This window comes from Ornithorhynchus anatinus, chromosome 11 (assembly GCF_004115215.2).
Source record: "Ornithorhynchus anatinus isolate Pmale09 chromosome 11, mOrnAna1.pri.v4, whole genome shotgun sequence".
NCBI classification, from domain to species: Eukaryota; Metazoa; Chordata; class Mammalia; order Monotremata; family Ornithorhynchidae; genus Ornithorhynchus; species Ornithorhynchus anatinus.
In genome coordinates, this window is record NC_041738.1 from 56,307,494 (window position 1) to 56,413,316 (window position 105,823).

Below are 105,823 nucleotides of genomic sequence, written 5' to 3' on the forward strand. Positions count from 1 at the left end.
GGCCCATAGGGAGCAATGAACAAATACCGTTAAAAAAGAAAAGAAAGAGGAGGAGGAGGAGGAGGAGGAGGAGGAAGGAAGCGAGGGGAGGAGGTTCCTTGGGGCCGTCCCTCACACCTCCCCCCCCCCCCCCCCGGTCACGTGCGGCGAGGGGGGCGGGGCTGCTCCCCGGCGGGCGCGCGCACGCACGCACGCACGACGCCCTCGGCGTTCCCGCCCGCCGCGGCGTGCGCGGCCCCGCGTGCGTGGGGGGGGGCGGGCGCGCGCGCGGGGGCGGGGCTGAGGGAGCGGAGGAGGGTCGGGGGCGCGCGCGCCGCCCGCCCGTGTCCTTGGGGGAGCGGGGCCGCCTCAGCCATGACGGCGGAGCTGCAGCAGGACGAAGCGGCCGGCGCGGACGACGGCCAGGCCTCGGTGAGCCTCCGGGGGGGGGGGGGGGTCTGAGGGCGGGAGGGGGGCGTCCGGGGAGAGCGGGGCGCCGCGGGGCTGGGGGAGGGGCCGGCGGCGGCGGCGGCGGGAAGGGCTGCGGGGGCCGCCGCCTGTGTGTGTGTGTGTGTGTGTGTGTGTGTTTGGGGCGGGCGGGGGTCCCGGGGGGGACCGACGGGCCGGCCGGGGGGCGGCGGGGGGCGGCCCAGGGCGGAGCGGGAAAACTTCGCAAACCGCCAAAGTTGTAGGCGCGCGGCGCGGCCCGCCCACCCCGCCTCAACCTCACCGTGCCCAAGCACACACACCAACACACACAAAAACACACTCTCCCCCCCACACTCACATTCACACTCTCACTCACACACTCACGCACACAAACACACTCTCCCACACAAACACTATCACACACTCACATTCCCACACAAACACACACTCACTCTCACTCACACACTCAGACACAAACACACTCCCAGACACAGACACACTCACACAAACCCCCCCCCCACACAAGTACACTCTTACACACAAATATACTCACACACAAACACACTCTTACACACACACTCTCAAGCACACACGCACACAGACACTCGCACACACTCTCACACCCTCTCCGTCTCTCTGTCTCCGTCCTTCTCACACTCTCTTTCTCTTTATGTGCCCCATGCGGAGCGGGGCCTGTGTCTAACCCCGTTTGCTTGCGTCCGCTCCGACGCTTAGTACGCTGCCCGGCCTACAGTAAGCACTTAACAAATACCGCAGTTGTTATTATTGTTTGTCTTTCTTTCTCATTCTCTGTCTCTTCTCCCTTTCTCCTGTCTTTCTCTCACCCTCTCCCTCTTTCATTTACGTTCTCTCTCTCTTTCTCTTCCTTTCACTCTCACCCTCTGTCTCTTTCACTCTCTTTTTCTCCCACTCTGTCTCTCTCACTCTAACCCCCTATTTCATTCTCTCACCCTGTCTTTCACTCTCACCCTCTCTCTCCCTTTCTCCTCTCTCACTCTCTCTGTCTCTTTCTCTCACTCCCCCTCTGTCTTTTTCATTCTCTCCCCCTCTGTCTCTTTCACTCTCTCACCCTCTGTCTCACTCTAACCCTCTGTCTTTTTCATTCTCTCACCCTGTCTCTTTCACTCTCACCCTCTCTCTCCCTTTCTCCTCTCTCCTCTCTTTCTCTCACCCTCTGTCTCTTTCACTCTCTCACCCTTCGTCTCTCGCCCTCTGTCTCTTTCATTCTCTCACCCTGTCTCTTTTACTCTCTCACCTCTCTCTCCCTTTCTCCTCTCTCTCTCACCCTCTCTGTCTCTCACTCTCACGCTCTCTGTCTCTTTCACTCTCTCACCTTCTCTATCCAGTCTCTCTCACTCTCACCCTCTGCCTTGTTCATTCTCTCACCCTGTCTCTTTCACTCTCCCCCTCTGTCTTGTTCACTCTCCCACCCTGTCTCTTTCTCCCTCTCACCCTCTCTCTCATCCTCTCCGAGTCTCTCTTCCTCTCACTCTCTCACCCTCTCTGTTTCTCTTTCTCTCTCTGTCACACTTTCTGTTTCTCTCACTCTGTCACACTGCCTCTGTTACACTGTCTCTCTCATTCTTGCTCTCACCGTATCGCACTCTGACTCTCACACTCTCCGTCTCTCTCTGTGTCTCTGTGGGACTTTGTCCGACCTGGTTAGTTCCCCAGTCCATTCGTCGCCTGTGCCCAGATCCTTTTCCTACAAAAATGTGCGGACCATGTTTCCTCACTTCTCAAGAAACTCCAGTGGTTGCCCCTCCGCCTCTGCATCAGACTCCTCACCGCTGGCTTTAAGGTCCTCAATCACCTTGTCCCCTCCTACCTCGCCACTCCCATACTTCATCCCGGGCCCCACACTTCGCTCTTCTCACGCTAACCTTCTCACCGTGCCTCGGTCTCATCTATCTCGCTCTTGACCCCTCGTCCCCGTCCTGCGCCCCTGGCCTGGAACGCCTTCCCTCAAATCTGCCGGCCAGTTTACGCTCCCTAGCTTCAAAACCTTATCGAAGGCACATCTCCTCCAAGAGGCCTTCCCTGACAAAGCCCCCCTTTCCTCTTCTCCCACTCCGCTCCGCATCGCCCTGACTTGCTCCTGTTGTTCGTCCCCCTTCCCAGTCCCACGGCACTTACGTACGCACCTGTGATTTATTTATATTAATGCTTGTCTCCCCCCATATAGACTGAAAGCTCACTGTGGGTAGGAAATGTGAACGTGTCAGCTTATTATTGTATTGAACTCTCCCAAGCGCTTAATACAGTGTTCCGCACACAGTAAGTGCTCAATAAATACGACTGAATGAATACAGTGCCTGGCACACAGTAAATGCTTAACAAATTCCACAGTTATTATTATTATTATTAGTAGTAGTAGTAGTAAGCTCTTTGTGGGCGGGAAATGTGTCAGTTATATTGTAATAGTGTACTCGCCCAAGCATTGAGTACCTTGCTCTGCAAACAGAAAGCTCCCAGTAAATACTATTGACCGATTGACTGTCTCTTTCTGTTGTTTTCTTTCTCTCTCTCTCTCCTCACACCTTCTCTCATTTCCAAACTGGAGAGTTCAGCAATCTGATTTGAGATAGAGGGGAGGGAGGGCTGACGGAGCAGGAGCCGCTGCAAGAGGGTAATCCAGTAATTAATAGAACAGTGAAAAAGGTAGAAAACAATGCTCTCCATCCCAGGCCAGGAGGCGGAACTGTGGATCGGGCGCTTGGGAGAAAACCAAAAGCCCATCAAATGCAAGAATTTAGCCACCTTGAAAGATGCCCCGGGCACAAGATGCCGTAGCCAGTGCGCGTGGGAAAAGGGGCCTTTTATCTGGAAAGTGGGAAATTGCTTTCAATCTTAGGGTCTTATTACTAATGCAGCGTGCCCTCAACTTTGTAAGGGACCTGGAGTGTGAGGGCTGAGCTGTTCTGGACCCACTCCGGAGTTGTTAAAGAAAAATGAGTTTTTCTGGGTGTGTGATTTTGGCACTGAGGAAACCAACCAAGAAGGGAAATCTTCCAAAAGTCCAAACTTCCAAGTGTATTGCATCCACACACCTTTTTCTTCAAGAGACCTTTTTCCTTTAATTTGTAGTATTTTCCTACAAAGAGAGACTCTTAGAAGATTTTTTTTTGGTTACGGTATTTGTTAAGCCCTTACTATGTGTCAAGCACTACTCTAAGCTCTAGGGTAGGCACAAGTTAATTAGGTGGGAAATAGTCCCTGTCCTGCGTAGTTACAGTTTAAGTAGGAGGGAGAACAGGTATTTGATCCCCATTTTACAGTGGAGGAGACTGAGGTAGAGAGAAGCGAATTGACTTGTCCAAGGTCAAACAGCAAGCACTTGGATTAGAACCCAGGTCCTGTGACTCCCAGGCCCATGCTCTTTCCTCTAGGCCATTGTGTTTCTCAAGGCCCTGCTGCGCCTCAGTTGAACTGTATTTGTCTTATGTCTTTCACCATTCTCAGTCAGCTCTGGGTCCTCTAGGTTCTAGAAAGCAGTCCCGAAGATTTTTGTGGTGGTCCCAGCCTTGTATTTCTAATTGGAAATGCCATGGTTTGGAGACCTTAGAAATAAACTTCGGGAAGTTGGGCAACTTTTGCCCCGGTTAGACCCGGAGTTCAGTTCTACTAACGAGGTTTTGAGATTAGTGGCTAAAACACAGTGACTCTGAAACGTTACGGGAAAAGGGGAATGAATTTCAATTACGTCTGTGGCTCCTCCCTTTTGCCAAAGTGGTCCCTCGCCTATTAGCTGAATTTCCCTTGAGAGATGAAGCAGGCTCGTTTGAAGAAGTCAGTGTCTTAACCTTCTACCCGTAGCTTCTGTTTTGGGGGGTGGTTTTAATGGTGACCGTTAAGCGTTTACTATGGACCCGGCACCGGACTCAGCGCCGGTGCAGATACAAGATCAGATTGGACACGGTCCCTGGCCCACATGGGGCTCACCGACTTAATTCCCATTTTACAGGTGAGGGAACTGAGGCAAAGGGAAGGGAAGTGACGTACCAGAGGTCACGCAGCAGGCAAGTGGCACCGCTGGGATCAGGACCCGGGTCCTTCCGACCCCCTGGTCCGGGCTCTTTACACTAGGCCACGTTGCTTCTGCCTTTGTGCGACAGACCCAGCACTCAGATGGTTAACGTCCAGGGGTTGGTTTGTCGAAGTTATTTTGGGAGGCTTTAGGAACCACAGAGCAGGCAGAAAGTCACTTGACCCCTGGCATGTTGCGGAGTGATGACATCTGCCAAACCTCCACGATGATCTCCTTTATGCGGACAGGTGATAAAGCCGAGACCGTTGGTCGTGACTCTACTGCGCCTATAGGTTTTATATTTGTAGCATGATGATGCCGGCCTCCGACATTTGAAAATGGCAGGTTTAAGCAAGTTTAAAGAGTGAAGATATCTGGCAGACTCCCTTCATCTTAATGATCTGCCAGTCGGGAGAGAGATGAGTCAATCAGTGGTATTTATTGAGCATTTACTGTGGGCAGAGCACTGTCCTAAGCACTTGGGAGACTGCAGTACAATAGAGGTGGTAGACCCGCTCCCTGCCCACCAGGAGTTTATAATCTACAGGGGAAGACAGACGTTAAAAGAGATCGGGGATAGGAGAAATGGAGTATAAGGATATTTAGTATAATTTTTAGAATATAAAGCGCTTAGTACAGTGCTCCGCGCACCGTAAGGGCTCAGTAAATACGATTGAATTTCGATAATTGTCGTGGGGCTGGGGTGAGCAGCAAGGTGCTTAAGGGGTACGCAGCCAAGTTCATAGTCGAAGCAGAGGGGAGGGCGGAGCGTGGAAAGAGTACGGGCCTGGGAGTCGGAAGGACCGGGTTCTAATCCCGGCTCTGCCATTTGTAGCGTGATCTCGGGCAAGTGACTTCGCTTCTTTGGGCCCCAGTTCCCCCACCTATAAAATGGGAATCAGGACTTAGAGCCGCATCTGGGACAGGGACCGTGTCCAACCCGATTAATATAGCCAACCCAGTGCTTAGAGCAGTCCTTGGCATATAGCAAGCGCTTAACAAATACCATCAATACTGCTATTGATACCGATAATTGTAAAAATAGCTTTGTCAGGGAAGGCCTCTTGGAGGAGTACAGTGCTCTGCACGCGGTAAGCGCTCACTAAATATGATCGAACGAAAGAGATGTGATTTTAGGAGGGTTTGGTTAAGTGGGGAGAGTGGTGGACTGTAGGGTATGAAGTGGGAGAGAGCTGAGGCCCGAGGGAGGACGTGGACACGGATCAACTCATTCCCCATGTTTGTTGTCGGGGGTGGGGGTTGGAATTCCCTGAGAGATCCCGAAAGGTTGCGACGCCCTCCGGTGAGAAGTTGGGGGTGACTCTTTCCCTCTCGCCCTCCTCCCCCTCGCTTCTTAACTTGTCACAGGGGCTGTTGAAAAATGACACGCCGTTGGGTAAGGAACTAAACTCTGCTCCCTGTCCTGTTCTCGGGAAAGAAAAGGCAGCACTCTTGCCTTCTGATCCTCTAACCGCAGCACCCTTCCCATTTTCAATTTTTGTCTTTCTGTGGGTTTCGTGGCCTTATACTCCGCTCTCTCTTCTATCTGTAAGTCGTTTTATAAATATCTGCCTTCCCCTGTAGTCAGTAAGTTATCAAGTGCTTACTTTGTATACAGCACTGTACTGAGCGCTTGGGAGAGTACAGTACAACGGTCCCCAGAAACATTCCCTGCCCACCACGAGCTTACGGTCTAGAGGGGGAGATAGCTATTGATACAAATAAATCGATTTACAGATACATACACAGTGCCGTGGGGTGAGGGGGGTGAATAAAGGGAGCAAGTCGGGGTGACGCAGAAGGGAGTGGGAGACGAGGAAAGGAGGGCTTAGTCAGGGAAGGCCTTTTGAAGGAGAAGCTCCTCGTGGGCAGGGATTATGTCTACCAGCGCGGCTCAGCGGAAAGAGCCTGGGCTTCGGAGTCAGAGGTCGTGGGTTCGACTCCCGGCTCTGCCACTTGTCAGCTGTGTGACTGTGGGCGAGTCACTTCACTTCTCTGGGCCTCAGTTACCTCATCTGTAAAATGGGGGTTAACTGTGAGCCTCACGTGGGACACCCTGATCACCCTGTATTTACCCCAGCGCTTAGGGCAGTGCTGTGCACAAAGGAAGCACTTAATGCCAACATTATTATTATATCATACTTTCCCAAGCACTCAATGCAATACTCTGCAGACAGTAAATGCTCATTAAATACTATTATTCGATTAAGTGTCTCTCGCCAGGAGCTTTTCCCCCTGAGGGACAGGGATCGTATATCTCAATTCCCATTTGGGAATAATAATAATGATGATGGTATTTGTTAAGCGCTTACTACGTGCTAGGGGTAGATACAAGGTAATCTGGTTGTCCCACGTGGAGCTCACAGTCTTAATCCCCATTTTACAGATGAGGTAACTGAGGCACAGAGAAGTTAAGTGACATGCCCAAAGTCACACAGTTGACAAGTGGAAAGGTGGGATTAGAATCCACGACTTCTGTCTCCCAGGACTGTGTTCTTTCTACTAAGCCAGGCCACGTACTCTTTCCCGGGACTTAGAACAGTATTCTGCACCCTGTTAGCGCGTAATAAATGCTATTATTACTCCGGAATAGGTGCCCAGGGGGACCTGGAGGGGTGGGATGGCCCGGTGATATGCCCCCCCAGCAGGGATCAAGCCCCCTCATATGAGCCCCCAACCCAAGGTGGATGAGCCAGTCCCTTGAGGGCCTGGTTCCTCACACGCTTCAACCACTTATAATAATAACGATAACAATAATTGTGATATTTGCTAAGCGCCAGGCGCTGTGCTAAGCGCCGGGGTAGATGCAAGACGACCGGGTTGGACACGGTCCCAGTCCCACACGGGGCTCACGGTCTTAATCCCCATTTGACGGATGAGGGAACTGAGGCCCAGAGAAGTGAAGTGGCGTGGCCGAGGTCCCACGGCGGCAGGCAAGTGGCGGGGCCGGGATTAGAAGCCAGGTCCTTCCGACTCCCAGGCCCGTACTCTAACCACTAGGCCAAGCCGCTTCTCGTGGAGTCTGCCCGGTCCACAGAGACCTGCCTCACGGAAACAGTTATAACGAGGTCAACCGACCCATTTCAGAGCGGGTCAGAGCGTAGCGCCGGTGGTAATTTTCAGGGCTTTGTAAAACCTGCCACTCCCAGCGCCTTTTTAATCATTGACTTTCTTAGCCGCCCTCCTCTTCTGTTCTGTTGACTTTCCTCTTCCTTTTCCCCAGCCCTCATTGACTGTTTATTTCTTTTCTCCCCCTCCCCGTCTGTTCAGTCGGGAACCTTCCCCCTCGGTCGACTCCCACAACTCGAATGCCACGGCATCAGCTGCAATGGCGTCAGGCTAAACAACGCGTTGGAAACGGGCTGACAATTGGCATGACACCAGCGGGAAGCTTTCCATATGGACCGCCTGTTTCTAAATATTTGCGCCGAAGAGAAATAAACGGGTGTCAAAAGAGAGACGAGAGCGTGGATGTCACAGTGTAAAACCCCGAGGGAGAGTGGGTGAGAGGCAGGGACGGAGAGGAGCAAATGGGTAATAATAATACTAATGTTGGTGTGTGTTAAGCGCTTACTAGGTGCAGAGCACCGTTCTAAGCGCTGGGGTAGACACAGGGGAATCGGGTTGTCCCACGTGGGGCTCACGGTCTTAATCCCCATTTTACAGATGAGGGAACTGAGGCCCAGAGAAGTGAAGTGACTTGCCCACAGATACTGAAGTGGAGCCCGGAGCGGTGATGGGCTGGCGGATGGGGGGTGGGGGGGCTGACTCCCCTTTCCCACAGCTCGAGCCCTCCCTCTGTTTTCACGGGAAAACAGGAACGCTGATTAGGGATAGATCATATATCTATCCCTATATATATATATATTAAGGATAGATTAGATATAGCCTACTTTCCCAAGCACTCAGTACAATGCTCCGCAGACATTAAATGCCCAGTAAATACTATTCATTGATTCCGTGTCTCTCGCCAGGAGCCTCTCCCCCTGAGGGACAGGGATCGCATCTCTTAATTCCCCTTTGGGCACGATAATGATGATGATGGTATTTGTTAAGCGCTTACTATGTGCCAAGCACTGTTCAAAGCGCTAGGGGTAGATACGAGGCAATCGGGTCGTCAGGTTGATTTAAATAATGGCATGTAAAATCCTCTTTCTCTAGCAGAGTGCTATCTGCCCCGGCAGCGCGGCTCAGTGGAAAGAGCCCGGGCTTGGGAGTCCGAGGACGTGGGTTCGAATCCCGGCTCTGCCCCTTGACCGTGGGCAAGTCACTTCTCTGTGCCTCGGTGACCTCATCTGTAAAATGGGGATTAACCGTGAGCCTCACGTGGGACAACCCGATGACCCCGTATCTACCCCGGCGCTTAGAACGGTGCTCTGCCCATAGTGAGCGCTTAACAAATACCAACATTAGACATTAGAGCTCTCTGTGAGTGTAACGGAACGGCAGGGACTCCATCTGTTGCCGACTTGTTCATTCCGAGCGCTTAGTACAGTGCTCTGCACATAGTAAGCGCTCAATAAATACTACTGAATGAATGAATATGCTGAGCCAGGTGTACGTGGTGAAAATCACCTCTCGGGCCCTCTTTCCTTCTAGCAGTTTTAAGTTAGTGCTCAGCCCAGTTTGGGATTTTTATTTTACGGTATCTGTTAAGCACTCACTGTGTGTCAATCGGTCGTATTTATCGAGCTCTTATAACGTGCAGAGCACTGTACTAAGCGCTTGGGACAGTACAGTACAACAGAGTTGGTAGACCTGTTTCATTCAGTCTTATCTACCGAGCTCTTACTGTGCGCAGAGCACTGGGACTAAGCACCTGGGAGAGTACGGTATAAGAGTAAACAGAGCTTACAGTCTAGAAGGGGAGACAGACGTTAATATAAATTACAGATATGGATGTAAAGTGCTGTGGGGCTGGGAGGGGGATGAATAAAAGGAGCAAGTCAGAGTGATGCGGAAGGGAGTGGGAGAAGAGGAAAGGAGAGCTTCGTCCGGGAAGGCCTCTTGGAGGAGATGTGCTTTCGGTAAGGCTTCGAAGCGGGGGAGAATCATCGTCCGTCGGACGTTCCCCGCCCACGGCAGGTTTACAGTCTAGAGGGACCGTACCAAGCTCTAGGGCGGATACGGGCTGATCGGGTCGGACCCGGTCCGTGTCCCGCGTGGGGCTTCCCGTCTTAATCCCCATTTTCAGATGAGGAAACTGAGGCTCGGAGCAGTTAGGCGACTCGCCCAAGGTCACAGAGCAGACAAGTGGCAGAGCCGGGATTAGAATCCAGGTGCACCGACTCGCGGGCCGGGCCTCTATCCACTGGCCCACGGTGGATGGGGATGGTCCCCTCTGTGCAAGCTGAGGAGGGGCCAGAGCGAGCTCGGGGCAGAGCCAGGCGGGACGCTCGGCCCCCGAGGGACAGGTTTTCCCCTTAATGGGGTATCGTCTGCCCGTCTCCCCCGATCAGACCGTGAGCCCGTCGGACGGCAGGGACCGTCTCTATCTGCTGCCGGCTTGTCCGTTCCAACCGCTTAGTACGGTGCTCTGCACGTAGTGAGCGCTCAATGCATACTGTCGAATGAATGAATGAATGAATGACTTCCAGCGCGGTAGTTGAACTGATTCGGGAAGAGCCTCCCTGTGCGGTTTGGAAAGCTTGCTCTCTGTCGAGCGTCAGTAGAGGCTAGGCGAGAGAGCGTAACCGTCCTCGGAGGTGTCGACGGCCCCAGCCTCCCGTTTCCGGGGGCCGGGGGAGGGGGCCGTCTTGGGCCAAGCTCTCACTTAGCGGCTGAGTTCTCCGCCTCAGAACCGGTTAGGCTGGTGGCCCCCAGCCAACCTGGAAGGGGTGAGGCCAGAAAGGCCCCCGGCTGCTTTTTTCCCTGCCCGGGCAGGAAGAGGATTAGGAGAGCTCCCGGGGATCACCAGCCATCCTTCCGTCTCTACGTCTTAGATTGGGAGAATTTGGCTCACCTCTACCCTTCCTCGAGCAAGGGCCGCCATTTCCCTGTGGCATAGAGAACAGGGCCCGGGCCGGGAGTCAGAATAATAATAATACTAGTGGTGTTTAAGTGCTTACCGCGTGCCAAGCGCTGGGGTAGACACAAGATAATTGGTTTGGACACAGTCTCCGTCCCACGCAGGGCTCCCACTCTCGATCCCCATTTGCCAGATGAGGTAACTGAGGCAAAGAGAAGTGAAGTGACTTGGCCGAAGCCACGCAGCGGACAGGTGGCCGAGACGTCCGGGCCCGTGCCCTCTCCGCTAGGCCGTGCTGCTTCCCCAGAAGGAGCTGGGTTCTGCTCCTCGCCCCGCCGCTTGTCTGCTGGGTGACCTTGGGCACGTCACTTCACTGCCCTGGGCCTCGGCGATCCAGGCTCAGGTTACAAGAATCTGTGGCTTTGCGAGGATCGGTCGACGTAGGATGAAGATTTGAATCTTGGGGCTCTCTATCCAGTGGCGAACCGTCACCGCTGCCCAACAGATTGTCAGCTCCTCGAGGGGAGGGATCCTATCTCCCAGCTCGGCGTGGCTCAGTGGAAAGAGCCCGGGCTTGAGAGTCAGAGATCGTGGGTTCGGATCCCGACCCTGCCGCTTGTCAGCTGTGTGACTGAGGGCGAGTCACTTCACTTCTCTGGGCCTCATCTGGAAAATGGAGATTAAGACCGTGAGCCTCACGTGGGACAACCTGATTACCCTGTATCTCTCCCAGCGCTTAGAACGGTGCTCTGCACGTAGTAAGCGCTTAACAAATACCAACGTTATTATAATTGTTATTATTCTTGTGCTCCTTCAGGCACTTAGTACAGTGGTCTCCGCACACTAAGCACTCAGGAAATGCTGTTGATCGATTAACTGACATCTTCTGGATGTCTAGACTCTCCCTAGACTGTAAGCCCGTTGTGGGTCTACCGTGTCTAACTTCTCTGTGCCTCAGTTACCCCATCTGTAAAATGGGGATTAACCGTGAGCCTCCCGTGGGACGACCTGATGACCCTGTATCTCCCCCAGCGCTTAGAACGGTGCTCTGCCCGTAGTGAGCGCTTAACAGATACCAACATTGTTAACATTATTATTATGACTACCAACTCTGTTACACTGTTGTACTCTCCCAAGTGCTCAGTACAGTGTCACGCACCTCGTAAACGCTCAGTAAATGGGGTTGATTTAGGAATTTAGGAATTTAGTCTAGGAATTCTAGGATGCGCTTAGGGGATGTGTTCCTGAACTGTCCTCGTAAATCGACTGGGCTAGGCTTCTTTCTCTTCCTGAAAAACCACCGGCATACTCAGAGGCGTGACATCCCTTGAGGTATCGGGGACCCGGAACATGCCGTGGAATTACCACGGCTGTGTTTAAGACTTTACAGAAGCGATCCAGAGCCAGAGTTTTCAACTGATGCGTATTTTCTCGGGGAGTCCAAGAAAATCCCTCTGCCGCCTTCGCTTTCGCACTCCCGGCAAGTCAGAGCTACAGTTTTCACTGGGCCTTGGTTATCTCCTCCATTCGCTGGGTGTCCGGAAATTTATCGTGAGCGTTAAGTGACACACGCGAGTGGTGTGCCCGGCCGGACCTAAAATAGCCGCCCTTTTCCCCCATGCGAATTCCTGGGACTCCTTGTATGTCCCTTGCGCCGCCCTTCTCCGTCAGCGGCATCTGTTGAGCGTTCACTGGGGGCAGAGCACGGACGAAGCAGGTGGGAGAGTGCAGTGCAAGAACGCCGGTAGACACGATCCCTCACCGGTCAACCGGTGGTATTTACTCAACGCTTACTGTGGGCGGAGCACTGTACTGAGCGTTCGGGAGAGTTCGGGACAGTAGCAGCGGGAAACAAGATCCCTAATCAGTCAGTCAGTGGGATTTAGCGAACGCTTACTCTGGGCAGAGCACTGTGTTAAGCGCTGGAGAGAATACAATGAGACCGAGTCGGTAGGTACGTTCCCCGCGGACGACGACAACGAGGGTACCAAAAAGACGACCTCGGGGAGCTCACCGAAGGGTAACTCGGAGACTTTACGACCTCCTCTGGGCTCAGAGAGGGAGCTTGGGAGGCCTGATGAATTGTCCCAAGGCCTGTTCCCTCTCCCCGGGAATTGTCCTCCCCCTACCCAAGTGGGCTCTGTGGAATGGTAAGCCCAGAGTTTTGGGGTGCATCTACCCCAGCAGCACCCCACCCCGGTAGTCCCTCTAGGCTGTAAGCTCGTCGTGGGCAGGGAATGTGCCTGTTCCCTGTTATATCGTCCTCTCCCAAGCGCTCAGAACAGCACTCTGCACAGGGTAAGCGCTGAACGAATACAACTGACTGACCTCCGATTGAAATGGGAGGCGCCTGGTTCCCTGGAGTGTCTGAGGGGGATTCTGGCCAGTTGTCTTTCTCACCTGGGCTTCCCGTTGGATCTCCACAGAGCTGCCAGAAGCTGTTAAGGCAGCTGAAGGAGATCACTGGCATCCAGGACCCTTCCTTTCTCCACGAGGCCTTGAAGGTTGGTGTGTGGCCCTCCTGTCAGAGGTGGTTACCGAGCCGCTCTTCTTTTCCTTCTTCGTCACTCTTCCCCCCCTTCCAAGTCCTACCGAAGGCGCACCTCCTCCAAGAGGCCTTCTCGGACTAAGCCCCCTTTTCCTCAGTTCCCCCTCCCTTCCGCGTCACCCCGACTCCCTCCCTTTGCCCTTCCCTCCTCTCCCCACCCCATAGCACTTCTGCGTATAGGTATATATCTATAATTCTATTTATATTGACGCCCGTTTACTTGTTTTGATGTCTGTCTCCCCCCTCCTAAACTGGAAGCCCGCTGCGGGCAGGGATTGTCTCTCTCTATTGCCGAACTGTACTTTCCGAGCGCTTAGTATGGCGCTCTGCACCCAGTAAGCGTTCAATAAATAGGATCGAGTGAGTGAACGAGGCGCTTGCTTCGTGCCAGGCGCCGTACTGAGCGCCGGCGTCGAGACAAGCTAATCAAGTTGGATGCAGTCCATGTCCCACATGGAGGTTCACGGTCTGAGTGATGATGATGATGATAATTTTGGTCTTTGGTAGGTGCTCACAATGAGCCAGGCGCCGTACCGAGTACTGGGGCGGATGCAAGATCATCGGGTCGGACACAGTCCGCATCCCACTTGGGGCTCACGGTTTTAATCCCCGTTTTATAGATGAGGTAACTGAGCCGCAGAAAAACGAGGTGACCCGCCCAAGGTCACGCAGCCAGCAAGTGGTAGAGCTGGGATTGGAGCCCAGGTCCGCCGACTCCCAGACCCGTGCTCTCTCCGCTAGGTCGTGCTGGGAGAACGGGTATTGAATCCCCATTCTTCATCCGAGGAAACTGAGGCAGAGAGAAGTTAAGTGATTTGCCCAGCATCATGCAAGAGACAGGAGCCAGAGCTGGGATTAAAACCCAGGTCCTCTGACTTCCAGGCCCGTGACCTTTCCACCAGCCCAAGCTGATTCCCTGTTTCCTCCGAACACTTCCATTTTCCTCCCTTCCCGACCCTCCGATCGAAAGGACTCCCGGAATCTCATCTGGGAATGAGGGATTTGGGGACCGGGGCCTCTCTCTTCATTCACTTCTCCTGTAGGAGGGCTTCTCCGGGTAATTTCTAAATTCCCCAAACCATTTCCCCAACCGCTGGCAATTCGGGACTTCCACACCACCTGAGCCCTGGAACACTCTTAATGAATCAGTCGGTGGTATTCATTGAGCTCATGCTATGTGCGGAGCACTCTACTAAGCATCTGAGAGAGTACAGCAGATCGCCTGAAGAGCTTACGTACGTATCTTACGGGTCCTGTTTCTTAAGCACTTGCTCCCGTACGTTTCCGCTCTTCCTTCTTCCTCCCAGCCGTGATGTATCTTAGGGTCCGTCCCTCACATAGATTGCAAGTCCGTCGAGGGCGGGGATCGGGTCTGCGGACCCTGCTGTCCTCTCCCCGGCGCTCAGCACAGTGCCCTGCCTGCGGTAGGTGCTCGCCGAGTCCCGGCGAGTGATCGGGCGGATCCCGCGGGACGGGACGCGCCCAGCCGAGGTGCCTTTCTTCCCTCTCAGGCCAGCGACGGTGACATAACCCAGGCCGTCAGCCTCCTCACCGACGAGCGGGTGCGAGAGCCCAGCCGGGATGCTGCCGCCGAACCTTCGGAGAGCGAGGGAAGTGCTGCCAGCCAAGAAAGCTCGGCCAGTAAGTGGGCACCGCCGGGCGCGTCCGGCCTGGCCGCGACGGGGAGTGGGGGGCGGGGGCCGGGGCAACTCCGCTCGGCAACCTGGCCTCCCCGAGGGGAAGAAGCATCCACAGATTCCGGCACCCGCGCGTCGTGAGGTCCGAGAAGACCCAAGTCCTCCCCGCTGAGGACCCCCGCCCCCGCCCTCCGTTTGCTCTGCTCCAGTAACGCGATAATAACGTTGGTATTTGTTAAGCACTCGCTACGGGCGGAGCACCGTTCTAAGCGCCGGGGTGGATACAGGGTCATCAGGTTGTCCCACGTGAGGCTCACGGTCTTCATCCCCATTTTCCAGATGAGGTGACCGAGGCACAGAGAAGTGGGCAAGTCACAGTCACCCAGCCGCCAAGTGGCAGAGCTGGGATCCGAACCCATGTCCTCTGACTCCCAAGCCCGGGCTCTTTCCACTGAGCCGCAGCGGCGGGGTGGCTGAAAGACCTACGGTGGCGTGGGGGTTTTTCTGGTGGTATTAGGCATCCACCGTGTGCCGAGCACTGTACTAAGCGCCGGGGTAGAGACGAGTTAATCAGGTTGGACACAGTCCCCGTCCCACGGTCTTCATCCCCGTTTTACAGATGAGGTAACCGAGGCAGAGAGAAGTGAAGTGACTCGCCCGAGGTCACACAGCAGACAAGTGGCGGGGCCGGGGTCGGAACCCGGATCCCTCCGACTCCCAGGCCCGTGCTCTGTAATAATAATAATGTGATGATGATGGCGATATTTAAGCACTTACTCGGTACCGGTTGCTGGGGTAGATCCGAGGTAATTGAGGTGGACACAGTCCTCGTCCCACACAGGGCTCACGGTCGTAATCCCCGTTTTACCGACCAAGTAACCGAGGCACGGAGAAGCTTGCCCGAGATCACACGGCGGACGGGTGGCGGAGCCGGGATCGGAACCCGGATCCCTCCGACTCCCAGGCCCGTGCTGTCACCACTGGGCCACGCCGCGTCTGGGTTCGGCCCGGCAGCCGCCTCAGGAGCCGCGCGGGAATCGCCGCCCCGGAGTGCCGGGGGACCGGGCGCGGAGGCGGGGCGCTCAGTTCGGCTCGCGGGGCGAGAGGCAGCCGGGAAGCCGCTGTCTCGGTGGCCACGAGGGGTTTATTCGGAGGACGCTCCCCACGCCCTCATCTGCCTGTCGTCGAAACTAATAATGATAACAACGTTGGTATCCGTTGAGCGCTCGCTATGCGCCGAGCACCGTTCCGACCGCTGGGGTAGACACAGGGGAATCGGGTCGGCCCACGCGGGGCTCCCCGTCTTCCTCCCCATTTTACAGATGAGGTCACTGAGGCGCCGAGAAGTGAAGTGACTCGCCCAAAGTCACCCGGCTGCCAAGCGGCCGAGCCGGGGTTCCAACCCATGACCTCTGACTCCAAAGCCCGGGCTCTCATCCACTGAGCCACGCTGCTTCTCAACTCCTTGCTCTTCGGTTGGTTCCTCCTCCGCGAGTCCTTTTCCGGGTTTTGGGATCCCTCCAGACCGTAAGCTCCCGGCGGGCAGGGATGTATCCGTCAACTCTCCGGTGTTGCATTCTCCCGGTCGCTCAGTACAGCGCTCCGCTCACGGTAACCACTCAGAAAATATGATTGAGAAGCGGCCCGGCCAGTCGGCCGGAGCACGGCCCCGGAGGGCAGAGGACCCGGCTTTTGATTCCGACTCCGGCGTGGCTCAGCGGAAAGAGCCCGGGTTTAGGGATCGGAGGTCGTGGGTCCCGATCCCGGCTCCGCCACCTTGTCGGCTGTGGGACTTCGGGCGAGTCACTTCGCTTGGCGGTGCCTCGGTCACCTCATCTGTCAGATGGGGACTGAGACGGTGAAGCCCCGTGTGGAACAGCCTGATTACCCTGTATCTACCCCAGTGCTTCGAGGGTTCGACTCCCGGCTCTGCCGCTCGTCAGCTGGGCGACTGTGGGCGAGTCACTTCGCTTCCCTGGGCCTCAGTGACCTCATCTGTCAAATGGGGATTAACTGTGAGCCTCACGAGGGACGACCCGATCGCCCCGCGTCTCCCCCAGCGCTCAGAACGGCGCTCCGCACGTAGTAAGCGCTTAACAGATGCCAGTGTTGTTGTTATTACTCGGCACCTGGTGAGCGCTTAAGGAATACCGACGTTATTGTTATTATTATTATTAACTCCTCCGCTTGTCTGCTCTGTGACCTTGGACGAGTCGCTTGGCTCCTCTGGGCCTCAGTTCCCTCGTCTGTCAAGCGGGGATTGAGACCGGAGCCCAACGTGGGGCGGGGACCGTATCCGACCTGGTGAGCTTGTCTCTGTCCCAGGGCTGGGCAAAGCGCCTGGCGCACAGTAAGCGCTCGACAAGTAGCGTTAAAAAAGAAAAAAAAAAGTTGGATTTCTTCAGGAAATGCGGGCCCCACGAGGCGCTGCGGTCCCTTCCCCCCCCCCCCCGGTCCCCCCGCCGTAGAGGCACGCCGATGCTCCAGACCTGTCGGCGAGCCTTTCCCTAAGCGGCGAGGAAGATTTTTAGCTCCCGGGAAGGAGGGGCCATTGCATTTCAACGGCTTGGTGAGCCGAAAGCTCCTCGTGGGCAGGGAATGTGTCTGCCAACTCTCTTATATGTGCTGGGCGTAGCGCCCTGCGCACGGTGAGCGCTGAGCAAATACGAACGATCGAGGCACCGGTTGGCCTGATGTTCCGGCCCGCCGGAAGCCCCGGCGGTCGCAGCTGCAGCCGGGGAAGATCTGGGATTCCCATCAGTCGTAATTATCGAGCGCTTACGGCGTTTAGGGCGCCGCACCGAGCGCTCGGGAGAGCGCGGCACGATACAGCGGACTGGTTCCCTGCCCACAGCGAGCTTACAGCCTAGAGAGGGAGACGGGCGTCAATATAAATAAGGAAATCACAGAGAGGCACCAGAGTGCCGTGGGCCCGGAGGAGGGAATCGGGGTGACACGGAAGGGAACGGGAAGAGAGGAGCGAAGGCGTAGGCGGGGGCAGCCTCTTCGGAGGAGGTGTGCCTTCAATAAGGCTCCGTCGCGGGGGAGAATAACCGTCCGTCGGATTTGAGGAGGGAGGCCACTCCGGGCCCGAGGCAGGATGCGGGCAAGAGGTCGGCGGCGAGGTCCGGGAACTCGAGGTGACCAGGTTGGCCTCAGAGGCGAGAAGTGTGCGGGCGGTAGGAGAGTAGACGGCGAGGTGAAGGAGCCGTTGTCCCGGCAGGATTCTCTCCCCGGACTGATGAGGGGGAACGGACGTTCTCGTTGCCGTTCTCCGTTCCTTTTGCAGAAGTGATCGACCTGACTCACGACAACAAAGATGACCTCCAGGCAGCCATTGCTCTGAGTCTGCTGGAGTCCCCGAAAATTCCAGCGGACCAGAGAGATCTCGACAGGTCATTTGATTGATTTTACTACGTCTTTTTTTCTTTAACGGTATCCGTTTAGCGCTTCCCACGTGCCGGCCACCGTGCGGAGCGCTGGGGTAGTCACAGGCAAATCAGGTTGGCCACGGGCCCCGTGACATCGCGCAGGGCCGGGTAGGAGAGTCCCTCCGCAGGTGAGACGGGCTTACCCGGGTCTGCTTCGATCTGTGTTTATTTTACGTCCTGCTCCCCTCCTAGACCGTAAGCCCGCTGTGGGCCGGGGGTCCGTCGGTTTACGGTCGTGTCGTACTCTCCCGAAAGCTTAGCGTGGTACTCCGCGCACGGCGAGCGCTCGGGTACGATTGACTGACCGACTGACATCACCCGCCCCGCCGCGCCGCTTCGGCACTGACTGGGCGGAGCCTCCCGGTTTGGAGTCGGGGGCGGCCGGAGGCGGAGGCGGGAGAGGTTCACCCCCGCCTCAGTCGGTCTCTGACCCCTCCTCCGAGGGCGCGGACCGTCCCCGTGGCCGTCTGTGGACAGGGTTGTCCCGAGCCGCTGCCGAAGGCCCGCGTCTCCGGGCCCGCGGAGCCGGAGGTGGCCCGGTCGAGTTAGGAGACGGGGGGTTTGCCGTCTTGAGAAGCCCCCCCGTAAATCGCCGGGGCGGGGAGGGGATTTTTACCGAGCTTGACCCGCGGCCGCGTTTGGGGTTGACCCGAAGCAGGGTTCAAGGGGCGGCGGCCGAGAGCAAGCGCCCCAAGAGGAAACGCTGCGAGGTCTGGGGGGAGGACCCCAACCCCAACACCTGGAGGCGAGTGAGCGGCTGGCCCGTGGGGCTGAAGAACGTCGGCAACACCTGCTGGTTCAGCGCGGTCATTCAGGTAGGGCGCTGCGCCCCTCGCCCCGGGGAGCTTCCGCCGGCTGCCCGGGCCAGACTCCGCCGGGCGGCTCAAGCCGGCCGCAGAGAGCGGAAGGGAGAGTCGCGGCTGATGACGACAAGGATCGCTCGCGTCACGTAGCGCTTTTTTTCCTGGCGGTGCTCGTTATCACGTGCCAGGCGTCGCGCCGAGCGCCACGCGAGGTCGTCCGGTTGGACGTCCCCGTCCCGTCCGGAGCTCCCGGTCTACGGACGGAGGAGTAGAGTCGAATCCCCCTTTTGCGGATGAGGTGACCGAGGCACAGGAAAGGGAAGTGACTCGCCCAAGGTCACGCAGCGAGGAGTTGGCAGACCCGGGATCAGAATCCAGGTCCGCCCGACTCCCGGGCCCACGCTCTATCCGGCGGGCCACGCCGCTTGTCCGGTTTTCACTTAGATCATTTCGTCGGTCCTCCCGACGTCCCCGCGAGGCCGGGGGGGGATGGGGCGACGGGCCCGGCGCGTCGAAGGGGACGGACGAACCCGGACAGGTTCCTCGGGAAGGAAGGGCCGGGCCGCTCGAAGCCCCGTTGCCCGACGGTCAGACGCTCCCCCTTTCCGCTGGGCCGCTCTTCCTTCGGCCAGTGATGGGGGTTTTGAGAAGTCAGTGAACCCGCCCCCGTTTTCCTTTCAGTCTCTCTTCCAACTGCCCGAGTTTCGAAGGCTCGTGCTCGGCTACAGCCTCCCGCCGAATTTAAAGGAAAATTGCCGGAGCCACGCGGTGAGTCGGGGCTGGGAACCTCCGGAGCCGGGGGAACCGCTGGGGCTGCCTTGACCCTAGTCGGTTTCTCCGTTACCTTTCCTGGTGTCGCCCCCTCCCCCTCGTAGCCTCCCCTACTTTTGCGTCTCGGGATCCGTTTGTGGTTCGGGGGGGGTTAAATCCCGTAGCGTCAACTAGTGTTGGTCGGTCGGTTATATTTACCGAGCGCGTACCGCGTGAAGAGCACCGTGCCGAGCGTGCGGGAGAGCGCAGCATAACGATGACGGACCCGTCCCGCGCCCTCAACGAGCTTCCCGGCCGGAGCCGGGGAGATAGATATCGATACACGTAATTAAATTACAGATACGTGCGTGAGTGCCGTGGGGCTCGGATGGGGGACGAACAGAGGGGACGAGTCGGGGCAGCGCAGAAGGGGAGAAGTGGGAGAAGAGGAGAGGAGGGCAACCGCGGAAGGTTTCAGAGGGATTGGGGCCTCGGGCAGAACCGGGGAGAGTCAGAGGCACCTGTTCTGTTTCTGGGTCCCCTCCCTCGCTCCAGCCAGGGACCGGAGCCAGAGGCCTGGAAATTCTCGAAAGGGAGGAATCGGTTCTCATCCGAGAGAGCTGCCTTCTACCGGCAACCCAACGCATCCGGCGCCGCGGCCCTCCCGGGCGACTTGGCTTCGAGTCGGCGGGCCAGCCGGCCGGTCCCCTCGGAGTCCGCTCTCCCCTCGGGCCGGCCCGAATCGGCGCCGTCCCGTTGGCGAAGGCCGTCGACCTCGACGGCTGCCCCGGGGGCCCGAGGGGAGGGTCTTCCCCGTCACCCCTCGGTGGCCTTGGACGCTCTGGGTCCCGCAGCCGGAATCTTCTTGAGTCGCCCCCCCTCCCCCAAGATCGTGTCGGCGTGTCTCCGCAGGAGAAGAGAAACATCGTGTTTATGCAGGAGCTTCAGTATCTGTTCGCGCTGATGATGGGATCAAACCGTAAATTTGTGGACCCCTCGGCGGCCCTGGAGCTGTTGAAGGGAACCTTCCGGTCAGCTGAGGAACAACAGGTGCCCCGAAGAGGCCCCGCCCCCCCCTCTCTCTCTCTCCCTCCCTCCCTCCCTCCCCGCCCCCATCTTCTTCTTCTTCAGCGGTATTTATCGAGCACTTACTGTGTGCAAAGCCCTGTACTGAGTGTTTGGGAGAGTACTGTGAGCCCCCCCGTGGGACAACCTGATCACCTTGTATTCCCCCAGCGCTCAGGACAGTGCTTTGCACACAGTAAGCGCCTAACGGATGCCCCCGTCTATTTACTTACGGTCTTAATCCCCATTTTACGGATGAGGGAACCGAGGCACGGAGAAGTGACTTGCCTTCACGGGCGGCGGAGCCGGAATTAGAACCCGAGGCCTGATTCCTAGGCTCTCGATCGCTTGCTCCCCCTTTCCCCCTCCCCCTCCCCGCCAAACGAAAAAGCCCGAACCGGAAGAGACCGACCAGAAGGCCTTGTATCCAGGCTCGGGGGACGTGCCGAGCTGTTCCTCTAGATTCAAGGGTGGAACTCTGAGGCCCCCTCCCCGGGGGCCAGTTTTTTCCTCCCGACGCGGGAAACGTGTCCGCTTGGCTCTGTCCGGGCCGGGGCCTGGCCTGAAGGGGAGCTGCCGCTCCAGCAGCGGAGCCTCGTGCCCTGGGAGACCTGGATTTTTAAAAAGGATCTCTCCCGTCCCCAGCCGGTCAAGCAGCGTGGCCTCGTGGAAGTAGCGTGGGCCAGGGAGTCGGAGGACCCGGGTTCTAAACCCAGCTCCGCCTCTCCGTCCGCTGCGTTGCGTGGGGCGAGTCGCTTCACTTCTCGGTGCCTCAGCTCCCTCGGCTGTAAAACGGGGATGAAGACCGTGAGCCCCAACGTGGGACAACCTGATTCCCCCGTGTCTACCCCAGCGCTTAGACCGGTGCTCGGCACATAGTGAGCGCTTAACAGACGCCAGCGTTATCAAACCCGGCTCCGCCTCCCGTCCGCTGCGTTACGTGGGGCGAGTCGCTTCCCTTCTCTGGGCCTCAGTTCCCTCGTCTGCAAAACGGGGATTCAGACCGTGAGCCCCGTGCGGGACGGGGACCGTGTCCAACCTGATGATCTCACGTGTCCTCCGGCGCCGAAGACGGCGCCTGACGTGTAACGGAGTGTCTGACGGTGGGTCGAATTAATTAAATACTATAGAGATGGGTAAATCAATAGGCCCTTCCAATGTGGCCGGTCCCGGTGCCAGAGGGGATCAGGCAGTGCTGTTCACCGAGCGCTTACTGCGTGCCGAGCGCTGTACTGAGCGTCCTGGAGAGTACAGTCTAACGGAGTCGGTAGGGACGTGCCCAGCCCGAACCGGGTTTACCGGCCCAGAGGGGAAACGGGGTCAGGCGGCTCACCTCGGGGACGGGAGCCCGTTCTCGTGGAGGGGAGGAGCCTCTCGCCACAAGTGATTCAGGTCGAAATCCTTCCCTCTCCCCGGGACCCGCCCCCCCCCCCCCCCCCCCCCCCGAGGAGACCGGGCCTACTTGGGATGGACCTCTCGCGGACTCAGTTTGGCCGTCTCCCGTCGGGTAGAGGTCGGGGGAGGGCCTGGGTCCCCCCGGGGAGGCCCCCGCCGTAACTGCGGTCCTGTTCCGGCCTCTCTCGTAGCAAGACGTGAGCGAGTTCACGCACAAGCTGCTGGACCGGCTGGAGGACGCCTTCCAGTTGGCCGTTAACGTCAGGTGAGCGTCCGGGCCCCGGGCCCCGGCCCCCCCCCCCCCGCCGCCCAGACAGGACCGCCTCTCAGAGGAGCCTGGGGGCGGACCGCGGAGGGCGGGACTAGCCCAGCCGGCCTCGAGCCCCGGACGCCAGAACGACACTCCAGCCCCGTTCGGTAGTCGGGCGGCGCGTGGGCCCGGGAGTCAGAAGGAGCCGGGTTCCAATGCCGGCTCCTTCACTTGACTGCCGCGTGACCTTGCCGGGCGAGCCACCGCCCTTCTCTGCGCCTCGGTGCCCTCGTCCGTAAAATGGGGATTAAGCCCGCGAACCGTGTGAGCCGTGAACCCAGTGCTTAACGGAGTGCCTGGCACGTGGTGCACACTTAGCAGATATCACGATTATCGGTGTTAGTATCCGGTAGAACGCATCCCAGTTCTGCCACCGGCCCGCTGCGGGACCGGGACCTGCGGGCAGGTCACTCGGCCTGATTACCCTGTATCTACCTTAGCGCTTAGAACGGCGCTCCGCACGTAGTTAAGCGCTCAGCCGATACCGTAGCGATCGTTATTCTCTGGGCCTCCATTTCCTCCTGTGTAACATGGGGGTCGGATACCCGTTCTCTCTCCTACTTGGACCGTGAGCCCCATGCGGGACGAGAACGGCGCTCGCCCTGATTAATTGGTATCCACCCGATGCGTAGGACGGTTCTGGGGACACCCTGAACAAGTGACGGTATGATACGTTATGATATCACAAAATGATCTATAATTCTCTACGAGTGACATAGCAGATTGTTATATAATAGTATACTGACGATAGCACGCGAGGCAGTTCCCGGACCTGCAACCGGATCTCCGACCCCAGCAGGCCACGGAGACGTCCGACCCGACCGACGATGTTGGAATTTGTCATGCGCTCGCTCTGCGCAGAGCGCCGTTCTGAGCGCCCGGGGGAGACGCGGGGTCGTCCCACGTGAGGCTCGCGGTGACTCCCCATTTTTCGGATGAGGGGACCGAGGCACGGAGGGGTGAAGTGACTCGCCTACCGTCACGCGGTTGGCGAGTGGCGGAGGAGGGATTCGAACCCGTGACCTCCGACTCCCACGGTCTTTCCGCTGAGCCGCGCCGCCTCTCCGACGGGCAGAGCGGCACCTCGCGGGTGACCTGGGGATGGGGGCTAGGGCAATCCAGGCAGACTAGGCCCCTTCGGGACTCCTCCTGGCCGGGAAAGGCGGGTCCATCCCCCCCCCCCCCCCCCCCGCCGGGTCGTCCTCCCTTTCGTCTCCCAACCCGTCTCCCTTCCGGCGAGCGGCAGCCCGAGGAGTAGATCTGAGAACCCGATGGTGCGGCTGTTCTACGGCACGTTCCTGACCGAAGGAGTCCACGAAGGTAAGCGACCCGTCCCTCCGTCCTGGGTGCCGACGGCCCTGGGGGAGCAGCGTCGCCCAGTGGATGGAGCACGGGCCTGGGGGGGGGGGGGTCCGAAAGCCCGGCTCCCCCGCTTGTTGGCTGTGTGCCCCCGGGCAAGTCGCTTCACTTCTCCGGGCCTCGGTTCCCTCGTCTGGAAGATGGGGATGGAGACTGTGAGGCCCCACGCGGGGCACGGAGGGCGCCACGTCCGATTACCTCGTCTCCTCCCCGGCGCTGAGAACAGTGCCCGGCGTACAGCGGGCGCTTCACGGATACCGTAGAAATACCGTGAGGCATTTTTTATTTTATAAATACTTCAGAAGATATCCGATACCGGAAAATAAAACGAATGCCATAAAAAGTAAGTGCCGCTCTGGTATTTGTTAAACGCCCCCGCTCTGACACGCACCGTACTTGGCCGCGGTGTAAATTCAAGATGATCAGGTTAGAGATGGGCCTCGTTCCACCTGGGGCTCACCGTCAGGGTAGGAGGGAGCGCGGGTAGCGAATCCTCGTTTTACAGACGAGGCAACCGGAGTTCGGAGAATAATGACGACGACGACGACGATGACGGCGTTCTTAAACGCTCACTGTGCGCCGACGCCGCTCCGAGCACCGGGGTGGATACGGGCGAATTGGGATGGCCACGCTCCCTGTCCCACCGCGGGGCTCACCGTCTCAAATCCCCATTTTCCAGCCGAGGCAACCGGGGCCCAGAGAAGCGACTCGCCCGAGGTCGCCCGGCAGCCGAGTGAGTGGCCGAGCAGGGATTGGAACCCGTGGCCTTTGACTTCCGGGCCCGTGCAGCGAGCAGGCGGTGGGATCGGAACCCAGGTCCCCCGACTCGCGGGAACACGCTCTCTCCTCTAGGCCCCACGCTTTCCGGCAGTCCGTCGGCTGTGTTCGCCGAGATTGCGCTAAACCTAGGAAAGTACAATACGGTGGAGTCTGTTCGTCGCCATCGTTCTCGTCTGTCCGTCTCCCCCGACTGGACCGTGAGCCCGTCAGAGGACGGGGACTGTCTCTGTCTGTTAGCGATGGGTCCGTTCCGAGCGCTTAGTACGGTGCTGTGCACCGTAGTAAGCGCTCAATAAATACCGGTGAACGGAGGGAGGCGGTAGACACGATACCCGCTTACAAACCCGTGGTCGTCGTCATCTCGTCTACCCCCGTCCTCAGCACGGTGCTCGGTCCAGAGCAGGCAGCGTGGCCCCGTGGGAAAAGCGCGGGCCCCGGGTTCTGATCCCAGCCCCGCCCCTTGTCTGCTGGGTGACCCCGGGCCCGGTCACTTAACTTCTCCGGGCCTCACTTCCCTCATCGAAAAGTAAGACTGCGAGCCCTGTGCGGGCTAGGGACCGTGGGTCAGAAATGCTCACCTTCTCTCTGCCCCAGCACTTCGCGCCGCGCCTGGCACGTAGATGCCATTAAGAGAGAAAGCGGTAAGCGCTCAACAGCACCACCGCCTCTGTCGACGTCTTAAATATAATAACGTTGGGATCCGTTAGGCGCTCCCTACGTGCAGGGCACCGTCCCGAGCGCCGAGGCAGATACGGGGTCATCGGGGTCGTCCCACGCGAGGCTCACGGTCAGTCCCCGTTTTGCAGCTGAGGTCACCGAGGCCCAGAGAAGTCAAGTGACCCGCCCGCAGTCCCGCGGGCCGACAGGCGGCCGAGCCGGGAGTCGAACCCACGACCTCTGACTCCGAAGCCCGCGCTCTTTTCACTGGGCCACGCTTTCTCCGGGTGTTCCGTCCCAGTCGACTCCACCCTCTTCTAAGAAAGCAGATGTATAAAATGCAGCATTAGTAGGTCGTGGCGGGTTTCTCCGAAGTGCCAGTCCTCTCGCTCGGGGCAAAATCTGAAGCGAATCCCTCCAGCCCCGACGGACATCTTGATCCCGTCGATTGCTACCCCGATGCTGTTTATCGCTGTCGTTCTCGTCCGTCTCCCCCGATCGGACCGTAAGCCCGTCGGAGGGCAGGGACCGTCGCTGTCCGTCACCGATCTGTCCGTTCCAAGCGCTCCGTCCGGCGCTCTGCCCGTAGTAAGCGCTCAGTAGATACTTCCGGATGAATGGGCCTGTAATCCGTAGAAGGAAATCGCAAAACGCGTGTCCTCCGAGAGAAGTGGCGGCCGGAGGTCACCTCCTCCTCCCTCCTTCCAGGCAAGACCTTCTCCAACATCGAGACCTTCGGCCAGTATCCCCTGCAGGTGAACGGTCACCGGAACCTGAACGAGTGCCTGGAAGGGGCCATGGTGGAGGGGGAGATCGAGATGGCTCCTTCCGACCGGTCGGCCAAGTATGGACAAGAGGTAATGACGACGTTGGTGTCCGTTAGGCGCTTGCTACGGGCCGAGCCCTGTTCTTGAGCGCTGGGCTGGGTACAGGGTAATCCGGCGGGTCCCACGTGAGGCTCACAGGTAATCCCCGTTTTCCGGACGAGGTGACCGAGGCGCGGAGAGGTGAAGTGACCCGCCCACGGTCACGCAGCCGACGGGTGGCGGAGCCGGGGTTCGTTCGTTCGTCCGTCCGTCCGATAGTATTTATCGAGCGCTCACCACGCGCGGAGCACCGGACCGAGCGCTCGGGACGAACGAGCCGGCAACGGACGGAGACGGCCCCCGCCGGCCGACGGGCTCACGGTCCGGTGGGGGGGGGAGACGGACGGGCGAGAAGGATGGCGACGGATAGAGTCGGGGGGAAGGACGTCCCGTAAAAACGACGGCAACCCGTGACCCCGGATTCGAACCCGTGACCCCAAGCCCGGGCTCTTCCCGCTGAGCCACGCCGCTTCCCGTAGCCCGCCCTAGGTGGCCCACCCCTTTTCCGTCTCCTCCCTCCTTATCAAACATTCCCGTGGGGGCGAGCGGTGTCCCAAGCCCCTTGGCGTTTCTGAGAAAGGGTCGCCAGCCGCTAATCTGAGTTTTACGGTCACCCTTGGGCTGATTCCGGGAGCTCGTACGGTCACCCGTCCGTCTCTCTCCCCCTCTTTCTCTTCCCCGCGCTTCCTCTTCCTCCCTGTCTTGCTTTCCGTCTCTGTTTATCGTTGGATCGTACTCTCCCGAGCGCTCAGCCCAGCGCTCTGCGCGTGGCGCTCAGCGAACGCTATCGGACGAGCGCTCCGCACGCGGCGAGCGCTCGAGAGATACGATCGGACGAGCGAAGAAGGAGCCAGCGGTCTAGAGAGACAGCAGAACGGGGCCAACCCGTAGGCCTCGGGGCGAGCTGTCTGGGCCGTCGGGGCCGACCTCAGCGACCGCTCAGTACGGTGCGCGGCACGTAGCGAGCGCTCGGCGGGCCCGCGGCTCCCGGGGGGGGGGGGGGGGAGGCGGCGGGGGGAGCCGGACGGGGGGGCGGAGCCGGGAACAGAACCCGGGGCCTTCTGATTCCCGGGCCCGCGCCGCGTCCGCCGGGCCACGCCACGTCTGCTGCCGCCGTCCGTCCTCCTACTCGGACCGGCGGCCCCGCGACTGTCGTGCGTCGTGTAACGGGCGCTCATCGGACGCGCCCCCCCGCCCCCCCCCCCCCCCCCCCCCGGCGGCGTCATTATCATTCTTTTCCCAAGCGTCGGTCGGCCAGCCGTCTCGTTCGACTTCGGCAGACCCTTCTCGATCCTCGGCACCTAGTGAGCGCCCGGTAGATCCCGCCGGTCGACGGGCCCGTGGAGCTCGGCCCTCCGGTCTTCCGACTCGCCCTCCGCTCCCTTTTAACTTGCGCTTCTTTCCAGCGGTGGTTCACCGAGCTCCCTCCCGTGCTGACCTTCGAGCTGTCCAGGTTTGAGTTCAACCAGTCCCTCGGGCAACCGGAGAAGATCCACAACAAGTTGGAGTTCCCCCAGATCATCTACATGGACCGGTGAGCCCCCGCCGGGGGGGGGAGGTGAACCCGCGGGGGCCCTCCGCCTTTTGTTCCGTCCGGTGAGTTGGGGGAGACGGTCTTCTCTCTCGCCCTCCGCCGCCCCCGGAGGAAACTCTCTCGTACCCCCTCGACCCCCGGGGCGGGGGGGGGGGGTTCTCGTCGGCCCAGGTTCTCGTACGGCAGCAGAGAGCTCGTCCGCACCAAGAGGGAGCACGTCCGGAAGCTGAAGGAGGAGGTGGCTCACCTGCGGCAGAAGCTGGACAGGTGAGGCACCGGCCGTCGGTCGGCAGTAACGATGATAACGCTGACGTTGGCGTCTGTTAAGCGCTCGCTCCGTGCGGGGCGCCGTTCCGAGCGCCGGGGCGGACGCGGGGGGAGTCGCGTCGTCCCACGCGGGGCTCACGGTCTTCGTCCCCGTGTTGCCGACGAGGGGACCGAGGCACGGAGAAGTCGGGTGACCCGCCCGCGGTCGCGCGGCTGACGCGCGGCGGGGCCGGCATTCGAACCCGTGACCTCCGACCCCGAAGCCCGGGCCCTTTCCGCCGAGCCACGCCGCTTCGGGTCTCCTGACTCCCGCCCTCTCTCCCCTAAGCTTCAGACGGAACGGCTTATGCCGTCTCTTCTTATTCTTCTCCTCCCTCTCCCTTCGGGTAACTTTATATACGCGTCTATCTCTGGGAGGTCGCTTATCTTTTCGAGATTTGCAGAATGGGCTCGGAAGAACATCTGGCTAGGAGGCGGTCGGTCTGTGGACCGACCGCGGGTCCCCGCCCCCGGCCCCCTCCCCACCGAGCCGAGGACCGCCGATGACGGACCGTCGGAAGTCGGCCGGCCGACGGTCATCGGCGTCGCGCTTGCGGCGGCGAGAATCGAAGCCGACTCCCGCCCCCGGCGATCGCCCCGGGGATCGCCGAGGGTTCCCGGGATCGGCCGGGCCCCTCCCGAAGCGTGGAGATCAGCCACCCGGGATGGGGCCGGGTCCGTATCCAGCGCTCGGGGCGCGGGCGGTGACGGGGCCGGGATTAGGCCTCTGGATCCCGGCCCGGCCCGGGCCTCCCCGGAAGCTCGTCGGAGAGGAGGAGCCGGCGGGATTTCGCGCGCCCGCGCGGACCCGCCGGGGCTGCGGCCCGGCACGTCGAACGGGGCCCCGCTCTCGGTCCCCCGGCCGGGAAACGGAGGGAAGCGGCGTGGCGCAGTGGGAAGAGCCCGGGCTTGGGAGTCGGAGGTCACGGGGTCCGACTCCCGGCGCCGCCGCCGGTCGGCTGTGCGACCGCGGGCGGGTCGCTCGGCTTCCCCGGGCCTCGGCGACCTCGTCCGTAAGACGGGGATGGAGACCGGGGGCCCCACGCGGGACGACCCGATCCCCCCCGTATCCGCCGGCGCTTGGGACGGCGCTCCGCACGTAGTAAGCGCCGAACGGATAGCACCAGTCGGAAGCGGCGTGGCTCGGCGGAAGGAGCCCGGGCTTCGGAGTCCGGGGGTCACGGGTCCGGCTCCCGGCTCCGCCGCCGGTCGGCTGGGTGACCGCGGGCGGGTCGCTTCGCTTCTCCGGGCCTCGGTCACCTCACCCGGAAGACGGGGATCGGGACCGCGGGCCCCACGTGGGACGACCCGATTCCCCCGTGTCTACCCCGGCGCCTGGAGCGGTGCCCGGCCCGTAGTGAGCGCTTAACGGATGCCGACGTCGTCATTCGGCTGGTCTCACGTGGGGACTCGGAAGCGGGAGAGCCCCACGGAGCCTCGGGGCTGGCCGACGTCGTGAGGGCCGGTTCCATTCGGGTTGGCTAGAGAAGCAGTGTGGCGGAGCGGGCGGAGCCCGGGCCCGGGGGTCAGAAGGACCCGGGTTCTGATCCCGGCCCCGCCGCCCGTCCGCTGCGCGACCCTGGCCGAGTCATCTCCCCCCGCCGAGCCTCGGTTCCCTCATCCGTAAAAAGGAGATTCGGATTGCGAGCCCCGGGTGGGACGTGGACCGCGGCCAACCGGATCGGCGCGCCTCCCTCCGAACGCTCGGCACGGCGCCCGGCGCCCCGGCAGCCCTGAACGAATGCCGTTCTTTCAAAAAAAAAAAAAAAACCGGATCCCGCGGGGTGAAGCGTCCGCACGAGACGGCGGTCGGAGTCCCGTGGCTCAGTGGAAGGGGCCTGGGCCTGAGAGTCGGAAGGACCTGGGTTCGGATTCCCGCCCGGCCACCTGTCTGCCGGGCGACCCGGAGAAGGCCAGGTCGCCCTCCTTCGCCTCGGTCACCTCGCCTGTAGAACGGGGATTGAGACCGCGGGGCCCCGGTGCCTCACGGACTCCGACCCGATCGGTCCGTATCCGCCCCGGCGCTTAGCGAGGGCTCGACGGGCGCCGTTAAAAGAAACGGAACGGGGGCCGCACGAGGCGGAGCATCCAGAGGGAGCCGCGGTCGGGGTCCCCTCCCTAGGCCGGCAGTAGCGGGGGCCGCATCCCCCCCTTCCGGGCCGAGCCGCCGCCCCGCCGTCGGGGCTGACCCGGCGCCCCGCCGCCTCCGCCCCCTCAGGTACGAGAGGTACGGCTCCGGCCCGGCTCGCTTCCCCCTCCCGGACATGCTGCGGTACGTCCTCGAGTTCGCCGACACGCGGCCCGCCCCGGCCGATTCCGACGCGCCGCCCGAGCCGGAGGGGTAAGCGAGGGCGCCCCCCCGCGGCTCGTCGGAAGCCCTCCCCGATCCCCCTCGTCCTCCTCGGCTCCCTCGCGGCCCCTCCGCGGGCGGGAGGCCCGGGGCCTCCCCGGCCCCCCCCCGGGCTCCCGTCGGGCCCGTCGGGAGCGGGCTCGCGAATCTCCTCTCCGCCCGGGGCCGGGGAGAGGGTCGGAGTTGGTCGCGGTGCCGCCGGGCGGAGCCGCCCGCCCGACTCCGAAGCCTCCGCTCCCCTTCCCGCCGCCCGCCCTCCCGCCCCCCCGGGCGGGGGCCCGCTGAGCGTCCGACTTGCGTCCCTCCAGCCCGGCGGCGGCGGACGGTTCGCCGGCTCCCCTCGGCGAGCCTTCCGCGCCGCCGCCCTCGACCCGCCGGCCCGAACGCCCGGCGCCCCGCGCCGTCACGGAGGAGGAGAGGAGCTTCGTTCAGACCTGCCTTCGGCGGTGGAGAGATGAGATAGAGCAGGATATTCGAGGTAGGGCCCGGAGTCACGGGGGGAACGGAGGGCCCGTTGTCACCGCGTCGTCGTCCTCCGAGGAGCTCACCTTGTCTCGGTGTGAGAAGCGGCACGGCGGCGCGGATGGGGCCCGGGAGTCGGGAGATCCATCGCGGGTTCCCGTCCCGGCTCCGCCCCGTGTCTGCCGGCCGGCCTCGGGCGGATCGCCTCGCTGGGCCTCGGTCGCCGCGTCTGTCAAACGGCGATCGAGGCCGGGGGCCCCACGTGGGACGGGGATTGCGTCCGGCTCAATTCGCCCGTCGCCCCCCCCACCCCCCCCCCCCCCGGCGCTCAGTACGGCCTGGCGCACGGCGCTTAACGAATGATAACAGTAGTAATAATAATGCAGTGATAACGTCGGTATTCGTTAAGCGCTCACCGTGCGTCCTAAGCGCTGGGGTAGATACGGGGTGACCGGGTCGTCCCACGCGAGGCTCACGGTTAGCGTCCGTTTTACGGACGAGGCGACCGAGGCCCAGAGGGGTGAAGCGACCCGCCCGCCGTCACCCAGCCGACGGGCGGCGGGGCCGGGAGTCGAACCCGTGACCTCCGACTCCGAACCCCGGGCTCTTTGCACCGAGCCACGCCGCTCCTCGGTGCCGCCGTCGTTACATCTAAAAGAGTCTTGGGCGTTCTTCTGGGGCCCCGCGTAGTTCTCCGAGGCCCTCCAGAGAAGGGATCGAGCGGTGGTATTTATTGAGCGCGTACTTTGGACAGGGCGCTGGGCCGAGCGCTCGTGAGCGTCCAGCGGAACAGAGTTGAGAGAGATCCTTTTTGGACTTTCAGCCGGAGGGCAGGGGCGGGGGGAGCAGTCTGGTCCCAGGACTGCCCTCCGGACACCCCGGAACGCCGGCGAAGCGGCGCGATGCAGCGGAAGGCGCACGGGCCCGGGAGACGGAGGACGAGGGTTCCGATCCCGGCCCCGCCGCGTTTCTGCCGCGTGACCTTGGATGAGTCGGTTAACCTCCGGGCCTCATCCCCTTATCTGTAAAATGGGACCGGGAGCCCCGCGCAGGGCGGGGACCGCGTCCCGCCCGATCACCCGGTGTCCCCCCCCGGTGCTCGGGACAGCGCTTGGCGCACGGCGAGAGCCTAACGGGGGCTGTCGGTAGAGAAGCGGCCCGGCTCAGCGGAGGGAGCCCGGACTCGGGGGTCGGAGGGCGTGGGTTGGGATCCCGGCTCCGCCGCCCGCCGGCCGCGAGACCCCGGGCGAGTCGCCCGACTTCGCTGTGCCTCTGTCCCCTCATCTGTAAAACGGGGACAGGCGAGCCCCAAGCGGGCCGACCCGATCGCCTCGCATCCCCCCGTGCGCACGGCGGTGCTCGGCCGATAGTGAGAGCTTGACAGATGCTGTTATCGGAGAAGCGGGCGCGGCGCGGCGCGGCGGAGAGAGCACGGGCTCCGGAGTCGGAGGTCATGGGTCCGAATCAGCCGCGTGACCGCGGGCGAGTCACTTCTCTGGGCCCCGGTCCCCCCGTCTGTAAAATGGGGCCGAAGACCGCGAGCCCCACGGGGGACGGCCCGATTCCCCCGCGTCTGCCCCGGCGCTTAGAACGGTGCTCCGCGCGCAGCAAGCGCTCGACCGATACCCGCGTTGTTATAATCCCGGCTCCGCCGCTTGCCGGCCGTGAGACCGCGGGCGGGTCGCCCGACTTGGCTGTGCCTCGGTTCCCTCATCTGTAAAATGGGGACGGGCGAGCCCCGAGGGGGGCGACCCGATCGCCTCGCGTCCCCCGGCGCTGAGGACGGCGCCCGGCCCACGGCAAGCGCTTCGCGGCCGCCGCCGTTTTATTATCGTTCCCGTCGTCGCCGTTGTCCCCAAGAGCCGCTCGGCCCCCGAGGGGACAGGCGGCAACCGAGAGGTGGCCGGAGCCGGGGGCCCGCTTCCGGAGAACCCCGGCGTCCGGGGGGGGGGCGGGTTGGCGCCCGTCGCCCCGGGGGGGGGGGGGATGGGGAGGGGGGGCCGGGGCGGGGCCGCCAGCCGGGGAAACCGTTGCCCGGCGGGAGCAGACGGCGAGTCGTTCTCCGCAGAGCTGAAGGGTTCCATCGCCAGCGCCAGCCGGGCCATCGAGCAGATGTACTGCGACCCCGCCCTCCGCCAGGTGAGACTCGGGGATCGCCCCGGGCCGCTTCCCTCGGCCGTGCCGTGCGTCCGACTCCCGCCGGGGGTCGCGGGCCTCCCCGGAGTCGGGCGGGGGCGGGCCCGTCCGGCCCGGACCGCCGGTTCCGCCCAGAGCACGCGGGGAAGCGGCGGTGAAGCCCGGTTCCGGGAGCCGGAAGGCCCGGGTTCTAATCCCGGCTCCGCCGCTCGGCCGCCGGGTGACCGCGGGCGGGTCGCTTCGCCCCTCGGCGCCCGCTGCCTCGACCGCAGAACGGGGATTCGACGGCCGGTCTTCCTTCCTTCCTTGGCCGTGAGCCCGGTGGGGGGACGGGGACTGCGTCTGGCGGCGCTCGCTCAATAATTACGGTGCTCGCGGCGTCCGGTGAGCGCTCACCGTGCGCCGGGCACCGTGCCGACTGCTGGGGCGGACACGGGCTTCGGAGTCAGAGGTCGTGAGTCCCGATCCCGGCCCTGCCGCCCGTCAGCCGTGTGACCGCGGGCGAGTCGCTTCACTTCCCTGTGCCTCGGTCGCCTCGTCCGGAAAACGGGGACGAAGACCGTGAGCCCCGCGTGGGACGACCCGATTGCCCCGGCGTCCACCCCGGCGCCTGGAACGGTGCCCGGCGCCTAGTCAGCGCTTAACGGGCACCCACGTCAGTATCGTCGTTATTACAAGCGGACGGGGTCGGCCGCGATCCCCGGCCCGCCGGAGGCTCGCGGTCTTCCCCGGTGCTTGGGATAGTGCTTGACGCACAGCAAGCACCTCACAGACACCGTCGGCAGCGCGGCTCGGCGGAAGGAGCCCGGGCCCGGGGGTCCCGGGTCCCGCGTCCGAATCCCGGCTCGGCCGCTCGGCCGCCGGGTGACCGCGGGCGGGTCGCTTCGCTCCTCTGTGCCTCGGTGACCTCATCCGTGAGCCTCACGTGGGGCGGCCCGGCGACCCCGTATCTCCCCCGGCGCTTAGAACGGCGCCCCGCACACGGCGAGCGCTCAACGGACGCCGACGTGATTACTTGGCGGGGAAGAAAAGGAAGCCAAACTGGGAGATTAGCCACTCCGCGGTCTCCCTCGCGACGTAAGAACTCGGGCCCGGGAGTCGGAGGACCTGGGTTCCAATTCCAGCCCCGCCAGGGGTCCGCTCCCTGACCCCGGGCGAGTCGCTCACCGTCTCGGGGCCTCAGTTTCATCATCCGCACGGTGGGGGTTCAGTGCCTGTCCTACCTCGCCCCGAGACGGTGAGCCTCGAGCGGGACGGGAGCCGTGTCGGATCGTCTTGGATCCGACCCCGCGCTGAGCTCTGCGCTCGGCGTACAGTTAGTAATAATGTCGTCGGTATTCGTTAAGCGCTCGCTTGTGTGCCGAGCACCGTTCCGAGCAAGCGCCGGGGTAGACGCGGGGGAATCGGGTCGTCCCCCGGGGGGCTCACGGTCTCGATCCCCATTTTCCAGATGAGGGGACCGAGGCCCAGAGAGTAATAGTGTTGGTATTTGTCATGCGCCTACTCTGTGCCGAGCACTGTTCTGAGCGCTGGGGTAGACCCGGGGGGAATCGGGTCGTCCCACGTGGGGCTCGCGGTCTTCAGCCCCGTTTCCCAGATGAGGGGACCGAGGCACAGAGAAGTGAAGTGACTTGCCCAGAGTCACGCAGCCGACAGGTGGCGGAGCTGGGATTTGAACTCGTGACCTCTGACTCCGAAGCCCGGGCTCTCTCCACCGAGCCACGCTGCTTCTCTGAAAGTGACCCGCCCCCGGTCACACGGCTGACGGGTGGCCGAGCTGGGATTCGAACTCATGACCTCCGACCGCAAAGCCCGTGCTCTCTCCACTGGGCCACGCTGCTTCTAGCGCTAACGGACGTCACAGGTGGTTTGTTTCGGGGGGCTTTTTCGGTTTCTTTTTGGGTTTTGCTAAGCGTCTACTCTGCTCAGGGAAGCGGCGTGGCTCGGCGGAAAGAGCCCGGGCTCGGGAGTCGGAGGTCACGGGTTCGGATCCCGGCCCCCGCCACGCGTCAGCTGACCGCGGGCAGGTCACGTAACCTCCCCGTGCCTCGGTCCCCTCATCCGTAAGGTGGGGACGAAGACCCCGAGCCTCGCGTGGGACAACCCGACGACCCCGTCTCCACCCCGGCGCTCAGACCGGCGCTGTGCACGTAGTAAGCGCTTAACAGATACCAACATTTCGGTGACCTGGCCGTCGTCATCACGTTCCGGACGCCGCACCGAGCTCTGAGGGCACGGTCACGAGGTTATCGGGTCGGACGCGGTCCCTGCCCCCCCCGGGGCTCCCGGGCCGAACGCCCATTTTACGCACAGGGTAACCGAGGCCCCGGGAAGGGAGATGACTCGCCCGAGGTCGTACGGCCGACGCGTGGCGGAACCAGGATCGGGGCCCGGGTCCTCCCGACCCCCCCCCGCCCCCCCCCCCCGGCCCGCGCCCCTCCCGGGGGGGCCGCGCCGTCCGTCGCGGAGACCTTCCGCTCCGCCCACGCCGCGCGGGCCGCGCGGGCCGGCGGAAGGGCCTCGTTCCGTCCCCGACCGCGGCTGGGCCCGGGACGGAGCCGCAAAGCAGTCGGTGTTCATCGGGCGCCTCCCGCGTCCGGGGACCGCTGTACCGAGCGCTCGGGGGAGCGTGAGACGTTGCCAGACGGCGACCCGCCCGTGCCGATGACGACCGAGGCGTCCGTGTTTACTGAGCGCCCCCTGCGCGCGGGGCGCCGTACCGAGCACCCGGGAGACGGGCGCTTACCGAGCGCCGGAGCCGGCAGGGAGGGGCAGACGGGGTCGGACCCGGGGGGGCTCGCGGTCTCCATCCCCGTTCTCCGGATGAGGCCGCCGAGGCCCGGGGAGGTGAAGCGCCCCGCCCGAGGTCACACGGCGGACGGGCGGCGGAGCCGGGGTCGTGGACGCCCGACCCCGGGCTCCCGGGCCCGCCGCCTCCGTCCGGACGGGCAGCCGGGAACGTCCCCGGATCCGTCCGGCCCTCTCCGAGCCCCGCGGCTGCCGCGCTCAGGATCCCCGGCGCGGCGGTGATCTCCTCGTCGTCTTCTCCCCCGGCGGCGTCCTCAGGTCCCCTACCGCCTGCACGCCGTCCTGGTCCACGAGGGGCAGGCCAACGCCGGGCACTACTGGGCCTACGTCTATCACCGGTCCCTGAGCGCCTGGCTCAAGTACGACGACGGCTCGGTGACCGAGGCCTCCCGGGAGGAGCTGGAGAGGGACTCGTTCGGGGGCCTGAAGGACGTGAGCGCCTACTGCCTGATGTACATCGACGACAGGCTGCCCCCGGCCCCCGCAGGTAACCCGCGCCGCCGCCGCCTCCCCGGCCCGGGAGTCGGGGGGGGGGGATCCGGGTTCCGATTCCGCCCGCGCCGCCGTGCGACCCCTCTGCCGAGAGGCGGCGCGACTCGGCGGGAGGGGCCCGGGCTCCGCCTCTGGAAACCGGGGGCGGAGACTGTGAGCCCCGCCTGGTGCGACCTGGGAACGGACGTCGCCGTAAATGGACGGGTCTCTTTTTCGGATACCTGCGTGGGTGTTGCCGAACTGTACGTTCCAAGCGCTTAGAACAGGGCTGTGCACGTAGTGAGCGCTTATTAGATGCCACTGTCTTTTTCATTATCATTACGCTTTTTCTCCTTCACCTCGCTGGGCCTCGGTCACCTCGGTCGAAAGCGGGGATTCGTAGCATGAGCCCTCTGGGTCGGGGACCGTGTCCGACCTGATTAGCCCGTGTCCCCCCCCCCCCCCGCTGCTTACCACGGCGCCCGCTCCGCAGCGAGCGGTTAACAGGCACCGTTTTAAAAAGAAGAAACTCGAGGCTCCGCCTCGGGCGGGCCCGGCGGGGCCTTCTGGGACAGGACCGCGGACCCACGTGCTTGTTAACGACGATGATGATGACGACGACGATTGATGACGACGTCGGCATCCGTTAAGCGCTCGCTACGCGCGGAGCACCGTTCTGAGCGCCGGGGGAGATTCGGGATCATCGGGTCGTCCCGCGTGAGGCTCACAGTTAATCCCCATTCACGGATGAGGGAACCGAGGCCCAGAGAGTCCGTTCGTTCAGTAGTGTTTATCGAGCGCTCACCACGCGCGGGGCACCGGACCGAGCGCTCGGGACGAACGAGCCGGCAACGGACGGAGACGGCCCCCGCCGTCCGACGGGCTCACGGTCCCGTCGGGGGAGACGGACGGACGAGAACGATGGCGACGGATAGAGTCGAGGGGAAGGACGTCTCCTAAAAGCCGCTGGCGACCGAATAGAATCGAGGCGACGTACATCTCGTTAACGAAATAAGCGGGGTGATGAAAATACATACGGTCGAGCGGACGGGTACGGTGCCGAGGGGATGGGAAGGGAGGGGGATGGGGGCAAAAGAGGGTTAAGCTGCGGAGAGGTGAAGGGGGGGGCGGGGGGGGCGGCAGAGGGAGTAGAGGGAGAAGGGGAGCTCGGTCCGGGAAGGCCTCTCGGAGGAGGTGAGTTTCAAGTAGGGTTTCGAAGAGGGGAAGAGGATCGGTCCGGCGGAGCTGAGGAGGGAGGGCGTTCCGGGACGGCGGGAGGACGCGGCCCGGGGGTCGACGGCGGGACGGGCGACACCGGGGGACGGCGGGGAGGCGGAGGGGCGGAGCGTGCGGGCTGGGCGGTGGAAGGAGAGAAAAGGGAGGAGAGGTAGGAGGGGGCGGGGCGACGGAGGGCCTCGAAGCCTAGGGCGAGGAGTTTCCGTTCGGAGCGGAGGTCGACGGGCGACCGCCGGAGGCGTCGAAGAAGGGGAGTGACCGGCCCGGGTCGTCTCTGCGGGAAGGTGAGCCGGGCGGCGGAGCGAAGGACGGAGCGGAGCGGGGCGAGAGAGGAGGAAGGGAGGTCGGAGAGAAGGCCGCCGCGGTAGTCTAGCCGGGATATGACGAGAGCCCGGAGCGGAGAGGTAGCCGTCCGGGTGGAGAGGAGAGGGCGGGTCTCGGCGATATCGTAGAGGCGGACGAGGGAGACGAGTAAGAGAAGCGAAGCGACTCGCCCACGGTCACCCAGCCGACGCGTGGCGGAGCCGGGATTCGAACCCGGGACCTCTGACTCCCAAGCCCGGGCTCGAAGGCCCATCTCCTCCAAGAAGCCTTCCCCAGCTGAGCCCTCCTTTCCTCTTCTCCCTCTCCCTTCTCCGTCCCTCCCGCGCTCGGGTCAGCTCCCTCCAGTCGCCTCTCCCTCGGCCCCACGGCGCTTCATCCGCTAGTGTTCGTCGAGCGCTTACTGTGCGCGGAGCGCTGCGCTGGGCGCTCGGAATGGACAGTTCGGCAGCGCTCACGCGGGCCATCCGAAAGATATCCGCTCGTTCGTATTAGTAATAACGATGACGTCGGTATCCGTCGAGCGCTCGCCACGTGCAGGGCGCCGTTCTAAACGCCGGGGGAGATAACGGGGTCGTCGGGCCGTCCCACGTGAGGCTCACGGTGGATCCCCGTTTTCCGGATGAGGGGACTGAGGCGCAGAGACGTTGAGCGACCCGCCCGCGGTCACACAGCCGGCGAGCGGCAGAGCCGGGGGTCGAACCCGCGAGCTCCGACCCCGAGGGCCCGGGCTCCTCTCCGCCGAGCTCACGCTGCTCGGATCGGCGTCGGTTCCCCGCCCTGGGCGGGGAGCGTATCGCGGGCCGGGATCGCGTCTACCGGCTCTGCTCTACCGTGGCCTCCCGGGTTCGCCGCCCGGTGCCCTGTTAACCCGATTTGGCGGGTCGGGGTGTTTGGTGAGCGCTCGATTCGCCGATGTAGGCACTCGTCGGGCGCTTCCTGGGAGCGGAGCACCGTTCTAAGCTCTGGGGGAGATGCAGGGTAGTCAGGTGGTCCCACGTGGGGCTCGCGGCCTTAATCCCCATTTACGGATGAGCTCACCGAGGCCCGGAGAAGCGACGTGACTTGCCCGCGGTCACGCGGCCGGCGGAGGCGGGGTTCGACCCCGCGACCTCTGCCTCCCGAGCCCGGGCTCGCTCCGCCGCGCCGCGCCGCCTCTCCGCCAGGCGCTGAGCGTGTAAGCGCAAGACGACGAGATCGGACGCGGCCCCCGGGTCCAGCGGGGAGGGAGGGCGGGTCGTCCCTCCGACGGCTTCCGCGGGGACCCCCCCGAGGGGGGGGGGGGGGGGGCGGGCGCGGGGGAGACATCGATCGGCAACGGAGGCCGACCCTCACGGTCACGCGGGCGTCGGACGGGGGTCCGAGCGGCCGCCGGCGGGCGCGACGGGACCGTGGCCCGGGGAGGGCCCGGGCTTGGGAGTCGGAGGCGGCGGGGCCCGATCCCGGCCCCGCCGCCCGTCAGCCGGGTGACCTCGGACAGTCCCCTCCTCCGCGCCTCGGTTCCCTCCCCCGTCGGGTGGGGGCGAAGGCTGTGAGCCTCACGCGGGACGGCCCGATCGCCTCGTATCCGCCCCGGCGCTCGGAGCGGTGCTCGGCGCCCGGCGCTTCACAAACACCGCCGGCGGTAGGATTGCGGATGGCTGCGTACGTACAGCCCCCCGCGGGCCACGGGAGCCTCGTCGCCGGCACGCTCGGGGAAGCGGCGCGGCGTGGTCGGGGGGGGGGGGGTCACGGGTTCTGACGCCGGCCCCGTCCGAAGCGCCGGGGGGGACGCGGGGGGATCGGGTCGTCCCCCGTGGGGCTCGCGGTCCTCGTCCCCGTTCTCCGGATGAGGGAGCCGGGGCGCGGAGAGCCGGGGTTGGAACGCGTGACCCCCCGACCTCGAAGCCCGTGCTCTTTCCACGGAGCCCCGCCGCTTCTCTAATCCCGGGGCGCTTCACCCCTCTGGGCCGCGGTCGCCCCGTCTGTAAATCGGGGATGGGGACCGTGAGCCCCACGCGGGACGGGTCCGCTCGGATCCACCCCACTTCGCACGGTGCCCGACGCGTAGTGGGCGTTGAGCGGGTCCCCCGTCGTCGTCGCCGTCTTCGCCGTCGCTCTCGTAGAAGCCGAGGTCGGAGGAGGTCCGCGGAAGGGGACGTCGGTCCGTCGGTTCGCTGGGCGGTATTCGTTGAGCGCTTGCCGTGCGCAGGGCGCCGGACCGAGCGCTCGGGACGGACAGTCCGGCAGCGGACGGAGATCGGGTCGTCCCCCGTGAGGCTCCCGGGCTCCGGCCCCGTTTCGCAGATGAGGTCCCCGAGGCCCAGGGAGGCGGAGCGACTCGCCCACGGTCACGCGGCCGGCGGGCGGCAGAGCCGGGATTCTCGTCCCTTCGTGCGGCCGTGTCCATCTAGGGGAGGCAGCGTGGCTCGGTGGCAGGGGCCCGGGCTTGGGAGTCGGGGGTCACGGGTTCGAATCCTCCCGCCCGTCCGCCGGGTGACGGCGGGCGAGTCGCTTCACCGCTCTGCGCCTCGGTTTCCCTCACCTGGAAGACGGGGGTGGAGACCGCGAGCCTCACGTGGGACGACCCGCTGACCCCGTATCTCCCCCAGCGCCTGGAACGGTGCCGCGCGCATAGTAAGCGCTCAACAGATACCGAAATTGCCATCATCGATCCTTATCGGCTCCGTGTCCGTCAGCGCTATTATATACCCCATTGTCTCCCGTACAAAAAATAACGTAATTCCCGTCTCCCCTGCTGAGGACTCCCTGGGAGTAGGGAATCGGTCGTATTTACGGAGCACTCGCGGCGTGCGGAGCGCCGTGCCGGGCGCCGGGGAGAGTACGGTAGAACGACGCGATAGAAAAATACCGTCCGCCTCCCCCGGTCGGACCGTAAGCCCGCCGTCGGGCGGGGATCGTCCCCCCCCCCCCCCCCCCCCCCCCCCGTTGCCGAACTGTACGTCCCAAGCGCTCGGCGCGGCGCTCCGCGCTCGATAAATACCGTTAAACGAATACGACGACGGGCCCGGTCCCCGCCCTCGGCGGGCTTCGGCCCAGAGGACGAACCTACGGTCCAGGGATGGCGTCGCCTCGTTCTCTCGCTTAAGCACGCTCAGCGCGGTGCTCCGCCCGCAGCGAGCGTTGGGCGGGTGCCCCCGGCCGGCGCCCGCGGCCCGGCCCGGCCGAATCCCGGCCTCTGTCTTCCGGATGGTCTTAAGGATGGCGTCCGTTGAGCGCTCGCCGGGTGCCGGGCGCCGCCGGACGCCGGCCGGCCGGCTCGGGCGCGGTCCCCGTCCCGCGCGGGGCCCGAGGCCCGGAGAAGCGAGGCGACTTCCCCGGGGTCACGCGGCGGACGGGCGGCGGAGCCGGGAGCGGGACCCGGGTCCCTCCGGCCCGGCGGGCCCTCGCCGGACGTCCTGGGCCGCGCCGCTTCCCCGGTTCACTCGCTCCCCGGGTGGGAGCCCTCGCTCACCTGCGCCTCGGTTCTCTCCTCAGAGGAAGGGGCCGGGGAGCCCGACCCCATGTTGAGAGAGGCGGGCGGCCTCTCCGCCGAACTCCAGCGCTACATCCGAGAGGACAACTGGCGGTTCGAGCAGGAGGTGGAGGAGTGGGAAGAACGGCAGTCCTGCAAGATGCCCCAGAGAGAATCCTCCCCGGCCTCGGAGTCCCGGGACTTCTCCGGCGCCTCCCCAGGTGCCCGGGCCCCCCCCCCGCCGCCGGGAGGGGGATTCCAGCCGGCAACCTCTCCTCACGGGCTCTCCGTGCGGGTCCCGGCCCCGAGATACCGCCGGTTGGGGGGAGGGGGGGCGGGGCGGCGGGCGGGCGGGCGGGCGGGAGGGCTACGGGTGGGTAGGATCTTTGGTCCCCCACCCCGCGGAAGCCTCCTCGGGGCCGGGGGGCGGGGGCCGGAGCCCGCGGCCCGGCCTCCCGGTCTGACCGGCCGGGACCCGTGCCTCCTCAGAGCCCCCCCCGGCCGCCGCCGCCTCCTCCTCCTCCTCCTCCTCCTCCTCCTGCTGCTCCTCCTCGGGCGCGCGCCGCCTGTCTTCCGAACACGCCGTGATCGCCAAGGAGCAGACGGCCCAGGCCATCGCCAACACGACCCACGCCTACGAGACCGGCGGCGTGGAGGCGGCCTTGACGGAGGTGAGCGGGGGGGGGGGGGGGGGGGCGGCCGCGACCTCCCTTCCCCCGCTCTCCTCCGGCCCTCGCCCGCGACCGGTGTCTCTGCCGCCCCGGGACCCGTCCCCTCCTTCCGTCCCGGTGAAGAGTCTCTTTCTCCCCCTCTCTGCCGCACGGCGCCGGGAGGCCGACCCCGAGGAGGCCGAGCCCCGGGAGACGGACCTGGCGGATCGGCCGGGACCGCCCCCGGACGCTAACGGCGCCGAGGCGGCGGCCCGGCCCGGCGCTCGGGTCTCCGAAGTGGAGATCCCCCCGGGTGGGAAAGATTCTGGTTAGAGCCGATGCCGACGGCTATGACGAGGAGGTACGGAGCGGAGGGCAGGGTCCGGCCGTTGTCCGTCGTCCGTCTCGCTGGGTATCTCTGTCCCGGGGGCGGGCCGGCGGCGGCGGGGCCCGGCTGCCCGGGAGGGGCCGGGGCCGGGGCCGTACGGCGGCGCTCGTTGAGCGCTTCCCGTGTGCCGGGCGCCGTTCTGAGCCCCGAGGTAGACGCGGAGGGATCAGGTTGGACCCGGTCCACGTCCCGGCTCGCCGCGGGCGGGGAACGTGTCCGCCTGTCGTCGCGCCGGACCCTCGTCCGCCCGTTCGGGTCCGTTGGATCGAGCGCGTGCCGCGGGCGGGGCACCGTGCCGACCGCCCGGGAAGCACAGCGGGGCGACGGAGAGACGCGGCCCCCGCCCACGGGCGGTCCGGTGCGGGGGAAGACAGACGTCAAGACGGGCAAACGGGCGTCGACGTAAATAGACGGAGTCGTCCGCGTGAGCCGTAAACTCGTATACGGAAGGTATATGAGGCGTAAACGTGAATACACGTGTATGGGTTTAATGATAACCGGTGGTATTCGTTAAGAACTTACTATGGGCAGAGCGCCGTTCTAAGCGCCGGGGTAGGTGACGGAGCAATCGGGCCGTCCCACGCGAGGCTCGCGGTCTCCGTCCCCGTCTCGCAGACGAGGGAACCGAGGCCCGGGGAAGCCGAGCGACTCGCCCGCGGTCACGCGGCTGCCGAGCGGCAGAGCCGGGATTCGGACCCGTGACCCCCGACGCCCCAGCCGCTCCTCTACACGCGCTTCGTACCGAGCTCCGCGCGGGAAGCCCTCGATAAGTACGAACGAACGAACGGGGGGCTCGGGGGCCCGGTCCCCGTTTTGCAGATGATACGGCCGAGGCGCGGAGGAGCGGAGCGACCCGCCCGGGTTCACGCAGCGGGCGAGGGGCGGAGCCGGGCCCGGGACCCGGCTCCCTCCGACTCCCGGGCCCGGGCTCCGTCCCCTGAGCCCCGGCCGCTTCTAGACTCCGTCCGGGAAAAGAGACGGGGCGGGGGGGGGGGGGACGACGCCCGCCGGCGCCGTTCCCGAAACCGGCCACCGGAGCCTCGAGAGAGGTCGCGACGGGGCAGGTCGGCACCGGCGGGCGCTCCTTTCTCCGTTGGTATTCAAGTGCTTACCGGGCGCCAGACGCCGTACCGAGCGCGTCGGGTAGACCCCGGCTTGACGGGTCGGACGCGGTCCCCGCCCCACGCGGGGCCCGCGGGCTCCGGCCCCGTTTTCCGGATGGGGGAACCGAGGCGCGGAGAAGGAGGCGACTCGCCGGAGGTCACGCGGCGGGCGGGCGGGCGGGCGGGCGGCGGCTCCGCCGCTTGTCCGGCGGAGCGGGACGAGAGGACCTCCCCCCGGCACGGTGGCCGAAACCCGACGAGCGGCGAATGAGGGGAATCCCGTCTCGGGGCCGCGCCTGCCGCGACCCAAGGTTACGTAGTCGACCCAGGTCTCCGCCGATGAACCGGGCCCCCGGTTCGTCCGCTCGCCTGCCCGGGCTTCAGGGCGGCCCCTCGGACCGAGTCCGTCCGTCCGATGGCCTTCGTCGAGCGCTCGCCACGTGCGGGGCGCCGTGCCGGGCGCTCGGAACGGACAGCGGCTGGAGAGGGTCCCCGCCCTTCGACGGGCTCACGGTCCGATCGGGGGAGACGGACGGACGGGGACGACGGCGACGACGACGACTGGAATCGAGGGGGAGAGCGTCTCGTGAGAACGACAGCGGATCAGTAGGACCGGGGCGACGTACGTCCCGTCGGGGAAACGAATGGGGCCACGAAGATCCGTACGGTCGAGCGGACGCGTGCGGTGCCGAGGGGAGGGGACGGGGGGAGCGGGAGGAGCAGAGGGAAAGCGGGGAGAGAGGGGGGCCCGCTCCCGTCGGGGCGCTTCACGAGGATCGGGTCCGACTTGGGAGACGGCTCCGGGGGAGCCGATCTTACCGCCCCCGCCCCCGAAAACCGCACCGAGCCCGAGCCTCCTTGGGGCCCGGGCGGCGGGTGACGTTAGTCCGGCCTCCCTTCTCCCGCCTGGCTAAATTGGAGGAGAGCGGCGCGGCCTAGGAGCGTGAGCCCGGGGGGCGTCGGAGGACCCGGGTTCTAAACCCGGCCCGACCGCTCGGCTGCCGAGGGACTTGAATAATGACGACGACGACGTCGGTATCCGTTAAGCGCTCACCGCGTGCAGCGCGCCGGGGGAGCCACGGGGTCATCGGGCCGTCCCGCGCGAGGCTCACGGCCAGTCCCCCTCTCACGGAGGAGGCGACCGAGGCACGGAGAAGTTAAGCGAGTCGCCCGCGGTCCCGCGGCCGACGGGCGGCGGGGCCGGGAGTGGAACCCGTGACCGCCGACTCCGAAGCCCGGGCCCTTCCCGCTTCAGACCGGTCACCGGGCGCTCGGTACCGTGCCCCGCACGCAGTAGGCGCTCAGTGAGTGGAATTCATTCCTTCATCCGTTCAAGAGTATTTACCGCGCGCTCACCACGCGCGGAGCACCGTACCGAGCGCTTGGGACGAACGAGTCGGCAACGGACGGAGACGGCCCCCGCCGTCCGGCGGGCTCACGGCCCGACCGATGAACGAGCTTCACTTTTCTGGGCCGCGGATTCCTCTCGGGTGGGACGGAGACCGAACCCCCGTCCTCCCTCTCGCGTAGCTGTGTCCCCCTCCCGCGCGGGACGGGGGACCGGGTCCGACGTCGACTCGACGGCATTCACCGAGCGCCTGCTGCGGGCGGAGCACCGTGCCCAGCGCCCGGCACGAGCGAGTCGGGATCTCGTATCTACGCCGGCACCCGGAGACGGTGCCCGGCGCACGGCGAGCACTTAACCGGTACCGGGGTCGTCAGGCGGGAGCGAGGGGGAGCAGCCGGGGAGCCCGGCGGCGGCGACTTAATGCGACTCCGAGGGCCGGGGACGGACATGAGTAAGGAGAGGGTAGTCGGCGCCCGATCGGCCACTCTGTCCGGTCAGATCTCTGTCCCGATTTCTTCGGTCCGGGATCCTTCAGAGCATTCGTTGTCACAGCTTTTCTTCTCTCTCTCTCTCTCCCCCTCTCTCTCCTCCTCCCGCCCCCCCCCCCCCCCCCCCGTGGTCTTTCTTCTCCTCTCCGTCTCTCTCGTTTCACGTCCTCCTGCGGTAGGCGATGCTGAGCCCTGCCATGCAGGGGGTCATCCTGGCCGTAGCGAAAGCCCGCCAGACCTTTGACCGGGACGGGTCTGAAGCGGGGCTCGTTAAGGTATCGGGGCTCGCCGACCTCAACCCCCCAGCCCGCGGGGGCGCCGGCGGGACGGGGAGAGACCCGGCCGGCGAGCGAGGGATCCCGGTCTCCTTCCCCGAGTGGGGGGCTTCGCCCGTCCTCCCCGGCTCCCGGCTCTCCGCCGTCCTCCCGCTTCGGCCCCCGCCGACCCGGCGGGAGGGCCGGGCCGATCTCTCGCGCCGAAAGCGGGGCTCGGAGCGGCTTCGCCGGGGGCGGGAGCCTCGCCCCGCCGGGCGAACGGGGGCGCTCGACGGGCCGGCGTCCCCCGTCCCGTCCCAACCCCCCGGGGGGGGGGGGGGGGGGGGGGGGGGGGCGGACGGGAACCTCGGGCTCCCCGACGGTCGGGGCCGGGGCGGCGGTTTGCCAGAAGGCAGCCGGGACCGTCGTAGCTCCGGGGCCGCGGGAGGGGACCCCTCGGACGGGGACCCCGCCCTCGAGAAGCCTTCGGCCGCCCGGGGTCCCGGGGCCCCCGGACCGAGGGAGGGGTTGGGTGGTTTGGGCCGGGGGGGAGGCCGGCGGCGGGGCCGCGGAGTCTCGGGATGTCATCCCGGCGCGTGGCCCTGCTTCTCCGGCCCCCCCCCCCCCCCCCGCCCCGACTCGGACGGCGCGAAGCTCTCCCGGTCGTCGCCCCCGCCCCCCCCCCCCCCCGGGGGGGGCACGCCGTGACGGGCTACCGCTGACCCCGACCGGCCCGGGCCCCGACGGCTCCCCTCTCTCGGGCAGGCGTTTCACGAGGAATACTCCCGACTCTATCGGCTGGCCAGGGAGGCCCCCACCCCGCGCAGCGATCCCCGGCTCCAGCACGTCCTGGTCTACCTCTTCCGAAACGAGGCCCCCAAGCGAGTGGTGGAGCGGACCCTCCTGGAGCAGTTCGCCGACAGAAACCTCAGCTACGACGAGCGGTGCGGGGCGGGCGGGGGAGGGCGGGGAACGAGGCCGGGGGAGGACTCCTGGGTGGGGGGACCCCGGCGTGACCTCGCGGCCGGCGCGCCTCCTCCTCGGGGGCCTCACTTCCTGCGTGTTCCCTCCCCTTCCTCCCCCGCCGACAGGTCGATCGGCATCATGAAGGTGGCCCGGGCCAAGCTGAAAGAGATCGGCCCGGATGACATGAACATGGAGGAGTACAAGGTGCTTCCCTCTCGCTGACGACGACGATGGTGCCCGTCCGGTGCCGGGGTAGATCCGGGATAGGGGGCTCGCGGCGTCAAGCAGGAGGACGGAGAGATATTCCCGTTTTACCGACGGAGGAGCTGAGGCGCGGAGAGAGAGAGGGTGACCCGCCCGAGGTCCTACGGCGGACGGCTGGCGGAGCCGGGATCCGAACCCAGCTCCCCTGACTCCCGGGCCCCTTGCTCTTCCCACCGGGCTACGCCGCCTCTCTACTAGGCCACGCCGCTCTTGCCTCCGCCCGTCCCCGGAGCGTGTCGGAGCGTCCCGGGGCCCAGGGAGGATCGGGGCGTCGGAGCCCATTGGCCCGGGCGGCGGAAAGCGCCCTCGCGCCGGGCTCGGCCGGGTCGGTCTGTGCCATTTCCCCTTCCCCGACGAGCCCCGGTTTCTCGGTGCCCTCGGCCCCATTTTCCGTTTGACGGCCATCTGAGCCCACCGGGGCCGCCTCCCGGCCCGGCGGGTGTTGGTGAGGGTCGGTGCCCGGGCCCCGGCCCGGCCGTCGTCCCGGCGGCCTCCCGGGGGGACGGCGGGAGTCCCCGCTCGCCGTCCAGCGAGTCGTGCCGAGGGATGGTCAGGGAGGGACCCGGGGGGCCCCTCCTCCCGCGCGGCGCAGCCCGGCCCCGGCCCCGGTCGCGCCGGCCTCCCGGGCCCCCCGACGCGTCCCTCCCCCGGACCGGGGTCCCCCGGACCGTGACCCCCTCCCGTGGGGGTAACTCCAACCCGAGGGCGTCCTCCCCGCTTCCGGACCCGGATCGGCGGGTTCCTCGCCCTCTTGCTTTCGCTCTCTGATTTTGGAAACCGGCCCTCCGCGGAGTCTGACGGTCGCCTCGTCTGTCTCCGTCCCGTCCCCGCCCCCCTCCACAGAAATGGCACGAGGACTACAGTTTGTTCCGCAAGGTGTCCGTCTACCTCCTGACGGGTCTGGAGCTCTACCAGAACGGGAGGTAGGTCCGCTCCGCGTCTCGAGTGGCACGGCCCCCCCCCCCCCCCCCCCGCCCCGACCGCCCCCGGCCCGGGAAGGCTCGCGACCGCCCGGGCTTCGTCGGAGGAGTCCGGATCCGGATCCCGTCCCCGTCCCCCCCCCCCCCCCGGCCCTGGACGGGTTTCCCGGGCCGGGCCTCCTCCCAGCGGGCGTGCCGTCCCCTTCGCAGGTGCCACGAGGCGCTGTCCTACCTGGTCTACGCCTACCAGAGCAACGCGTCCCTGCTGGTCAAGGGGCCCGGCCGAGGGGTGGAGCAGTCTCTCATCGCTCTCTATCGACGGAAATGTCTCCTGGTCGGTAGCCCCCGAGCCGCTCGCGGCGTCCGGTTACGTTCTGCCGCCCGGGGCGGGCCGACGGGACATCCGCCCCGGGGCGCCGGGCCAACGGCTCCCGGTTTTCGAGTCTCCGGCCCCGGTCCCCGTGAGGCGCCCTCCTCCGAGTGGCGGCTCTCGCCAGCCCGGGCGCCCCGGCACGGGGCCCCTTCGGACCGTTTCCTAAAAAGAGTAACGATGATACCGTTGGGGTTCGTTAAGCGCTCACTGTGTGCAGAGCACCGTTCTAAGCGCCGGGGTAGCCTTACGGGGAGGTCGGGTTGTCCCGCGTGAGGCTCGCGGTCTTCGCCCCCATCTGACAGATGAGGGGAACTGAGGCCCAGGGAAGTTAAGCCACTCGCCCACGGCCACCCAGCTGACGAGCGGCGGAGCCGGGATTCGAACCCACGACCTCCGACTCCCGAGCCCGGGCTCTCTGAGCCACGCCGCCTCTCTAAATAGTAACGGCGGCGTCTGTGAAGCGCTTACCGTGCGCTGGGTTAGGTGCAGGCTAATCGGGCTGTCCCGCGTGGGGCTCGCAGTCTTCATCCCCATTTTACGGAGGAGCTAACCGAAGCTCAGGCAAGTTAAGCGACTCGTCCCAGGTCACGCAGCGGACGAGCGGCGGAGCCGGGATTAGGACCCACGACCTCCGACTCCCGGGCCCGGGCCCGGGCCGCTGAGCCGCAGCTCCGGCAGTCGGTCGATCGTACTCACTGAGCACGAGCGCCGGGGGAGGGCGCGTGACGACGGAGCCGGTGGACACGTTCCCTGCCCACGGGGGGCTTACGGTCTAGGGAGGGCGATCGGTCCGTAGAGACGTGGCGTCTCACCCGTCCGGCGTCGACGCCGCCCGGGGGGGGCGGGGGGATGGCCGGGACGCGGGGACTCTCCGCGTCGGTCGGGGAGGCCCAGGTCTGGCTCCGGGGAGGCTCCTTCATCCTTCCCTCCTCGGCTCCGGCCGGGGAAGCTCCCGGCGACGTGGAAGTCAAAGAGCTAAACCCTCCCGCCCCCTCCCTTCCCGGCACCCGCCGCTCTTCCCTGGATTCCCTAGTGAGACCTGGGGTGCTGGTGGTGGAGCGCGGGGAGCCCCCGGGCAAAACCTGGGGAGAGCTGGTTCGTTCAACGGGATTCGCCGGTGACGACGGGATCCGTCAGGCGCTTCCCACGGGCCGAGCGCTCCTCCGAGCGCCGGGGTGGATACGGGGCAGTCGGGTTGTTCATGAGGTAGTATTTATCGAGCGCTTACTATGTGCAGGGCACCGCGCTAGGCGCTGGGGATGGACAGTCCCGCAACAGATAGAGACGATCCCTGCCCGGCGACGGGCTCGCAGTCTGATCGGGGGAGCCAGACGGTCAAAAACAAGACGGCACAATCGCGGTGAACGGAATCGGGGGGAAGGGGACGGACGCCTCGTTGACAGAATAGATAGGGCGATAAAAATATAAACAAATGAACGCGGCGCTGAGGGGAAGGGAGGGGGGAAAGGGAGCTCAGCTGAGGGGAGGGGGAGGGAGCGGAGGGTGCAGAGCTCGGCCCACGTGGGGCTCACAGTCGCGATCCCCGTTCTAAAGATGAGGTGACCGAGGCACGGAGAGGTTAAGTGACCTGCCCGAAGTCACGCAGCGGACACGCGGCGGAGCCGGGATTAGAATCCACGCCCTCTGACTCCCGAGCCCGGGCTCCTTCCGCTGAGCCACGCCGCTTCTCTGCTTTACTGTGGGGGGGGGGGGGCCCGGACCGAGCACTCGGAGAGTCCAGTTCAGCAATAAAGCAAACGGTCCCTGCCCACAGTGGGCTTACGGTTGTAGGAGCGGGGGAGACGGACGTCAAAGCGGTAAACGGGCGTCAGTGTAAGTAAGTAGAATTATAGATACGTACTCATCAAGGCAAGTAAACGGGCATTAATATAAATCAACGGAAGTATAGACACGTACGTACATACCCGAGTGCTGCGGGGCGGGGAGGGGGTAGAGCGGAGGGAGCGAGCCGGGGCGACCGGGGGGGGGGGCGGCGGAAGGGGAGCCGAGGAAGAGGGGGCTTAGTCGGGGAAGTCTTCCCTGGGGGAGGCGAGCCTTCAGTTAGGGCTTCGAAGGGGGGAGACGTGCCTGTCTGGCAGATCTGAGGAGGGAGGGCATCCCGGGCCGCAGGGAGGACGCGGGCCGGGGGTGGACGGCGGGGCGAGCGAGAACCAGGCCCGGGGAGGAGGTTGGCACCGCCGAGTGTGCGGGCCGGGCTGTAGGAGGAGAGGAGGGGGAGGGGAGGTAGGACGGGGCGAGGTGATGGAGAACTCCGAAGCCAAGGGTGAAGAGTTTCCGTTTCGTACGAAGATGGACAGGCGACCGCTGGAGGTTTTTGAGGAGGGCGGCGACCTGCCCGGAACGCTTCTGTAGAAAGATAATCCGGGCAGCGGAGGGAAGCGCGGACTGAAGCGGGGAGAGACGGGAGGTTGGGAGGTCAGGAGGGATTCCGTTGGTGTCCGAGGACCTGGCAGTAGGGCACTTTGGGTATCGGTTCAATAGTATTTATTCATTCGGTAGTATTTGTCGAGCGCTTACCCCGTGCGGAGCACCGTACCGGGCGCTTGAAACGAACGAGCCGGCAACGGACGGAGACGGTCCCCGCCGTCCGACGGGCTCACGGCCCGATCGGGGGAGACGGACGGACGAGAACCGTGGCCATGGATGGAGTCGAGGGGAGGGACGGCTCGTAAAAACAGCGGCGACCGAATAGGGTCGAGGCGACGTACGGTTCCATTAGCAAAATAAACAGGGTGATGGGTATCTGCTCGGGGGTCCCCGGGTCTGGCAACCGCGGAGGTGGGTCGCTCTGCACGGTCTCCGGTGCCCCCGCGGAACGTCCCCGACGTTCCCCTCGGACTCCACGCGGGAGGTTCGGCCCGGTCGGCCCCGAGGGCGGGGCTCTGCCCTAGGCGGCCCCGGGGCGCCCCCGACGGAGTCCCGGGGCGGGGGGAGCTGCCCGGGAACGACCGGGCCCGGCCCGGGAGTCCGTGCCCGGCCGTCCCCGCTCTATCCCGCCCTCCTCCGGCCCGCAGAGACTGAACAACATGGCGGCGTCCCTGTTTGAGACGAACGAGGAGCTCCACGTGGCCGAGGGCGTCGGCGTCGTGAACGAGCTCATCATCCCCTGCGTGCACCTCATCGTAAACGACGACATCTCCGCGGATGACCTGGCCGCCGTCGAGGTCATGAGGAACCGCTGGTGCTCCTACCTCGGGCAGGACATCGCAGGTAAAAGTCCCTCTCGGGATCCTCTCCTCTCCCGCCCCCGCAAGGGCACGGTGACGACGGTGGTATCCGTTAAGCGCTCACTGTGCGCCGGGCACCGTTCTAAGCGCCGGGGGAGATATCGGGCTCATCGGGTCGTCCCGCGGGAGGCTCACGGTTAACCCCCGTTGGCCGGATGAGGTCGCCGGGGCCCAGAGAAGGGAAGCGCCTCGCCCGCGGTCGGGCGGCGGGGCCGGGATCCGGAGCCGTGACCTCTGGCTCCCGGGCCCGGCCTCTCTCCGCCGAGCCACGCGGCTTCTCTGATGGCGGTCTTGCGACTGGGTCACGTCGCGACTCCGCCGTTCTGGCTCCGGACGGGGCAGGGGACGGCGAGAGCCGGTAGTCGGGGAAGAATCAGCAAACCTGCCACCTCGATGCTCCCTCCGATCCCACCCTCCCAACCCGAGAAGCAGCGTGGCCCAGTGGAGAGAGCAGGGGCCCGGGAGGCAGGGCGCCCGGCTGGTGACGCCGGCTCTGCCTCTTGTCTGCCCCGTGACCTCGCTCGAGTTGCTCGGTAACGGTGGTGCTCGTTAAGCGCTCACTTATGTCCCTGAGCGCCGGGGGAGATGCGGGGCAATCGGGTTGTCCCGCGTCAGGCTCACGGTTAGTCCCCGTTTTACGGATGAGGCCACTGAGGCCCAGAGAAGCGACCTGCCCACGGTCACCCAGCTGACGAGTGGCGGAGCCGCGATTCGAACTCGTGACCTCCGACTCCCAAGCCCGGGCTCTTGCCACTGAGCCACGCCGCTTCTCTCTCTCGGTTCCTCTGTGCTTCCTACCTCCTCTGAAGAAGGACGAAGGCTGTGAGCTCCGTGTGGGACGGGGACCGTGTCCCACCCGATTAGCCTGTGTCTACCCTAGGGCTCAGTTCAGTGCCTGGCGTATAGTAAGCGCGCCATTTCAAAGAACACACCCCGGCTGGTCAGGGGAAGCAAGGGGCTGTCCTCCTCGTCTCGCAGACGGAGAAACCGAGGCCCCAAGGTGAAGGGTCACCCAGCAGGCCGGCCGCGCGGCTCGGCGGAAGGAGCCACTTGGGAGTCGGAGGTCACGGGTTCTAATCCCGGCTCCGCCGCTCGCCAGCCGGGTGACTTCGGGCAGGTCACTTCTCTGTGCCTCGGTCACCTCTTCCGGAAAATGGGGATTAAAACCGTGAGCCCCACGCGGGACGACCCGATCACCTCGTGTGTGTCCCCCCCCCGCCCCCAGCGCCTAGAGCAGTGCTTTGCCACGTAGTAAGCGCTTAACAAATGACATCGTTATCATCCCCGATTAGGCCGCGAGCCCGTCAGCGGGCAGCAGTCGCCTCTACCCGTTGCCGGCTTGTCCGTTCCAAGCGCTCGGTCCAGTGCTCTGCGCATAGCAAGCGCTCGATAAATACCATCGGGTGGACGAATGGAGGCCCCGGGCTCTCTCCCCTAGACTCCGCAGCCCGACGTACCCCCCCCCCCCCCCCCCCCCCCGGTCGGTTTCCGTCCGCCGAAACGCTGGAGTTTGGGGTTGCCTCGACGGTGCCAGCTGCGATTCAGACTCTCTCTGACGTTGGGAAAGTACTCGGGCCCAGGAATCGGAAGGACCTTGGGTTCTAATCCTGGGGGCCGGGGTGTGTGCGCTTGGGTAGCGTGTCCCACCACATCCCCTCTTGCGACTGGCCATCCCCTCGGTGGGGCAGGGCCAATGAGAGAGAGAGAGAGAGAGAGAGGGAAAGGGGAGAGGAAAGGGGAGAGGAAAGAGGAGAGGAAAGAGGAAAGAGGAAAGGAAAGGGTTGGTGTGTGATGTGTCCCACCCGTCCCTTTTTGAAACTGGCCGCCCCCCGGTTGGGGCCACGGCAGGGTAGCCACGTGTGTATGCGTAGGGACGTAACGTGTCCTGCCCCCCCCCCCCCCCCCCTCAACTGAAAGGGGACGAGGGGACGGCAGGGGACGGAAGCCCTCCCTCTCCGCCGCCGGCCGCCCCGGCCCCGGCGGCCACGGGTGACCGCCCTCCCTCTCCCCGCCCAGAAAACCTGCAGCTGCGGCTGGGGGAGTTCCTCCCGAGGCTCCTCGACTCGTCCGCCGAGATGGTCGTCCTCAAAGAGCCGCCCACCATCCGGCCCAACTCCCCCTACGACCTCTGCAGCCGCTTCGCCGCCGTCATGGAGTCGATCCAGGGGGCCTCGCCCGTGACCGTGAAATAAACCGGCGCCCGAGCCCGGCCCGCGGGCGGCCCCCCCCCCCCCCCCGCCCCCGGGTGACCGGGGCCGGGGAGGGGGGCGGAAGGGCGCGGGGAGACTAGGGAGGGGGACGCCGACGAGCCGGAGCTCGGACCTCGGCCGTGCCGCGGGCGTAGGACGGCAAGATTGCGCTTTCGGGTCCCGATCTGTAAGAGCTGCCGTACCGCCGAGGGCGGGGACCGCTATCCCGGGGCGGCCGCCCGTCGCCGGGCGGGGGGGGGGGGGGGGGGGGCCGGGGTTCATCTCCGCCGCCGGCCTCCGGGGAGGGGAGCGGGGCCGAGGCGGGCCGGCCCCGGCCGGGTGGGGTCCGACCGACGCGGCCCCGACCGTGACCCGAGCGGCGTGGGAGCCGGGGGGCTCCGCGCGGGCCGTGGTGGGGGGCGGCGGGCTTCCTGGCGAAGGAGTCTCCGACTCTGCCCCCTCCCCGTCGTCCTTCCCTCCCCTCTCCGCTCCGGTGGAGTGGAAGGAACGAGAGCGTTAAAGGCCCGCCCCCCCCCCCCCCCCCCCCCGCCCGGGTGCCCGAGCCCAAGATCGCCGGGACTTCGGCGAACCGTCCGGGATCTCCTCGCCTTACCTGCCGACGTCCGGAGTCGGAGACCGCCCCGGACGCCGGTGGACGTTGTCGTCCGTTTTAACTCACGGATTTCGGGGGGGGCGGGGGGCCCGGATCCCTCTCGGTTGTGAGTTTACGGCCAAGGGGCCCGGGGTGGGGGAGAGGAATCGCTCGAGACGACACGATGCGGGTTTTATAGCTGTGCAATAAAAGCGCTTGTTGTACTCAAAGCCTGGTGGGGAGAAGACCGACCGGGAGTCGGGGGATTCTAAAATCCCGGCTCCGCCCCCGGCCTACTGCGTGACCTTGGGCGAGTCACTTCATTTCCCTGTGCCCCAGTTACCTCATCCGTAAAATGGGGATTAAATCGCCCGACTCGGCGAGCCTCACGTGGGACGGGGCCTCTGCCCGACCTGACGATCTCTGTACCTGCCCCAGCGCTCAGCACGGCGCCCGGCGCATAGTAAGCGTTTGACAGGTGCCGTCAGGAAATTTTAAAAAAGGGTTTGTTTCTGGGCCCGGGAGAGCCGGGAGGCGGCGTGGCTCGGTGGAAAGAGCACGGGCTTGGGAGTCGGCGGCCAGGGGTTCGAATCCCGGCCCCGCCGCTCGGCAGCCGCGTGACCGTGGGCAAGTCGCTCGACTGCTCGGTGCCTCGACGACCTCATCCGTAAAATGGGGATCGACCGTGAGCCTCACGGGGGACGACCCGACGACCCCGTATCCACCCCGGCGCTCGGAACGGTGCTCCGCACAGAGTGAGCGCTTAGCGAACGCCGACGTTATTGCACCGGGCGCGGGAGGGGCCGGAGACCAACCAGGGTAGGAATCGCCCGGTCCCCGCCGGAATCCCCTCCGTGGCAGGAATTAGGCCCCCCCCCCCCCACCTTCCCCTTCTGATGAGGGGGTCGTGGTTCCCCGAAGGAAAGGTCAACCCCGGGGGGGGGGGGGCCGCAGTTATGCCTTCACTAGGGGCTAGTTAGCGCTTAGCGGGCAACAGTGCTCACTCTGGGCAGAGCACCGTTCTAAGCGCTGGGGGAGATCCGGGGTCATCAGGTCGTCCCCCGTGAGGCTCCCGGTCTTCGTCCCCATTTTCCAGATGAGGGCACTGAGGCCCAGAGAAGCGAAGCGACTCGTCCACGGTCACGCAGCTGGCAGGTGGCAGAGCCGGGCCGGTTTGGATGAATCCGGACCCGTTTTCGGTCGCGAGCTCCTCTTTCTGAGCTCTGCTCTCCCCGCCCCCCTCAGCGTCAAGAAGGGGCCGAGGGCCCGGGGTGGGGGTGGCCCTGGAGTGACGGGGGGGGGGGGGGGGGGGCAACAGGGAGCCCCTCCTCGGGTCCCGGGGACCGAAAGCCGATCCGCTTTCGACGGGCTCCCTGCCGGGACCGGGCGCCGGCGCCTTTCCGCCCGGGACGAGCCAACCTTGGGTCGGTGGATCGATCCGACGGGCCATCTGTCGAACCCTTGATGACGACGATGAAGGTGACGTTTTTATTTGTTAAGCGCTTACCACGCGCAGGGCACCGTTCTAAGCGCTGGGGTAGACACAGGGGAATCGGGGCGTCCCACGTGGGGCTCACGGTCTTAACCCCCGTTTTACAGGTGAGGTAATCGAGGCCCAGAGAAGTGAAGTGACTCGCCCACAGTCACCCAGCTGACGTGTGGCGGGGCCGGGATTCGAACCCATGCCCTCTGACCCCAAAGCCCGGGCTCTCTCCACGGAGCCTTCGCGGGCCCTCGTACGTCGTCCGCGCCTCTGGATCGATGACCTTTAGTTCTGTGCCGCAGTTACCTCGTCCGCAAAGATGGGGAATCAGACATGTGAGCCCCACGTGGGACAATCCGATTATTCATTCGATAGTATTTATCGAGCGCCTCCTACGTGCAGGGCCCCGCGCTAAGCGCTTGGAATGGACAAATGGGTAACAAGAGACGGTCCCCGCCCTTCGACGGGCTCACGGTCTGATCAGCTGTGTGACCTTGCCCAAGTCACTTCACTTCTCTGGGCCTCAGTTCCCCCATCTGGAAAATGGGGATGAAGACCGTGAGCCCCGCGTGGGACCTGCCGACCCTGTATCTCCCCCAGCGCTTAGAACGGTGCTCGGCCCACAGTAAGCGCTTAACAGATACCCACGATATTACTGATCCGGGGGAGGCGGACAGACAAGAGCAGTAGCGATAAATAGAATCAAGGGGATGAACGTGTCAGGAAAACAATAGCAAATACGTAGAATTAAGGCGATGTACATTTCATGAAGAAAATGAATCTCCCCCAGCGCTTAGAACAGAGTAAGCGCTTAACACAGACCCACACGATGACCATTACAGTCAGCGCTCGCTGAATTGCGAGGGAATGGAGGGACGCGGCTTGGGCCGCGTGGCGCTCCGTAGAGCCCGGGCCCGGCGCGCGGGGGCCGCCGGGAGTTGTAGTCCGGAGCCGCCTCCAAAGAGATGGGGGGCCGGGGAGGGCCGGACTCGGTTTCCCAGCGGGCCCCGCGCGGGGGCCGGCGGCGGCCCGAGCGAATGAAGGGACGGACGCGGTGTGGGCCGCGTGGCGCTCCGTAGAGCCCGGGCCGGGCGCGCGGGGGCCGCCGGGAGTTGTAGTCCGGAGCCGCCTCCAAAGAGGTGGGGACGGGGGAGGGCCGGACTCGGTTTCCCAGCGGGCCCCGCGCCAGGGCGGCCGCCTGAGGAGGACGGCGGCGGCGGCGGCGGCGGCGGCGGCCTGAGGTGGAGCGGCCATGGCCTCCTTCGTCACCGAAGTGTTGGCCCACTCGGGGCGGCTGGAGAAGGAGGACCTGGGCACCCGGATCGGACGGCTGGCCCGCAGGGTGGAGGAGGTCAAGGTGGGCGACGGGCGGAGCCCCAGGGCCCCCGGGCTGGTCCTGGGCGCCGATCGGGGCCCGCCTCTCATTAGGCCGCTGGCTGAGCGCCCGCTCTCCTGGCGGCATCTCTAATAATAATAGTAATAACAATAATAATGATGATAACGGTGGCATTTCATCCCCTTGATTCCATTTATCGCTGTTGTTTTTGTCCGTGTCCCCCGATTAGACCGTGAGCCCGTCAGTGGGCAGGGCCTGTCTCTGTCTGTTACCCATTTGTCCATTCCAAGCGCTCAGTACAGTGCTCTGCACCTAGCAAGCGCTCAATAAATGCCACCGAATGAATTTGTTAAGCGCCTACTCTGTGCTGAGCGCTGTTCTAAGCGCTGGGGGAGATCCAGGGTCATCAGGTTGTCCCACTTGGAGGCTCACAGTCTTCCCTTTTTCCAGATGAGGGAACTGAGGTCCAGAGAAGGGAAGAATAATAATAATAACGTTGGTATTTGTTAAGCGCTTAACTCTGTGCAGAGCGCTGTTCTAAGCGCTGGGGGAGATCCAGGGTCATCAGGTTGTCCCACTTGGAGGCTCACAGTCTTCATCCCCATTTTCCAGATGAGGGAACTGAGGCCCAGAGAAGGGAAGAATAATAATGTTGGTATTTGTTAAGCGCTTACTATGTGCTGAGCGCTGTTCTAAGCGCTGGGGGGAGATCCGGGGTCATCAGGTTGTCCCACTTGAGGCTCACAGTCTTCCCATCTTCCAGATGAGGGAACTGAGGCCCAGAGAAGGGAAGAATAATAACGTTGGTATTTGTTAAACGCTTCCTATGTGCAGAGCGCTGTTCAAAGCGCTGGGGGAGATCCAGGGTCATCAGGTTGTCCCACGGGAGGCTCGCAGTCTTGATCCCCATTTTCCAGGTGAGGGAACTGAGGCCCAGAGAATAACAATAATAATAATAATGACGTTGGCATTTGTTAAGCGCTTACTCTGGGCCGAGCGCCGTTCTAAGCGCTGGGGTAGATACAGGGTCGTCGGGTCGTCCCACGGGAGGCTCACAGTTAATCCCCATTTTCCAGATGAGGTCACTGAGGCACAGAGAAGTGAAGCGACTCGCCCACGGTCCCACAGCTGACAAGTGGCGGAGGCGGGATTCGAACCCGTGACCTCTGACTCCCAAGCCCGGGCTTTTTCCACCGAGCCACGCTGCTTTTCTGTCTCTTACCGATTTGTCCGTTCCGAGCGCCTAGAGCAGTGCTGTGCACATAGCGCTCAGTAAATACTTTTGAATGAATTTCTTAAGCGCTTCCTATGTGCAGAGCGCTGTTCTAAGCGCTGGGGGAGATCCAGGGTCATCAGGTGGTCCCACGGGAGGCTCACGGTCTTCCTCCCCATTTTACAGATGAAGGAACTGAGGCCCAGAGAAGGGGATAATAATAATAGTGGTAATGTTGGCACTGGTTAAGCGCTTACTGTGTGCAGAGCGCTGTTCTAAGCGCTGGGGGAGACACAGGGTCATCAGGTTGTCCCACGTGAGGCGCCCGCTCTTCATCCCCATTTTCCAGATGAGGGAACTGAGGCACAGGGAAGTGACTCGTCCAAAGTCGTACAGCTGACAAGTGGCGGAGCCGGGATTGGGACCCAAGACCTCTCACTCCCAACCCCGGGCTCCTTCCACCGAGCCAAACTGCTTCTCTGTGCCCGGCGCTGTACTAAGCGCTGGGGTGGATCCAAGCGGGTCGGATTGGACACGGTTCTTGTCCCTCGTGGGGCTCACGGTCTCCGTCCCCGTTTTACAGGTGAGGGAATTAGGGCCCAGAGACTAATAATAATGATGATGATGTTTATCAAGTGCTTACTGTCTGCCAGGCACTGTACTGAGCGCTGGGCTGGCTACACGCGTTCATTCGATCGTATTTATTGAGCGCTTACTATGTGCCGAGCACCGTACTAAGCAGATTGGGTTGGACACGGTTCTTGTCTCGCAGAGGGCTCACAGGCTCCATCCCCATTTTACACATGAGGGAATTAAGGCCCAAAGAATAACAACGATGATTACGGTACTTGTTAGGCGCTCACCGTGTGCCAGGCACCGTACTAAGCGCCGGGGTGGACGCAAGCCGATCGGGTCGGAGGCGGTTCTCGTTTCACGTAGGGCTCGCCGGTCTCAACCCCCATTTTACAGATGAGGGAATTGAGGCCCTAAGAGGAATAATAATGTAATGATGATTAAAGTGGCGTTGGCTAAGGGCTCACTCCGTGCCCGGCACCGTACCAAGCGCCGGGGTGGACGCAAGCCGATCGGGTCGGACGCGGTTCTCGTTTCACGTATACGGCTCGCCGGTCTCAACCCCCGTTTCACAGGTGAGGGAATTGAGGCCCGAAGAAGAAGAATGTAATAACCATCGAGGTGGTGTTGGTTAAGGGCTCACTCCGTGCCCGGCACTGTGCTAAGCGCCGGGGTGGATCCGAGCAGATGGGTTGGGACACGGTCCTTGTCTCACGTAGGGCTCGCGGTCTCGATCCCCATTTTACAGATGAGGGAATTGAGGCCCAAAGGATAATGTGAGTGATGTGATATTTAAGTGCTTACGGCGCGCCGGGCACCGCACTAAGCACTGGGGCGGATGCGAGCGGATCGGGTCGGACGCGGTCCCCGGCCCGCCTGGGGCTCACCAGTCTCGATCCCCGTTTTACAGACGAGGGCACCGAGGCCCAGAGAAGTGAAGCGACTCGTCACCCGGCTGGCTGACAAGTGGCGGAGCCGGGATCCGAACCCGTGGCCTCTGACTCCCAAGCCCGGGCTCTTTCCACCGAGCCACGTGAATGAATGAAAGGGCCCGGGCCTGGGAGTGAGAGGTCACGGGTTCCGATCCCGGCTCCGCCGCTTGTCCGCGGTCACTTGGGTGGGCCTCGGTCTCGCTCTCCTAAGATCGAACGGGGTCGGCCCGAAGCCCACCGTCCCGCCCCAGTCTGGTCGGGTCGAGCCCTGGGTCGGGACCGCCTAATAATAATTATGGTATTTGTTAAGCGCTCACTGTGCGCAGGGCACCGTTCTAAGCGCTGGGGTAGATACGGGGCAGTCAGACCGTCCCGTGTGGGGCTCACATTTTTTAATCCCCGTTTTTACGGATGAGGTGACCGAGGCACAGAGGAGTTAAGTGACTTGCCCGGGGTCACACGGCAGACGGGCGGAGGCGGGATTCGAACCCACGACCTCTGACTCCCAAGCCCGGGCTCTTGCCGCTAAGCCACGCCGACCTCACGTGCCGGGGGTGTTTCTCTCTCTCTTCTGGTGGCATTTGCTAAGCGCCTAATAGGTGCCGGCCACCGTTCTAAGCGCCGGGGTCGACGCGGAGCGATCGGGTTGGTCGCGGGGCCCGTCCCACGTGGGGCTCACGATCTCCGTCCCCGTTTTACGGATGAGGTCACCGAGGCGCAGAGAAGCGACGCGACTTCCCTGCAGCGGGAAAGTGGCGGAGCCGGGGTTAGGAGCCGGGTCCTTCCGGCCCCCCGGGCCCGGGCGCTATCCACCGGGCCACCCCGCCTCTTACCGTGCCGGCGGCGTCTCCTCCGCGGCGGCCGGGCGCGGCATCCGCCGGGCCCCGACGGCCACCCCGAAGCCTTCGGAGGCCTCGGCGTCGGGGGAGATCCAGGAGGCGGCTGAGCCCGGGCGGCTTGCGCTGCCGCTCGGCCGCAGTATTTGATCTCCGTCGGCCCCCGTCTTACCTTGTCGCTTTCTCGTCGAGTCGCAGCCCTCACACTTGGCTCCTCGAGCGCCGGACCCCTCCCTGTACTTTGATCTCGCTCTCTCCCCGCCCCCCCCCCCCCCCCCAAACCCTTGTCCGCGTCCTGCCTCTGTCCTGGACCCCCCCCCCCTCCCCCCCCCTTCGTATCCACCAGACGATCACTCTCTCCAATTCAGGGAAGCGGCGTGGCTCGGTGGAAAGAGCCCGGGCTCGGGAGTCAGGGGTCGCGGGTTCCAATCCCGGCTCCGCCACCTGTCAGCCGGGTGACTTCGGGCGAGTCACTTCGCTTCTCGGTGCCTCAGTTCCCTCATCCGTCGAATGGGGGGGTGAGGACCGTGAGCCTCACGTGTGGACCACCTGATTACCCCGTATCTCCCCCGGCGCTCAGAACGGTGTTGGGCACCTGGTCGGCGCTTAACAAATACCAACGTCATCGTCGTCATCCGGAGCCTTGATACGATCGCATCTCCTCCAAGAGGCCTTCCCTGACTAAGCTTTCATCCTCCCTACTCCCTCTCCCTTCTGCAGCACATCTGCACTTAGATTTGTACCCTTTATTCACCCCACCCTCAGTCCCGCAGTATTTAATGATGTTGGTATTTGAGCGCTTACTCCGTGCAGAGCACCGTTCTGAGCGCTGGGGTAGATACAGGGTAATCAGATGCCAACATTATTATTTTCCAGATGAGGTAACTGAGGCACAGTGACTTGCCCCGGGCCACACGGCAGACAAGCGGCGGAGGAGGAATTAGAACCTATGACCTTCTGACCCCCAGGCCCGGGCTCCGGAGATGGGAGGGTTAGGCGTTTTCGGATCATAACCACATTGGCGTGTGTTAAGCGCTTACTATGTGCGGAGCACCGATCTGAGCGCTGGGGTAGACGCAGGGGAATCAGGCTGTCCCCCCCCCCCGGGGCTCCCGGTCTTCATCCCCATTTTCCGGATGCGGTGACTGAGGCCCAGAGAAGCGAAGTGACTCGCCCACAGTCCCACAGCTGACAAGTGGCAGAGCCGGGCTTCGAACCCACGACCGCCGACTCCGAAGCCCGGGCTCTGCGGCTGACCGGATGAGCGCGCTCGATGAGTAGCGTGGCTCAGTGGAAAGAGCCCGGGCTTCGGAGTCACGGGTCACGGGTTGGATTCCCGGCGCTGCCACTTGTCAGCTGGGTGACTGTGGGCGAGTCACTTCGCTTCTCTGGGCCCGTTACCTCATCTGGAAAATGGGGATTAACTGTGAGCCTTAGTAAGCACTTAACAAATACTAACATCATCACTATTCAGTGCGGCCGAGTGACCGAACGCGTTCAGTAAATAGGACTGAATGACCGAAAGAAGGAAGGGGCGCCGGGCCCGGGGCCGGCCGGGCCCGGGCTCCCGTCACTGAAGGCCCGCCGCTCCCCTGAACGGCAGCCGCTCCCGAGGGGGAGGGTGGGCGCGCCCCGCTGAGCCCCGGCCCCGCGCAGGGGGGACGAGGACGACGAGGAGGAAGAGGAGGAGATCCCCCCCCGATGATGAAGATGCGTATGTCAGGAGGACAACTAACACACGGCTCTTTGGTTGCGTTGGTTTTTCTTCAGTGGCATTTACTGAGCACTTACCGTGTGCAGAGCACTGTGGTAAGCGCTCGGAAGGGCGCCACAGAGTAAGCAGACTCGGCGGCTCGGTGGCAAGAGCCCGGGCCTGGGAGTCACAGGTCGTGGGTTCGCATTCCAGCTTGACCGTGGGGCAAGTCACTTCTCGGTGCCTCAGTGACCTCATCTGGAAAATGGGGACGAAGACTGTGAGACAACCTGATTGCCCTGTATCTGCCCCGGCGCTTAGGACGGCGCTCTGCACAGAGCAGGCGCTTCATAAATACCAACATTATCGTTATCATCAGGGAGCTTGCAGTCTAGTGGGGGAGACGGATGTTAAATTACAGATAGGGGAAGCGGCAGGGCGATCGTAAATGCCGTGGGATTGGAATGGCTGAATATCCGAGCGCTTAAGCACTTCGAGGAGCGGCGTGGCTCCGTGGAAAGAGCCCGGGCTCGGGAGTCAGAGGTCAGGGGTTCGAATCCCGGTTCAGCCGCTTGTCAGCTGTGTGACTGTGGGCGAGTCACTTCCCTTCTCTGCGCCCCAGTGACCTCATCTGGAAAGTGGGGATCAATCGTGGGAGCCCAACGTGGGTCAACCTGATCACCTCGTGTCCTCCCTAGCGCTTAGGACAGTGCTCGGCGCCTAGTAAGCGCTTAACAGATGCCATAATGATGATGATGATGATTAAGGGTGATGTGGGGCTGGGGTGGGGTGAGTAACCAGGTGCTTAAAGGGTACAACCCAAGCGCGCAGGTGACTCAAACGGAGGATGGATGGGCCCAGGGGGAAAATGAGAAGGCATTTTGCAGGCGATGTAATTTTAGTAGGGGAGATGGGGAGAGTGGGAGGTCATTTGGGTATGAAGCGGGAGGGAGTTGCAGGCCAGGAGGAGGAAGAGAGCGAGGGGTCGGTGACGAGAGAAGTGAGGTCGAGATGTAGTGATTAGGTTGGCGTCCGATGAACGAAGGGGAGGAGAGTGAGGTTAGGCGGGGTGGCGCGAGCCGACGAGTACCGTAAATCCGACCGAGTCGTATTAAGTGGTCTGTGTGCGGAGCGTTGTGTTAAGCGCTCGGGAAAGCGTAATGCAACACTTGATTCAGTCGTATCTGTTGAGCGCTTACTGTGCGCGGAGCACCGTACTAAGCGCTTGGAACAGACAGATGGGTAAAAGAGACGGTCCCCGCCCTTTGACGGGCTCACGGTCTAATCGGGGGAGAAGGACGGACAAGAACGACGGCAATAAATAGAGTCGGTTGCCTCGCGTCAGTAAAGAGTCGATCCCTGCCCACAACGAGCTCACGGTCTAGAGGATGTAAGGAGTTTTTCTGTTTGATGAGGAGATGGAGAGGCGGCGACCCTTGGAGGTTTTTGAGGAATGGAATGAGAAGACGTACAGCATTTTGGGGGGTCTCTTTGGCACTTGGTTTTTTGTTTGCTTTTTAAGAAAAATTAGATGAGCAGAAAAGTGAAGTAGGGACTGGAGTGGGGAGAGACTGGAGGCAGGGAAATCGGCCAGGAGGCGGAAGAAGTAGTGGAGAAGGGATATGACAGGCGTTTGGGTCAGTGTGGAAATATCTGGGACGGACAGGAAGGGTTGGGTTTTAGAGCTATTGCCAAGGTAGAACCGGCGGAATTTGGTCACAGACTGAATACGTGGATTGAATGAGAGAGCTGAGTCTTTCGTTTTTATGGTATTAGTTAAGTGCTTACCCTGTGCCAAACACCGTTCTGAGCACTGAGGCGGATGCCGATTGCGAAGCGGCGCGGCTCAGTGGAGAGAGCATGGACTTGGGAGGCAGAGGTCATGGGTTCTAATCCCGACCCCATCACTTGTCAGCTGCGTGACTGTGGGCGAGTCACTTAACTTCTCTGTGCCTCAGTGACCTCGTCTGGAAAATGGGGATTAAGACCGTGAGCCCCACATGGGCTAACCTGATTACCTGTATCTCCCCCAGCGCTTAGAACAGTGCTTGGCACATAGGAGGCGCTTAACAAATACCATCATTATCATTACAATCATACAAGGTGATCACATCAGACACCGCCCCTGTCCCGCATGGGGCCCACAGTCCGAGTAGGAGGGAGTACAGTTACGGACCCCGTCTTTTACGGTTGAGGAAACTGAGGCGCAGCGAAGTGACTCGCCCGAGGGTCACACAGCGAGCGAGCGGCGGATTGCTTCGATTCCCGGGCCCGTGCTCTCCCCGCTGGGCCGTACTACTTCTCGGGGAATAACGTGAGGGTTACAGAGTTGGGAGGTAGGGAGGATGGGGGCCTGGTCTGAGATGATGGGAAAGTCGAGGAGAGGAGGGGTTTGGGTGGGCAGATGAGGAGTTACGTTTTGATTGTTAAATTGGCCCCGTCGGCGGGACGTGTAGAGAAGCAGCGTGGCTCAGGGGGAAGAGGCCGGGCTTGGGAGTCGGAGGTCACGGGTTCGAATCCCGGCTCTGCCACTCGTCAGCTGGGCGACTGTGGGCGAGTCCCTTCACTTCTCCGTGCCTCAGTTACCTCGTCTGCAAAATGGAGGTTAACTGTGAGCCGCAAGTGGGACAACCTGATGACCCTGTATCTACCCCGGCGCTTAGAACGGTGCTCTGCACGTAGTAAGCGCTGAACAGGTACCAGCATTGCTACGTAAGTCGAAGGCAGGGGGAAGTGTGAGGTGCCAGAGGGGGAGAGAGGTCAGGGGCGGAGGGGTCGGTTCGGGAGACGTCTGGGGGAGGATGATGGTCGAAGCCGCGGGAGCGAGTGAGTTCACCAAGGGAGAAGCTACGGGGAAGATGGGGGAAGGCAGAGGAGGGGGGTCAGGGAAAGAGACGGAGAAGAAACGGCAAGAGAGACAGGAGGAGACCCGGGAGAGGACGGTGTCCGTAAAGGCGAGGGTAGATAGTTTTTCCAGGAGGAGGGGGTGGTCCACAGTGTCAGAGACAGCTGAGAGGCCTGGGGGCATCAGGTCGGAGTAGAGGCCGTTGGATCTGGCAAGAAGGAGCTCACGGGTGACCTTAGAGAGGAGGGTTTCCATGGATAGGAGGGAGCGGAAGCCGGACTGCAAGGAGTCGAGGAGAAAAGTGGAGGCGGCGGGTGTCAACTGCCCACCGGAGGAATCGCTGCTGAGGGAGACAGAATCCTCCGCTGCGTCGACCACCGGACCGTTCCAGGGACGGCGAGCGGCGAACGTGTCCGGTTATTGTCGAATCGCACTCTCCCAAGCGCTCAGGACAGTGCTCTGCACGCGGTGAGCGCTCAGTAAATACGATCGGCTGAACGACGGAATTTCTCTCTGAGGCTGTACGAGGGGAGACAGAATACGAATCCGCTAGCAGTCGTTCGCCAGCGGCCCTTGTAAGTTTCAGGAAGGGAGTGGGCCGAAATGAGAATGATTGTTCCAAGCAGCTAATGATAATTACTATTGTATTTATTAAGTGCTTATTATGTGCCAGACGCCATTCTAAGCGCTGAGGTAGGTACAGGGTAATGAGGTCGGACACGGTCCCTGTCCCACGTGGGGCTTACAGTCGAGGTTCCGTTTTTAGAACGAAAGAGGACCCGAGACGGGATGGGGGTGGGGTTATTGTGAGGTCTTACGAATCTGCTTTCTCATTTCACCTCCCCCCCCCCCCCCCCCCGCGCCCGTGATTTCTTAACTCGAGGTCCCCCTTGGGAGGGTGGTGCCCTCGGACCCTCACCCCTCTGGCCGACGCGCTCTCAGGGAGCGCAGACGGCCGCGAGGAGGCGGGTCCGGAAGGAGGGATGCCGGCGGGTACGTCGGGCGGGTTGCCGCGAGAACGGAGGGTCCCCACCCCCAAATCTGCCGCGTTCCCGCCTCACCCCCGGCTCCGCGTTTCAGGGCGAGGTCTGCAACATGATCAACAAGAAGTACAACGAGTTTCTCCCCAGCATGCAGAGCGCCCAGGAGCTGGTGACCCAGGTGGACGAGTTGTGCGGCGACGTCGACCTGCTGAAGTCCAGGGTGGAGAATGAGGTGAGGCCGGCGGCCGGAACAAGCCGCGCCTCGTGACCGGCGGCCCGGTAACGTCGGAACGCCCTGTGACGGTGACGATGGTGTCTTCTTAAGCGTTTACTCTGTGTCGGGCACCGTTCTGAACGCCGGGAGAGATTTAGCGAAGCGGCGTGGCTCAGTGGAAAGAGCGCGGGCTTGGGAGTCGGAAGTCCTGGGTTCGAATCCCGGCTCTGCCGCTTGTCAACTGTGTGACTCTGGGCGGGTCACTTCACTTCTCTGGGCCTCAGTTCCCTCATCTGTAAGATGGGGATTAAGACCGTGAGTCTCATATGGGGCAACCCGATTACCCCGTATCTACCCCGGTGCTTAGAACAGTGCTCTGCACCTAGTAAGCGCTTAACAGATATTCATTCATTCAGTAGTATTCATCGAGCACTCGCTCCGTGCAGAGCACTGTACTAAGCGCTCGGAAGGTACAGAACGGCAACAGATAGAGACAGTCCCTCCCCACTGACGGGCTTACACTCTAATCGGGGGAGACGGACAAAAACAGTAGCAATAAACAGAATCGAGGGGATGGACATCGCGTTAAAGCGATAGCAGTAAATAGAATCAAGGCGATGTGCATCTCATTAACAAAATGAATAGGGTAATGAAAATATATACAATTGAGCAAACGAGCACAGTGCTGAGGGGAGGGGAAGGGAGAGGAGGAGGAGCAGAGGGAAAGGGGGGGAAAAGAGGGCTTGGGGAAGCTCAGTCTGGGAAGGCCTCCCGGAGGAGGTGAGCTCTCAGGAGGACTTTGAAGAGGGGAAGAGAATGAGTTTGGCGGAGGTGAGGAGGGAGGGCGTTCCGGGACCGCGGGAGGACGCGGGCCGGGGGTCGACGGCGGGACGGGCGAGAACGGGGGACGGCGAGGAGGCGGGCCGCGGAGGAGCGGAGCGTGCGGGGTGGCCGGTGGAAAGAGAGAAGGGAGGAGAGGTAGGAGGGGGCCGGGGGACGGAGAGCGTTGAAGCCTAGAGTGAGAAGTTTCTGTTTCGTGCGGAGGTGGATAGGCAGCCACTGGAGGTTTTTAAGAAGGGGAGTGACAGGCCCAGAGCGTTTCTGCGGGCAGAGGAGCCGGGCAGCGGAGTGAAGAACAGACCGGAGCGGGGAGAGAGAGGAGGAAGGGAGGTCGGAGAGAAGGCTGACACAGTAATCCAGCCGGGATATTACGAGAGCCCGTAACGGTAAGATAGCCCTTTGGGTGGAGAGGAGAGGGCGGATCTTGGCGATACCGTAAAGGTGAGACCGGCAGGTCTCGGTGACGGATGGGATGCGTGGGGTGAACGAGAGAGCCGAGTCGAAGAGGACACCGAGGTCGCGGGCCCGAGAGACGGGAAGGATGGTCGTGCCGTCCACGGTGATAGGGAAGTCAGGGAGAGGACAGGGCTTGGGAGGGAAGATGAGGAGCTCAGTTTTGGCCAACATCATCATTATTGTTATCATATAAACTAGCCCTTCTGTTACAGACCGTTAACCCGGTGTGGGCAGGGATTGTCTCTCTCTCTTGCCGAATTGTACTTTCCAGGGGCTTAGTACAGTGGTCTGCACACAGTAAGCGCTCAGTAAATACCATTGAATGAATAATCGGGTTGGGCACCGTTCTTGTCCCACTTAAGGCACACAGTCTCAGTCCCCATTTTACAGGTGTGGTAACCGAGGCCCAGAGAAGAAGAAGAAGAATGTTGGTATTTAAGTGCTCACTCTGTGCCAAGCACTGTTCTAAGCACTGGGTAGATACGAGGTATTCAGGTTGCCCCACGTGGGGCTCACAGTCGTAATCCCCATTTTACAGATGGGGTGACTGAAGCAGAGAGAAGTTAAGCGGCTCGCCCGGGGTCACACAGCAGTCAGGTGGTGGAGCCGGGATCGGAACCCACGTCCTCTGACTCCCAAGCCCGGGCTCTTTCCGAATGACTTGCCCTAGGTCACGCAGCGGACGAGTGGCGGAGCCGGGATTAGAACCCACGTCCTTCCGACTCCCTGGCCCGTACTCTAACCACTAGGCCGCGCCGCTTCTCGCGTCCTGAGCACACCCTGTCGGTCGAGGAACGGTTTGAAAGGACCCGTCTCTCTTTGCTCTGGACATTTGCTATTCTCCCCAGCCCCGACCCCACGGCATTTATGTACGTGCCTTTAAATTATGTATTATAAACTATTCATATTATTGGCTGTCTCTGCCTCTGGACCGTAAGCTCGTGATGGGCGCGGAACACGTCTGCTGATTCTGTCGCATTGGACTCTCCCGAGTGCTTAGTACGGTGCTCCGCACGTCGTGGGTGCTCAATAAATACCGATCGGCTTCGATTTAGGTCCGACGGGATCTCCAGGTGGCCATTTCTGAATTTACAGAATTGAAGCAGCAGTTGGAGAGAGATACAATTGTCCTGAGCGTGATTAAGCAGCTCCAAGAGGTCAGTGAGCCGAACATTCCCGCCTTCCCTTTCTGAGCTGCTCTTTGGGGTTCGCTGGCGTGAGACCCAGGTTCGTCCCCGCTCTCCACCTCCCTGCGTCCCCTCTTCTCTTGCAGTTCGACACGGCCATCGAAGAATACAATTGCTCTCTCCTGGAGAAAAAGTACATCGCAGCAGCTCGGCATCTAGGAAAGGTACTCAGGGGCTTCTCCGAAGCAAGGGCGGGAAGGCGGCTCCTCGCATCTCCCCTCCCATCAGATAGTTCCTCATCGGGGTCCCTTCTCTGGGGCCCGTCGATATACTCCGGATCGTTCCGGTCTCAGAAAGCGGCCCTGATCGTCTTCATTTCCCCATCAGGCCCAGAGCTGTCTGAAGTCGTTAAAATCCAGGAAGGGCTTTGAGTTAAAAATTCTCAAAGCCCTCAGCGTGGAACTCACCATCCAGAAGCAGAACATTCTCTATCACCTTGGAGAGGAGTGGCAGAAGTTGGCCGTCTGGAAGCTTCCGCCCTCCAAAGGTACTTAATAATAATAATAATAATAATAATAATAATCGTGGTGGTGTTAAGTGGTTCCTACGTGCCAGGCGCTGTACTAAGCGCCAGGGTGCGTTCAAGCAAATCGGGTTGGACGCGGTTCCTGTCTCTCGTGGGGCTCCCGGTCTTCGTCCCCATTTTGCCGGTGATCACCGAGGCACGGAGAAGCGAAATGACTCGCCTCAGGTCTCACAGCCGACGGGCGGCAGGGCGAGATCAGAACCCGTGACCTACTGACTCCCAGGCCCCGCGCTCTATCCGCTACTCCTTGCCGCTTCTCTAAATTGGTGAGCAGAGGCAGCCTAAATCGTCCAATCTGGCTTAAGCTGTCATTCGTTCATTCATTCAGTAGTATTTATCGAGCGTTTACCGTGCGCGAAGCACTCGGCCGAGGGCTCGGGAGAGTACAGCGTAACGGTAGACAGATCCGTTCCCTGCCCTCCACAAGCTTACGGTCTAGAGACGTTGGTTTTATCAGGCGCTTTTATTCCCGAAGCACGACTTACCCTGCTCCTATCCTCAGGTGAGGTTTCCATCCCCTTGATTCTATTTATCGTGATTAAGTTGTCTTGTTTTTGTCCGTCCGTCTCCCCCGATCAGACCGTGAGCCCGTCGGTGGGCAGGGATTGTCTCTCTCTGTTGCCGAATTGTCCATTCCAAGCGCTCTGTAAATACTGTTGAATGAAGGAATGAATGAAGTAGAAAGAGGCGGAAACTGAGGCACCGAGGGATGGGGACGTGACATTCATTCCGTCGTGTTCACCGTGTGTGAACCACTGTCCCGAGCCCTTGGGAGAGTACGGGATCGCGGTAAACGGACGCGTTCCCCGCCCACGACGAGCTCAGGGCCTTGCCCAGGTTGGGGTGCTGAAGTGAAGCTCGGGGGTACCCCTCTCCGTTCCTGCCTGGGCTCTCAGACCGGTCCCTGCCCTTAACAGGGGAGAACACGGGAGGGGAGGCCGTCTCGGAGGAAGCCGGTCCTCGCCTCCCCCTCGCTCGTGACTCACTGGCGGCGAACACCAAGCCCCAGCTAACGGTGGCCGCCGACGCTCACTGCGGCACGCTGGATAATTAATTAGCCGGGCCCGAAAGGACTCTGGACTCTAAACTTGTTATGGGCGGGGAACGTGGCTGTTACATTGTTATACTGTACTCCCCCAAGAATTTAGTAATAATAATAATAATGACGGCATCTGTCAAGCGCCTTTACTGTGTGCAAAGCACCGTCCCAAGCGCCGGGGAGGAGGCAGGGCCATCAGGTTGTCCCACCTGGGGTTCACAGTCTTAATACCTTTTTCACAGATGAGGCAGCTGAGGCACAGAGAGTAATAACAGTAGCGTTGGTATCCGTTGAGCGCTTAGCGCTGGGGTGGATGCAGGGTGATCGGGTCGTCCCACGTGAGGCTCACGGTCTTAAGCCCCATTTTACAGATGAGGTGACCGAGGCGCAGAGAAGTGACTCGCCCAGACTCACACAGATAAGTGGCAGAGCCGGGATTCGAACCCATGACTCTGACTCCCAAGCCCGGGCTCTCTCCACCGAGCCACGCTACAGCGCTCTGCTTACAGAAAGCGCTCGGTCGACCGACCGACCGACCGACCGACCTCCTGGCGGAGCGGAGCCGGCCGTGACCCCCGCCCAGCCCCGCGTGTGGGCGTGCTCCAAACTGGACCGCGTCGGCGATCAGTCGATCGTATCTGTCGAGCGCTTACCGTGCGCAGAACGCTACGCCGAGCACGGAAGAGTACAGCGTAAGGGAGGTGGTAAGACGCGTTCCCCGCCCGCAGCGCGTTTCCAGTCTAGAGGGCCCTTGAGAAGTCGGGTCGCCGGTAGGTAGTCGTCAGTCAGTGGTATTTATTGAGCGCCTGCCTGTGAAAGACCCCCGGGCCACGTCCTCCCGCCGTCCCGGAACGCCCTCCCTCCTCACCTCCGCCAAACCCATTCTCTTCCCCTCTTCAAAGCCCTGCTGAGAGCTCACCTCCTCCGGGAGGCCTTCCCGCACTGAGCTTCCCCTTTTCCCTCTGCTGCCTCTCTGCTCCTCCCCCTCTCCCTTCCCCTCCCCTCAGCACTGTGCTCGTCCGCTCATTGGTATATATTTTTATTACCCTATTTATTTTGTAAACGAGATGTCCGTCCCCTCGATTCTGACTGTTGGTATTGTTTTAATGAGATGTCCATCCCCTCGGTTCTATTTATTGCTACTGTTTTGGTCCGTCTCCCCCGATTAGACCGTAAGCCCGTCAGTGGGCAGGGACCGTCTCCGTCTGTTGCCGTTTCGTCCATTCCAAGCGCGTAGTCCGGGGCTCTGCACATAGTAAGCGCTCAGTAAATACCGTTGAATGAATGAACGGATGTACCGGGCGCTCGGAGACTGCAGCGGAAGACTAGCCAGACACCTTCCGTGCCCACAACGAGCTTACGGTCCAGTCGCCGGCCCCGCCGCTCCGGGCCGTGGAGATACCTGGCGGCGACCGTCGGTTGAACCGACGGCTGCTCTTCCCTCCCTTTCAGAGGTCAGCAGCCTGGAGTCCGTCCTGCGGACCGAATTCCACCTGCGCACCGAGCCCCCGAAGGAGGAGGAAGAGACCCCGGCGCCACCCATCGGGGCTGTCCTCTTAGCCCTGGCTATTCTCGGGGAGCTGCACGCGAAGCTGAGATCTTTCAGTAAGGCGAAGCCCTGTTCGGTCCAAGGGTCCGGGGGGGGGGGGATTCGGGAGGCGGCCGAGACGGTGCGGGGGTCTGGGACGGGGACTCACCCCGCACCGGTGGGCTTCGATTTACCGCTCATCGCCCGGGCGTCTCCCTCCCCGAGCTCCTTCCCTCGACGGTCAGGTTCGGTCCGGTTTCTTTTCGACGGGCTCCTCCGGTTCGGTTTGGTGGCTGTTCGGCGATGGGCTTTAAATCTAAAGAGACGCAATGGGGCAGCACTGGTGTGGAGCGAGGGGATGCGCGTGGTGGGAATAATGGGATTTATTAAGATAGCACTCATTATGTGCAGAGCGTTGTACTAAGCACTGGCAGAGAATACACAGACACACACGGAAGTAGAAAGAGTCCCTGTCCCTCAGGGGGCTCGCAATCTAAGATGTTTGGGGGTATGGGCTTTGATAAGAATAAGAATAATAATAATAGCAGTGGTACTTGTTAAGCACTTACTCTGTGCCAAGCACTGTTTAATCAGTGGGAAGCAGCGTGGCTCAGTGGAAAGAGCCCGGGCTTGGGAGTCAGAGGTCATGAGTTCGACTCCCGGCTCTGCCGCTCGTCAGCTGTGTGACTGTGGGCGAGTCACTGCACTTCTCTGTGCCTCAGTTACCTCATCTGTAAAATGGGGATTAATGATAATAATGATAATAATAATAATGTTGGTATTTGTTAAGCGCCTCCTATGTGCCGAGCACTGTTCTAGGCGCCGGGGGAGATACAGGGTCATCAGGTCGTCCCACGTGAGGCTCACAGTCTTCATCCCCATTTTAACTGTGATTAACTGTGAGCCTCACGTGGGACGACCTGATGACCCTGCTTATCTCCCCCCCCGGCGCTTAGAACAGTGCTCTGCACGTAGTACGCGCTTAACAGATACCAACATTATTTAAGCACTGGGGTAAATACAAGTTAATCAGGTTGGACACGGTTCCTGCCCCTCATGGGCCTCACGTTCTTCATCCCCATTTTACAGACGAGGAACTGAGGCCCAGAGAAGTGAAGTGACTTAACCGAGGTCACACAGCAGTCAAGTGGCAGAGCAGGGATTAGAACCCAGGTCCTTTAGACTTCTAGGCCCGGGCTCTCTTCACTGAGCCGCGCTGCTTCTCCCAGCTTCCCCCTTCTGGGAGTCAGAAGGATCTGGGTTCTAATCCTGGCTCCGCCACCTGTCATCTGCGTGACCTTGGGTGAGTCACTTCCCTTCTCTGGGCCTCAGTTCCCTCATCTGTAAAAAAAAATAAAAAAAAAAATAAAAAAAATTGGGGATTTAGACTGTGAGCCCCATGTGGGACATGAACTGTGTCCAACCTGATTACCTCCTATCTATCCCAGTGCTTAGAACAGTGCCTGGCACATAGTAAGCGTTTAACAAATACCATATAAAAAGAAGCCACGCCGCTCTACTCCAGTGATCCAGGATCTTTTTCGAATAATTCTTCGAGTGATATTCGAGAGCTATTCGGGTCTCTTCTCCAGGCCAACTGCTGCTGAATTGCGTCCTGAAACCTCTGGTATATTACCCATCCCTTCACGCTGTGGTGGACATCCAGCCCGACACGGTCATCCTGCGTTTCGAATCCGTGGCTTCCGACTTGGAACGACCATCCCCCCCGGAGGTTTTCAGCAAGATCCAGTTGGTGCTGGAAGTTCTTTGCGAACACCTGCTGAGTACGTAGTCCAGTGGGAAGTGGTTTCTCGCTTGCGGGGATTGGGCTCGAAGCTCAAAGGGTTTTAAAAAGTCCTTTTTTTTTTTAAAAAAAAAAAAAAAAAAGAGAGAGACCGTTTTAGAGGAACAGCATGGGTTCTAATCCTGCCCGGGCCACTGGCTTGCTGTGTGACTTTAGGCAAGGCACTTCACTTCTCTGTGCTTCAGCCACCTCGTCTGCAAAATGGGGATCGAGACTTGGAGCCCCACATGGGGCAGGGACTGTGTCCGACCCGACTCGGGCACAGAGAAGTGAAGTGACTTGCCCAAGATCACCCAGCAGGCAAGTGGTGGAGCCGGGTTTAGAACCCAGGTCCTTCTGACTCCCAGGCACGTGCTCCATCCACTAGGCCGTGCTGCTTCCTAAAGGTATTTATCGAGCGCCTACTGGGTGGAGAGCACCGTACTGAGCGCACGGGAGAGCACGATACAACCGAGGTAGCCACGTTCCCTGCCCGCAGCGAGCTTACAGTCCTCTTGTCTTAACTTGGGCAGATGGTGGGAGCTGGAGGGATTTAGCCTTGAATTTACTTATTTGTAATAATGTGCGTCTCCCCCTCTGGACTGTAAGTTCGCTGTGGGCAGGGAATCTGTTTATTGTTATGATGCGCTCTCCCGAGTGCTTAGCGCAGTGCTCTGCACACAGGCGGCGCTCAATAATAACAACAGTAATGTTGGTATTTGTTAAGCGCTTACTACGTGCAGAGCTCTGTTCTAAGCGCTGGGATAGGTGCAGGGTAATCAGGTTGTCCCACGTGGGGCTCGCAGTGTTCATCCCCATTTGACAGATGAGGTCACTGAGGCCCAGAGAAGCGAAGTGACTCGCCCACAGTCACCCAGCTGACGAGTGGCAGAGCCGGGATTCGAACCCCTGACCTCTGACTCCCAAGCCCGTGCTCTTTCCGCTGAGCCACGCTGTTTCTCAGTAGATGTGACTGAGTGCTTGAACGAAAATTTACATATGAAAGCATGCACCTTTTTCCGGGGAATCTAGACCTTCCTCGTGGGGACGACTCGGAAGACGACAAGACCTCGAAGATGGTGCTGGCCGAGATCTTGGGTGACATGATCTGGGAAGACATGTCCGAGTGCCTCATTCGAGACTGTTTGGTTTATTCCATCCCAACCAACAGCAGCAAATTAGAACAGTATGAAAAGGTAAGATTGGAGATGCCTCAGTAGACTGGCACACGTATCTTTTCTTTTTCTTTCGTATTCGCTCTAAGTGCATCTTAAGGTGAGTCAGATCATTAAACAGTAGCGGAATGAAATGCCCTATAATCTTCTGTTCCCTCCGGGTCTGCCTGTGGAAGTACTCTTTTCTGTGCAGCCTGGATGTTAATAACAATTTTTTTTTATTATTATTTGGAGTTGCCACAGGAAGGCTGACAAGTTGATACAAGCGGTGGGGAACGTTCCAATTGGATTTCTTTTCGGTGTTTCTCATGACCTGGGCTGATAAGTGTGGCACCTTGGCTGGGAGATGGGATTCGGGATTGCTTTTACGTGCCCTCCTCCAGGGAGTTTTAATGCGGATAAATGGTGTCCGAAAGGGGCCACGATAGCTTTGGGGAATTTCACCTCGTGTCCCCGATCCCACCGTGTCTCCCCGGCCGTCCCGAGCCGCCAACTGAATTTTGAAATACGGGGAACTCGGTGTGCGATTGTGCCCTTTTCCCGTGTTCTCTGCTCCTCCTCTCCCCTCCCCTCTGTCAGGTGATAAAGTCCACGGAAGAATTCGAAAATGCTCTCAAGAACATGAGGTTTCTGAAAGGCGACGCTACCGATTTGCTGAAGTACGCCCGGAATGTCAATTCTCATTTTGCAAATAAAAAATGCCAGGATGTGATTGTGGCAGCCAGAAACCTGATGACCTCGGAAATTCACAACACTGTGAAGGTGCCGGTATTATTCAATGGGGATGATGCGTTCGAGGCTGCTAATTAACGAAAGAAGGCAATTTATCACCCCTAAACTCAGTCTCAGGCCGGTATCCAGCTCGTCCCTTTATTTGCAGTATGAAAGTGCGTGACGGGTTTATGGAATGACGGGGGGGAATGCAGTTATTTTTATAAAATTGCTTGATTCTCTTCCAGGCTCAGGAGTGATAAGTTTTTGCTATTCCGGTTGCTATGAATGTGAATCCAGGCTTATTGTACATTGACGTGAGAGTTAAAAGTGTTTTAAGAGTTATCTAACACCTTGATTTGGGGCTGCACCTTTGAAATTTTCGTTCCTCATACTAGTACAAATGAATTGTTTCTCCAAGCTGAACTTTTGCACGATCCTGGGCAGAGAGTCGGGCATTTTCTTTTCTTTTTTATTACTATTCATTCATTCAATAGTATGAACTGAGCGCTTACTGTGTGCAGAGCAGTGTACTAAGCGCTTGGAATGTACAAATGGGTAACAGATAGAGACGGTCCCCGCCCTCTGACGGGCTCACGGTCTAATCGGGGGAGACGGACGGACAAGAACAGTAGCAGTAAATAGAATCGAGGGGATGAACATCTCATTAAAACAACAGCAAATAAATAGGATCGAGAACAAGCGCTCACTGTGTACCAGTCGTCGTTCTGCGTGACACGGAGTAATTAGGTTGGATCCGGTCCGTGTCCCACATGGGTGTCTCAGTCTTAATCCCCACTTTGCATCTGAGGTACAGAGAAGTGAAGCGATTTGCCCAGGGTCACACAGCAGATGGGTGGTGGAGCTGGGATTCGAACTCGGGTCCCCCGACTCCCAGGCCCACGCTCTAACCTGTAGGCCACGGAGCTGCTTTTAAATAGAATCGGGCGTTTGTCTAAAACTCTGCCAGATAAAGTATTCTGGGGGGGAAGAAACCTATAAATTGGAACCTGTAGCACGGTGGAGAGACCGTAAATCGGACGTTGCTGCCGAGATTGAGAGGACGTTAAGGCCTCCGCTGACCTCGCTCACGGTTTTTTTTTATGGTATTTGTTAAGCGCGCAATGTGTGTCAGACACTGTTCTAAGCACGCAGGTCGATTGAAGTTTCTCGAGTCAGGTCGAGAAGCAGCTCGGCTCAGTGGAAGAGGGCCCGGGCTTGGGAGTCGGAGGTCATGGGTTCGAAAACCCGGCTCTTCCACTTGTCAGCCGTGTGACCGTGGGCAAGTCACTTCGCTTCTCTGTGCCTCAGTTCCCTCATCCGCAAAATGGGGATTAGCTGCGAGCCTCACATGGCACAGCCTGATCACCCTGAATCTCCCCCGGCGCTTAGAACAGTGCTCTGCACATAGTTAGCGCTTAACACATACCAACATTATTAAGTTAATCAGACCGGATACGGTCCCCGTACCACGTGGGGCTCCCGGGCTAAGAGGGAGAGCAGGTATTCGAACCGCATTTTACAGTGGGGGGGAACTGCGGCCCAGAGAAGTGAAGTGAGTTGCCCAAGGTCACACAGCAGGCAGCCGGCAGAGCCGGGATCAGAACCCGGATTCTCCGTCTCCGAGGCCCGGGCTCCCGCCGCTCGGCCCCGCCTACCCCGTAGACGTGTGGCCCGGGTGGTGTCGAAATAGCGCGTGTCGTTTTCCCGGAGCTTCCCGAGGCCGGCAGATTCTCCGGCAACGTGGACATCTTGTGTTTCCTAGATCTCCCCGGACTGCCGGGTGAGGCTGCCCGACTTACCGGGGCTCGAGACGGACAGCGGACGCAAACTGCAGAAGGAGGCCAGAGCCGGCCCCGACGACGGGATGAATTTGGAGCCGGAAAGCAAACTCGGCGAGCGTTCGTTCTCCCTGCCCGAGTGCCGCATCAGCGAGTCTGTGGAGAAATTGATGGCGCTGGCCTATCGGACCCTCCTGGAGGCCACGACCAGCACCGAGCAGTGGTGAGAATTCATCTTTTGTTCGGAAGAGTTCTCGGGGGATGTTCTGGCTGTTTGAGCCTGCCGGCGGATTGACTCTCGGGTGCCCCCGTTTGTAAAATACATTTTCCAAGCGATAAATATCGGTTTATCTTCCTCGGTGAGCCAGGCCTCACTTAGGGAGTAGCCTCTGGAACCCTAGGAAGGATTCCCCATCTCTTTTCTAGGCAGGTAGCAACGGCGTTGGTATTTGTTAAGCGCTTACTACGTGCGGAGCACTGTTCTAAGCGCTGGGTGGAGACACAGGGTCATCGGGTTGTCCCACGTGAGGCTCACCATTTTAATGCCCATTTTACAGGCGAGGTCACCGAGGCACCGAGAAGGGGAGCGACCCGCCCACGGTCACACAGCTGACGAGTGTAGAAATAGTAATAGTGTGAATCAATCAGTCGATCGTATTTATTGAACCTGTACCGTGTGCAGAACGCTGTACTGGAGCGCTTGGGAGAGTACAGTACAACAGAAACGTTCCCTGCCCGTAACGAGCTTACAGTCTACAGGACGGTAGTACTAAGGGATGATAATAATAATAATAATAATAATAATAATAATAATAATGATGGCCTTTGTTAAGCACTTCCGATGTGCCGAGCACTGTTGTAAGCGTTGGGGTAGATAGAAGGTAATCAGGTTGTCTCACGAGGGGCTCACCGTCTCGGTCCCCATTTTCCAGATGTGGTCACTGAGGCACAGACAAGTCAGGTGACTCGCCCAAAGTCACACAGCTGATAAGTGGCGGATCCGAGATCAGAACTCACGACCTGTGACTCCCGAGCCCGGGCCCTTCCCACTAAGCCAAGCCGCTTCTCTGGAGGCCTGGGTATCAAAAGGACCCGGGGTTCCCATTTCGGCTCCTCCGTTTGTCTGCTGCCGCTTGACCTTGAGCAAGTCACTTAACTTCGGTGGGCCTCAGTTACCTCATCCGGAAAATGGGGATTGGGACCGTGACAGGGCCTGTGTCCGACCCGATTTGTACCTCAGTGCTTAGAACAGTGCCCGGAAAACGGTAAGGGCTTAAGAAATACCCCCATTGTTCTTGTAATCATAATAATGCTATTCTCTCGAGTGGGGTGAAGGCACCCTGTGTGCATTTTCCCTCTTCCGAATTCCCGCCGCACTTAACCTCTGCCTCATTCCCTCCTTAGAGGTGATCACTCTTGGTTTCAGCTTCCTAATTACGGAGGCCGGGTATGAAATGAAAAAGGTCGTGAGCCTCACGGGCACTTTCACCTAAGGGTTGCGCTTCATTTGCCCTGACCCCGCGTCTTCGTTTCGAATAGTCCCTTTTAAGCGGGCTCCCCTGATTCTCTGTGTGTGCAGTGGGAGGGACTTCTGCCAAAGTGCAATTCAGCCGTTCAGTCGTTATATTAAACCTAATGCCTACCCCGTAAGCCCCTGATATTCACCCATCCTCAGCCCCACAGCACTATTTTTGTATTTTCTCTTGTTGTATCTAAGCACTTACTGTATGCCGGCCATCGTACTAAGCGCAACCTAATAGATTGAACACGGTCCATGTCCCACAGTGAGACTCCCAGCTTTAACCCCCATTTTACAGAGAAAGTAACCGAGGCACAGAGCGTTTCAGTGACTTGCCCGAGATCAGAACCCCGGTCCTCTGATTCCCAGTCCCATGCGCTTTCCGCTAAGTCACGCTGCTTCTCAGCACTTAGGTACGGAGTTGTTTATTTTAATGCTCACTCCACCGCTACTCTCTCAGGCACGTAGTACACAGGAAGCACACAATCGGCACACAGTCAGCGCTCGATAAATACCACTGATTGGTTGATTTTTGCCACCTCCACTTGCGGCCTCCTTCCCCGCCCAAGAGGCAGAAAGACAGAAGCAGAGCTTCCGCAACCTTCGCCTATTAAAGGAGACTCTTTGATCCAGCAGAGTGATCCGGGGCACAGCGCTTATTGCAGCGTGTCAGAACCCTGTGGATGGGATGCAGCCTTCTCATCTAAAATCTACCAATCTGAATTTCTCTTTCTACCCCTATTTTTTAACCTTCCCTCCCTCTTTTAGTGTAAAGATGATTGCACGGCAGCGATAGGGCAAAGGTCGGTCGCTATCTGTCAGTTTATCGACTAGATGCGCCGAACACCGTACCGGGTGCTCGGGAGGGAACCCTTCAGGAGAGTGTAGAATCTATCAGTGATACTGACTGAATACTTACTGTTTGTGGAGCACTTTACTAAGCGCTTGAAGGGCCGGTTGGGGAAGGAGTGGGAAAAGGAGGAAGCCGAGAAGCAGCGTGGCGTAATAATAATGTCGGTATTTGTTAAGCGCTTACTATGTGCAGGGCACCGTTCTAAGCGCTGGGGTAGACACGGAGGAATCGGGCCGTCCCACGTGGGGGCTCACGGTCTTCATCCCCATTTTACGGACGAGGGAACTGAGGCCCAGAGAAGTGAAGTGACTTGCCCACAGTCACACAGCTGACAGGTGGCAGAGCTGGGATTAAGCTGGCCTAGTGGATAGATCACGGTCACGGGTTCTAATCCTGCCTCAGCCACTGGTCTGCTCTGCGACCCTGGGCAAGTCACTTCTCTGGGCCTCGGTTCCCTCATCTGGAAAAGGGGATTGAGACCGTGAGTCCCCTATGGGACAGGAACTGTGTCCAGCCCGATTTGCTTGTATCTATTCCAGCATTCAGTACAGTGCTTGGCACGCAGTAGGCACTTAACAAATGCCACAGTTGTTATTACTGAAACTCCGAATGTCCTTCGATCAAATGAATACCTCTGTCTTCCCTAGACTGTAAGTTTGTTATTCATTCAGTCGTATTTACTGAGCGCTCACTGTGTGCAGAGCACTGTACTAAGCGCCAGTTATAATAAGGTTGGTATTTGTTAAGCGCTTACTATGTGCAGAGCACTGTTCTAAGCGCTGGGGTAGACCCAGGGGACTCAGGCTGCCCCACGTGGGGCTCACAGTCGTGATCCCCATTTTACAGACGAGGGAACTGAGGCCCAGAGAAGTGAAGTGACTTGCCCACAGTCGCACAGCTGACAGGTGGCAGAGCTGGGATTCGAACTCACGACCCCTGACTTTGTGATGGGCAAAGAACTTGTGTACTGATCCTGTTGTACTCTCCCAGGCGCTTAGTACAGTGCTCTGAGCGTAGTGAGCGCTCAGTAAATACCACTGACGGGTTGATGTACCTTGGCCTTGACCTTTGCAGTGGGTATCCGAAAGTCAATCAGTCGGTCTTATTTATTGAGTGCTGACTGTATGCAGAGCACTGTAGTAAGCACTTGGGAGAGTACAGTGCAACAGACACGTCCCTTGCCCCCAGTGAGCCTACAGCCTAGAGGGGGAAACAGACAGAAATATCAATAAATTATGGCTATGCGGGTATGTGCGGGGCGGCTTGGACGGGACTGAATAAAGGGAGCAAGTCAGGGTGACACAGAAGGGAGTGGAAGAAGACGAAAGGAGGACTGTTCGGGGAAGGCCCCTTGGACGTAATAATAATAATAATAATGTTGGTATCGGTTAAGCGCCTACTGTGTGCCGAGCACCGTTCTGAGCGCTGGGGGAGATACAGGGTCATCGGGTCCCATGCGGGGCTCACGGCCTTAATCCCCGTTTTCCAGATGAGGCAACCGAGGCACCGAGAAGTGAAGTGACTTGCCCAGAGTCACACGGCTGACAGGTGGCGGAGCCGGGATTAGAACCCGTGGCCTCTGACTCCTAGGCCCGTGCTCTTTCCGCGCTGCCGTTCGTGGCCTGGCTCCGTTGAAGAGGTGATTGTCCAGATCTCTGTCCTTGGAATTATTAGCCAATTGAGATTTGGAAATCGATCCATCGCGTTTATTGAGCACTTACCGTGGGCCGGGCGCTGTACCGAACCCTTGGGGGAGTTCGGTATAAGAGCCGGTAGACGTGTTCCCCGCCTACAAGGAGCCGACGGTCTAGAGGAGGAGGTGGACGTTAAAATGTGTCATGGACGTGTTCATAAAGGCTGTGGGGCGGGTGGTGGGGTAAATATCAAGCGCTCAAACTTATATAACCCCAGATGCGAGCGTGATGCAAAAGGGAGAGGAGGTAGGGGAAACGAGGGCTTAGTCAAGGCTTCTCGGAGGCCAAGAGGTATTTAGACGTGAGCCCCGTACAGGACAGGGACGGTATCCAACCTGGTTGACCTGTATCCACTGCAGCGTGCAGAACGGTATTTGGAACGTAGAAAGCACTCGAGAGGTACTATTAAAAAAAAAAAAGAAAATGAAGTAAAGCCCTGAAGGCGGGGAGAGCGATGGTCTGTCGGGTATGAACGGGGACGGGGTTCCAGGCCAGAGGGAGGATGTAGGCAAGGGGACAGCGGCGAGAAAGACAAGATGGAGGTACGGCGTTGGTGTTGGGAGAGCAAAGCGAGCTTGCTGGGTTGTAGTAGGGAATTAGGTAAAATAAGAGAGGGCAAGGGGATCGAGTGCTTTGAAGCCAACCGTGAGGAGCAGATTAGCCCAGATTAGAAACTGGTTGCGAGATACAGCCGGCTAGATTAACCGTACTGCCCCATAGCATTGAAATCCAGCGTCCTTTTGCAAACAGAATTTCACTGATGGCTTTCGCTTAAAATGCATTTCTTTGGAATTTTCCTCATTTTCAACACTTCATTAAGAAGGCTCTGGTTCCATTTATTCTGAAATTACTGCAAATGGAAAAACTGCCTTTGGTTTAAATTGGCCCCTTTTTGTTCTCTCCACAGTGCCGTTCAGCTGTTCTACTCAGTGAGAAATATCTTCCACCTGTTCCACGATGTCGTGCCAACCTATCACAAGTAGGTGGTCATCTCACTTATTTCTGTGTAGGTCTCGGCACCCACGAGGTCGGCAACTCACCCGTTGTATTTTCCCGGTGAGAACAGCTCACCAGTCGTAGTTTACTGATGAGAACAGCTTTACTGGTGAGAAAAGCTTGCCTGTCATATTTTACTGGTGAGAACAGTTGGCCAGACGTATTTTACTGGTGAGAACAACTCACCGTCAGTTTTTACTGGTGAGAACGGCTCGCCAGTCGAATTTTACCGGTGAGAAAAGCTCACCGGTGATGATAATAATCATGTTGGTATTTGTTAAGCACTTACTATGTTCCGTGCACTGTTCTGTGCACTGGGGTGGATTCAAGGTGATCAGGTTGTCCCACATGGGGGTTCACAGTCTTAATCCCCACTTTACAGATGAGGGACTGAGGCACAGAGAAGTTAAGTGACTTGCCCAGAGTCACACAGGTGACGTGTGTGGGAGCCGGGATTAGAACCCACGACCTCTGACTCCCCAAGCTCATGCTCTTACCGCTGAGCCACGCTGCTTAGTATCTTACTGGTGAGAACGGCTTACCGATCATAGTTTACTAGAGAGAAAGGCTCGTAGGTTGTATTTTACTGGTGAGAAAGGCTCGCCGGTGTTATTTTACTGGTTAGAACAGCTCACCCGGTCGTACTTAAATGGTGAGAACAGCACGCCAGCTGTATTTTATTCGCGAGAATAGTTCACCATTCATATTTTGCTGGTGAGAGCGGCTCAGCCGGTCATATTTTACTGTTGAGGACAGCTCGCCAGTTGCACTTTACCGGTTAGAGAGGCTCGCCGGTCTATTTTCCTGGGCGGAACGGCTCAACCGGTCGTATTTTACTGTTGAGAACGGCTCGCCAGTTGCACTTTACTGGTTAGAGAAGCTCGCCAGTCTCTCTTCCTGGGGAGAACGGCTCGTCGGTCGCATTTTATCGACGAGAACGGCTCACCGGTCAGATTTTACTGATGAGCCTAACTGAGCTCGGCTGACGAACTGCGATGAAGAGAGAAAGCAGTTCTGCAAAAATTTAGAAAGTCTCATCTCAGTTTACCAACTTCTGACAAACTGATTACAGTGGGTGATTTGTTAATATTCGAGTTGGTTAATTGCTGGAGAAGCAGAGTGACCCAGTATAGAACCCAGGCTTGGAAGTCAGAAGGACCTGGGTTCTGATCCCGGCCCCGCCACTCGTCTGCTGCGGGACCTTGGCCAAGTCACTCACTTCTCTCTGCCTCAGTTACCTCGTCTGTGAAAAGGGGATTGAGACTCTGAGCCCCGTGGAGGGCATGGACTGTGTCCAACCTGATCAACTCGTCTCTTCCCCAGTACCTGGCACATAGTAAGCGCTTAACAAATGGCATTATAAAAGGGGTTCGTAGCGATGTCCCAAAGTCAGAGAAAGTCACTGGACCGCGTGGGTTAGGGGGACAAAATAGCGAAGAGTACCTTTACTTGGTAATTGTGCCAGATATCTCAAGATCCCTAAAACCAATTACTAGCCGTGCAACAAAAGAAAAACCATTCTGAAAGCACCCACCATCAAAACGGTGACAGCTCTGATCCAATCTGTTGCCGAATTGTACATTCCAAGCGCTTAGTACAGTGCTGTGCACACAGTAAGCGCTCAGGAAATACTGTTGAATGAATTCACTTACAGTGCGGCAGAGGAAACTCCAGTGATGTTTTTGTTTCGTTTTTTTCTTTAACTTTTATGGTATTAAGCACCTACTCTGTGCCAGGCACTGTACTAAGCTCTTGGGTAGATGCAAGATGATCAGGTTGGGCGCAGTCCTTATCCCACATGGGGCTCGCAGTCTTAGCCACCATTTTATAGATGAGGTGACGGAGGAACAGAAAAGTGAAATGACTTGTCCAGGGGCAGCCGGCAGACCATTTTTTATTTTTTACCTCTGCTGCACTCTCCCGAGTCTTAGTAGAGTGCTCTTCGCCGTACTAAGCACTGGGGTCAATAAAATAGTAATAATGTTGGTAGTTGTTAAGCGCTTACTATGTGCAGAGCACCGTTCTAAGCGCCGGGGTAGATACAGGGTAATCGGGTCGTCCCCCGTGAGGCTCACGGTTAATCCCCATTTTACAGATGAGGTAACTGAGGCACCGAGAAGTTAAGGGACTCGCCCACGGTCACCCAGCTGACAAGGGGCGGCGCCGGGAGTCAAACTCATGACCTCTGACTCCGAAGCCCAGTCTCTTTTCCACTGAGCCACGCTGCTTCCCAAACAGTATAACATAATCAAGTTGGACACAGTCCATGTTCCACCTGGGCTGACAGTCGTAATCCCCATTTTCCAGATGAGGTCACTGAGGCCCAGAGAATGAAGTGACCTGTCCAGAGTCACAAGAGCGGACAGGTGGTGGGGCCAGAATTAGAAGCGAGTCCTCCGATTCCCATACTCGTGCTCTTTCCACTAGGCCACGCTGCTGCTGCCGTTTCTGTTTTCCCAAGATGAACAGCCATTCGATTCAACCTGTCCCTCCTTGGGGACCTTCTCGCATCCAGGGTGTGGGCTCGCCGTCTCCGTGAAACGCGTTGGCGGGGACGACCGCGTCTCCGCAACTAGTCTGACTTGTAGCGCGTGTCTCTCTCTCGTCCTCCCCCTCCCTCCGGTTAAGGGAGAACCTTCAGAAACTGCCCCAGCTGGCTGCCATCCACCACAACAACTGCATGTACATCGCTCACCACCTGCTGACCCTCGGCCACCAGTTCAGAGGGCACCTCGCCTCGGTCCTCCGCGATGGTGCCATGACGTTCGTGGACCTCGTGCCTGGATTCAGGCGACTGGGTAATTCCCGCCTCTCCCAGCCGAACACGGGTCCAGAATAACAATAATAATAATAATAATGTTGGTATTTGTTTGGCGCTTACTATGTGCCGAGCACTGTTCTAAGCGCTGGGGTAGACACAGGGGAATCAGGTAGTCCCACGTGGGGCTCTCAGTCTTAATCCCCATTTTACAGATGAGGGAACTGAGGCACCGAGAAGTGAAGTGACTTGCCCAAAGTCTCTCTCTCACAGCCCAAGGTTTCCGTCCCTGCTGGTGGAGTTCCGGAAGGGGGCCGTGAACCGGGTCGTGAAGCGGGAGGTCGGCGAATTCGCAAGGGCGGGCCGTGACTTCATTTAGCCAAGCGAGCGTACCTCGGGCACTTCGCGACGTGATTTCGCGGCACGTCACGGTTCCAACCTGCATTGCGGGCGTGCAGTGGAAACACCGCGTCGGTTATGTCAGCGGAATGACACGCGAGAGGATCGGTATTGTGACAGCTCCGGGAGCGTCGTTGAGAACGCCGGTGCTTATTCTGCGGCAAAACCCGAGAGAGCTATTCCTCTGTCGCCTCCCACCTCCCGAGCTTTTCTGGAGATTATTAAAAGTCAAAGAGTGAAACGGAGGATAAACTAACATATTTATTTTAACGATAGCTTGGTGGGAACAAGGAATCTATACGTTTCTCTTAGTCCGGTACCTCAGCTCTTGCCTCGGGTAGTGTAGAGGAATCAGGAGAATGCAAACCTTCCCCGTTCCATGATCGAGACTCAGAGGAGCCATTATTTTTATTTTATTTTTTTTTTGGGGGGCCCGGCTCCGTTTCTGGGTAAGATGTGCTTTGGGTGGCTCGTTATCCTGGAAAAAAGCCCGTTGCTTTAAAAGTTAATCTCTCTGTTCACATTTGGGTAAGAGTCAAGGTGCGAACAAACAACGGCGTTCAGGTATCTGGGACAAATTCACCGTTTCCTCCCTCCCATCCTTATCTCGCGACGTGCAGGGCAACCGCGTTCCCGGTGACTCTCTCCACCTTCTTTCCCACCACAGGGACAGAGTGTTTTTTGGCTCAGATGCGGGCGCAGAAGGGAGAACTCTTGGAAAGACTTTCGAGCGCCCGGAATTTTTCCAATATGGACGACGAAGAAAATTATTCGGCGGCCAGCAAGGCCATCCGGCAGGTGGGGGACTCTGTCTGACCTGCTTATCTTGGATCTACCCCGGGGCTCGGTACAGTGCCGGGCACATAGTATGCGTGTGACAGAGACCACAGTGAGATCGTTACTATTGATAATAAAGTCAATAAGCACTCGGATGGGTACAAGCAAATCGGGTCGGACACAGTCCCTGTCCCACGTGGAGCTCACAGTCTTCACCCCCATTTTACAGATGAGGGAACAGAGACCCAGAGAAGTAATAATAATAATAATAATAATGTTGGTCTCTGTTAAGCGCTTACTATGTGCCGAGCACCGTTCTAAGCGCTGGGGTAGACATAGGGGAATCAGGTCGTCCCACGTGGGGCTCACGGTCTTCATCCCCATTTTACAGATGAGGGAACTGAGGCGCAGAGAAGTGAAGTGACTCGCCCACAGTCACACAGCCGACAAGTGGCAGAGCTGGGATTCGAACTCATGAGCCCTGACTCCAAAGCCCATGCGTGCTCTTTCCACTGAGCCACGCAAGTAATAATGTTGGTATCGGTTAAGCACTTACTATGTGCAGAGCACTGTTCTGAGCACTGGGGTAGACACGGGGGAATCAGGTTGTCCCCCGTGGGGCTCACAGTCTTAATCCCCAGTTTTTACAGGTGGGGAAACTGGGGCCCGGAGAAGTGAAGTGACTTGCCCACAGTCACACAGCTGACAAGTGGCAGAGCTGGGATTCGAACTCATGACCTCTGACTCCAAAGCCCGGGCTCTTTCCACTGAGCCACGCTGCTTCTCGAAGTGAAGTGGCGTGACACACAACAGGCAAGCGGTGGGGCTGGGATCAGAACCCGGGTCTTTTTGACTCTCAGGCCCTTGCTCTATCCACTAGGCCATGCTGCTTCTCTGACGATTGGTTAGTGTAATAATAATAGCCCGTATCATATTATAATAATAATATTAACTTGTAGGTTCTGTGTCCTTTCCTTCAATGCCGGCTGACTGGGTCCATACGACAGAGGAGATGGAGACGCTGTGTGTTTCCCGTAGGAAGTCCCCGAATGCCCGGTGGGGTGAAGAGTGGAGGTAGTCAATCAGAGAAGCAGCGTGGCCTAGTGGAAGGGATTGGGTCTGGGAGGCCAGAAGGACCTGGGTTCTAATCCCGGCTCCGCCACCTGTCTGCTGCCGTGTGACCTCGGGCAGGGCACTTCACTCACCTGAGCCTCTGTTCCCTCGTTTGTAAAATGGGGCTGAAGACTGTGAGCCCCATGTGGGACGGGAACTCTGCCCAGCCCGATCTGCTTTGTATCCACCCGAGCGCTTAGTGCCCGGCACGTAGTAAGCGCTTAACAAGTGCCCCAATTATTGTTATTAAGTGCCTACTGCGGGCAGATGTATGGCCGTGTATTTTAGACTCTGAGCTTGTTGTGAGCAGGGAATGTGTCTCCTGTTACACTGTACTTTCCCAAGCGCTTAGTATAACACTTTGCACGCAAGTAAGCGTTCAGTAAATACAACCGAATGAATGAATGAATACATTGTAGATCACATCGGTGGTATTTATTGCCCGCTTTCTGTGTGCAGAACACTGCACTAAGCGTGAGCCCGTTGCGGGCGGGAATCGTCTCTCTCTGTTGCTGAGTTGTACTTTCCAAGCGGTTAGTACAGTGCTCTGCACAGAGTAAGCGCTCAGTAAATACGATTGAATGAATGAATGAATCACCAAAATTCACCCAAGGATTGGTCTGGGTTTCTTGGCCCTCTCTGGAACTTTTGAGGGAAATTGAAAGAATTGAGGAAAGACATCTGAAATTAGACCTCATTGCAGTAGCTGGTTGGGTCTGAAAGGACAGGAATATAAATGCATGTATTAAATACAGTGACCGCAGAGCTGATATAGTTTGATGAGGCGTTTATATGTCATCATTTTATTTTATTTCATTTTTATCATTTATTTCCCTTTTTTCTTCCTCCTTATATTGTAACGAGCAACTTATTAAAGTATTTAACAGACTATAGTACACCTCAGGTAGATACTATAAGAAAAAATGAATTTGGCTTCTTTGAGAGAGCGGAAAGAGAGCCGTTCTTTGGTTGGCTGGATTTCTAAGGACGGTTTTCCCTTTTTGGAAAACCAAAACCACTTCAGAATGCTACATGAGGGCAGTTGAGAAAAAGTACCTTCTCCGCAACATCTTCGGTCTTCTGGGTCCAGGCAGTTGCAGGCAGGGTCTACCAACTCTGTTCTAATTGGACAGACACGATCCCCGCCCTCGAGGAGTTTGCAGTCAATGCGTGCCTTTAGCCGGAAGACAGATCTGGTCACGGGAAACCGGAAATAGGAAATGTGATTCCGATGCCTCCTGCAGCTTGGGAGAGCCCTCTCTACCACGGTTTCCCCTTCAGCCGCAGAGGGTCTGGCGGGAACGGTCACGGAGGTGGGATAGATACGGTCCAAAGTCGCCGAGTCTGGATCGGTTAGACGGGCGCCCTCCGCTCCCTCCCCCCACCTTCCGGGTAAAAGTGAGACGGGGCTCCTCGTTCAGGTGCTGCACCAGCTGAAGAGGCTCGGGATGGTGTGGCAAGACGTACTTCCGGTGACCGTCTACTGCAAGGCCATGGGAACTCTGCTCAGCACGGCACTGGCCGAGATCATCGGGCGAATCACCGCCCTGGAGGTAAGGCCCGAGGCTCCGCGGGGGGTTATTTTGCGGGGCTCACACGGGGGTTCTAGCACGCGTCTCTGAGCCTTCTCTCGGGCCCTACGACCCACCGCGTATCTCACATCCAGTCCAGCAGGTGATCTCTGAACAAGAGGCAGCTCCCCGCCTCACTGAGTCCCAGACGGGGGAGAGCGAGCGGGCGCGTGCAGGGAGGTGACCTGCCCTCAGCCGGCAGACGCCCCAAAAGCGTAAACCGCCCCGACCCCGACTCGTAATAACGTCCCCCGCTCTGCGGCACAAACCGCGCCCTAGTCCACCCGAGGAACGGGCCTTTCCAAGCGGGCAAGATAGATTGCCGACAATCCGCGGAAACATAGTCATGTGTCATTCCAGCTTCAGAGCGATGTCAAGACGTTGATGGGGTCGGGTGTCCGCCGGGGCGGGCCGAAACCGGTTGGAATAATGTAAAGCGGTGGTCCACCCACCTCTAATCAGAGGGAGGACGCTGGGGATTCATCACGGTTCCCTCCCCGCTCCCGCCCCTCCCCCCCCCCCCCCCCCCCGGGCCCCTCGGACACTTCTCCAGGACATCTCCACGGAGGACGGCGACAGGTTGCACTCGCTGTGCCGGACGTTGGTGGAAGAAGGGCCCCAGGTGTTTGCGCCTGTTCCGGATGAAGACGCGAATCGGAAATATCGGGAGGAGGTCCCCGTCTACGTCCCCAAGTGGATGGCCTTCGGAGAACTGATGGTGATGCTCCAGGCCAGCCTGCAAGAAATCGGAGATAGGTGCGTGGGCCTTTTCCGCGGTGGAGGCGGCCAGCTAGTTAGCCGGTCCTGGCGGGGTTTGTTGAGGTGCTTCCTGAATGGTTTAACGCCGGGTCAGATCCGAGTTGACCGCGATGGACCCCGATCCCTGCCCCACATGAGGCTCCCGGGCTAAGAAATAGAATGAGAGAGTATCTCGTCCCCATTTTACGGTTGAGGAAACTGAGGCGCAGAGAGGCTAAGACTTTTTGTTATGGTATTTGATGAGCGCTTACTATGCGCCAGGCACTGTTCTAAGCACTGGGGTAGATACGTAATCAGGTTGGACACGGTCCACGTCCCACATGGCATCAATCCCGGTCTCGGTCCCCTTTTTACAGATGGAGTAACTGAGGCACGGAGGCCACACGGCAGTGAAGGGGCAGAGCTGGGATTAGAACCCAGGTTCTGAGACTTTCCCCAGGGTCACGGGGCGGCCCAGTTCTTTCCACTCGACCGCAGTGCCCCCTCACAGCTGCAAGGAAACGGTAGTGCTCTTAACTTTGCTCTGTTCCTTCAAATAGGTGGTATCTGAGCACCCCCTGGGTGCGGCTCACTGTTCTGGGCACTCGAGAAGTGCAAAATAAACAGAGTGAAAGTTCCCTGCCCACAAGAAGTTGACACTCTTTTTACAATTTTTTTAATCTCTTAAAGTGTTCCTTCCCTATTTGGGAAAGTTGGGGAATGAGGGTGGGCCCTAATATATAACACTCGGAAGGCTTTTCCCATTTCTGAATTGCTCCTGAGAGTGGATTCATGACCCGGATCTCATTTCCTCGAGTCTTTTCCTCTCTACGACAGGGAAACTGTTCCCTTTTTGCTTTCTTTCGGTCTTAACCGTAAGCTCCCTGTGGGCAGGGAACGTCTCTACCAACTCTTTGGAATCGTACTCTCCCAAGCTGCTCGTACGGTGCTCTGCACACAGTGAGCGCTCAGTACCACTGATTGATCGCTCCTTTGGGGCCCAACTCGGACCCAAAGAACAGAGCCCCCAAAGGCATCAATAAATTACGTACTGAAGTCAGGCGTCGCGGGCGGGGGGGGGGGGGGGGGGGGGGGGGACTAAAGCAAGTTGTGTCTGTGGGAAATAGGAAGCGTCCCTCTCCGGTTGGATCTCAGGTGCTTTGCCGGATTTCAACTCCATAAAGCTATTCATCCCATTTGGGAAAGATTCAGCGTTTCTTGAAAAGGCAGGAAGGTGTTTTCAGAAGATAATTTCCTGCCCCACTCTCTCCTCAGAGCATCCGTTACTCTTTGAGCCCCCATTCTGTGTAGCGCCGTAGCCGTGTCACAATCGTTCAGTACAGTGCTGGGCACGTAGTGAGCGCCCAACAGATACCGTTGTTGGTATTATTCAGCTGCCAGAGTTTCAAGGAATCCTGCGGCTGACCCAACTAAGCCTCACCCCAACTCTGGCGGACTCACTTGTGAGCTCGCTGTTGGGAGGGAGTGTATCTGTTACATTGTTCTATTGTACTCTCCCGAGTGCTTAATGCAGTGCCCTGCCACAGTAAGCGCTTAATAATAATAATAAATAATAATTATCGAGGTATTTAAGTACTTTGTACTAAGCACCGCTCATGTAGAAGTTAATCGGGCTGAACACAGGCCCCGTCCCACAAGGGGCTCACGCTCTTAAGCCCAATTTTACAAGTGAGGTAACTGAAGTGAAGTGACCTTCCTAAGGTCACACAACAGACGGGGCGGAGCCGGGATTAGAACCCAGATCCTTCTGACTCCCGGGCCTGTGCTCTGTCCACCGAGTCACAATGCTTCCTAAATACAGTTGACTGACTGAACCCGTTATGGTCTGTGTGACCCCTTATGCAGCGCTCAGGAGGAACGCATCTGCTGATCCTGTTGCATTGTCCTCTCTCAAGCACTTAGTATAGTGCCGTGTACATAGTGAGCGCTCAGCAACGTGGCTCAGGGGAAAGAGCCTGGGTTTGGGAGTCAGAGGTCATGGGTTCTAATTCCCGCTCTGCCGCTTGCCAGCCGTGTGGCTTTGGGCAAGTCACTCAACCTCTCTGAACCTCAGTGACCTCATCTGTAAAATGGGGATTAAGACTGTGAGCCCCACATGGGACAACCCGATCACCTTGTATCCCCCCCCCCCCCCAAGCGCTTAGAACAGTGCTTTGCGCATAGTAAGCGCTTAACAAATACCACCATTATTATGAATAAATACCCCTGAGAGCTCTTCGGGGGGGGACCTCCTGCTTTTGAGAGCTGGCTTTGTGTCCACTTCCTCTCCCCACGTGGCCAACTGCTTTGACCGCTCTGCTGTGGGCTTCAGTTGGAGATGTCCGTCAGCGTCCAGGGTCCGAGCTGAACTTCTGTGTGCCTCAGTTACCTCATCTGTAAAATGGGGATTAAGACCGTGAGCCCCGCGTGGGACGGTCTGATCACCTCGTATCCCCCCAGCGCTTAGAACAGTGCTTTGCACATAGTAAGCGCTTAATAAATGCCATCATTATAATTATTATTAACTTCATCGGGTGTTCTTCCATGTCTGGAATTGACCTGTCTGGTTCCCTTGAACGCCCTTAAAGGCTTGGGTCCAGTTAACTGTGCATCGGAGGGTTGAGAAGCAACAGGGGCTACTGGATAGAGCTCGGGCATGGGGTCAGGAGGACCTGGGTTCTAATTCCGACTCTGCACCCCGAGTGCTGTGTGACCTTGGGTAAGTCACTTCACTTCTCCAGTTACCTCATCTGTAAAATGGGGATTGAGACAAAGTGTGGGACGGGGACCGTGCCCTACCCGATTAGTTTGTATCTACTCCGGCACGCACTTAGAGAACAGTGCCTGGCACACCTTAAGCGCCTAATGGGCTCGCGTTTCCTCTTGCAGGTGGGCGGATGGGAAAGGACCCCTGGCAGACACGTTCTCCTCCAGCGAAGTGAAGGCTTTAATCCGGGCCCTGTTCCAGAACACGGAGAGAAGAGCCGCCGCCCTTGCCAAGATCAAATAGCCTCCCGCTCTCCCCGCGGGAGCGGTGGAAGCGTCCTAAGGAAGTTAGGGCCCAGTCTTCCCACTCGGTTTCTAGGGAAACCCCCTCTGGCCCGGAGGAAGTCGCGCTGAAGCGGCCGGTCGGCTCCGAACGCGATCCCGTCGGGACGTCTGCGGTTGGACGGCGAGGCCGGGGGTGGAGGGGAGAGGAGCTCCTCCCCTCTCGATTCCCCTTACCCTGAAATTCGACAGGAACGGTAGGGCAGCAACACACCCTGAGCCTCCCTGGCCTTCCTGAGTGGAATAGCGTGAACACACCGACTCTGGATTTAGGTTGAAGAGCTGACCGTGGGCCGCCGAGGGGAACTTCTCCGGGCCGTGGGTAAGACTGACGCTGCGTGAGGAATATATTTTTTCTTGTCAAATTGTGCTTCGGGATGGTATTTTTGCCTTGCGGGTAGTAAACTATTCCTGTACAGTACCTTTCCAATAAAGATCATCTGACAGAGTTCTGGGAGGACGGTGTTTACTGCTCGGAAGCCTGTGAAGGAAGAGATGCCTACAGGTGTCCGTCGTCCTCCCCCCCCGTCATAAAAGAGCGTCTTTTTCCGGACATTCAAGGACGGCATAGAGGCTGGGTCAGGCAGTCGGCTTTATGGAGCGCTTACTGTGTGCAGAGCGCCGTACTGAGCACTCGGGAGAGTACAGTACAACAGTAAACAGACCTTTTCTACCCACAACGAGCTCACGGCCTGAAGGGCGAGCGTCTCCTGATGCCCAGAAGGGCTTTTAAGAGGAGCCATTCAGCCCTTGTACAGGAGATGGGTTTGTTTTTTTGCTATCTTGGATAGAGCGATCCTCGTACAAAGTCGGACCCGTACCTCACCGTGGTGGGACGGGGAGATAGCCAAGAAGCAGGAGCATACTGGCAGGGGCTGGGCCTTTGGGGGTGACTGACCCTGACTGGAAAAAAAAAAAAAAAACCCCTCAGGGTGTCCTGTGTGGTGGCTGGGCTCAGCATGCTGAAAAATTCATTCAGTTGCATTTATCAAGCACTTACCGAGGGTAAAGCACTGTACTAAGCGCTTGGGAGAGCACAATGCAATAATAGACACACCGCCTGCCCAAAATGAACTTAGAGGAGGCAGGAAGAAGGGAAAGGGAGCAGGGTAAAGGAAGGGGGGAGAGTTGGTGAACACAATCCCTGCCCACAAGGAGCGTTCAGTCTACAGTGGGAGACAGAGAAGGGAGTTCCAGGCCAGAGTGGGTATGAGAGCAAGAGGATATCGTCACCTAGAACTGCTTTTCAGCCATTAGACTGTAAACTCCCGGTGGGCAGGGCAAGTGCCCGCCAGCTGTGCTGTACTGAACTCTCCCAAGTGCTCAGTACGTGCTCTGCATACAATAAGCGCTCAGTAAGTACCGCTGATTGATTGATCAGGAAATGCCAGTCACCCATCATTTCCCACTGAATCGATGGTTACTCTAGTTCTATTTTCCCAAAGCATGAGGTTCTTAAAGAATGTAACCGTGGGAAAAACTCCCCGGTCTTTTCCGTCCGGAAGGCCTGGGTGGGAGAACCTATCGTGCCTCGGGGAAGAGAATAAACAACTTGGGACCCTAAAATTTGTGAGCCCCATTTGGGACAGGGACTGTGTCCAACCCGATTAGCTCGTTATCTACCCCGGCGCTTAGCACTCTAAGGGAAGAGCACGGGCCTGGAAGTCACAAGATGTGGGTTCTGATCCTGGCTCTGCCATAAGTCTGCTGTGTGACCTCGGGCAGGTGACTTCACTTCTCTGTACCTTAGTTACCTCATCTGTAAAACATGGATTAAGACTGTGAGCCCCGCGTGGGACGAGGACTGTGGCCGTTGTGATTATTTTGTGTCCACCTCAGTACTTATGGATAGAGCATAGACCCAGGAGTCAGAACAGTAATAATAATAATAATAATGTTGGTATTTGTTAAGCGCTTACTATGTGCAGAGCACTGTTCTAAGCGCTGGGGGAGGTACAGGGGAATCAGGTTGTCCCGCGTGAGGCTCACAGTTAATCCTCATTTTACAGGTGAGGTAACAGACACAGGGAAGTGAAGTGACTCGCCCACAGTCACACAGCTGGCGAGTGGCAGAGCCGGGGTTCGAACCCATGACCTCTGACTCCGAATAATAATAATGTTGGTATTTGTTAAGCCCTTACTATGTGCAGAGCACTGTTCTAAGCGCTGGGGGAGATACAGGGTAATCAGGTTGATCCCCCCCGTGAGATCAACGAGAAGTGAAGTGACTCGCCCACAGTCACACAGCTGGCAAGTGGCAGAGGCAGGATTTGAACCCATGACCTCTGACTCCCAAGCCCGGGCTCTTTCCACTGAGCCGCGCTGCTTCAGAAGGGTTCTAATCCCAGCTCTGCCCCTTGTCTGCGGTGTGACCTTGGGCAAGTCACTTCACTTCTCCGTGCTTCAGTTACCTCATCTGTAAAATGGGGAATGAGACTGCGAGCCCCTTAGGGAACAGGGACTTTGTCCAGCCCGATATGCTTCTATCCACCCCAGCGCTTAGCAAAGCGCCTGACAAATAGTAGGCACTGAATACATACCATTATTATTATTAATAATAACGATTGGTACATAGTATAGTAAGCGCTTAACAGACAGCATTAAAAAATGAGTGGGTCATATTACCTTTCTAAAAAGGGAATAAGATCCCCATTCTCGGGATTTTGGAACAATACCTCTTCGGTAAAGTTGGCCTCGGTCTCTGGAGGTATCTCTGACAGAAGCAAGCTCATTCAATAGTATTTATTGAGCGCTTAACTATGTGCAGAGCACTGTACTAAGCGCTTGGGATGAACACGTCGGCAACAGATAGAGACGGTCCCTGCCGTTTGACGGGCTTACGGTCTGATCGGGGGAGACGGACGGACGGGAACAATGGCACTAAGCTCGGGGAGGGGGGACTGGAAATCGCCATTCCCTGGCCCGTTTCGTGTAACAGCAGATGCGTCGTTCCGCGCACAAGCTGTCATCGTCGGCCAAGTGCCGCGTTTTCCCGTGCGAAGGTCGGGAGGTCCCTCCCTCTGTTCTGCCCAATCTTCCGCTGGCGCCAGGTGAGGCGAAGCCCAGCAGCGTCGTCGGTGCCAAGGCGACCCACCGCCCCGCTGGCCCTTCACCTGGGCCGTCGTTCGTCTCTTCTAATGAATTGTTTTGGGCCCGTGGGGCCCGGCGTTGGGCGGCGGGGGCCACCGGCTGCCCCGATGCTCCTCGCAGGCAGGGCTGCGACGAGAAGCCAGGACGGATCGGGGCCGTCGCTTAGGTTTATCTCAGCGGGACAGCCGGAGAGTCGGCGAGAACTCGTCGTGGCTGGTGGGATTCGGGATCTGACTTTAGCGGCGGGGATTCTCCCTCGGGGCCTGGGGAAGCAGCGAGGCCTAGTGGATAGAGCACGGACTCGGGAGTCAGAAGGACACCTGGGTTCCAATCCCGGCTCTGCCTCTTGTCTGCTGTGTGACCTTGGGCAAGTCACTGTACTTTCTCTGGGCCTCAGTCACCTCATCTGTCAAATGGGGATTAAGACTGTGAGTCCCATGTGGGACGTGGACTGGGTCCAACCCGATTACCTTGTATCTATCCCAGCACTCAGAAGAGTGCTTGGCAAATAGTAAACGCTTAACAGAAACCGTTGGAAAAAAAAAAAAAAAAGGTCTGGGAGCAGACCAAGGGGAGGCAGGTGAGTCTTGGCATCGGTGCCGTTTTCAAATCGATTTTCGATTGTATTCGGTTCGCTTTGAGACACGGCGTGGCCAAATGGAAAGAGTTCAGCACTGAGAGTCCCGGTTTCTAATCTTGCCTCTGCCACGTGCTTGCTGCGTGACCTTTGGCAAGACACTCGGCATCTCTGGCCCGGAACGCCCTCCCCCTTCGTATCTGACAGACGATCGCTCTCCTCACATTCAGAGCCTCATTCAAAGCACATCTCCTCCAAGAGGCCTTCCCCGACTGAGCCGCCGTTTTCCTTTCTCCCACTCCCTTCTGCATCACCCTTCAACTTGGATTTGCTCCCTTTAACCACCCCTCCCTCAGCCCCAAAGCACTTAGGTGCATATCCACGATTCATTTATATCAATGTCCGTTTCCCACTATCGACTGTAAGCCCACCGTGGGCAGGGAACTTTACCTACTGATATACCGTACTCTCCCAAGAGTTTAGTACAGTTCACCGCACACGGTAAGTGCTCAAGAAATCGGATTGACTCTCTGGACCTCAGTTTCCTCCCTCCCCTTCGGATTGTGATCCCCATGTGGGGCGGGGACTGCGCCCTGTCCGTCGCTTCCGATCAGCTGCGGAGATGAGCGTAGTCCTTGGCACATGGTAAGTGTTTAATAAACACTATTTATTATTGTTATTATCATCGTGATCTCTAGTGCTGGTTGTCGACTCAAGCTTCGACCACATTAGCAAGAGAAGACAGGAACCTCCAGGTGGCAGCCTCGCCCCGGGGATGGACATGATCCCGGCGAGAGCCACGCTAGGATCAGACTGCGCCCTGACTCCAGCGGGACCTGCTTTTTTTAAATCGTATTTCTGAAGCGCTTACTATGTGCCAGCCACTCTTCTAAGCGCTGGGATAGATGCGAGCCGGGAAGCAGCGTGGCTCTTCCCACGGGGGCTCCGGAGTCGGAGGTCGTGAGTCCGACTCCCGGCTCTGCCACTCGTCAGCCGTGTGACCGTGGGCAGGTCGCTTCGCTTCTCTGTGCCTCAGTTACCTCATCCGTTAAATGGGGATTGACCGCGAGCCTCACGTGGGACGACCCGATTACCCTGTATCTACCCCAGCGCTTAGAACGGTGCTCTGCACAGAGTAAGCGCTTAACAAATAGCAACATTATTATACAAGCCAATCAGGTCGGACACAGTCCCTGTCCCCCACGGGGCTCGCAGTCTTAATCCCCGTTTTACAGATAAGGGAACGGAGGCGCAGAGAAATTCAGTTCCTTGCCCGAGGTCACAGAGTGGACGAGTGGCGGAGCCGAGACTAATAATAATAATGATGGCATTCGTTGGACAAGAACTGTGTCCAACCTGATTTCCTTGTATCTACTCCAGCACTTAAAACAGTGCTTGGCGCATAGTAAGCACTGAAATCATTATTATCATACCTCCTCCAGGAAGCCTACCTGGATTAAGCTCTCATCTCCCACCATCCCCCATTGCTATTTTTTGTTTTACAGAGCACTGTAAAATGTTTTCCTCATCTGTAAAATGGGGATGAAGACTGTGAGACCTACATGGGACAACCTGAATATCTTGTATCTACCCGAGTGCTCAGAACAGTGCTCTGCACATAGCAAACGCTTAACAAATACCAACATTATTATTATTCCCCTTCCTCTCAAAGCTTCAAAGGCTTTGCCTTGGTCACAAGACTCCAGCAGCAACAGGTCTTCTTTTTTTTTTAACGTATTTGTATGGCACTTACATCTGTAAGGCACTTACTATGTACCAGGCACTGTTCTAAGCACTGAGGTAGACAGAGGCTAATCGGGTTGGACACGGTCCCTGTCGCACATGGGACTCACAGTCTTAATCCCTATTTTATGGACAAGGTGACTGTGGCACAGAGAAGCGAAGTGACTTGCCCAGGGTCATACAGCAGACAAGTGTAGGAGTCAGGATTAGAACCCATGACCTTCTGAATCCCAGGCCCAATGCTCCATCCACTAGGCCACACGGCTTCTCTAGATCTGTGGGATGAGAAGGCTGTATTTTAAGGATGATGATATCCCCTGTTGAGATTTTGCCAACAGGTAGTTCACACGGCTGGTGGGGGCCACTGCCCCAAGGAATAGGCACCTGTGCCCCAATTTCCCTAAATGTTGCTACCCCCAGTAGGGGAAAATGGAACTGGAGTCTTGTGGTCTGGGACCCGGAGATCAGTCAATCAAATTTATTGACTGTAAGGTGGTTGTGGGCAGGGAATGTGTCCGTTTATTGTTGTATTGCATTCTCCCAAGGGCTAAGTACAGTACTCTGCACACAGTCACCACTCAGTAAGTATGAATGACTGACTGATTTAGCGCTTACTGTTTGCAGAGCATTGTACTAAGCACCTGGGAGAGTACAGTATAACGAAGATGGTAGACACATTCCCTACCTGCGACTGCCTGGACCCAGAAGACCGAACAGGTTGAGGAGGAAGTACTGTTTCCTCAATTGCCTTCATGTGGCATTCTGAAGTGCTTTTGGTTGGCAAAAAAGGGAATGTTCCTTAGAAATCCCTCCGACCAAAGAAAGGCCTTCCTTCCAAGCTCTGAAAGAGGCCAGATTTTTTTTTCATACAGTATCTACCTGAGGCAGTCTGTTAAATACTGTGTCCCTTGGGTCTACCCCAGCGCTTAGAACAGTGCTCGGCACATAGTAAGCGCTTAATAAATACCAACATTATTATTTAAATACTTTAAAAAGTTGCTTGTTACAATATAAAAAGGAAGATGAAGTGAAATACACGTTAAAAATGAATTAAATATAAACAGATCATCAAACTATATCATCTCTACCATCATTATATTCATTTATATTCCTGTCCTTTCAAACCCAAAAACCAGCTATTGCAATGAGGTCTCATTTCAGATGTTCTCGTCTTTCCTCAATTCCTTCATTTTCCCTCAAATTTTCCAGAGGGGGCCAGGAATCTTAGACCGATCTTTGGCTGATTTTTGGTGATTCCTCTGGAATGATATAAGAAGAATGCCATCTTCCCTTTGGGAACATTTAGGTGATGAACCTGTTCCCTACTGCCTTCCCAGGGAACATCTGTGGGAATACTTGACAGGCTTTTGAAGAGTCATCAGTGGGTATTTATTGAGTGCTCACTGTGTGCAGATCACTGCACTGAAACCTTGGGAAAGCACAATACCAATAGAGTTGGTAGACATAATCCCTTCCCTCAAGGAACTTCCAACCTAATGGAATTCCATCAATCGATCACATTTATTATTTACCGTGCACAGTGTACTAAGCGCTTGGAAGAATACAATTTACGTATAGTAATGTCTGTCTCTCCCTCTAGACTGCAAACCCTTCGTGGACACAGAATGTGTGTGTTTATTGTTCTATTGTAGTCTCCCGAGCACTTTAATACAGTGCTCTGTAATAATAATAATGATGTTGGTATCTGTTAAGCACTTACTATGTGCGGAGCACTGTTCTGAGCGCTGGGGGAGATACAGGGTAATCAGGTCGTCCCACGTGAGGCTCACGGTTAATCCCCATTTTACAGATGAGGTAACTGAGGCCCGGAGAAGGGAAGTGACTCGCCCGCAGTCACACAGCTGACAAGTGGCAGAGCCGGGATTCGAACCCATGACCTCTGACTCCGAAGCTCAGGCTCTTTCCACTGAGCCACGCTGCTTATCTAGCCACGCTGCTTCTCTCTACATTCTGTACACAATAAGCGCTCAATAAATACGATTGAATGAATGAATATATGCAATATAACAGAGCGGGTAGGCCCATTCCCAACCCACAGAAAGCTCAGTCTAAAGTTGCTCAAGAAGTCTCGCCGTTTGCAGTTTCCCCACTCCCGATGGAAGGCATAAAATGAAAGGCAATAACTAGTACTATTGGACTCGCTGGGACTTCAGCCCCTGGGGCAAAGACCCCCCAGGCCCATGGCATTCATTCACTCATTCATTCATTCAATCGTCTTTTTTGAGCAACTTACAGAGGGCAGAGCACTGTACTGAGCACTTGGAAAGTACAATGCAGCAACCAATAGAGACAATCCCTGCCCAACAACAGATTCACAGTCTAGAAGGGGGGAGATAAGCATCAAAACAAGTAAACGGGCATCAATAGCATCAATATCAATAAATAGAACTATAGATATATATATATACACACCATTAATAGGAACCCAAGAGGAGGGAGGGGAGCGCCGCTGTGAAGCTAAGCTCAGCAATCAATCCAGAGTGCTTATTGAACGCCTGCTGTAAATGGAGCACTCCTCAATTCCTTCATTTATTTTGACAGGGCTGTAAATACGTTCGTGTTTGCCTCCATTAGAGTCAGTGATGTTTACTGAGCGCTTACTGTGTGCCAAACACTCTACTAAGCGCTTGGGAGAGTACAACATGACATTATAACAATATCACAGACTCAATAGAACAGAGAGTCTGACACAACAAGTTGGTAGACACAATCCTTAGCCACAGGGGGCTTACATTCGAGTGTAAGCACTGTGTGGGCAGGCAACATTTCACTTTGGTCCCAAGCACCTAGTACAAGGCTCTCCATCAAGTAGACTCCCAATAAACACTACTACTATCCATCCATTCACTCAGTCGTAGTTAATCAGCCCTTACCGTGTGCAGAGCACCTTACTGAGCGCTTGGAAAGTACGATTCAGCAACAGATGGAGACCATCCCTGCCCACAGGGGGCTCACAGTCTAGAAGCGGGAAGACAGACATCAAAACAAACAGGCATCGATAGCATCAGTATAAATAAGGAGAATTAGAGATATATATACACATCAGAAGTAAACAGACGCTAATACAAATAAGTAGAATTAGAGATATGTACATGCATAAACAAGTGGTGTGGGGAAGAGAGGGGGGGCAGAGCAAAGGGAGCGAGTCAGAGTGAGGGGGAGCGGAGGGGGAACTGAGGAAAAGGGGGGCTTAGTCTGGGAAGGCCTCCTGTTCTACCATTTCTACTACTAATAATAATAATCATGGTATTTGTTAACCGCCTACTGTGTGCCGGGCACTGTAGAAAGTGCTGGGGTGGATACAAGCAAATCGGGTTGGACGGAGTCTCTGTCAAACATGGGGCTCCGGATCTCATTCCCCATTTTACAGATGAGGTACCAGGGGCACAGAGAAGTGAAGTGAGTTGCCCAATTCAGACAGCAGACAAGTGGCAAAGGCGGGATTGGAACCCATAACCTTCTGCCTTCCGGGTCCACGGTCTATCTACGATACCAGGCTGCTTCTGACCCTCCACGAGCATTACAATTACTCCCACTACTAGTCAGTCAATCATATTTATTGTGAGCTTACCGTTGGCAGAACACTGTACTAAGCGCTTGGGAGAGTACACTATAACGATAAACAGGCACATTCCCTGCCCACACGTAGCTTACAACCTAGAGGGGGAGTTAGACATTAATATAAATATATTACAGATATAATAATAATGATGATGGTACTTGTTAAGCGCTTACCATCCTTATAAGTGCTTATAATCCCTGCCCTCAAGGAACTTCCAACCTAATGGAATTCCATCCATCAATCACATTTATTGAGAATTTACTGGGCGCAGTGTACTAAGCACTTGGAGAATACAATTTATTTATGCATATTAATGTCTGTCTCTCCCTCTAGACTGTGAACCCTTAGTGGGCAGGCAATGTGGACAGGGAAAGCGCTCAGGACAGTGGGCAGGGAATCTACCGTTCTAAGCACTGGGTTAAATACAAGGTAATCAGGTCGTCGCACGTGGGGCTCACAGTCCTAATCTCCATTTTACAGATGAGGTAACTGAGGCCCAGAGAAGTGAAGTGACTTGCCCAAAGTCACACAGCTGATAAGTGGTGGAGCCGAGATTAGAATCCATGACCTCTGACTCCCAAGCCCGGGCTCTTGCCATTAAGCCATACTCCTTCTTGTACATAAATACATAAGCATTATATTACTACTACTAATAATGTTGGTATTTATTAAGCACTTACTATATGCCAAGCACTATTCTAAGCGCTGGGGTAGATACAAGGAAATCAGGTTGTCCCATGTGGGGCTCACAGTCTTAAAATGGGGATTAACTGTGAGCCTCACGTGGGACAACCTGATTTACCCCAGTGCTTAGAACAGTGCTCTGCACATAGTAAGCGCTTAACAAATATCAACATTATCATTATTATCATTATTCATCCCCATTTTACAGATGAGGGAACTGAGTCACAGAGAAGTTGTGTTACGCCCAAGGTCACACAGCAGACAAGTGGTGGAGTGGGATTAGAACCCATGTCCTCTACTCCCAAGCTCGTGCTCTTTCCTCTAAGCCACGCTGCTTCTCTTGTACGACTGCTACTAGACTAATTGCATGGAAAGTATAACGGAGTAAATAAACATTCTATCGCTTATTTAGCACTTACTGTGTGCAGAGCACTGTACTAAGCTCTTGGGAAAGAATGATACAATAATAAACAGTGACAATCTCTGCCCACAAAGAGCTCACAGTCTAGAGGGAGTGAGAGAGACGGCAATACAGATAAATAAAATGACAGATATATACGTAAATGCTGTGGGGCTGAGTCGGGTGAGGGGAGAGCAAAGGGACCAAGTCAGGGCGACCCAGAAGGGAGTGGGAGAGGAGGAAAAGTGGGGTTTAATCTGGGAAGGCCTCTTGGAGGAGATGGAGAAACTTACAGTCAGATGGGGAAGACAAGATGCTAAAAGAAATTAGACAGGTGGAAGACGGGAAAGGGGATATGTGCACGAGTGAATGCTTAATAGGGTATATAAATATGTTCAATAATGCCACTCCGTCAGAGCCCCGGTGCATCCAACCCAGGATACGGCCTCTGTCGGAGACAGCCCAATGCTTAACCGGAGTTATTTTCTACTACAACCCAGATTGCGCACTTGGTTCCTCTAATGCCAACATACTCACCCTTCTCCGACCTCCCGCCCACGTCTCGCCTCTATCCCGGAATGCCCTTCCTCTTCGGATCCGACAGAGGATCACTTCCCCCACCTTCAAAACTTTACCGAAGGCCCATCTCCTCCAAGACACCTTCCCCACCTAAGCCCTCACGTCCTCTTCTCCCGCTCCCTTCTATGTGGTACCTTTGTACTTTGATCTGTACCCGTTATTCACCCCTTCCTCGGCCCACAGCACTTACGTACGTAGCCGTGATTTATGTATTCGTATTATTGTCTGTATCCCCTCTAAGCTCATTGTGGGCACGAATCGTTTCTACCCACTCTTGTTATGTCGTACTCTTCGAAGTGCTTAGTTCCCTCATCTGTAAAATGGGGATTAAGACTGTGAGCCTCACATGGGACAACCCGATGACCCTGTATCTACCCCAGCGCTCAGAACGGTGCTCTGCACATAGTAAGCGCTTAACAGATACCAACATTATCATTATTATTACAGTGCTCTGCACAGAGTAGGGGCTTAATACGAAGGATTGAATGAGTGTGCGACGGTAGCCGTTGATACCGATGTTTAGGAATAGACTGTGTGTTTAAGAAGGCAGTGTGGTTTACCGGGTGGAGCAGGAACGTAGGAGGGACAAATGAATCCACCACTGGCCTTCTGTGTCTTAATTTCTTCATCTGTAAAATGGAGATAATTATCCTTCCTGTCTCTTCGTGCCTTACCCACATGGAAATTAAAATGGAAGAGCTTGGGAAAAATCAAAGTGCTCTGCAAATTCACGGCATTGTTATCTCCCCACCACCAATAACTCATTTTTCTAAACCCATCTCACACCGGTTCAGAAGAACGGGTCTCCCAAAGCACAGTTTCTCTGGGTTCAATTTGGGTTTCGTCCACTGTCACCATTAGGGCAAGGGGAAAGGAATAGTGGCCGGAGAAATGGCATGAGCTGAGTGCCCCTGGGTGTAATGCACTGTACTATGCGCTTGGAAAAACACAAAACAAGCAAACAATAGCCTTTTGGGAGCACAGTGTGGCCGGGTTCTACAGGTTTCCCCTTTAACCTTTTTTGACTTCTTCAGCTACAAAGGACACCTGTGGAATGTTTATCGGCTTCTTTGTATTTTTTCTAACTCTGTTCTAAGGTAACCAGGCGTCTTATTTCCTTAATGGAACTACCTTTAACCCATGTTCAGGAGAGTGTGCTATTTCAAATGTTTTCACAATTCCATTCCGTTTCTAACATTTTCAATGACTCCCTCCACTTAATGTCGGCTAAAGGGATGTTGGTGAAATAATGTGCTACATTTTCTAACTTGCCTCAAGGAATTACACAGAGCCGTGCAGGGCATATTTCTGGATATTTTCAAATAATTACGTTAATAGGATGTTTTCCCATAAAGGCCCACAGGATTTAAATCTGGCTTTCATCTCATAGAGAAGGAGGAGATTAGGATAAGCTGGGTAAAGACCTTATTAGTAGAAAGCCTTGTTCTACCAAGAAGGGAAAATAAGCAAACATCTTGTGTCTCGGCTGGACCGAGAGCAGCTAAGTCATCCCTAGCAAGCAAATCTCGGAAAGGACTGGCAGTCTTGCAGATGCCACGGTGAACGAAGGATAGTCTGGGAGTCAGAGGACCTGAGTTCTAATCCCAACTCTGCCACTTGCCGGCAGAGTGACCTTGGGCAAGTCACTTCACTTCTCTATGCCTCAGTTTCCTCATCTGTAACATGGGGATTAAGAGTGTGAGCCCCATGTGGGTCATGGCCTGTGTCCAGTCTGATTATCTTGTAACTACCCCAGTGTTTAGTACACTGCCTGGCATATAGTATTCTATTTATTTATCTATTTATTTATTGCTATCTTAATTCTATTTATTGCTATTGTTCTTGTCTGTCCGTCCCCCCCGATTAGACTGGAAGCCCGTCAAAGGGCAGGGACTGTCTCTGTTACCGATTTGTACATTCCAAGCGCTTAGTACAGTGCTCTGCACATAGTAAGCGCTCAATAAATACTATTGAATGAATGTACTAAGCGCTTGGAATGAACAAGTCGGCAACAGATAGAGACAGTCCCTGCCCTTTGACGGGCTTACGGTCTAATCGGAGGAGACGGACAGACCAGAAGAATGGCAATAAATAGAGTCAAGGGGAAGAACATCTCGTAAAAACAATGGCAACTAAATTGAATCAAGGCGATGTACATTTCACTAACAAAATAAAATACAGAATATAGTAAGTGCTTCACAAATACCATTTTAAAAAACATATAAACATATAAAACAATAAACACAGTTAATTTTCTTGCAGAAATAGATTAAAGACTTGCCTAGTGAAAAGAGCACAGGACTGGAAATGAAGAGACATGTTCTAGTCAGGGCTCCATTCCTTGCCTGCTGTGTGACCTTGGACAAGTCACTTAACTTCTCTTGCCTCAGTTTCCTCTCCAGTAAAATTGAGATAATGATATTTAGGTTCTAGCTGGGGGTGGGAAGAAAGTCTGTGGGGCTGAGGGTTGTATAAGCTTGCAATATACAACCCCGTCCCCTCTAGACTGTAAGCTCGTTGCGGACAGGGAACTTCTCTACGAATGGTATTGTACTCTGCCAAGCGCTTAGTACACCGCTCTGCACACAGTAGATGCTCTATAAAAACCGTTGATGATGGCAGTGAAGATGATCCAGGACGGTTGGACAGATTTCCCTTCCCAGCCTGTGGTCATTAAGCAG

At 59.0% G+C, this 105,823-nt stretch overlaps 2 protein-coding genes across 11 annotated transcripts; both read left to right on the plus strand.

Moving 5' to 3' along the window:
* The first annotated feature begins 294 nt into the window (after nt 1-294).
* USP28 (ubiquitin specific peptidase 28) lies at nt 295-53,540 on the plus strand. Of its 10 annotated transcripts, none has more exons than XM_029074941.2 (25): nt 296-411; nt 12,851-12,928; nt 14,484-14,613; nt 17,833-18,004; nt 18,696-18,855; nt 19,525-19,611; nt 20,506-20,643; nt 22,245-22,318; nt 23,610-23,683; nt 25,868-26,016; nt 27,432-27,559; nt 27,731-27,826; nt 30,084-30,206; nt 30,524-30,693; nt 32,746-32,816; nt 35,880-36,108; nt 41,127-41,324; nt 41,593-41,774; nt 45,260-45,355; nt 46,100-46,278; nt 46,426-46,504; nt 47,408-47,487; nt 47,695-47,818; nt 50,893-51,088; nt 53,122-53,540. In XM_029074941.2, the coding sequence occupies exons 1-25, from the start codon at nt 355-357 to the stop codon at nt 53,295-53,297; spliced, it is 3,246 nt and encodes a 1,081-aa protein (XP_028930774.1). In that variant the 5' UTR covers nt 296-354; the 3' UTR covers nt 53,298-53,540. The 10 variants fall into 10 exon arrangements, with proteins under 10 accessions (XP_028930779.1, XP_028930774.1, XP_028930775.1 ...); XM_029074942.2 differs by having other exon boundaries at nt 18,699-18,855; XM_029074943.2 differs by having other exon boundaries at nt 17,899-18,004.
* A 3,040-nt stretch (nt 53,541-56,580) lies between these two features.
* On the plus strand, nt 56,581-92,935 carry ZW10 (zw10 kinetochore protein). Its single transcript, XM_029075368.1, has 16 exons — nt 56,581-56,726; nt 65,878-66,012; nt 68,346-68,447; nt 68,564-68,641; nt 68,805-68,964; nt 71,495-71,647; nt 73,163-73,354; nt 74,386-74,549; nt 75,108-75,290; nt 77,005-77,243; nt 81,994-82,065; nt 84,711-84,880; nt 85,907-86,037; nt 88,551-88,682; nt 89,254-89,456; nt 92,328-92,935. Exons 1-16 carry the CDS (start codon nt 56,622-56,624, stop codon nt 92,446-92,448), a joined length of 2,340 nt encoding a protein of 779 aa, XP_028931201.1. The 5' UTR covers nt 56,581-56,621; the 3' UTR covers nt 92,449-92,935.
* The last annotated feature ends 12,888 nt before the right edge of the window (nt 92,936-105,823 follow it).

Excerpts from the sequence above, each read along its gene's own strand:
- USP28 (XM_029074941.2), top strand. The coding sequence starts at position 355 with ATGACGGCGGAGCTGCAGCAGGACGAAGCGGCCGGCGCGGACGACGGC. Across the intron at positions 20,644-22,244 it reads GGTCAGCTGAGGAACAACAG|CAAGACGTGAGCGAGTTCAC; the intron begins GTGCCCCGAAGA and ends CCTCTCTCGTAG. Across the intron at positions 36,109-41,126 it reads GCTGCCCCCGGCCCCCGCAG|AGGAAGGGGCCGGGGAGCCC; the intron begins GTAACCCGCGCC and ends TTCTCTCCTCAG.
- ZW10 (XM_029075368.1), top strand. The coding sequence starts at position 56,622 with ATGGCCTCCTTCGTCACCGAAGTGTTGGCCCACTCGGGGCGGCTGGAG. Across the intron at positions 75,291-77,004 it reads AAATTCACAACACTGTGAAG|ATCTCCCCGGACTGCCGGGT; the intron begins GTGCCGGTATTA and ends TGTGTTTCCTAG. Across the intron at positions 86,038-88,550 it reads CCAGCAAGGCCATCCGGCAG|GTGCTGCACCAGCTGAAGAG; the intron begins GTGGGGGACTCT and ends CTCCTCGTTCAG.